Genomic DNA, 144,179 nt, shown 5'->3' on the forward strand with positions numbered 1-144,179 from the left:
TTCATCACTGAGAAAGATTGCACACAATTTTTATCACTGTAAATCGGCTGTGAACTGCTGAACACTTGGGGCAGTTGTAAATCATGTCTTAGTTTGCCTCCTGGTCCTTACTCCTTGCAGCAGCAGCATCCCCTTCACTAGAAAAAATGCCCTACTGAGCTCTGTTTAGACTCTGAAAGAGTGGCTGTTGTTTTAACCTCTTCAAGTATCTTAGAGTCCCTTAACTTAGTAGTTAAAATCCACGTTTGCCTTCCCTTAATCCATTTTGCAGTTCCATGTACACATTGTCCAACATGTCTGTAAAAATGAGATGCTGAGATTATTAAATAGGAAAGGCTTTAAAACTTCTCAGACTTTAAAAACAAATTAAAATAAACTTATAATAAAACTATTTCTTTATTTAGAACATTATAAAGCTATTTCTTCCTGATACTTCCTGCCTCAAGAGCGTCTAAAAGAGGCTTGTCCCTCATTCAGACAATAATACCCCCTCCCTCCCATTCCCCAGGATAATGTTCAAGTTCCTTGTGCTGTGCACATGAAACTGTCTCTCCTACTCTCTCTCAACCTTCTTCCATAGATATCTGCAGCAGTTTTTGCGCTGTGATCCTGCAGCTGCTGCCTTACTTCTTCTCACTGCTCCCACTTCCCATCTGAGGGGGGAAAAAAAAGCTCCAGACACTTTTAATCTGTTCCCACACTCCATCTCCACTTTCCTTTGCAGAGCTCCTGGTGCTGTGCTTGTAAGAGACGCTGCTGTGAAACACAGCAGAGCCAGCACCTACAAATTTAAGAGAAAACTTTTAAGGTACAGCAGGAACTAGAAGGGGAAATTCTTTGCGGCTTGCATCAAGCAAGTCCCTCTTCTGCATTTCATTAAGCCCCTGGTTTGTTTTTATCACTAGCCACCTGTGCAATGACCCAGAGTGGAACACAAGGCGGCAGGAATGCCTGCCCCACCGCAACGCTCCTCAGCACCACGTGGCAAAGCAGGGAGAAGACAAAGGCATTTGGTTAATGTGATAGTATCTGATATCACACTGTGTAGCTGTCTGCTTTCAGCAAAGGTGAAATACAGAGGGTATTGTGGTGTCAAAAAAATATATATTTTTTGATTATGCAAGGAGTTTGAGCATAGGCTCTGTTAATTATATCTAAAATTTTTACTGCAAAAGTACATTGTTTTGTAAAGGATCAGTGAAATATTTGTTTCACTAAGGTGGTTCAAGATGACTCCAGAAACCTTGTATGCATACTTTCTATGGGCCAGGAGACCAGAGCCCAGCTGTACCATGAGTCCCACCACAGGTTTGCTGCGCTTGATAGAAGCAGTCACAGTCAGTAACAATGACAGCAGGAATATGGTGGTACCATATTTGTGTATGAAAACCAACAGTCATGGATGAAAAGAGTCATCTGCCCTAGGCATGGTTAAGAGCAAACATACTTAACAAGCATTACATTTTCTGCTGGCTGTGGGTTTATTAGGTAGTATGGTAAGATGCAGAGTTGCTAGACTCCTCAGATCCCTTGTTGGATGAAACTGCACTCTGCTCAAGTGAACCTTTGCAGTCCTACATACCTGAGTTGAAAAGTCATTACAGCACATCAACATTATTCCTTAAACATTTATATCTTGGTGCATGACCCAAGTCTGATAAGAAATCTCTGCATTTAACTTTTTTTATTCTTTCATTTCATACTATTGTTTTTCCATGTTTTAATATATTCCTTCTCTTTAGTTACAGTCTAGGATTTTTTTTTATAAAAAGACCCAAAATTTAGATGAAAGCTAAAATTAGAAAAGTTTTCCCACTAAAATCTGTGTAGCAATTCTGAATGTCTTGGGTCTGTATGACTGCATACTACTCAATCCAGATCCACTGGTATACTGTCCAAAGCAAATTAAAGAAAGGGCTGGATTTCTCTAAGTCTCTGCTCAGACTAGAGGCACTCCTTGCCTTTGACAAGGCCTAGGATTAACACACAAGGAAGTAATGAAATGTTTTAACTTGGGCTGTTTCTCCTTCCTTTGCCACTCCAAGAAGAGTGGATGGATTAATGACGCCTCTTAGTCCAAAAATCATCATAAGAATTTGATTACTCGTTGCTACTAATTACTACAGTTTACTTTTTTTGCTAATAAAGTAACCAAGCATGCAATGTATTTCTGATAATAGAAATATTAATCTTTTTAGATCAAGCCTCAGCACTACTCAGCCCAAAACACATAAGGCAGCATGTGTCAGAGCAGCTTGGCCAGTTGGCAAGTCTGATGTCACACCTTCCTAAAGGAAAATGTTGTTTCATTTGTAGCAAAGCCAAAGCCATTCATTAAAAATGCATTTTGTCTGAACGAGCCCATGGAGGGCTCTGTTGGTGTTTCCTGTGGATGTCCATGGTGTTACCACCAGGCTCTCCTGCAGTGTGTGCGGGAATTTGGCTCTGGCCAGCATCATGATGTGGGCTGGGGATCCCTCAACCAGGGGGACACACTTCCAAGTGTTGACCGCTCAGCTCTTCCCACGCCACTGTCCCAGCAGACATCAGGCCATCCCAGCAGTGGATGCTTCCTCAGCTACAGTAGAGACACCAGAAATGCTGAGAGCATCCTGAAACCCAGCAAGCTGGTGACAGACCCACCTGCCATGGAGGTGACTCTCTTGGAGAAAGAGCTTCAATTGTCTTCACAAAATATCTGTGTCATTTCCCTCCTCAGCCACAAAGGAAGAGAATTTAGTAACATCCTGAGCAGCAAACAACTTCAGGTGCTAAGCAATGTGCCTTGCCTAGGAGGAGCTTTGTTATCTGGTTCAGAACCAAACGCAGCGGTGGCTTTGCTCAGGGTGTGGCAGGAAAGAATTAAGAAACAGAGAGCAAGCACATAGTTAAAGCACATCTCTTCAGCCCTAAGTCACATTCACTTCTGTTTTTTCTTCATCCTTGTCTCCCCTTCCCCTCTTATCATTCCAGTTGTGCTGAAAAATGGTGTATGTCTTGGAGAAGGAATCAAAAGTCATTTTAAGTTCATTTGTTCAAGGTCTTTGCCTGTTTAGTATATCAGGCACAGGCTTTGGAAGAAATATTCGTGAAAAACCACAGTACAAACCCACAATACCTGGCTTAACTACGAGTGAATGATTTAATACCTGCCAATCTCAAATGGCAGGAAGTGTTGTATTGTGTCTTAAACAGCCTTGAACCACTAATCATAACAATATCAAACTTGCTTAGTTAATTTATTGGATATCCTTCAGTAGGTGTCTGTGCACTGCTGAGTTAGCATTTTACTATATAACTTATACATACACCCAGAAATTTAGACGTTAATCTGAAGAATACCAATATCAAAACACTTCTTTCTTATGCTAAGTAAAGTGAATGGAAACACAGACAAATGAAGATAAAAAGGCCAAAATTTTCAAACATCTATGACTTCCGGGTTCTTAGTTGCTGGTAAACAGGGCTCACTTTACCCATGCAGACTGCAATACTTCTAGAGATTTTCAGCATGGGCCAATAAGGCACTGAAAATCTGCTCCAGCATGACCCAGATGCATTCACAGACTGAGCTCTAGCATGAGTTAGATTTGTCCTATGGTCAGTTTGCAATACCTAAATGCCTATGCCCAGAATATTAATGCCTGCTTTTCTCATTCAGACAGCTTTCTTAAAAAAAGAAAAAAAAAAAAAAGAAAAGATCCAATAGCATTTCTTTTACTCTTATTTCAGAGAGCCTGCAAGGTTGCACCCCAAGGTATTTCAAGTTATAATAAAGATAATGGGAGTCTACAGAGGTCTATTTAAGGTCTCACTCTTAAATAGATCTTTATTGAGGAAGTCCATCTGCAAATGAGGAGCTAGCAGTGTTTGTTTTGTAGACAGTCTCCAAAGCAACCTTTTTATAGTATTTCTCAAAACAGGGAAGATTGACAGAGGCATGTCAAGTGCATGAAGGCACAATCTTAACATCCAGCGGAGCAAAGAAAGAGCCATCTCTGTCCTTCAGATGTCAGTAAGTGAGCAGTTGATGAAATTAAAATTCATTGAGATCACTGGCTGAAGCTGACCAACCTTGTAAGAAGGTTTCAGAAGGAGGCAACACCAATGCTTCCTGACCTAGACCAAGTTCACAGGTTCCCAAATGCACACTCTGTTGAGTGGGCTGCATGCTGTTGTGAGCAAGATGAAGGCAGCAGGGCCTTCAGTTTACTCGACTAAGAGGACATTAAAGCAATTAGTTTGATGGTAACAAAAGCTGTTACAAACACTGGTGGGTGAAAAAAAAGGGACAGTTTTGTGCAAGCTGTACATCCAGATAAAGAAATCTGCTGTTGTGCTCTAAATGGCACTGGAAATATCACGGAAGATGCACACTCAAAAGCTGGCTCAAAATTTTATCCCATCTGTTTTCTTCAGGACTAATGTTATCAATAGTGAAACCAGAAGAACAATCAAAGCATCTTCATAGATATGGTATCCATCAATACCAGGTTCTGTTTTTGTAGCACTGAGAAACAGGTCTGATGTATTCATGTGGAAGTCTTAGGAGAAAAGTGAAGCGTAGAGACTTTAGCTAGAGCTCAAGTGTTGCTGTGCTTTGTCTTTAAGAGATCAGCCCAAACAGCACCTAAACACAATTAGGATGCATTCTGTACAAAACGCCATGTTTCAGATTTTTAATTAAAAACACACCTAAGCACTAACAGACTTCCCCAATATCAAGAGATAGCTTTTATCAGCATGCGGGCTTTAAGAACTCATTAAATGGTTAGCAACTCACACTGATTGAGCTGACGCAGCACAAAGACATAAAAAAAAAAAAAAAGTCATGAAAAATAGTCAAGTATCAGAATTACACATTGTGAGCATAAAAAAATTCAGAAGATGCCGTCTATAATCCAATAAGTCGCATGTGAAACAGGCCATAATAAAACAGTTCACACTGCTCAAAGTCTGTGGGACTGCTTAGCAGAAAGACTGAAGCCTCTGAGCAGCATAGTAAAAGCCATCCTCACTACAGTACTAGAGGTCATGATGGGTGCTTCATCTCACTTGTATGGAGTACTACTTTTTAGAGCCTTGCCTGAAGCTCGGCATTGCAAAGAAGCAATAACTTCTGGGACCAGAACTAGATAGAGAAATCCAAACCAGAATGATGTACAGTTGTTTTAGTTAAGGTAGCACCATGTCTGAGATTGTAGTGTTGTGCCACCAAAAAACTGGGACAAGAATCTAAATGTGTCTCTGTCACCATTTTAGTTTCTGGTTCCTGCCTTGCTCCAGGTAGGGAGGAATATGAGACCATTATCAGATACAGATGTTGTAATTGCTACCCTGGCAATCCCAGCCCCGGTGAAAGGATCATACAGTCATCCTTGGATGAGAAAAAAATGGAGTATCTATCTCTCCCAAGCTAGGGTATCTCTTGTATCGAAGCAAAAGGAAATTTCTACAACAAATGCTGCCAAAAAGGCTAGGATTTTTATAATTCAATAATAGTGTACAGCAGGAGCTTTAAAATACAGAGAGTGCTTCAGCTGTTTACTCTATTTGGAAAAGAAAATGAACAAATGTACATTACAGATGTAATTGAATTGAGAGGTACAGTGAATGAGAGATGTCGGGTTTAAATGAATTTTCTTTGGACACAGAGAGGTAAATTGCAGGGAAGGGAGAAATAAAGAAAAATAACTAAGAATTCAAACTACTTTACCAAATCTCACAGCTTTGTGGAAAATGCATTTCAAATTACTCTGAGACACTGAAGCAGTAATATAAAAACGACTACAAACACAGCATAGAAAGAGAATATGTTCTTTTTATATAATTTCCCTGTCTGTGCTGATTTGTATATGCAGGCAGGACAGCTTTTTTTTTCTCCAAAAATTACAGAAATTTTGAAATGTAATCTTACAACATTACACTAAAATCTGTCTTCAATTAGCATGCATGATTTCAAAATGAGCTTCCAGCCACATGTGATATCTTTCAACTCTGATCCATATTTCCAAAAGAAAAACAAGTTCCTTCTTATGATAAGGCTATCAGTTACAAACACGAGTGCATGTCACAAGTTTGCAGCAAACTACAAATTACCAGGAAAACAAATCTTCACCATAGAACAAATATTGCTAATTTTGGCTTTCCTTTACGTTGCACATAATCAAAGCATTGTATTGTGTTATTTGAACATCTTTCTACATTACTATTTCCTTGTAAAGCTCTGAAGGCCAGAAAGCAGTGTTTGCCTACTGACAGCAATGAAAAGTGACCTTTTCTAATAGGAAGCTTTGAGTAAGATGGGGACTCAGGACACAACCTTTTTCTGCCCAGCTCTGAAGGAGAGAAGGAAATAGTCTGGAAACGAACAGCCTCATGCAGGAACCGTGCTACCATGATACCTCCTTTGAACAGCTCCATGAGGAACAGCAGTGTGGGTATCCACAGACAAAACAAGGACATTTTCTGTACAATGTCATTTATGACACCCCATGCCTGATTCCTATTTGCAACACTGATAAAGTCACACAAAACTTTTTGACACAGAGCAGGGAAGGGATCCTTCTATTGATCTCTTCTGTCTCTAGTGATACTGAGTATCAAACAGATACCTACCCTTCCTACTCACTAACTCTTACAGTATCCTCTTCTACTAATCACCTCCCTCATGGTAACCAACAGCGGAAGAAGCCAGTTAATCAAACAGTGCTGAACTGCAACTGTCAAAGGCAAGTGCTAGGAAAAGTGATCTAATTTTCCAGCCAGTGCTATCAGGCTTTACTACCTTCTGAGGACAACTAGTTACTACCACAGGGATATGAGAAGTCATTAGTGGTTTGGGACACTAGAAAGGGTCAGATACAGTTGCCTCTTTCACAGGATGAAGCAGACTTGCTAGATTCTGAATACTAATGTTGCCTTTAAAACATCGTTCCACATCTATACCCTCTACTTTTATGTCCATCGTTTTCAGATTCAAAAATGCCAATAGAAATAGTTGTGTAACATAGTCCATATTAAATGCATACAAAACACCTGCAATTATGATCATTTTTTAAATCTTTAAGAACTGGTTTTCTGAACTGCATTCAGACAAATTTAAGGCTCCTTACCTACAGCCACATGGACGTCGTCATTTCATCTCAAACTGCCATCAACCAGCAACAATTTAAAGTGTTTCAAAAAACGGAAAACATCTAGGTCACATGTCTATAGACAGCATTTGCGTTAATCTCCCACAGCCTATAAAGGCAGAAAGAAAGCAAGAAAAAAAAAAAAAGAATAAAATAAAACCACTTCCTGCAACGGCAGAAGTTAACCATCTCACCAGTGAATGACTTACACCCAGGTTTAGTGCAACATTCTTCCAGACTAGATAAAAAGCCAAATTGTAAAGTATGAAAGCAACTTCTCTGTTAAAATTGCAATAAACAGAGAAGGCTAGTTTTAGCAGAAGGTAAACATGAGTTTTGAAAGGAAATGCTGAAAGGAATTACGATTCTAAGCCTCAAGACTACTTCCCCTTTCCTACCTCAATGAAACCCTGTGAGCACTGAAATAAACAGCTTGCAAAAACTCTGCTTTGTTGTTTTGAAATATAGCTTTAGTAAATGTGACACCACACTGTTACTTTAGATTTATAAAATAGCAAATTCTGGACTATCAAAGAGAGTTACTATTAAGAAACCCCTGAGCTGTGCTATCGCCTAGTGAAGGTTGCCCAGATAAATATTTCTGTTTCTTTGGTTTTCTGTTTCAACACTTCTCCATGAAGCAAACCCTGGAGAATCACAGGCAGACACAGCTGCTGCCTCACTTCACTTCCGGCAGCATCTCACACCACAGTGGTACCTCTCAGGCATGTGGAACCCAGAGAACCAGCAGACTCAGGTGCAGCTCCGCACCTCTGGGGCTCCAGAAAAACCCCCTGCTTGCATATGCCTTCACCAGTGTCTTCTTCCATCTTTATTTTTTTTTCCCAGGAAGCAGCAATAGTATCTTTCCGGTATTTCTAACTCGAATTACAAAACAAGAGCTCATCTTCCCAGTGCAGCAGGAGTCCCCTTGCAGGCCAAGGTGGGTGTGTTGTGTGTATGAAAACCATCACAGCGCTGATCAGGCTGCCAAGCCTTCTGTTGGTGTTTGGGCAGAATAAGGGGATCTCTTTTTGGTTGTCTCCCACAATAAAAAAGGCATCCTGAAAAATGGATAAAAATCAAGGCCATCTTGGAGTTTAAGGATTTGTTACAACAGTGAAGTAAAATGAACCTTACTGACAGGGGGTGCCAATGGTGTTCCTTAAGAAGATATACCCCATCAGTGCAGATGGCAGCAAGAAAATCTTCGGGTGTCTTAAAGGAGGATCTGGCAGAAAGTCCCACGGAGAAAGAGCAGAGGTAGTTAGAAAACAAAAGCTGGGGCTGAAGCTGGATTGGAGCTTAGGAAGGGATTGTGACAAATTTCACAAGGCTGCAAAGGGAAGACTGATTTGCAGGCAGATCATTTCCTACTGCAGAAAAAAAAAAACACCAAAAAGATGTAAGAAAGTTCCTTTAGAGAACAGCTTCAGTATTGTTCATGCACTTACTGAAGCCCATGGGAAACAAGACCTTCAGGGGAACATAGCACTGCTGAGGGAATGGCAGAGCTATTAAGCTGTAGAGTGACCCTTACATTATTATTATTGATTTTGTAGTAACTTCTACAACCTTCATTTCATGGCCAAAGATCCAATTATGCTAAAAGCCACACAAAGCCAGAACCAAGACCATCCTTGTTCCCAAATGTTTACTATGTACGCCAAGAGGCACATACAGGCAGGAGAGCTAAACTAAAATGAATAAATAAACTTAATAACAAACTAAACTAAATATCACTTCTTTGTAGGAACTGAATTTTATCGATGTGCATTAAAGATGGACTTTTGGAACAAAAAGTGAATGTTGCATATGAATGGCGATAAGTTGTTTCTCTCAGGTGTGAGAAAGCTATACTGTGCTTTTCTATAAATTAGCAACTGCTAGGGCTTAAAGAGCCTGCAACAGCACTAAGTAATTGCTACCTCTTTTAAAAAGATATATCTATTTCAAGTAATTTTGCTATATAGAATAAATTTTAATTGATAAATCTACTGTAGCTATGTGGTCTTCAGATCTTCTTCAAACAAAATAATCAAAAGCATTTTACAATTACAGAATATCTGTGAATGGTGTGACCAACAGAACTTCAACACTAGAATGTGAAGAAGCCATCAGCAAACCTGCAAAATACTGCAGCTGAACTTGCCTACGTTACCTTGTCCAAAACCTAGATTATCAGAGACGTGACATTTTTCACAAAAATGTCTTTCACTGTACACCTAACATTTCATGTCAAATTGCATACTCTGTCTGATTCCCTTTGCATCCATTTGACAGTATGTCAGTAGTGACAAAATTCTATAAAAGGATGATGGCAGCTTTGCATATTGCTTAAACTTATGCAGCACAAGCTTCCTGTGCAATCTCTGTAAGGCTGAAAATACTTTAGATGTGCAAAATAACCATTTTAGTAAAATCTAAGAGATCATTTAATCTGAGTAAAACCAAACAGGAAGCAGAAGACACATAGACGTTACCTGGAACAGATTGCTGCTCAGCAGGTTGGTCTTTGCACGTTTGCTGTGCAAGTTAAAGATGGAGCATCATTTCTGAAGCTCAGATTTCTCATCCCTATTTCAGTGACTCATGGCGTCATTGCTTATGAGGCATGTCATCAAGTTGGTGAGCATCCAGATTTCCACATCTCACAACTGAGAGCGCAGAGCATTAAGGCTAAACCAGCAGTTTTAAAAATCACTGTTGACTGAGGGTGCTGAACGCTCAGCAGCTGTTACCAACTCTTATAAAAAATTCAAGAAATATCGCAAGTTTCATCAAGTGCTTAAACAGTGATCCCACAACTTGTTTTGGACCACCAGTCCCCAAGGGGGAAAGAAAACATTACTTTTTTTCTTTTTGACTTGTTCAGCTTTTACTCTCTGTTGGGGTAACTGACAGGCAGCTCATAGTCTGGCTTGTATAGCTGACACCCGGTGGCAAATCTAATTCAGTGAGTAAATCAAGCCATAACAGATGATACAAACCTGGACAGCATGCAGACACAAGCCTGGAAGAACAATTGTACATCCAATGGCTAGTTCCAGAAGAAAACATTTTTTTTATTAATGAAAAGTTCCAAAACTTTGCAATTCACTGGGAAAAAGAAAACAACCAGAGAACTCAGAAGACTGTGTAATAATGAAGAAATAATGTATTATTGCCCACATTCCTCACCATAGAAATTCTATTTTTCATATTGGTAGAGGTTTATTTTAAAAAAAGGAGAGCAAAGAATTATGTCTGTATGGACACTAGTTCATACTCTTGTTCAGAGCAGTTTGCTCAGAGAACTGGTGTCACATCAGTAGCCATTCTCTTTTGCTATATGGGTTTTGAATATTTAATCCCAGGAAAACATTTCTAGGAACTCATTCTTGTATATCAAGAAAGCCATGCACATGGCCAGGTAACATCTCAAATAGCTTATAGCCCAAGTTAACAACAGTCTCTAGTATCACCTGCTTGGGCAATAACTGGTTTTAATGTAGAAGCTTGTATGAAAACATCAACATCAGCATACAGTAATGGCTAAATTTACCAATCTTTCTGAACCATAAGATGCATTACAAATATTCTGATATCACCTTCCAAAACCTTTTACTCTCAATTGATTTTCGCCCTAAAAAAGTTTATTTTACTTACTGCAATTTTAAAAGTGCAAAAGATAATTTTTTTTAAATTTTAAGATATGGTAGAAAATAGACCTTTGGAGATTCTTCAGCAGTAATGTTGGCTAACATAAGAGGACACTAAAGTTAATAAAAACAACTAGGTATGTAAGTTCTACCTAAATCCAAACCTGCCCTTTTTTCTCTTTTTCCCAAGTGTGTTAAGAATCTTGACACTTATTTTAAGGGCCAGCCTTGTCTAGGGTTACTTTTAATAATTTAGAAAAGCCACTTCAGCTCTTTGTATAGCTATGCAGTATGAAGACAGAGACAAACCCCCAGCATATGTCGATGCATTATGTAAAGACTTTCCTTGACAGGATTTAGTTACATGCAAGCTTTAAATGCAGTGTAAATGCATTTTCTGGAGTGTTAGGCCTCCAAGTGCTAAAAGTACTACAATACCAAACTGCAAAAAAGGTGATTTTATATCACACAGTAACGGACTTTAAAAAGAAAAATGAGTCATGCACTTTGGTGACAATATCTTAATCTATGCACCCATGATCAAGTCAGTCACAAAGTGGTGCTAGCAAAATCTTCCTTAAAATCCTGTTCTAAAAGCTGCCAATGTTTTCGCAGTAAAGGAAGTGGCTGTCCTTAGAATAAAAATGATACTCCAGACAGTGTTGTTTCTACCTCTATTAAAAAAGCTTCAGCTACATGGTGAATAACAGTAGGAAAAATTCAAAGTCCTGTAAAATCCCACAGTGAGAATGAATGCAGAAGAGAGCTGAGGTGTTTTGGAATATTCTCTCTTCTTTTACTTCAGTCTTTGAGGAAGAAGAGGCTCATTTCTATAGTATCAAATTCCACATTCACAAAATAGATAACCATAAGCATACAGCAACACAAGGCATTCACAAAAATAGTGTGGCCCCCATCTAATCTAGTGAAATAAATAAAAATTGCTAGAGTCATTGCTTGTCTCTTCCTAATACAGCTTTTATGCATGTAGTAGGCTCTGCTCTTGCTCTGCTGGTCCCATGCTGCCATCACAGAATGAGTCAAAGTTACCCTGGCAGTTGTGCCAGAAGATAAAAAGTCAGTAAAAACAGTAGAAAGTTAGATGCAGGAAATAAAACTTCTCTGCAGACAGACTATTGCCCTCTTTTGTGTGCAGATGCTTTCAGGGGAGACTATGTTGCCTGAAATGGACCAAGAAAACAAAACAGAACAGTTTGTCAAAGACTTGAAGCAGTTAGTTGAATTAAACAAATCCATTCACTTCCTATTTTTTTATTTTCCCAGGATATACAAGAGTACCTCTGTCTTGTGCACAGCTGTACTCAGTTGCACTTTTCCTAGCTCCCTCCTCCTGACAGGCAATTGCTGTTGAACATTCACCTATGACCTGGAAGATGTCAGAAAATCTTACTGGCTATTGGTATATGGAAGTATCCAGATTTGTGGAAGGAAAAGAAAAAAAAAGAATAAATGCACCATCAGTGCAACTGATAACCACCAGGCTGGGTTTTACATATGTTGGTTGTTTGCACTTCTTGGAAGCCTTCTTCACAGCAACCATCTACAGATAATAAAGGAGGTCTTTACTTAGACCACTCTAACATGTAAGAACAAATACATTTAATTTTAGCTTGCTGGAAGCAGGCAAAAATAGAACACTGATTACCCTTGTACTATAGCTTTTGAGATTGTTCCAGTTTTTCAGTTCCTTCTAATTTCTATACTCTGTGGTCTCTGAAGTCATATACTTCCTTTTCTCTTGTTTCTCAAGACCACTCTTTCCTTCTCTTTCCTCTGGTTCATGCTTATAGTCTTGCTACTATGAGCGCCTTTTTATTCCGTCAAATTTAATAGCGGCTCTCCTAAAGTAAGTGAACAGCGCTGTCATATTCTGATGCTGCAGTTACTCACATAGGTTATCATGGAAAAATCACCTTTACGCTATGCTAACAGATGCCTAGTGCCATGTTTTACATCTCTACTCTTGCATGATGGTGGGGTATATTTAGCAAAATATTATAACTCTAATTTCTTGCGAGGCAGAGTTACACCTTCTGAGCTATGAAAAGCATTCATCCAGATCCATTATTTCTACTACTCCAGATAAGCTCTGCAGTAGGACAAAGTGTATCATTAGCAGTTGAAAAGGCAAGTATTATTCAGGGTTAGGGAATATTTTTTGTTTTTAGGAGTATTGTGGATTTAGAAAGAGGGAGAGAGGGAGTCTAAGATGTTAGATGTGGCTCTTCAGGTAGCAGCCCCCTCTCCTTGGTCATGCACATAGACAGAATGTTAGCAGAACCACATTTCTGCTGCAGCCTCGGTGTTTAATTAGTTAATTAATTGTAGTCCCTTTAGTCCACCTCCTCACCTGTGTTATCAATTCACCTTTATTTCAAGCCTCAGTTATCATGACCTTTCTAGTTCTTCTGATCAAAAAAAGCTTTAAAAATTAGGCCTTTGGGAAAAATCTTCTCCAGGAAACTTTTTAATCCTGGTTTATTCTTCACTTGGAACAGGGTCTGCAAAACCAGCTTGCACTTATTACTCTCTTCTTCGCAGAGCCGCACGTTCTTTTTGATAGCCTTTAACAGTGACAGTGTGATGGAGGCACCACACCAGCCCTTCACCCCTTGTGCACAAGCTTGCAAACCTAAAACAGGACCTTAACAAAAAAAAAAATAAATTAAACGTTGTAACTCCACAGTGTATATCATTATGCTATACTGAATGCAAGGCAGCTGTTCCTAACAGATTTGACATATAACAGGGGTAAAGTAATTTTACACAAATCATTATGTTCATTATATTAAATTAATAGATTAAAATCAGTCAGCAACATTTTGTAAGATCATCTTACCCATAGATCCCTTTATCCTTATAATCTAAGGTTTGGGGATTTTTTTTTTTTCTTTTCAATATTCTGTGCAGAGGAGACATAAATGCCCAGATCACTCAGAGTATAAGCCCTAAATTCATGGATGTTGAACTTCTTCCAATATAAGCATCTGAAGGAAAGGCACTTTCCTTCAGATGCTTATATCAGAAATATAAGCATCTGGAAATGCTTATATTTATAACAGAAATAGAAAATGACATAATTTTTTTCCTGATCTTTTGAAGAGCGAATGAATTTTTTTTCCATTCTACAAGAACAGATTCTGGACTCATTTTTCCTACTAAAGGCTTTAAAGTCCAAAATTCACCAAACATCTTGTCCTCAGAGACAATGTCATCCAAGTTCAAAGGATCTATAGCCCTGTAAAATTGATATCTTATTTCAGAGCTAACGCTTTTGTTTTCACTGAATGTTTGATTTCATCAAATTAAACCACTTCTTACACTTTCTATAAATGTGCCAAAAAATAGAAGACAGAACCAAACCTCTCAATTCTCTGAAAAAGGACACACATATACACACATGTAGATGTACGTATATACCATGTACATTCAGCTGGTATGTTTTTCTGTCTAATATTATTCCAGGATAGATTTACCATAGATTACATGGGTTTTCATGCTGTATTTGAAGTGCCTTTGAATTGAAAATAGTAATCTTTCAAAGCATTTGTTTTAATGAACATCATTATAATTAAGAGCATGCTTTTCATAACTAAATATAAAAAGAATATTTTTCAAGTGAAGTCTGGGTGTGATTACTGATGGAGGAACTTCAAGATCTTTTTTTTGCTAAGCATTTCAATATTCATTCAGGAAAATGTCAGAATAACAGACTTCAGCATGTAATTTGGGTGATTCATTATTTTTCTGGGGTTTTTATCACTTCAGTTGTAATATCCAGTTAAAGCAAGAAAGTTTGAATAAAAAAAGAATACTAATGAAAATGAATGGGATTTTCACATCAATTTAAGAGTCAAGTTCCACTATTTTTTAGTATGCCACTATACATGGTGTATGCCATTACCTTAATAAGCTGTATTTGCATAACTATATATTGAACAGGATACAATATAGGAAAGCAGGTAGCATAATCAACAATTAGATTCTAGAAAACAAATGTGAGGTTTCAAAATGCACTTTATCATGACTTCATAATTGATAAAACTGAAATACCTGACACCAGGATGGTGAATTATAGGAATCAAGTTGTGTCCTGAGGTGGAGAGAAGGTGAGGCACAAGATGGCAGGCTGCACCTGCCTCCCATCAGCAGAGGGAACTAGGCTTCAGCAGGGCTTGCTTTCCACAAGCCCCACACTGAACAGAGTTACCTTAAATTTAGCAGTGAAAACTTTCTCAAAACTTTTAGCCAGCTCTTATTGGGTTCAATGGTCTTGGCACGACTGGCAGCAGACCTTTAGAGGTTGAAGCTCACATTACCTGCTGTCCTCCCTCACCACAGCTGTACACACTTGCAGCTGTTAGCATCTATTTATAAAAAAGGGAAAAACATGGACTTCACTTAAACTGACAGAGGTGCAATATGCAGGGCCCCCTCCCAGATTTGTATTCCAACCAGTGGGCTATCCTTGATACAGTTAATGGCTCCACCACACACTTTTTTACTAATATAACAGCTCATTTTTCTCTACTCAGGATGTGCTAGGAATGTTTTCTCAATATTTGCTTCAACTTGGTTGCTCAAGAGACCAAACTGCATCCTTGGTCCTGCATCATGAAGGGTCAACTCTTCAATCCCTCACTCCAGTGAGTGAAACCTTTTTCCAAGCTGATGTGATGAAGATCATCTCTTGTAAGTTTATGTATGTTATTAAGCATTATATTTACCCCTCACCCTTCTAAAACTCAAACTTGTTAAGTGAAGAAACACGGTAAAGATTACTGGGACAATTAGACCCTAAAGAAGAACAAAACAAAAAGACAGTAAAGGGTAATCAGAGTTGTGCTTTTAAAGTTACACAGTCTAATGTGAGTGGCATCTGTTGCCGGTAGAGGCTGAAAGAATATCACTGCTGTTGCTGTAATTGTACCTGACAACTCAGCTGGTAGAGGCCTTTCATTTCTTAAGACAAAGTTTTCCTTTGTTTTTCTTTATGTATAACCAAAGTGCCTTGCATTCAACGATTCTACATTTTATAGCTGTCACATCAAAACCATTTTTACTGTCTCAGTGTTACAGAAACTCAGCTGCAGAATCAGGAAAAATTATCTTTTCAGAGGCAAATAAGAGAACTCAGTAACAGGTGAATCTGGATTTTCATTCATAGTTTCTCCAAATATCTACATATTCACGAGTTATGCAGTTACAAGGTGTTGATCTGTCTAGGGTGGTAAGAACTGGCAGAATCTGTTGCCTCTTGACCAAAAGTATTTAAATTAGATACCGCACATAAGACCATCTGAGCAATCCTCAAAAATCTTCCATCTAAGATGATAAAACTGCTTCTATGTCCTATGTGAAGGATGAGCATTTCTGAAAATGTCCTTTCACCTCCCAGGTAGAAATTAAAAGAAAACACTAACTAAAAACAAACACAGTGTCCGTACGCTTTACATACCTCACTGCTAAAAAAAATACATATATATATTGCAGCATTTCTGTAATCATATATATATTGCAGTTTCTATTGAGATTCATTAATGACATTTTAATAGCTCCCAGTTTTTAATATCTTGTGCTCAAATATCAATGTAAACTTGCAGATGTCCACCCCCAATTATATTTGCAACAACCGCTCCACAACATGCTTTCTCCCATATTGTAAATCGAGGCACCAGGAATATTTGCAAAGTATCAAAGTTGCAGGTTGGATCCATAAGATTTTATTTGTACTCTATGGTAACACCTATCCCACTACCGACAGTCTCTCCAGTTGCAGGGAATTTGCTTTGTGTTGCAATAGGCAAAACCATGAACTATGCTGCAATCTATATGGGTGTCTACACAATCTATACGCCACCAGGCCAGTTCGCATCCCAGAAGGCATAATTCCATTCAGTGGTATCTTTAGTGCTCAGATGCTTTCTTTCATTCAGAACATGTTTCATTATGAAGACAGAATTGGAAAAGTTTCTATATATATCTTCATATTTATACCTGGTACTATGATGATAAAACTGACATTACTTTTATTTCAAATGAAGGGGTTTCGGTGCTGCTTGCCCCCATGTTTATTTCAGAAGTCTCTATAAATCTTGCCCCACATGGGAGTAATTTTGAACATATTAAATAATGATTTTTCTATGTCTCTCTCACTTTGATGTAGCCTCCTAGGAGAAAGAACTATCCTGGATATACGGCATGGTCATGTTTTAACAATTTGACTATCTCTTCAAAATCCATCAATAAAATGTAAGTTAAAAAAAAAAAAAAAAGAACTTTCTCGCTGAGCTTGGTTGATAAGAGACCCTGTCCCCCCAAAATTATAATGTACCAACTTTTTGAACATATACTTCAAATTCACATTTCATTTCTTATTTTTAAAGCTATTTTTTATCATTTGATTTATTTCTCAAAACTCTACACAAAGATAAAGGGAACTTTGAAATTTGTACCTTGGAGTTTTAACATGTACTCAGGACTAGATGTAAATGTCAAAGAGAAAAAAGATCTAACGACTCTTTATTGGTGAAATAGGGATGCTGGGGAGGGACTCTTCTTCAGGGACTGTAGCTGGGGAGGGACTCTTCTTCAGGGACTGTAGCGACAGAACAAGGGGTAACGGGTCAAAACTTACACAGGGGAAGTTTAAATTGGATATAAGGAGGAAATTCTTTCCTGTTAGGGTGGTGAGGCACTGGAATCGGTTGCCCAGGGAGGTTGTGAATGCTCCATCCCTGGCGGTGTTCAAGGCCAGGTTGGATGAAGCCTTGTGTGGGATGGTTTAGTGTGAGGTGTCCCTGTCCATGGCAGGGGGGTTGGGACTAGATGATCTTGAGGTCCTTTCCAACCCTAACTATTCTATGATCTATGATCTATGAACTGCCTAGAATTTTAAATGGCTTGCAAATAGCTCCGAAGCAAAATAACTGTGGAAGTTTACTTATAACATGGACTCTCATTCAGCATCGCAGGGTGGGTGGAAAGCCATTTGTTATGCTAGAATTTGCAGTTACTTAATTTTGTTGAAGTTTAGTGGATTGTTTTAATGTTAACAAAATGTACAGGGGAAAAAAAAAAAGAAAAAAATAAAAAAAAGAAAAGAAGGAAGTGCAACCACAGAAGTATTTTTCTGCCTAGAAATTTACATGACCATAAGTTTTCCTTTTCCCTGACGTCTTTTCTGCCACAATAATGGCTTCAGGATTTAAATCCTTTGCTGCTATTGTGACTTCAAAGCTTTAAAACTGCAATTGAATGAAGTAGTTCATCTGTCATTATCCAAATATGAAGCAATTATGATGAAATAAAGATAGAATTCCATTGAGAAATACCCCAATCAATTCTCACTTATATTTAACTAGAAGCATAAAACGGTGCTTAGAAGAGTAAGTTTAGGTAATAAAATCTTGGAATATAAAAAGTGTGAATTACTGATCTATAACTTGTTCATTTCTGAATAAGCTTTCTAAAAATATTTCCAAAATATTGACAAAAGTTTAAGCTTACAATGTAAAACTGCCTCTCAGTTGTCTGCAGAGTGAATAGCTTTTCAGAAACATAGTTTCATCAGTTTGGGTGCCCAGACATTGAGATGGGAACCTGCTGAGATTTTTAAGGGTCTCTGAGCAGGTCAGCTCCCTCTGAAACGTGTTAGATCATGACATGTTAATTGCATCTGGAAGAAGTGAGTATATGAAATAACACACCTACCTCAGCCATGTCTTCATTATAGTTCTGTCACTGCTTTGATGTTTACACATCCTGCAAGGCCTCTCTGCAGATTCAACTCTAGATGCTTATTTTTACCTCCGTGAACACAACCAAGGCCCCTGGGGCTAAAATTTCATGGGCAATTCCCACCTCTACCCTGCTGCACTTGGGAACATGACCATAACATAATGTAACATAGGTTAAAATGTTAATTATTTTATTATCTTTTTTTCTTTCTCATCTTTCTTGCTTAGTCTACTTATTTATAATACTCTGATTATAATACTGAAGTAGGTAGATTCTGCAGTACCAAGGGCTCCCAATGTTTTGTATTTTAAGCTCTTCAAATGGGGCATGTCCTTTCCATTCTCAATCAAGCAACAAGCTCAGATGAGAAAATAACTATATGTCATACCTTTTTTCTCACTCATATCACACTGTTCTTTTAGAAAACAAAACCAGCCTTTTCTGCTTATGAAAGAGGACTTTGCTTTCTCTTTAGTCTTCCCATGGCAAAACAGGGCAAAAAATGCACAAATGGATCCTATACTATTTTCCCCTCATGTTTTCAACAGTTGCAGTGAGTTTAAGAGATATGTACAGTATTGTTATCTATCAGCTGAGAAGGATCACATATAACTAGAGATCTATATACTTATGTTTATCTTCTTTCATTTTGGAGACGTTCTATCGCCCTATCTGGGTGTCAATTTTCTGTCATCTACAGACCTTCACGTCTTGCAGTTTAATTTGAAAAATGTAATTTCTTCAGACAATCCAAGAACTAAATGTTATCACAATTAGAAAGCAGCAGTACTTAATACTGAATTTTAAATCAGAGATGCAACTAGCAAGAAGCATTCGGGGTATATGTAATTAATTATTTCACACATAATTATTCCTGATATTACTCTAACTGTGATAACTTAGAGCATTTGAAAAAGCAGACTGTAATTTTTTTGCTTTGCATAGAAGCTCTTTCGCTTGATATTCTCTTGCTAAATAATATGTAAAATACTGACACCTAATGTTAGCTTTCAGTATTATTCATTTTGCAAAACTTTTACTACAAGTAGGGAGAGACCATATGAAACTGGTGCTTATGCTGCAATTTTGTGGAAGTAAAACACAATATAGCTTCCCTTGCTTTTTGGAAATGATTTTCTGAATTTATACATATGCCTATAAAAGCAAGTACCTTTCATGTTTGTCTTCACAGCTCACAGGTTCAAAAGAGTGAGTAGTTACAAAAAATTGAAATATGTGAGTTTCGACATGCTGAATTTAATCAAATCAATCAAATGGAACACAAATTACAATTTATAAAGTTAATATTTGTACCTGCAGCCTGAAATGTTACTAGGAGACAAAATACTACTAAACACTTATTAATCACAGAGTAGTTTGGGTTGGAAGCGATCTTCAAAGGTCATCTGGTCTGACACCCCTGCAATGTGCAGGAACATCTTCATCTAGATCACATTGCCCAGAACCCTATGCAGCCTTGACTGTCACAACAGGCCCTGCTAAAAGTCTCTCCCCATCTTTCTTATAGGCCCCTTTTAAACACTGAAAGGCTACAATAAGGTCTCCCTGGAGTCTTCTCCAGGCTGAACAACCCCACCTCTCTCAGCCTTTCCTCACAGGAGAGGTGCTCCATCTCTGATTATTTCTGTGTCCCTCCTTTGACCTTTCCCAGCAGGTCCATGTCTTTATTGTACTGAGGACTCCAGAGCTGGACACAGCACCCCAGTTGTGGTCTCACCAGAGCAGAGGGTCAGGATCGCCTCCCTCAACCTGCACACACTTTTTTTGTGTGCAGCCCAAGATACGATTGTCCTTCTGGGCTGCAAGAGTGTATTTCTGGCTCACGTACAATCTTTCATCCACCGGTATTCCCCAAGCCCTTGAGAGGCCTACTCTCCATCCCTTTATGCTCCAGCCCTTATCGATACCAGGGATTGATCTAACCCAGGTGCAGGACCTTGTACTTGGCCTTGTTGAACCTCAGAAGGTTCCCCTGGGACCATTTCTCGAACTTGTCCAAGTCCCAGTAGACGGCATCCCATCCTTTGGGCATATCAACTGCACCACTCAGCTTGGTGACATTACTAATTTGATGAGGGTGCACTCAGTCCCACTTTCTTTATGTTGTTGATGAAGATATTAAACAGTACTGGTCCCAGTTCAGACCCCTGAGGGACATCACTTGTCATCCAGACATTGAGCCATTGATCACTACCCTCTCAATGCAACCATCCAGCCAACTCCTCACCCACTGAACAGTCCACCCATCAAATCCGTGTCTCTCCAATTTAGAGAGAAGGATGTTGTGAGGGACTGTGTCAAAGGCTTTACAGAAGTCCAGACAGACAACATCTTTAGCCTTTCCTTTGTCCACTGATGAGTAACTCCATCATAGAAGGCAGAACTGACTAGGCTGGTCAGGCAGGACTAGCCTTTGGTGAAGCTGTACAGGCTGTTCCTGTACTCCATAAGCTTTATCCGCTACCTTTCAAAACCTGGACTGTATAGATTAAGTAAGTACTTTATCTACCCTACTTAGTTCACTTTCCTCAATCAGAGACATGAGGAATGATTTTCACAGCTTGTGAATTTAATGCAGATACAAAACTGTGACCTCAAAATTCACCATCTATCTCCTTGTATTTTCCAAGACAGCTGGTCCAAACCTGATGTCTATGTGCTATTTCAAAAGAGATTTTGAGGTTCTAACTCTTCTTGTGTTTGTCACACAACCGAGGTTCGGCTGACATAAAAATAAATTGATAATAAAATATAAAAAATATAAAAAATATCAAAATATGACCTAGTGTCATATCTGTTTTTATATTAAGCTTGTGTAACTTTATAGGGAAGACATAAGTGACTGTTAGCCAAGGCTATACATCTGCATGAGCACTTCGAAGGCACTGGCAGTGAAGTAAAACACTTTTCAACACTGTGGACAGACACAGTTTTATATTCAGCAATTTTTTCATCAACAGTCACTTTACGGAAAGTGGTCCTTTTCCAAGATCATGTCGTATGACAGATAAAAGTAGCTGTACTGAAGATGAAAATATAAAACTGCAGCCATTGAAGTACAGATACCTGGTCTGCAATACAACAATATAGCCACAGCAGAATTAAAAAGCCATGATATAAAATCTCTTGAGTGAGCCAGAGCTTTCCAACTGATTAAGACTCCTGCACTACTCTTTATAACAATATTCCAGTTTAAGAAGCTGTTCTTACTTTTCACAAGTGCTAAAAGTACCAACCAATGCTTTATTTACACTTCTTTCAGCTTTCCCCTACACATGGTAACCAATTAAATAGGTATTACTGCAGCAACAATTTAGAATCTACCTACCTTTGGGGAATTTTAGAGCAGAGGCAGACACAGTGAAGGCCAGTGGGTTTCTCTGTTCAGCAGGAGATGCTCAAAGAGTGTGAAAATTTTAACCACCAAAAATGCCTTTGAGCCAAAATAGAGCAGTCCTCTCTTCTTCCCCCAAATCCTTTCTCATACTTGAAGTAGAATAAAAATTAGTACTATCAGAAGTAATTTTCTAGGTAAGTGTTTCAGTCCATCAATCAGACACATTAAGTATTACCAGAGACAAAATTTTATTTGATTCTTGAAAAAGAGTACAGACGTAAGTACAGATATAGAAGCTTAGTTGCCAATTATGCTAAGGTGTTATTTATGACTTAAAAGAACTCTGGGTAAAGTGTTGGTTAAATTCAAGCAGGTTTTCTTCACAGCTTTGGGCTGCCTAGTGCAAATCTCTGTAAAAATCTGGGCCACACTGTAAGTTAACAATGAGGTATTTTGCTGCTGCTTAAACAGTTCAGAGTTCATTTTGCCTAATCCAAAATAAGCCTTGTTAAAAACTGCAGTAAATGCTCCTACAGCCCTTCACACTGGCTTACATGAATGTAAAATTATTCTCTGCTTCCCCAGGTATATCATCTCCAAGATGACTCCCTAGAAATATAAAGAGCAAATATTTTGTTTTAGCCTACTGTATCACACCAAAGGTATCTGCAATGTATATTCAATTATATCATTAATTAAGCTAGAATTTCAAAATGTTGGACCATTTGAAAGATTCAGTATGCAGCAGTTAGCAGTTTTGAAACAACTCATTGTTCAACTTCTACTTTTCAAGTATACCATGTACTTTAAATAGAATTGCTAAATTAAAAATGTAAATTGGACCGTATCTTTTAACAGTTGGTGATTTGTCTATTTTCCACTTTTTATTATGCATAATTTTTATAATAAAGAAGGGATTTTTTTTCATTCCTGTTCTAGTTGATAGCAATTCTTCCATGCTTCTCAAAGCTAATGTAATAAAACTACATAAAATGTTTAAGAAAAGACCCATTAAAATATACAAAGCATACTAATTCATGAAGTCAAAGTCAGAGCAGAGTAGAAATATAAGCTTTAATAAAACTATGTCTGTTGTAAATAACTATTCAAGCACAGTCATTTTTTTTTTGCAAATTGCATGGGATATAGCTTAGTGTACTCGAAGCAAAGAATTGCTCAGTGGGACAAATGCATCTTAGTCAGAAATAGATTAAAAGATACAGCTGAGCCATCAATAAGAACCAGATAATGCAGTATTATTTGCTGTTTGTTTTGAAGATGTAATTGCAGATCCCAGGATTTCAATAAATCTGTGCACATCATGGAAAGAATTGTAGAGAGGAACTGGGGTAACACGAAGAGCATTTGGTTCTCGTATGTCACACTGCAAAACAGAAAGGGAATACTTAGTAAGTTCCTGATATAGTTGAAGATGTCCCTGCTCATTGCAGGGAGGTTGGACCAGATGACCTTTGAAGGTCCCTTTCAACCCCAACTATTATATGGTTCTATGATTTATGTCAGACTGCATTTTTAAATCTCATCCTTTGTCTTCAAGGAATAATGACTGGACTGACAAGGAGACACATGTAAATACTTTGGGGCCCTCAAGAAACTACTGCAAGGAGCATTATTGTGAAGAATGTAGCAAGAGTGGTGTTTTGCCTAAAAAAGGATGCAAGGCTTAAGATGGGCAGGACTCTAGCAGTGCCATTGAGGGGCTCCACACCAGCTATATATCTCCACAATTTACCTTAACACCTGTATCAACCCGCAGTTGAAGAGGCACACAGGTGACAAAAAAGTCACCACAAAACAGAAACATGCCAGTAGACAGTGTCTTGTACAAGTGCAAGTAATATCACAGGACTTCCAGTATTTTTCCTCCCCCCACAATGAATTTGAACATTCTGCTGAATATTGTCTCATATTTGAAGCATATTACTGCATCGTGAAGACAAGCCAACAGTGTAAGGCCCTGTGCCCTCTTAAAAGCAGCAGTTCCTGGAATTCCCTGGCAGCACCAAAACAGCAGCGTATTTAGCCTCAGTGAGCTGTCCTTTGGGGACACAAGTCACGAGCAGAAATAAAAACTGTGTATCATTTATATGGCATTAGGCTATCAGCCTCACCTCCCAGCACTTCTAAATCAATGAATGTATAGCCTTAAATTTAGCTTTTATACTTTTTGAGAAGTACTAACTGGCAACTTGGCCATTACATGGCACCGCCATTCAGTGGCCTCTTTTTCTGAGTGTTAAAACATATCTCTAAGGAAATGACAGCTTTGTAATTCCTTCAACTCAACGCCTCACAAAGAGCAAAGGTTTTGCCATTTGCAGATGAGGAAAGGAACTGGTGGAGGTTCAGAGTTCCCTGCCATTGTCAGTCCATAGGTGTGTGATTTGTGGTGTTGAGGACAGTGACCACTGCCTGAACCCACATCCCTGACTGCCTGCACCCCGGGATGGCTCAGACCAACTCTTTGGCTTTCTGGCCTCATGTCTGGACCCACAGCAGGGGACCTGGACATGCACACTTAACAAGAGATGCCTGTGCAGGAGGTGCATTGCAGCTCTGACATACTCATATTTGTGTTTTTCCAGTGATTTGGGATTTTTCTTTTTTTCTAATTTCCTGTCTTTCCTGTTCAGACCATTAGCTCTAGATCCATAATTCCTCCCACTGTAACACACCCATAAAGCAGCTTTAACTTCACTAGCTACTCCTGTGTGTCATTCGCAGAACTACTGGAAATAAATCGAGAGAGGGCAATATACACATTAACAAATAATTTATAAAGTAAGACATTTGATTATTTGCATAAGTAAAGATGGAAGACACTATGTAACCAATTTTCATCATTCCCAGAGTTTTTGCCCTTATATGAGACTATATTTGAATAAAAGCAAAATTATTAATTTGTTCTGCTTCACAAAACAGTGCATAAGAAGATGAAGTTAGATATACTCACAGCTACTCCTCTCTTTTCCAGCTCTTTAAACACAGATTTGATTGGAAGGGAAAAAGACAGCGTGAGCTGACATCCTCTTTCCTCAATCTGAGATGGTGTGATTATTTTTACAAAGGGCTTCTCTGGATTTCTTTTATCTTCATTGTAGTAACGTTTTATCAGGTATTCCAAGTAACCGGTGAGTAGAATGGATTTCCTTCTCAATGCTTTCATTGTAGTTTGACCAAAAACCTGCAATGAATTTAGATCATTAGAATGATAATATAGTAAATATTGTGATTTCTTAGCAATAGCTAAAAAAAGAAAAAACTTAGCCATGTTAAATATCTATTGCTACAGATAAGAAAAAGGAAATGAATACTAAAAGGGTAGATTTCCATTCTCATTGGAATCAAGTGGTAATATCAGATAGACATTATACATAAACATGTCATAATTGGGCTTTTTAAAACAGGGCTTTTTAAAACAGAGGATAATGTTATAATTCTAGATAATGAAAGACATTTCAATCTACTGTTAAGTTTTACATCTATATCTGCATGAATGTACTTGCACACAAAAAGTTTTCCGAGACTGTTCATTTGCACATCTGAAGAGGATCCATAAATTCTCATACATGGAACAGGACATAAAATCACATACAGGTTTTTTCCTGTATGTACTGCAAGTAACAAATTCCAAGGTCAAGACTGAAACATGACTGATCTACAAATACTTGTTTTGGAAAACACAAAATTTATACTAATACTGACTTTACTGCTTTAAGTCCTGTAGAGGCTCTGCCTCTGATAGTGCACATGAAGAAAAAAATTTTCACTTGATTCTGGTTTAATAGCTCTATGCTCTTACACAACTGCAAGGACTGGTGAGCCGCGGAACTCAAAATACCATGAGACATGCAAAAGTGACTGCTTAAAAGTGACAACGCTCCTTTACCACAGAAACAAGAACAACCAATATGGCAGGAGAGTTTGGGAGAAGGTAAGGCAGCTTCTACTTGTGCTCTCGAAATGTTCAGTTACAGGGAATAAAGGAAACTGTGACCCTGGAAACAATTTACCCCTGTCTTCCTGAAACCCTCCCTTTTCTTGTTCCCAGGCAAGTAGCTTCAGAGAATAATGACAAGATACAGACATGCAAGTACCCAATAGTCACTTTGAATCACATTCTGGCACATAAATATCACTGCTCGGGGACAATTAGGCCTCCACTGACTGCAGCTGCAAAAGGCGGAAGTCCTGTATGAAAACCCATGATCTTCACTCTCAAGAAATCAGTTCTCCACACTGAAGGAGCAACACTTTTAAGACTACTTATAACTTGGAAGAGAGTATAAGGAGGTAACTGAGAAATCCTACTCAAAATATAACAAAGTCTGTTTTCCAGCAGCACCTGGAAATCACTCTTTTTTTAGAATATCTCAACTATTATTTTGTGATTCTGTCACAACCACCAGATGCTGCACAAAGCCAAAAGTTCCTACATGTGTTTCTGTGAAACAAAATATGGCTTCTGTAAGACAGTCTTTGCATTGAGACAGTGCAGATATGGAAATGAATGTAACAGAGATCAAAGCCATCAGCAGTCAGCACTTGCACAGGTCAATAAAAATCTAAAGGTACTTCCATCACCACACAGGCAGGCAGAACTTACACGCAAGCTTCTGAGCATTACTAGAGGTAGAATGTAGACCTGCCTCCCATTCCTCTGGGCTTTGCAGCAATACAAGAGATGGATCTCAGGCTGCATGCAAAAATCTGTTTCCTCAGGCTTTGTACAAGGAATATTTGGCCTCCTGGGTGAAATTTTTTGGAAAAGATCTTTTAAATGTGGCTGTGGAGCACTCCCCTTTTTTCCATAAAAGGGAGAAGCTACTGCCATAACAGCCATTTTAAGCATTACTGAGGAATAATGTCCATTAACACTTGCAGTTTTCATTGTTTCCATTGGAAACACTGCCTTCTGCTTAATGTGTCCCAGTGAAGGTGGCATGCAATTTCACTAGCCATCTCTTGCCAGACATGAAAACTATTTTGTTTCCCACTGTATTAGAGCAGTTAGCACTGGGAAATCCTGGCTGTGCCAAAAGGTAATGCAGGCATAGAAAGGGGAGGTGATGGAAACTGCTCAGCCCTCATTGTTTGAGGCTCCCTGCAGTGGGCTAAATGACATCAACCCACACAAACTGGAGTACTGACAATCTGGGTCATAGCAGAATAGCTTTCAGTTTATCTCTATGGTCACATAAAGTTTAAAAAATTATATTGGATGTTTAAGGGCTAAGAAAATAAATTACCATGCGGAACAAGCAGCACTCCTGTGCCTTTGCAGTACTTCAGCATTGCATGTAAGATGAGAGAGCACAACTGGCAATTTTCTGGTTATGTTTGCTTACGATACTCTTTTTTTCAGTATATAAAGAGGAACATACAGAGTATGGACATTGTTCTTTGTCCCAGCATCAGCTTTGTCATTACACTAGCATTAATGGAATGCTAGCAGACATAAATTTCTTCCACTTGTGCTGGTGGCAAAACCTTGCTTCTCAAGACTGGCTTGAAAAGCAGCCTTGGCAAAATTTTAATATACAAACATATGTAGCATATAGTAGGAAAAGCTTTATAAAACCATCCTTTTCAGACACAATGATGTGTCCTGCATTTCATGGGTGAATCATCCATAAGAGAAATGTTGCTACATCTCCATAGGAAATGCAGCATGATGCAAGGTGTTTGGAGAACAGCTGCATGCCTTCAGACAGGGCTGAACTGTCCTCTCTAAGGCTGACCAGATGACTTTCAGCCCATTGGTGACACCTTGCTTGAAAGGATTAGCTCTATATGGCAGGACTGCCCTTTCCACAGTGATTCATCTAGAGATGGGCCAGTGGTGGGGCTCTGCTCCTTTGGCCACCAGAAAACTAATGACAAGATGAAAGAAAAAACAGTCCGGAGCTATAGAACACAAATGAATTCCTATTTTAGGAAGTATTCACAGGCAGCTTCTGCCTTTTCTTTTTGTAATCAAAACTCCCTGATTCAATTTAGGCTTCAGGACACTCAGTGGCCACATCTGTTTTCTTTCATAAAGGAACTAAGTCTGTTTTGCTCAGGGAAATATATGGAAAAGCACCTCTGAATGCAACTTTTCAGAGTTATGTGATTCCTTCATCAGAAAATCTTGAACAGCATCCTTCACGAGTTGCACTGAGACAAGCTCTGAGTACCTCCATGGGAAAGGCTGCTGTTTGTACTGAACCACTAAAAGCTGGGACAAACACAGTGCTAGCAGTCAGACTTGGAGGTGCAAACCTCAAGTATACTGGGTTCAACAACACATTTTGTTAGAACAGTGAAGAGATGAGCATATTTATTAAAGGCCTTGATCTCTCAGGTTGTAGGGCTGTTTTGTTTGTTTTTCACACCATCAACCCTTTCTTTTTTAACTATTTTGACAACTTTTTTAAGGAAGATGGCAATAATACACTTAACATCCATTTAACATTTTAATACTCTTACATTCAAGCTCAAAGTAAAGCAACCACTTACCTCTAAACTAGCTTGCAGAGCACATACCAATAAAATCGGAGGATTTGATAACCGAAATCCACTAATTCCTTCACTTAGTTGCAATTCTGGAAAATTAATAACTTTTATTAGTGGTTTTGACTACTTCTTTTTAATGGATTGGACCTTATCTTGAAGTCCCTCCTCACGCAATAAAATATTTCACTAATGTGGCCTGTAGGAATCAGTCATTAAAAGGAAATAGTAATCTATTCACAGCTAATACTTTTAACTTCAAGAGAAGCTCAATTTTATCCAGCAGAAGACCTCATTAGCAGTTTCATGAAAACTAGAGGACTGCAATTAATTTGCTTAAATACTACGTGTTAAGACCACCTTTGCACTGAATCTCTTTTAACACTGGCACAAACCAAAGAAATTCCAAGTCAGCAGAGGCATGCTCATGTGGAGCTGTATTACATGAGCAGGGAATCATGTTCCTTAATTTTATTAAACTGACGAGACACATGGGAGACTGCATATCAACTAAGTGTAGCTTCAGGCCACATAGAGAAGTTTCACAGACTTTAAACTGTGAAATTTCACAAAATGTATTTAATAAATTTATAAAGCCTCACTGTAAGTTCTGTGTCACCGTTTATATTTCATGCTCCAACACCAGAACAAGAGGATGCTGTGGAGGAAAGGTTTTTCATGCACAACAGACTGGCTAATTTTATAGTGATCACTGCTCAACTTCTCCCCTATAAATTGCCCATGGAAATAAAGAAATATTTTTCTTCTTCTAACAGTATTTCAATGCAATTTGTGTCTCCTACTGGCTTTTCAAAGTGCTGCTTTTGCATTTAGTCAGAAAACAAAGAGCAGACTGAGGCTATTAGAGCAGTGTTCTCCAGCCAAAATCATATCAGTCTTGTTACATGTCTTTTGCTAGTTCAGGGAATTTGGAGATGTTGAAACTTTAGTAGTATTTCATGACTATATCAGGTTGACTTACCTTTATTTACATAATTTCTCATTAATTCCAGTGGAACTAATCCTAAAGTAAGATCCTCACTCCTCAGAGACTTACGAGTTTAATTCACTGAGATACTTTGAAGGTTTCATCCATATTCTATATCTGCTTTTTGAAGGTATTTCAGCAAAATGTCTAGAAGCAGACAGACTCAAATTTTTCCCAACATTTATTTTGATAACTTCATTGAATTACATATTTGGAATGAATTTAGTTTAATACCTTTAACATAAGGTCATGCATAAGGAAATACAAGGTTCTATCCTTTCTACTCAAACTACTGTAAAATGAAACTGGTTGTTTACAAATACATCAAGTACAAATCAAAGTGTAAAAGTACATACTGTTTTCCATGAGGAATCGTGTTTTGAAGTCATGACCCCACCAGCCAATTAGTCTAAGATTTTGTAAAGAAAGAAAATTAATAGCAATTTGGGTATACTATCATTTAGTTTACCTATGAGAGTTAAGAAATACAGAAGAAACATATGCATTCTTAATAATACATTGTATTTCTAAAAATGCAATAAATTCTATATATAGCTAACACTAAAAACTTAATATTACTATTTGAGAATTTCTTTTTAACGACTAATGATAAAATACAGTACATCTTTCAATTAACTATTGATTTCTAACAATACCCATTTTGTCTGAATTCATTTCACAAAACAAAAAATAGAACAGAAATATTTCCACTGTTTTGTTCCAAAGCATTAAATTCAAATCCCCTCCTTAAACTTAGTTTCATCATTATTAAAAGCTAAATGGTGTTATAAAATCTAACTTAAAGAGTTAGTAATGGCCAGCAGACAGGCAACAGGACCTCAGAAGGATTGTGTAGGCATTGCCTGTTCCTTACTGCGAGATGGCAGTCTGAATTCTGAGCAAACTTGTCTTCTCCTGAACTGAACTTACTATTCAAAAATATCAATTTTTTAAGATCACCTCCAGAAAAAAAATAATTAAAGATTAATGACTTTGAAAATCTTTTATCCAAACTTGTACATTAAGATGACACTACATTATTAACTCATACTTACAGAAAAATACGTTCAAGGACATAGCTATAAACAGTTTTCCAAAGCAGCTGGATGCACTGGATCACCTAGTGCCCAAGGCACTGCAGATGAAGTCAATATTACAAAAATCAAAGAATCTTTCACCACTTCCCTTGGGTTCTCTACTTCTTAACTCAGTACACGGCAATATCGGTGACTAATAATGTCAGTACCATTTGAAATTTCCCATGTGTAAATGTTATTATGTTATTAAGAAATCACAACCACAGGCTCCTTCCTGACCTTCTAATGTCTTCAGGACTGGACATATAGAACACAGTTTCTTCCAAGACTTCGCTTTGGTTTCTCTATGCCAGGTAGCAGAGTTGTTAGGAGTGAAGCCTGACAAGTGTCCAAAATTTGTAATGGTAAAAAAAAAAGAATCTGTAAGTAAAACTCACAGTAGATTAGCCTTCCTGGAAGTAAATAAGGAAGAGGAAAGTCATCACCCTTTATAAAGCAGGAGCACTTCTTTGCAGTATGCTCAAAAGAGCTTAGTTCTGCAGAATTAGGACCACATTTGAGTTTAAAACTTGTTATATGAATACTGCATAGTATAAAACAGAGTACTTACTATTCCTGTATACAATATAAGTTTTATGTTTATTTCTATGAAAGGCTCTGAGCTGCATCCAAACATAGTGCATGCAGAAAGAACATGCTTTTTTCTTTGTTGCTGCATGTTTTTATTATTCTAAGACCCATGAAAATTAATAGTGCAAGGTATATTCATTTCAAATATGATATTATATTGCCAAAATGAACATACCCCAAGTATAACGCAGTTTCTGCCTATGTGAATTAGTTACTGATGCTTTGAATCATAATAGATATTCCAGATACTTAATATGAACTGTATAATATATCTACCTAAATATCATATATTACTACATAATACTGCTAATGTTAATGACACATACATTCCATGAATTCCAAAATTTTTAAACCAGAAAAATTCCATAGGAAATATAACATTTGGACTATTACTCTATAGCAAAGAGGAAACAAAAATTCTATTTGGACCACATCATAAAGCCAAAGACAAAATAAACATCAACCACAATCCACAATATTACCCAGATAGAGCCTGATGAAAAGGATGCTGGTTGCATTTTGAATGCTCAAAACTTGCTAACTCTGAAGCTGGCTTAAAAACAGACTTCTGCTGTGTCATCACATTTCCAACTTGAAAACCGAAATTTCAGAACTTTTTCCAAAATGACAGAATGAAGGTTTTGTGGTTTGGTTTGTTTGTTGTTTGTTTTTTTTTTTTTTTTTTATGGGTTTTTTTATTTTTTTATAAAAAACAATTTTAACTGTCTTGCCCTTTCATACCATAACCTTGACAATTTGCTTTTTCTCCTTCTTCCCTCTCCCCCACCTCCCTTTTTGGTTGTTCTAGAACTTCAGAGATGTCACGGTAGGTTATCAACTTTGAGGCAGCTCTGGTCCTACACTCTCAGTGATCTAATGGTCCAAATAAATGTCACATTATTTGACATTTATGATGACAGGCTTCGAAGTGTAGAAATTAACAAAAACCAGTAATTTGTTCTTTGCAATTTTCTGTGAAAGTTTTGAAATTAAGGTTGTCACTGCTATGCCAAATTTCAACCTGTTGTGATGGGAAATAGCTAAGGTATTAAACCCCAAAACATAACACTTTATAAATGCTCACTAAAAATAATAGGCAATAAAACTGCACATTAAGATACCGCAATAAAGTTTCTTATTAAAGAGTTATTACTCTGCATGCAAAATGAGTATTTTGAAATGCAGTCACCATCTTGACTATTCCTGCTTCAAAAATGAAGGCACCAAGATCCAAACAGATTCTGAACTCCAAACCGTAATCTTTGCAAAATACATAATGTGGAAGGTTCTAAAAATCGTTATATGATGTGCTTCTGTTTAAAAAACCCTTAAACTTGTTAGTAACAGGACTCTAAAATTACATCCTTTACTGTGGTAAAAATCAGTGTCTGGGAAAAAAAGGGTCTAATTTTGCAAATGTTCCACTCTAAACCTTTAAGAATAATTGCAGAATCATAAAATGGTTTGGGTTGGAAGTAGCCTTAGAGATCACCTAGTTCCAAACCCCCTTACCATGGGCAGGGACACCTTCCACTAGACCATGATGCTCAAAGTCCCACCCTGGCCTTGAACATTTCCAGGGATGGGGCATCCACAGCTTCTCTGGACAACTTGTCCCAGTGCCTCACCACCCTCACAGAGAAGAACTTCTTAATATCTAATCAAAAGCTACCTTCTTTCAGCTTAAAACCATTCCCTCTTTGTCCTATCACTACCTGCTCTTGTTAAAAAGCCCCTCTCTAGATTTCCTGTAGGCCCCCTTTAGGTATTGGAAGACTGTATTAAGGTCTCCCCAGAGCCTTTTCTTCTCCAAGCTGAACAAGCCCAATTCGTTCAGCCTGCCCAACTCTTTCAGCCTGCCTTCATAGAAAAGGCTCTTTAGCCCCTTGGTCATCTTTGTGTCCCTTCCCCAGACTCAGCCCAGCAGGTCCACATCCCTCTTTTGCTGGGAGCCCCAGAACTGAATGCAGTACTTCAGATGTGGTCTCATGAGAGTGGATTAGAGAGGAAGAATCGCATCCTTTGACCTGCTGGTCACGCCTCTTTTGATGCAGCCCAGGATACAGTTGGCTTTCTGGGCTGTGAGCGCACACTGCCAGGTCATGTTGAGCTTCTCATCAATCAACACCCCCAAGTCCTTCTCCTCAGGGCTGCTTTCAGTCCAGTCTCCAGCTAGCTTGTAGTTGTGTTTGGGATTGCCTTGATCCAAGTGCAGGACTTTGCACTTCATCTTGTTGAACTTCATGAGGTTCTCACAGGCCCACCTCTCAAGCCTCTCAAGGTCCCTCTGGATGGCATCCCTTCCCTCCAGTGTGTTGACAACACCCACAGAGGCTGGTGTCAGCAAGCTTGCTGAGGGTGCACTCGATCCCACTGTCCATGTTGCTGAACAGCAATGCTCCCAGTACTGACCCCCAGGGGGACACCACTCATTAAGGGTCTCCACTTGGATATTGAGACATTGACCACAATTCTGAGTGCAACCATCCAGCCAATTCCTTATCCACTGAGTGGCCCATCTGTCAAATCCATGTCTTTGCAATTTACAGACAAGGATGCCATGTAGAACAGTGTCAGATGCCTTGCACAGTTATATTAGTTGCTCTTCCCCTATCTTCAAATGGCATGGTCCCAATCTAGAAGGCTAGAAGGCCACCAAATTTGTTAGGCATGATTTGCCCTTAGTGAAGCCACATTGGTTGTAACCAATCACCTCCTTATTGTCCACGTGCTTTAGCATGGTTTCTAGAAGGATCTGCTGCATGATCTTGCTGGTCACTGGGATAAGACCGACTGGCCTATAGATCCCCAGGTCTTCCTTTCTTTTTTCTTTTTAAAAATGGGGGTTATATTTCCCCTTTTCCAGTCAGCATTTCCCTTTCCTTCAGTTTCCTTCACTGGACTGCCATGACTTCTCATATATGACGTATGATGACTTGGCAGCTCCATTCGCTAGTTCCTTCAGGACCCACAGATGCATTTCATCTGGTCCCATCGACTTGTGCACCTTAATGTTTTACTGGTCACTGCCTTTTATGTGTAATTGCACCCAAACTGTGCTCTTGTCTTGTTATAACACATTGTTAATCAAAAGGGTTATCTGAGCAATGGACAGCTTGTGTTGTGTGTGCGGATGGCATGCTGATGCCAGTCTCAGGTACCTGCAACCTCTCAAGGCTGCTCAGCAGAGGTGCTCCTGACACATCCCAGTAACCAAACTTGTATGAACAGTTGTATCACCCACTCAAAGCCACCTTAGTCTCACTGGCATTTACAAATGGCTCTCCACAAACTCTCAGCACAGACCTGATCCTCAAACTCAACAGCTGGGGCATAGTCTTTGCATTCTACTCTGCATTAATTTTATTGCAGTTTTCTAATTGCAGCTTTTATACGTTTTAATTTTGCTTTTATTGCATTAATTTTATTGTAAGCACAAGCATCTTTGGATTCAGTGCCAAAATTCAGAATAAAGAGAAATAACAACACAACTCTAAAGAAATTAAGAAAAAAATACTCATTGCTTTACATAGCGTACTTTTTGCTCACTGACTAGAGTTTGAGGAGTTTCAATTATTTTTATTGCTATCACAGACTTGTCTGATCATGGATGAGCCATTTAGTCTTTCCATGCCTCAAACCTTCATCTCTAGAAATGCTGCTCAGTACTGCCCTAATTCTTCTGTGAGTAGTGAGAATATATTTGTTTAAATGTTTTTATGCACTTAGTAATAAGGACCATGTAAGAATGGAGAAAAAGATTGACTTGGAGTATCTTACACTGGATTTTCTGTAACGCAGATAGGGAAAGGAATTTGGAGGTAATAGATGATGCCACTGTTTTTTTTCCCTTCCTCTCAGCCTTTCCCTGAATTGCCCTCTCAGGCTCAAAAGTAGTTTCAGTGTTACGCTTTTCTTGCATTCGGAAAAGAATATTTTTCTTGATCCATGTCACCTAACTGGCACTTAGGTTGAGGAAAAAAATAATTAAATAACAAACCCAAACAATATTTCTATCACTTAATTCTACGTGGTGTTTTACAGCTGAAGCCCAAGTGGGTGGAAAATGTTATTTCACTGCAACTCCATCCCTTCCATTCTGGCAACAACAGCAAGGACCTACTCTGGGTTAAAACTTAAACAGGGGAAGTTTAAATTGGAGATAAGGAGGAAATTCTTTCCTGTTAGGGTGGTGAGACACTGGAATCGGTTGCCCAGGGAGGTTGTGAGTGCTCCATCCCTGGCGGTGTTCAAGGCCAGGTTGGATGAAGCCTTGTGTGGGATGGTTTAGTGTGAGGTGTCCCTGTCCATGGCAGGGGGGTTGGAACTAGATGATCTTGAGGTCCTTTCCAACCCTAACTATTCTATGATTCCATGACCAAGGGCTCCCCTGCCGACAGCATGCTGGAAGAGAGAAAAAGATTTCAAACCATATTTGGTGTGGTGGTGAGGGGTCTGCTTAATCAAAACAAAGAATGATTGAAAAGTGACCCCCAGATTCATCACTGAAATGCAGAATTTAAAGATTTTAACCCTCCTGTGTAGGAGAAATTCTTCATATACTGTGAAGCTGTCAGTAATAGAGTATACTTAAGAGTACATATATATATATATATATGGCTAGAGTATACATATATATATACTATATATATATATATGGCTAGAGTATACATATATATACACATATATATATATACACACACACTAGAGTATACATATCTATAGAAATATACATATATATATATATGGCTAGGATTCACATGGGGGATTAAGGCAGTTAGTAGCTAGCCCCTGTTAGACTCTAGCAGTATTTGGAAACCTAATTCTCACTGTCTCCTTCAGAAAACCTTGTCAAGATTGCCAGAAGCTATATTTAAAGCCTTCTTTTATATTTTTTTCCCCCCTCCCTTATGTCTATTTAGATATTCTTTATCCCAAATTGTAGGATTGGACTTCTTTCATTAAGCTCTTCTGTGCAATGTCTTTTTTTAATTTTAAGTAAGATCTGTTGTTAGAATTTGAAAGGCTTTTGAAGCCCAGGTAATTATTAGCTTCGGACTTCTGTAGTTTTGGACTTGCACATATTCTGATGCTTTCTTTACCCTTTTAAACTCATTATAAATGTTTCTTAATTATTAAGCATATGTGACTTGTAAGCAGTACCATACATTATTAATTGACGAGTTTTTTAGAACTCAGTAGAAAAAAATGAAATTTCCTTAATGCGAAAGTAGTAACTTTTCATATTTAATATCAATGAGGCTTTACTTTGTCAAAAGACCAAAGTCATATGATTGTATTAGAGGCTAACAACATGACAGTTTTCTTCTGTGAATTAACTTGCATTTTCAATACCATCTAAACAGAGATGAGTTTTATTCTCTATTTTGAGGCTTGTCTTGGTTAAAAAATAGCTAACTTCACTTTCTGCCTAGAAGCAAGTTTAAAAAGCAAAGACCAAAATCATGAAAAACAGTTTCATAATCTAAACAACGACACTTACTTAACTATGCGACTGTGATGGGTGAAATTAAGGAAACTCTATATTTGAGTAATCATGCTTTTTCCAAAAGTAGCTGGCCAGCTCCTGGAGCTTCACTGTTTTCCAAGGTGGAAAATTTAACACAACTGTTGCCACAATTAGAGGGACTCTTGGGTGAACAGCCTAGGCTTATCGGCCAATCAAGTGCAAGGTGATTTACAGCTGATAGGTATTTGAAGATAAAGGGTACACACATTCTTCTTGAATTGATTTTTTCCTTGTTAGTCTTTTAGACTCAACAGGAGTGGGAATACACCAATTTCAACATGTCCTTCCATATTACCCCTCCAGGTCAAAACAAAAGGAGATTGAGTTCACTTTTGTAGCAGGAAACAAGGTTCTGCGATCAGGGCACGAGAAAGAGAAATGGCTGCAATGCTGTGAATCCAATCAGGGCCCCTTGGAGTTACAGAGCTCTCTGCCAAACCTCTAAGGCTCTTGCAATGAGGGATGATAATTTCATTCACCATGATCAGGCAAAAGAAAGGTATGATCAAGCAGCAGACAAAATTGGAGCCTAAATTAAATCCCAGGAAAAGATATCACAAAAAAAACAACCCCTCTAAGGCTAATGAAGTTGAATTAAAAACTGTTAAATCAGCTTACTAACAACTATTATCATAAAGCGCTCATAGATCACTTTCATTAGCCAAATATCAGATATATGAAAAGGGGGAATACAGCCAACAGTGTGTTAGAACATTTAGTAAGGGGAAATAAAATATTCTGCCTAATACCAGAAATTAAAAATCAAGCAGGGAGCCAATTTAGTCATAGAGATATTAATAAAGTTCTCAGTGATTTTTCTAAAGTACTGAATAGTTCCCAATTATATTATGGTGATAAAAAGGCATATTACATTCTTTAAGAAATCAGTAATTTTTTCTAGGCTGGTTCAAGTAGATTAAATTAAACACGAAGCAAAAGCAACAATCCCTCCTAGAGCTACTGTTAAATGTGAATTCTGACATAAAGGAGACTTGAATAGTTTTGATTACTGTGATGCATTTACTGAACTATACAGTTTCCTCAATACCTTGAATGAATCTTTGAGGGGATGATATCGAGATAGATTTCTAAATAATATATATATCTGATTGAACTATAATATAAAATTTTTAAGATATGGGAAGTTGCTTTTCCTTGGATCTTTGTTGGTTTTTAATATGGCAATCACAATATTAATACAAGACTTTGTCATACTAGGATCCTTATTAGCTAAAATGTAAGGACTATCACCTCTGCTTTTTACCTGAAACATGAAGCAACACACCCTAGATTTTATTTGATTCATAGAAAGTAAGAAAAGTGGGAACCTGAAGTAGGAAAAGTGAAAAACTATCAAATACTAAAAGTGAGTCAACATACAGTAGGAAATCCCAAATGCAAAATTGCATTCTTTCCAGTACATTTCTGCACAGAAGCAGGCAAACTCTTAGTGGAAACAGCAAAAGATTTACTTGATGTTTTTTGTTGAAAATAATAATTTTCCCCCCTTAAGAAAGAAAAGTTCTGTTAGGTAGATACAGAAACGTACAGATTAAGACATAAGAGGGAAGATAATTTCTCTCTTTGTGACCTATTAAAAAGTTAGGCAAAGAATGTCTTCTTTCCATTTTGTTAGAGGTGTGTGACACCAGCTTGAGTGTTGCATCTCTGCAGGTTCATTCAGAAGAAGGAAACTAACTCACTGGCTTCTTTTACTGGGAGAAATCAAGACACAGCAAAGTGCTTTCAAAACTGCCTGTCTCAAGGCGAAGAACAGAGAAGCAAAGTGAAGGCAGTTAACACCAGGTGTCCTTTGAAGTGAGGGGGGGAAAAAATCACAGCAACCATACAGGCTCTGAGGAGAGCCCCAGGATCACTTCCTTGCTAGTTAAAGGGGATGCAAGAGTTGCCCCCAGGCTACATTCACCTTTCCATCAGGCTACGCCTGCTGTGTTCCTTTCATGTGTTCAAACAATTGTGTCTTACACCATATGATGAGAAAAGCTAGAGGTGGCAGATGGAAAACTACATCCTCAAGGAACACAGCCACGTCCCTCTCATTTCCAAGGCTGGGATTGGAAAAGGGCCATGGCAGAGCAGACTAAATGGTGTATGTCCCATCAGTGTGTTGCAGGAGACACGCATCAGAAGTTTGATTCTACTCAGACCTAATATGTAAACTTATTAATCTACTGAATAATTACTGAAGAATGAATACCATTAAACCTTACTGCAAGAATTTGACCAGCCTCCACCTTATAAGAAAAATTACTAAAAAAAATATTAAAATGCTGTGACAAGCATTATGACTTTTGTTTGTTTTGGTGTGTGTGTGGTGTCACCCCTTCCCCATTTTTTCTCCCCATTTTTCAATTTCTCTATTTATAAAAAGAAGGATAACTAAAATCTACCAGTCAATTTAGCTATAATGAAATGTCATTAGCTATAATGAATGACATTTCTGCATATTGTTGGTGGGGTTTTGGACAAAAGGAAGAACAAGTTGTCCAGCAAAGATTTAACTATACATAAAATCTGCCCCCAAAATATCTGCAATCCATACTATAAATGAAAAGCAGCAATCAGTCCAGCACCATGCTTTTTTAAAACACTGATTTATATTTGAGAAATTTTACAGGAACCATGTCACTGTTTTTCTACATGCTTAATTTTAAGGTCTGACTTTTCAAAACTAAGAGTGTCTAAGCAGCATGGGAGTACACACAAGGCACAGGGAATGAAAACAGCACATTACTTTTATACTCACTCCACCTATCCTATAGATGATGCAGAGCTGATATATGGCACATTTATTTGGGTGTAGTCCTGTGGGTTTACAAAGACATATAGCTCCTCCCTCAAACACCTTAAAAACTTAACAGAGTGAAAATGACAAATCAGGGGAAGACTTTCAGAGATGAAAGAATTAGATTATTTATAACAAGAAAAGAAACAAGATTCCTTGAAGATACAGTTTACTTACAAGGGAGGATTTAAAGGAAGATGGAGAGAAAATGCTTGACAGAATTAGGAGACAAGCATGGGAGTCATATAAAAGGAGGTATAGAGCTGAAGAAATGAGAATAGGAATAAATGATGTGAGTGCACATTAACCTCCCTCTTTTTTCCTCCCAGAGACTCACTCCAAAGTTAAAAAATGCTTTTGGATATTTGCCATTCAGTTTTCAATTCAAGAACACAGCCCTTCAGGCCCATCATGGGTCTAGATTGGCCTAATAAATCACTTGTCCCAAGACAATGCAATTAAGCTTAATTAGCCAATGCCTTGATTCCTAAACAGTCTCTTCACAAGGGAGGTTTTAACTTTTGGTTTCAAAATTAGCTCAAGGAACTAAATTGGTCCCACCTCCTTGGCAAAGAAACAGTTCATTTCTGCCTCAGAATGGGATAATTTACATACTCGGGGACACAAGTTGCATTCCATGCATAGTTTATCCATACATTAGTCCACAATTTGAGTCCATTAGGACCAACGACAAGCCCTTCTGGAAAAAGCAGCATGTACACTTCCACTTGTGATCACTGACTTTCCACCTTGCTACATTCAGTGCTGCTCCCTGGAAGTCTCTTACATTGCTTCTTCAGATGTCTTCCTTGGCTGGGCCAAGGCGCTCTGTTCTGCTAAAACTTTCAGTAGTGCTGAGATGCTGACCCTTGAATCTATCAGTTCTGAGTGAGAATTGGACCATCTTAGCCTGTTATTCCTAGAAGCATTTTTAAGAAGATCCAATACAACAGATATAAAACAACCTACCCAATCTTCTTATGACTGTCCTTTTCTCCCAACTCACATTGCTCCAAAGCTACACTTTCAGCATTTTCATAGAAGCTTCAGTTATTTAGTTTGGAGATTATGTAGCTCTAATTCAGAAAGGAATAATGTGGTGTCTCATCGTAGAACAAGAAAATAACTAAAGAAAAACTCAGCTGGAGCTACCAGCCCTGGAAGGGGTTGAGCAACCTTTCACAAAACAGTTACTGAGCAGAGAGGGTCTGCACTGGAGCGGGGTGGGGACCCAAAGCACCTGGGAAAAATGGGAAGGGGAAGATGTATGGAGCTGGAATAGCACATTTTTATTTATCTCATGCCAGAGTAAAAGTTCACATACAAAAAATCAGTCCTGGTCTCTATAAAGAAGTTGTGGGAAACCATTTGTTTTCTGGCATTTTCATTGGAATCAAGACACCAAAAACGAACGTTATCATAGAGGAATGATTGATATCTCACCTGTGTCTATGAAGAAAGTGTTGGAAGATACCTTGTGTTTCTCAGAGCTAATTTGAACTAGTTATAGCTACTTTTTTGTTTCTTGTTCTTTGATACTTTTTTTTATCCTATAGTAAAAGCAGACGTGCTCCTTGGACATCGGCTGCTTTCTGCGCATACAGCATTTCCACACATCACACAAACATTTTATTTTTAAACTCTACCTGGTTCTACTGTATGCTAAAGTTAAGTCTTGATAAATCCTTTAATTTTAAACACTAAACTGTGTACAATTTTCATTTAATCCTCTGCCAAGGCTTATCTATTATTCTGCTGACTTCTTTACATACATTTATTTCCCTTTCATCTTTTTAAATTGTGCTTTACATCTTACAGGGATTTGACTAGGACTTTTTTTCTTCTCCTATCTCAGGACTTTGCATGCTTGTCCCCTCCCGTCCCTTATGCCATGTTGACAGCACAGTTGAACTCACTGCACATTTACAACTGCAAATACTCTGTTGTGAACAACTGACTTCTGTACCTACTACCCTAGGTACTCACAAACATTCACATTTAATTATAGCTATATTGATTGGTAGATTTTAGTTATCCTTCTTTTTATAAATAGAGAAATTGAGAAATGGGGAGAAAAAAAGCGGAAGCGGGGACACCACTGTCATGGTTTAAACCCAGCTGGCAATTCAGCCACAGAGCCCTAGCTCACTCCCCCAACACTTCCTCCCCCCTGGCTCCTGGAGGGATGGGGAGGAGAATCGAAAGAATGTAACTCCCACGGGTTGAGATAAGAACAGTCCAGTAACTAAGGTATAACACAAACCACTGCTGCTACCACCAATAATAATAATGATAAGGGAAATAACAAGGGAAGAGAATACAACCGCTCACCACCCACTGACCGATACCCAGCCCAACCCCAGCAGTGAACTAGCCCTTCTGGGTAACTGCCCCCAGTTCTACATCCTGGGCATGATGTGCTGTGGTATGGAATACCTCTTTGGTTAGTTTGGGTCAGGTGTCCTGTCTCTGCTTCCTCCTGGCTTCCACTCCTCCCTGGCAGAGCATGAGACTCAGAAAGTCCTTGATCAGAGTAAACATGACTGCACGACAACTAAAAACATCGGTGTTATGAGCACTGTTTCCAGGCTGAAAGTCAAAACCACAGCACTGCACCAGCTACTAAGAAGGAGAAAAATGACTGCTACTGATGAACCCAGGACAACCACACATACCAAAACAACCAAAGAAACAAACAGACAAAACCCCATATAACTGCATTCTGTGGAATCTTGGTGGCACAGGCTTAGCCTGCACTGACTGAAGAGTTTCAGTAGCATTTCATAACCCTGCTCTGTCCAGGTCTTTTTTTATCTGAAACCTTCACATAAAGAAATCACTCTAGCACAATTAGCCAGGAATATATTGCATTGTGTTATATAGAGCAGGTATTAAAAAAGCTATTTGCGTATTAAAACAGACTCCAAAGGAGGTGAGATCATGAGAGAATAAGGATATATTGGATGCATATATGCCAGACTGATTCAGTTTTACTGCTCTAGGAAGAAATGGGACTGGCAAAGGACTATCCAACATACTTGGGTGCAGATGTTAATTAGGATGGTTACAACACGTAACTTTTAGACCCATGGCCCTTCCAGTGAATTAGAGAACTATCCCTAGTATGCCGCTTTTGGCTGGTATAGAGTTAATTTTCTCTATAGTAGCTGGTATGAGGTAATTGTTATGCACAATGGAGCCCTGCTTTCTTGGAGACCTCTCAGATCACCTGCCTGCCCATGGGAAGTGGTGAATAGATTCTTTACTTTGTTTGCTTATGCATGCATGGTTTTTGATTGACCTTATAAACTGTCTTCATCTCAACCCATGAGTTCTTACACTTTCACCCTTCCTATTCTTTCTCACATCCTGCAGGGGAGTGAGTGAGCAGCTATGTGGGGCTTAGTTTCTGGCTGGAGTTAAACCATGACATGCAGCTAAGCCAGGGAGTGTATGCTGGTCTCTGCAGTGAAACAAAACAAGTCTGTATTGCCCATAACTTCCATCTGCCAGCCATTAGACTGAAGGATCAAACCATGCTTTTAGGCATAAATCCTTTCCCAAGTTAGTGAATTACCAACTTTTTCAACTCTTGTGGGAAGCTTGCACATCCATTAGGAAGAAGAACAAGACTGGTATTTCCTTTTGTCTCCTGGGACATGGTATAGTATTACTGAATAATACTAGGTTTGAGTTTAAGTTTGCAGTTAGACTGCCACAACCGCTGCAGACTCAAAACACAACGCAGCTTTGGCATGGCCCCCAGTACCCAGGGGTAAGGCTATTAAACTAATAACTCTTTCTCAAGTTGCATTTTAAAAAAAGCAGCAACAAATAAGTGTTTTGTTGTCCAGGGAGCAGGCTCAGGATGGAGGAACAACTGGAGAGGAATCCAGTTTTTGAAACCACACATATCTACAATGTGAATGACTATTTCCTTACACTGCTCTTACTATGAAGCCCCTGGCCACGAATAAGAGCATTCTCATAAAATTAAGTAATTTAAAATAAAATACATACATGCCTTTGGTGATGGGCTTGGGGGTTGAAATTAGAATTTCATATTGAGTTGTTTAATTTTCAATAAGCACCCAAGTCCTTTTTGCCCCAGCCTCAGTCAGCAGCAGGCAAAGGCGCTTGGCAAATGTTCTGGGTCTGCCACTCTGATTAAGGTCAGAACATATATTTTTATGTTGGCATACAATACATTAGTTTGCTATGAAAATAGCTACCTATAAAAATATGAAGGATGAGATAAATTAAATAAATCTATATATGTGGATAAAGTGACTTGCACAATATTGGCTATGTGTTAAAAGTATTATTTCAGAGAGTTTAAATGACAAAATGGTTTCAGCAGGATTGGAATTTAATTAGCCACTTGTGTGGACTGAGATGCAAAGAAACATAAGTGATGCTTTTGTTTTAGAATGAAGTCGTCTGGCCACTGGGTGTCATCCTTGATTCAGATGACAGCCAAAGACTTTTTAGATGCAACATAAAACCTGCAACTTCAGAGCAGTTAAATTCCACTCTATTTGATTGTACAACATACAGCAAATTGCTCTGCATTTAAATCAGCTATAAAATTGAATACTTTGACACAGACAAATTCTCCTTTGTCTCACTGCCTTATTTGGAGACCTTAAACAGCTGGTTGCGTAAAAGAAAGAAAAGTAATGCATATTTACTACAAACAATTTGATGAATTATTATAAAATCTCAGGAAATATGGAAAAAAATAAATAATGCAAAGAGTCTATGCAGGAAGTTTGAAATTATATCCTTAATTGGGCCCCATGCTCAAAACCTGTTTCATATGGGTAACTATTTAAGACATTCAGTATCCAGATTCAGTGCACAATTTAATGGCTGTGTATGAAGAAGCTGGTACAGGAATAACTAATTTAAGCTCTTACCTACAGTACCCTCACAGAAGTTGCAAAATTTCATCAAGGAGTCAAAAAAACTCAGAGTCCTTGAAATTTTCTTCATACTTCCTATTGCTGTTCTGTGATTTCTAGCTGACCCACATGGTTTCACTGCTCAGCAATCTTCCCAGTCCCCACAGCCAGGACTCAGAGGTGTGGACACAGGAGCAATGCCCACACCTGGCAAAAAGGGAAGCAGGAAGAGAAAAAAAACAAACCAAAACCCCCAAAACAACACAAACCAACAAAATCCACAATGCCTTTCCAGAAGTATCCAGATATTTGAAATATTTTGCCAGTGTTCACATACGAGGATCAAATCAGTTTACAACAGATTATATGTCATTGTAATGAGTTTTCTGTTATGGGTGACTAAGAAGAACTTATCAGCATTATTTCATTATCTCCTGGGAGTCTAGACAGTCTGAAACCAGCACATAGTATAGTGAAGTTTTTCATTGTAATATTATTTCTCTCTGAAACCTGATTTAGTTTGCTTTCTTCAAGCTAAAATAAAAGTAAGGGCCAGCAATTTCTTCAAGCATTATAGCCAGAAATAAATGTTTATGTTTGTCAGTGCATTAGAAGCATTAATCCTACTGTTCTTCATATACATACATAGAGTGCAGCCATATAACATTTTAAATAACAGGGTGGGGGGGTTTTAATGCAACTAACCTCAGCTGACAGCACAGCTTTTCACGGATTATGCAGTCTTTGAGAACACATATCTCTATGTAATGCTTCCTAGCTTTACCAGTGGGTACAATTTTAATGAAAACATGCCAGTATTAAAGAGCTATTAGACACAGAGTTGAAATTGTCTTCGATTTTGTTCACCAGGAAAAGACTTCAATAATTTTTAAAAATCCATTTTTAAAGGAAGATGTTAAATATTCTCTTTACATTAAACAGTCTCATAGGCATGATTTAGGTTACTTGGGTTTAGTATTATAAGCATTCTCATTTACGATTATACTTAGGTTAGAACTGATAGCAGACTTCAAGAAGGAAATGCATTTAAGATGTGAACATGTACATTAACAACTTCAGAATTTACTGAAATTAACATAAAACAACCCATCTGAGGTAACAAAGTCAGATAAATTATCTAAGCTTGTACTACCCTTTTCATTGCTAGAATAAGTCAGTAAAAAATATTACTCCAATGACATTTTTTGAAACAGGAAATTTCTTCTTCATATGTATACACATCTGCACACACACATAGGTACAATTAAGAACCTTTACACCTTTTCACTTTTAAATCTGAACTCAAAGGGAAGATATTTTTCCATTTGAACTTCACAGCATCTTTTATTTGGGTATAGAAAAATACTTACACTGGTTTAATACTTTGGGAATGCTTCTGATGAACGTAGGCACCAGCAATGCCGCCTGCTCCAGAATTTAAATACTGCAAAGAATAAATCAACATGTACACTTCATGCTTATTATCTGTAAAGTATAGCTTTACTTCCCTCACCCTGCTTTATAAAACAGACCAATTTTAACATTTCTAGTGTTTTTTAACTGGAGATCTTAGCATTTGTCTCAAAGTGCTGATGTACATAAAAGCAGAAACATTTTTTCAGAGTAGTCCTAAAAATATCTCTCTTGGCTTACGTACGATACTTGAAGTCTAACAGACAAATGGTTAGAAAATTGAAGTATGGCTGAAACAGTCCCATGCCAAAATACATATAGCAGTCATCAAACAATTCATCTGACTGTGTCTGTTGGTTCTTAAGCTCAGGAGAAGTCAAGAGAACTAAAGATATCTTGTTTTATCATCTGAAATTAAGTTTAGACAAGAGTATTCTCTTATTTAAGCACTACTTAAGAAAAGCTTATAGCCACAAGACTTTCTCTGCATGAAAAATAAAAGAAATGCCCCTGATACTGTGACTGGAGACCAGAGTGTGCTTCAGAGCAGATGTTTAACCACCACTAGCATCTATCTCACATCCACAAGACCTTGCAGGTCGTTGATACTGTTATATTTTGGACATCTCATAACAAAGCCACCACGAAAGTCAGTTTCCATGTCCCCACTGGGACTTGTTCAAACATGTATCCAAGTCTTGATCAACAGCTAAGGTGCAATTATTCATCTGACCTGTTTGCTGACCCATCATAAGTGACATTATGGAAAATACGCTCAAACAGTGAATTTTACCTTGTAGGAGCACCAGCATGCAAAGTCTACTCCCCAGTCATGCAAATAAAGCTCTACATTCCCAACAGCATGAGCCAGGTCAAATCCAACAAAGCAGCCCTGCAGAGAAGAGATTACTAATATGCTACTTATCAAGATAATCATCACTATAAAAATATTTTGAAAAAACATCTTTAGAGCTTTACTTGCTCTCTATAAAGTCCCATCTCTTTTGAGTTATTACTAGAAACAAGCTTTCTATACCATAGGTATCTGTAGAAACCATGAACTGTTTAGCGGGCTTGTCTTCAGGAATGATTGGATATGGGTTAGATTCCTAAGCCTTTTCTCATGCAGTAAAGAGGAATCACTTGAAATAAGTGTTCAGAACAATTTCTGACTGTTGTATGGCATGACAAGCTCTAGGCAGAGACAAAATATTAATGTGTATGATGATGTCAATATTCATGAACAATTACATTCTACTATGTACTTAAAGACTCCCTGATATTTAAACTGTGAGGATCTTGCTCTTTGGGAATCCAAATGGGTGAGATGCAAAACATTGACCTTAAACATTTTTGTACTTTTCCCTAAAAGGTTACAAAACATTCTGTCATTTCTCTGAAAACTGTTGTATTTGTCATGACCACAATTTGCACAGGCACTGGGGAGAAAAAAAAATATATATATGTAAGGACCACAGACGTACCTCAAAAGCAGCAGTTTTGCACACAAAATAACCACTGGATGGCAGTATTTTTAAACTAAAAAGTTCTTTCAAGCTTTGCTATTTATTTAAGCACAGAAAAATAAAATTGCCTTTTGTGCCAGGACTACAAATTAAATGCTATTTTGCATTTTGCTTTTAAAACACAAACAGCTTGCTTGCAAGCAGCATGGCAGGACTAAGAGTGAGAGCACAGACTGCAGAAAAATTCATGTCCAATAATAAACCAAAGGATTTTAAGAATCTCTTGCTGTTTCTTGCACAAAGGGAGCCTTAGCTAAATTATTTAATCAGTTCTTTTGTATATTTAATCTTCTGTATAAACTAGATAACAATTTGAATGAAGCAGCATTTTAAGAAGATGTGACACACTAATTCTAATGGAGGCATTGGTGAAGTTATCGGCCTGAGAAGTCACTCCAAAATGATGGGAAGAAAACTCACTGCCATGGAAGTTGCAAGATCTAAACATTGGAATCAAAATTCCAATAAATAGCCTAGCTTTCACATCCTTTGTGGCTTGGCTTCATAGGGACACACACACAAGTGAGTTAAGACAAATCAACTGAAATGGTGAAGCTAATGCAGAGAAGCTGAAGCACTGAATGCCCATGGGAATGCTCTCAGAGATAAAATGGCCTTGGTTCAGCTACAGCAAACTAAAGACAATCTGCTAGAGAACAAGAAGATTTTTGTAGGCTTTTAAGGAATTAACTTCAAAATTTCAGTTGACTGGATTTAAACATTTACAGGTATTACTTTTATCTGTAAACTCAACATGCACAAACTTTCTTGTGCACTGACACTGGCTGGAATAGACCAGCTTGCACCCACACCATGGGCTTACAGCCCTCAAACAGGAGAGCCAACAACATACCACCATCTTCCTGAACCTCTTTAACTGCTCCCCAGCACTTTGAAATTAGTTGGTAAATCTTACTGGACACTATTTAACTTACTAATAAAGCATAGCCTGAAAATCTGGGTTCATTGCTGGCAGGTTTCCTGCATCATTTCAGAAACTCTTACTTGTACCATTTCATTCAGGTCATCATCTGTAAGTTGGGTCATGCTGGCTTGCTTTCCCTGGTAGGTGTCTGGCACTAAAGTCACACAAACAGCAAATGTTTAGCCACACAGATTGCACGGGAAAAGTAAAACAAACTGAAACAGCTCTCCCTGCACAAGCCACGCAGAACAAGGACTGCGTGGGAGTGTTGCTTCCCCAGACTAAGGGGAAAACAGAGCTTTCCATCTGCTCTGGGCAAAGAGGAGGACGTGTTCTCCCCTGCATCTTCCGTTTTATTCTAACATCTAAAAGTCATTTCTGCAAAGTGTCTGGGTAGCTGCTGATAACCAGCAGGTAACAACTCAGCATGGACAATGACATTTGGAGAGCGGGAGAAAAATGACAGTTTCAGACCAGCAAAGCTGGGACATTTAGAAAGAGAGACAGGAAAAGAAATTAAGATGAAGGATCTTAAAGCTCTTCCTACTGGGACGCAAGAGATTAAAATACTTTGCATATGGTACAGAGTCAGTGGAAAGTACAATATAACTTATGAAATGAAAATTGAATTTGAAAGGTAGTGTCCTAAAATTCAGCCATTTCTCCACTCATAGAAGAATAAAATGACTCAATCCCTTCCATTCTCTAGAGCAAGTTCAGAAGAATGAAACAAGACAAACTGTTACACCCTCGTCAGCCTGCTGATGAGTTTCTTGCACAATACATAGTAATTTTGATTTATCTGAGAGACCTAAGATGGAAAAATAGCCTGAGGTAATTTTTCAAGCTTAATTTAGTTCATTTAATATTTAATGACTTAATGAAGCTGTCTATGTGCAGAGCTTTCACTCTGGGAGGAATCTTAATGTACGCAAAGAACTTAGGAAATTGGCTTAAAAAATGTAAAAGGAAATCAGTAACTTAATTCATAAATGATTGACCTCAAGAATCCTAGGACATTTTCCAGACCTCTGAGCTTGCAGCTCAAATCTCTAGACAAGCCGTGATAGGCCACAACACTGCAGGGTTTTATTTCAAATGTGCATTAAAAGAATTATTAAGACTATCTGCGTAGGACTTTTCATTTTGCTGTACTAACAAGTGATTTTTTTTTCTCTCCTCTTCTCAAATTACATTTCCACCCTGTATTCTCCACTTCTGACTTTCTTGTTTGTCAGCTCCCTCCAAGCTATTTTCTGTTCAGAATGACATCGTTCACAAACAGGAAGGAGAGCCTTGAATTTCTGCTATGAACATGACTTCTTGGGTTTACCCTCTCTTAACACACATTTTAAAGGACTTCCAACTTTTCCGTGATAATGTATTATATATAAGACAATCCAGAAGCTCTTGAAGGAGATACGGTCTTTAAGTCTATGCACTTACTGTCCTGAAAGCTCATCAATCTGGCAACAGGGACTAGTTGGATGCCACCAAACAGAAACTGAGCCTATACACATTACATAGATGCTAATGATTCTGGTTTAACAGCTGTTTGGTTTGGTTTGGTTTTTGTTGATTTGGTTTTCCTGTTGTTGTGTTGGTGTTCTTCTACCTGCTAATCCAATGGTGGCTCTAACATCATCTCTGACCTGGGAAAAAAGAAGAGAAGCTAACTGCTTCTGAAGATCCAGCATTTGGTAACCAGAAGCCCTGAGACTAAGAGTAGCAGCAGGAGAGAGGAATACCTCTATCAACATTAAGACAGAAAGGTCATCATGAAACCCTGACTTTGTAGCTGTTCAAGTAAATATTTGCTGCATGCAGATGTTCAAGGGTGGTGTAGCAGCATGTTACATAGTGGTTTTGTATAAACACATAAACATGACTTAACCCAGGGGGCAGAATCTGCAAGGGCACTGAGCTGAGCCTATCTGACTTTATGGAAATAAAAACAGGACCGGATCATACTTTTCAAGCCTTATGGGTATTCAATACACTAATGTCATTATAGGTCATGAACATACCCACATCCCAGTCTTACATATTCTAACCACAAAGAAGCTGGCAAATACTTTTTTTTTTTTTTCCCATTATTTAAAAATCTCTGGAAGAAGAGATTCACTTCTACATTATGGCATTTCTAGCAGGCATGCAGGTGGAAATGGAGATTTGACATCTACCTGTGCCTGCTGGAGTACTGAAATACTGTCAGAAATTGCTCTGCTCTTCAGTAACATGACACAGACTATAAATGTGCAGTGGTTTTGTGTATATTCAGGTGGAAGCACATACCCCTGAGTTAATAGTATTATTTGTATTGCTTTATAGAAATTTTAAGTTTCCTCTAACAAGTCCTGGTTATATCATGTAATATAAACATCAAACCCACTTTCACTCCAGATAATAAACTGTGAGCGACTACTCTTCTCCCAGAACACAGGTTCTCAGCCATTTTAGGATAGTTTATTGCTTTCAGTGAAACTGCACCACTTCCACTTATCCAAGCACATGTCCCACAATCCAGAGAGCATCTTTAGTTAGGCAGTAAAGCGATAGGCTTTTCCCAGAATGTTCATATTTACAGTAGAGAAGAAAGATTTTTCTCTCAGACACCTTTCAGGCACATCACAGCAGATTTCAGGGAAAAATCCCTGTAGGCACGTAGACATTGGCAGCTGAACAAAAGCTTTGCTGCCACCAGGAGTGAGAGAGAGAAGAACATGGGAGGCATTGTCCTATTAATAACCTGCATTTCCTTTCAAACATTTTAGCATAGTCTTTTGATTATTTGTGGTCAGCAAAATACTGAAAGACCCTCAAGGAAAACACCATGAATGTGCTTTTTGAGTTGCATGGAGCTAATACACAGACCATTTGCCCCTGCCGCTGATTCCCCCCATTTCTGTTTTTCCCTTGGTTTTCTGCATCCATGTCATAAGTCAGTCTTGTTTTGTTCTGGGTTCAGGAACAATTTTGTTGCCAGGTGCTGCTCTGTGAGAACATTCCCTTTTTATGTCCCACAGGCCCTGCACTAGCTCTCACACCTGCTCTGCTCTCTCAGGGGAGACTTTACCACCAGTTTCCAGCAGCATAAGTTACTCCCTGACCTCCAGAAAAGTTTCCACTGCCAAACCTACAGCAACAGAAAATGTATAGCCTGTTGCGAGCCAGGAATTTCTCCAAGGAGTTAAAACATCAAATATAAATAGTTAGCTGGTTTGCCAAAATCCAGTGATACTAAGTCCTTGAATGGTTTAATCTTTTATAAGATAAGGTACATCCAGTAAAAGACTGCCCCTATGGAAAGTCTGGTGACCTCCTTTTGATAAAAAGACTTAATTAAAAAATATTTTCTCTTGGATTCCTAAGGCAATAGAGATGGATAAAGAAGTTTTACAGCTATGTCCATAGAACACATTGCCTCCAAGCTCAGAAGGCTGAGTCATCACTAAAATACAGCCATCTTAAGACATTGATGTGCCCCATGTTGTGTCTGCCACCAGAAAACTGATCAGCTGAGTCCAAACACTGCTGGCTCCATTGGGAGTTCACCTCCCTACACACTGGGGGAAAAAACTGCCACAGCAAAGCTGCAGGAAAGGAGGAAAATAATGAAAGTCTGCAAAAAAAAAAAAAAAAAAAAAAGGAAATCTAACACAAACTAACAACGAGAGATTAGAGCTGTGATTACCTCCTCCTCCTTCTCCCCTGAACTTCCTGAAATTCTACCCTTCAGTAAAAGTCCAATAGAAGTTAATAGTCATGAATTATTTCTCCATATTGTTTAAATCATTCCAGCAAGATTGTTCTCACAAGACTATTTCTTCATGCAGCACACAACCGGAGGATCTCGGCACAGACTGCTTTTACTTTTTATCAGAGCCCCACAGGTTTCTGCATATGCTTCATTTTGCTCCAGAAAAAGCAGAAATTATAAATATTTCACAGAAAAATTTTTCTCAAATTGGTGTTAAAAGGATGGGTCTGGAACAACCTTACCTTTTCTTGGCCAGCCTTTGTTATTCTACGGATGTCAAAAAGCTGTCCTGTGTAGTACTGCACCCCACTGAAGAGAATGACAGCAATAGAGTCCCCTTCTTTCTCAATTATAGAAAGGATATCTTCAGTCCTCAGGGTCTCCTCTCCCTAAAACAAAGTTAAAGCACACATTTTATACCAACTCTGGCATAATAGAACTGCCATTTCTTACTTCATAATCTCTATTTTACCATGAGCCATGCTGCTTGCATAAGGAGACCAAAAGCAAATCTTTAGTACAGCAATGATATACAAAGGTAGTTCTATGAAGCATATGAAGTAGCCTATAAGTAAGCCATCTCAAAAAAAAAAAAAAAAAAGAAATCATTAGCAAACGTATCTTGAAAGTGCCAGTTAAACTCAAAAGTCTATTCACTTCATATTCTAGCATGCTTCGTATTCCTTAATATTTCAGACAGTTTGAATTTACAGTAAAAAAAGTCCGGATAAAAATAGCCTACATAATGATTTTTATGTGGCAGCTGAAATTTCTGACATCCACAAGACTTTAAAGTTTTCTATCAGTTTCACACTGTACTTTTCTGATAAACTTTGTATCCCACAGGAAGCTATTATAAATTTGCCATATTTTTATTTTAAAAACAATAAGTCTCACATCATCAAAAGTATAAAAATCCCCAAACCTGGGGTCATTAAATATAGAGGAATTAAAAAAAAGAAAAAGGCACCTCATTCTTGATCTTTTTTTAGGAAAATTACTGCCTCATCCTCCTCCTATCTTCCTAGCAAGGAATCATGTAAAACATAGCACCACCTAGGGATCAATTAAGCAGTGAAACTCCAGAATTAAATTAGACATGTTACTGAAAAGAGCTTGGACAAGATTGTTGAATTGAAAGTAGCTGTTATTATCTCAACAATCTTTGCAGATCTATCAAGCAGTCAGGAGTGGGCTCTTCACTCACAAGATGACTCAGATTTCAGAAGCAAAAGGTCACTATCAGTTTATAGTAAGGTGGCAAAGTTCCCAATACTAAAAAGCAAAGGAAGGCAGTCTTTCAAATTAACCTGAATGACACATTACTCAAAGCAGACCTTTCCCTTAGCCTATGCTGATACAGGCACAGTATTGTTTGTGTTATGGCAATCTTTTACCTTTGAGCATTAAAAGGACAAGAGTGTTTCTCAATTAGCTACTGTATTTTTCAGTTGTCTCAGGATGCCGTCAGTTTTTGCAAACAGAAAAATAAGGTATAAATTTATTTATTTTTCTTTGTTCAAGGAAAATTAACTAGTTGAATCAGACAATTATAAAATGTGTTCTAATACCAAAAAATATACACAGAGACTACATGATTAAGAAATTTTTCCTAAATGTATTAGTAGAAACAAGTTAATACTTCCACAGGCTGATACTAGAATATTTGAGAATATATGACTACACTCTTATGAAACATACTTCTGCCCTTTGTGACAGCAAGCAGAACTGACATATTTCTCACCAACCTCCCGTGGCTGCATCATGAGCATGCATTTCTCCACATCAAGTCCATGAAGTTGAAGTTGAGACTCAACAGCATACTGAAAGAGATTTCCATGCAAAGCATGTTAGTGCAAGTACATGATAAAAGAACTAAAAGAAAAATGGACAGACACCTCAGAAATTCAGAAAAGGGATTCAGATGCCTTGCCTTTCACTAAAATTAACACTTGAAAGCATAACCCAGCTCCACTGAAAACTTTGTAGTTTTGGTTTGAAAAAGATCAGAATTCAATTCATATCATCAGACAACAAGGACCAAGTCAAAAACTAAACCCTATAGCATAAGTTCAGAACGAGGGTGGAAATAGGGTGGAGGATGTGCGTCACCAGATGCCAGCAAGTAAAGCCTGAATGCGTAACAGCCAAGGAGAAGACTGAACATCCCTCCAGGGGCCCTAAGTAGTTACTTGACTTGGTAGTACATGCTACATCCTGGCCAATCAAAAAGATTGTCATATGCACTGCTCTCAATGTAAATGAGGTTTGGCCAGCACATACATGCTGTGCCATGCTATCCTCATGTCTTCAATTTGCTGCATAGCTAGGAGGAAATGAGAGCTCTAAATTCCCAAGCTAGTTTGAAAATACTATCCACTGATATTATCAATAAATAATTGTTCTGGAGATCTCATTAAAATCTACAAATAACAGTATAATGGCTCAAAATTACATGACAGGAACTGAACTGACAGCAGTTGCACAGGTTACTACTGAGGTGCCATAGAAATTTAAGCAAATGGATTCCAAATGTACAAATGTGCCTGGAACAAATGTGAGATTGATATGAACATTACTTAGAATGAAGGTAAATTGAGGTTTATACATCTGTGCCACCATCTTCACTAAAAATAAAACTGCTAGTAGCTTGAGTCATTTTTATCATACCTTAGAGATCAAATTTGTTATTAATTTCCATGGGTTTATGGTATTGATGATAAAATAGCAGTGGGCCACAAAACCAACTATTAACTTGCTCTAAACAGTTGTGCACAGGCTATTGTCTTCTATTTTATAGCAGAAAAATTATGTTTGAACTAGTAATCTAAAGTGCTAAGAACAAACATTTCCGTTTCTGTTTGGGGATATCTAAGTGTTAATGTTGTGAGTTTGTATTGATTTGGCTTCATAAAATAAAACAGCAACAAGAATTAATAAAAAATTTACAACTTCAGTTGATTTAGGCCATTAGTTTGTTCAATGTCTTTAAAAAGACTAATAAATCAATGTACCCATTCAGTCTTTTCCTCTTGTAACACATTTTATTTGAACAAAAAGAATAAAGCTACAATCTATAAAATATGCTGAGCTCAAAATCTCCTGACAGATTTTTTTATTGTAATGTTACTTGGACAAGATGAGCTAATAAATATTCAAATCAGGCTACTGATATTCTTTGGAAAAATATGATTAATAATATAAATATGGTGAAATATTAATTTCTTACATGGTCAGAGGGAAATGCTCTGTCTTCTAGAAGAATTTTATAGCGTCTTGGAGTAGGCTTAAAGAAAGATAGCTGTTAAAAATTAAAAAAAAAAATAATAATGTTGAAATGTACTTAAGCAGAGATAAGAGAGATGCTCCCAGCATATAGATTAGTAAAGACTGGTTTACTTTCATGCAGACTACAGAAAATTCCCCAGAAGTTACAAATATTTCTTTGTCCATATAACATTCATCAAAGTAGGAAAACGCCATAATACTGCATTTCACATATCCATAACAGCAGCCATGAAATCCAGCAGCGAAAACTTGCACTTACAGGAATTGATGGCAAAGCATTGACTGCATCCAGGGAAGCTGGGTTTTCACCCAGCTCCATCCCACAGACATACCCAGAGCTGAAGAGTAGAAAACAATGCAAAAGAAATGGATTTCCAATCTTCTCATAAAGCATTAGTTATCAAACCATCCCATCCTCTGAAACAAGACTGACCAAAGGACAAAGCCTTCTGTAAAGACCTCATCTCAGCACCTTTAGGCGAATGGTTTTCCATCTCAGTCCCTCACATGGAGGCAAGCTGAGATTGTCACCATGCTGAGAGGACTAGAAGACTTACAAGCCCTCCTGTTCATGCTGCCAGTGGTTACACACAGCTCAGCACAGGCTTTGTACTCAAGCCGCCTGGCATGACTCTGGCTGCATTACACTAATTCAGGGCAGAGTAGCCAGGTAAATTGGCTTGGTACTGCTTAGTACTTGTCCTGCTTCAGGGTTCTTAATTTAACAAAGGTCAGAGACATTACAAATGAGCATATCCCAGCAATAAATATTTTTGTGTGAACCACACAAAATGAAGCTTCACTTCACTTCTTCACTAAGTTGAATCAAATCTTCGGAAAGAGAATGGGACAGGCTCTCTGTAGCTCAGAGACAGTGTATAAGGAAGCTACATTTATGGTCACTATGTTATAAAAATCAAAGCCACATTGTAGGCATATATAAACCAGCACAACTCAAAACACCATCACATGTGTGTAACTGCATTTTAAGCTTGACTGATACTACAGCTTTGTCTTGCTCACACTTGAGCTATTGTTTCTTAAACTGAAATCTGGTACGAAAATCAAATTTGATGCTATTTGTAAAATTTCTTTAATATCATCTCCTTCCTGAGGATGACATGCAGCACATGAAAGAACAACTCAGACTTGCCCTGCAGAGTCCTTGAAAATATTTTTCTGTTCAGCTTTTCTGCTTAATAGTAAGTGGAGACAGGTCTTGCACAAGTCAAAACATCATTCAAGATACAACTCCCAAGGCTTAAGAAAAGTTAGGCTATCATCCAGTGCTGTCTTTGTGAGGTGCTCAGGGAACATTTTGCTTACGTGCACAAGGAAAGGAAAAAAGAATACTTGCCAACATGACATGAAATGTACATCTCAAAGACATACCATCAGGAGGTGCAAGTTAACAGTTAGCCCATTCATTAAGGCTACTTCCTGTCTTTTGGCCCCTGAAATAATAAAAAAGGGAAAAAAATGGTTGGGGGTTTCTTTATAATTTCAGAGAAATCTAGTACAGTGTTGAGAAAGCAAATGTTTTCAGTCAATGTCTCTCTAAAGACTGGAAAGTAAACAAATGTTTAAGGTGTCATCACAGTAAAAAAAATTTTTGTATGACTCACTACACAACACGGGCAGGAAAATATTTCTTTTTTCAGGTCAGCCACAGAAAACAAAAAAACCAATGATGTGTTTCCATTTCCCAGCAAACCACTGGAGGATTTATTATCATTAATACCTCAGACAAAAATCAGGTCAGAAGACTATATAAAGCAAGACTTGCAGACTTATTTATTGTCCTAAGTTTATTTGTAAAAGCAAGTCAGAAAACATATTGAGACAATCATCTATTCTAACTGGTTACTGTAATGTCAAGCTAAATCTCATACCTAATTAAAAAAATAAAGCAAAATTTGTCTATTGAACATAACAGACCATTATTACTGTAGCAACCTAGCAAGAAGCCATACCCACATACCTCCAACAGATAACAGATGCCTTTTGGCTACAGCTAATCACGGGCAGAGCTAATGCAGTAACAACTAATTGTTATTACAAAGTATTTAGTAACAAATTCTCAGACCCTTATCAGCCACTGGTGAAAGATTTTAGGTAGAAAAAGGGACTGCATGTTAGGCAGGGCATCACTGACAAATGGTGAAAATCAGTTCCTCTTTCCTTCTGTTTTGCCTGGTATCTGTTGTTGAAAAGCAGTAATTCACCTTTGACACAAATCAGTGCTCTGAGAATCTTTTTCAGCTGGAAAATGGGCTCATGCACCTTGCCCTATTTATTGCCCCAGCAGTAGAGTTCAAAGGTGGAAAGAGGTTGGAGACAAAGAGGATGAAGACAATTGTAAGCAGGTGGGGAGGGCAGCAGCCACCCTTGAGATCAATAAAGAGGAAAATAAAACATGATGTTGGGGTAAAAAAGGCAAAGGGAGCCACAAGAAATGGAAAGGCAAATCCTGGGTTTCTCCTGTCCCTGCCTTGGAGAGCACACAAGGTCCCAGCCAACAAGGGGGAAAGGCAGCAAAAGCACCAAGATACTCCCACCATATGGCAGAGCTTAAGTTCATGGAGTTATTACCTGCCAGCCTCAAAAACAGTCATAATCATGGACTGAACTCATTACAAGCAAATATAGCCAAAGAACATGAAAATCTGTAATCAAGAAGAGTTTATTCATAAATCCTCCCCAAGCAGGCCTCAGCTTCTGCCACCACAGGAAAAACTGAGAATGATTCTGATTAAGGTATTCAAAGGATTTTTTTTTGTGTTGCTGAAATCTCCAAGTATTCAACAGAAAGATTTCTCAATAGCTGTTACTGACTCCAGAAGACCTGTCCAGGGGATGAATCAGGAAGAAAAAGAGATGTCATGAACAAGTTCCCTCCTTCAGATAGCAGGATCATCAGGTTTGTCAGAAGTATAGTTAGAACTAGTTCTTCATAGGAAAAAATAAGTTCTTTTCCTCATTTAAACTCCACTCCTTTGCTTTCTTTTCTTCCCTGACAGCATTGCATCTGCAGGCTCCATGCTGCTCGAAGAGGTCACCTTGTGGCTGTTCTATTGCAAATATAGAAGACAGCTAGAGAGAATGATTGCAACTCAAAACAGTACTATTTGCAATCTTAATGTTTCTATGGAACTCTTGAGGCTGAAAAAAGGGATAGCATCAAGAAATGGTTTTTAGTTTTCACTCTGTTCGGTCCATGAAATCTATGGCTTTCACAGCAAATTCTGCACAAGCAATCCTCTGCCTGCTGTACTGTTTCTGTATAAAACAAATGGTTAATCTGCAAATCACTTTTAGCTACATGCTAGCATCTCAAATTAAGTATGACACTACATTTGTCATGTAAGTCTTGGTCTTCCATAAATTATATATTTATTAAAAGTTTTCCATTATTGAATTTCATGCCCACAAAACAAACCTCATCCGTGTCATTGGAAAACTGTTATCCTTTATAACCTGCACTGCATTTCAGAAAACAACCTTTCTATGATCCAATTAACCTATTACAATATTCAAAGACACAGCACACAAGAGACAAATTTATGTTTGCTTTCTTTATTTCCTAACTGTATACAGTATCTCCAAGCCAGGCTAAAACCTGTATGTTCTGCTTGATAAATCTCCTCTTTAATAAAAGGAAGCAGCATTTGCAAAGTACAACTTCAGAGACAATTATGATTGTGTTAGGCAGACACTGCCATCCTTCTCCTCTCTGGCTGCAGTGGGAGCCTGAGCCTCACCAAAGTAAGTAAAAAGCATTTTGTCAAATGACTGTAAAAATGCTAAAGGCTCCAATACTGAAAACATTTTGGTTATTGCAAATAAACCATATCACTCAAAGTCACTACAAATGTGTCTAGCATTCAGTCTTCCCTCAACAAAGACCTGCTCAAGCTCATTGCACAGCAGCAGCCATACAGTAATTTTGTTCCATCAGAAGGTGATCCTGCCAAGGTTGAAATGTTCTAATAAAGTCTGGTAGGAGAAGCTGAGATTACCATCACCGCGTTATGCCACTCGGTGTGAGCACATTAAAAAAAGCTTTGGCCTCCACTGACCTTGACTCTGCATTTCACAATGTATTTACTACTGTAACTTTCATTGAATAACAAAATGTGACTGCACTTAAGAAGCAATGTGTTATAGCATTATAAACCATTAAACAAACAAAGATTTTTTACAGTCTTTAGTCCATTCCTGAATAAATCCCACCAAATAATTTTTACGTACTACTACAAGTACTTAGAGTGAGAATTGACAATTTTTAAATCCAAACCACATTTTATAGTTCAATTAAACAAAGCCCCAAAAATCCTGGAGAATAAAATTCAAACCAATAATGATGACACACCTTTTACTTTTCAGGAAAGCAATGAGACTATGAAACATTTCCCAGTAAAAAAATTTAAAAGCATATTAGGCTAATGGTAGGGTGACCTCAGCCATAATTTTTATAAAAATTTTAAAATATTCATATAAATAAACAAAATTCTAATAAGGTCAGTGCAGTCTGGCCATTGTGATTAAAAAAAAAAAAAGCACCAGTGTCAACAGAATTTGGAAAAGGAAAGAAAAATAAGGAGACTGAATAGCAATTTGATGAAGTTTAAGCAAAGCTCTCATTTCCTTCTTACACACAGAATATGCCTATATGCTTTTTAGTTAAAGAAATATTATAATACACACTGAGCTGACATCCCCTACAAGACAGGCAGCTAAAGGAAAAAAGGTCCAGCCTGACTCTCTGCTTTCTCCAGTGACTCTTAACCTAAAGCTAAGGCTAAACCAACCCCAGCACCTGCAGGAGGTCAGTGTTTATCCTGTCCTGACATCCTGTGGGGAGTTCATGGGGGCCCACATTTTGCAACCAGAACAGAGGCAAACCTTCACAGAAGATGTTGCAGAGGATGATGATAACTCAGGTACTTCAAGCTGCCCTTCAGGTTATCTTGGCTTTCTCTCCCAGTTATGTAAAAAGCATCAATGGTTTTACCTTGTTACTTTACAAATTTAGGTGCTTGAACAAATGTAGTGTTAGTGTGACTACTTTCCCATTCTATTAAGACATAAGAGAAATTCTCAGACATCCATTTAATTAAATTCAAGGTTTTAATTTCAAAAGGCCTTACTAGGCACCAGGCTAGTTGCATGACAAGTTACACTTCCTCACCTGCCTCCAGCTTACCAGTTATACCCTACCAGAACAAGAACATCCACTTGCCAGGAAAGATTGGTCAAACTAGAGAAATTCTTACATCACCTGCATTCAGCATTTCAACACCCTCTATCCTTTTATATTCTCACATTTTTATGTTCTGTGTTAATGGATGAAAGTACTGAGCATGACCTTGAGCGTAATGAAAGCAAGAAAAGTGTCCTGGTTTTGGCTGGGATAGAGATAATTTTCTTCCTAGTAGCTGGTACAGTCTGTGGTTTGGATTTAGTATGAGGATAATGTTGATAACACACTGATGTTTTAGCTGCTGAGTAGATCTTACCCTAACCAAGGACTTTTCAGTGTCCCATTACTATGACAGTGAGGAGGGGCACAAGAAGCCTGGAGGAAGCTCAGCCAGGACACCTGACCCAAACTAGCCAAAGAGGTATTCCGTATCACAGTATGCTACACTCGGTATAGAAAGTGAGGGGAGTTGGCCAGGAGCTGCTGATTGCTGCTCAGAGACAGGCTAAGCATCGGCCAGCGACTGGTGAGCAACTATTTTTGTGCACCACTTGTCTAGTGACGTCTGGTGTAGCCACGCTCATATTTGTGATATCTTAGTGCTGACATTATGGATAGACCAACTACAACAATATTTTCTTATATTTATTCTGCTCCAACAATAATGTCCCATATTTTAGCTATTTGAAAATTTCATGAAGAAGTTGGGAAGTGACTTTATTTGTAAATATATAAAGTTGTCATGAAACATTCCTTAACGTCTCTGTTTCCAGTTGTACAGTTCCCATTTGCTTCTCTTGAAGGAGAAAAACCATAACTTTGTCATTAAACACTTGCCTATAGTTGAAAGAGAAATTATGAGACAATATCCCATGTACAGTAGGTCAACTTAACAGTAATATTTTTCCTTAGTGATGGCACAAATGAACACATGATAATTCAGTTTTGACAGTCAGTATAGAAAGTTGCCTTCAACAGCTAAATTGAAATACTGGCCAAATCTCACTAAAATCTACTAACCTAACCTTGACAAGAGCTCTAAGTGCTAGGGAGAAAAAGAGTTCGAGAGACACCCTGCCAAGATCATTTCTCTTCCCCATTCTCACAGCAACAGCTCTGAAGGAAATTACAGTGAAAGATTATTTCAGCAACTACACACAGGTTAGAGTAAGAGGTGACTAAGGAAATTTGCATTCAGACTCACGCAACTGCTTCTATGACTGGTGAATTCAACAGAAGTCTCCAGGGCTCCTTCTCAGTCTCTAGAATAACCAGAAGTATTTACTTACAAGGTCCTGCAGCACTGCAGACTCTTCAAGGGGTACAGCAGGGTAATGAGAACTTACAAATAGCAGGTCCTGCCCTAGTTATCTGCTTCATTGACATAATCAATTCTCATATGAGACTGGATTTAGTGGTAAGGAAGGGAGGAAAAGCAGAGATTGTCTAGATATAAATAATTTTTCAAAGGTGAAAATTCATTGGTTTACTTTTAGGAGAGCGACTGAGAATCTATAGTGCCAAGTGCCCTTGAAGAGGGCTTCATGTGTAGACAAAGTGGTTTATGATGTTCCAAAAAACCCCTTTGCTGCATTTAGTTTCATGATATGTATATGCTCATATATTATCACAAACTTTCATCTCTTAAATTGCTTGCAGTCTTAAAGTAAAGTGTTACTCCATACACAAGGCACTCAGGAAAACTACTTTAAAACAATGGAATGCAAGGAACTAATTTCTGGTTACAGAGTTTCAGGACTTTCAGTCTGAAAAGAACCCAAACGGGTTTCCTTTTCCAGAGAAGGAGTTTCTACAGCAGTTCACACCTACCAACCAGTTCAGCCATCAGGTCCAGGATGCACTCATCTGCCAAAGCCCACGGGCGCTGACCATTGAAATGGCCATGAACACCTCTGAAAAGGAAGAGGCAAATGATGAAAACATGCTCTGAATCAGTTCTAAGAAAAGCACCTGATTTGGAGACCCTACATTTGGAGGAGGGAGAAGGAGGAGACACCTAAGCTGAACACAGCATTTTTATCATGCCATTAAAGCTCACAGGAAATGCAATTAATTTGTTGGTTTCTGACAGGTTTTTGGATGCTTGAAAACTATTTTTGCAAAAAAAAAAAATTCCTCTAGAAATCCCCCAAAATTAAATATGATAACTTTTTCACAAGTCCCCTTGAAGTTGCTGTGTGAGTACAAGATGACTTCAAGAACAGGCATACCAGGAGATGACACGGTGGTGCCCAGTGCAGGATGGCACCCTGCTAACCCCAGCTCATATAAACCACACAAAGCTCACCCGGCAGTTACTCCACCTGCATTTCTACCTGAGCATTGTATCATGCAGCGGATGGTAGGCTGGAATACTGCCTTACTGCAGATGGAAGTATTTCTTGTCAGAAACAATTTCTGTCCTCCTGAATCTCCTGTCTGAACTCACCCTTATGCATAAACCAGCAAGTACTTAAGGTATATGCAGGGAAGTACCTGAACAAACAGAGCTGCTCGCTAGGCCTTACTGCTTATCTTCTCCCTGCCAAATTGTTCTAGATCTAAGCATCCATAAAGTTTTTGAGTTTGACAGAGAGTGTTTAAAAACTTAATTCTGCAAACTGTTCCTGTCCAGTGAATCACAGAGTCACCTTAAACCTGAATACGTCACTGCTCCAAAATGACACTTATGTACATGTGGTTCTGGATTAAGTGCTCTGAACTAATTTTTGCTTCAACTGTGACAGAGAAGTAAGCTTCTAAGATAGCCATCATGCATATATAAATCAAAAGTTGTAAAGATTCTTGAACATGCAGAATGTAGCATACAGATTTAAATACAAACGAAGGCAGATTGAGAAAAGTAATAAAGCTGCTAATCCAGGGGAACATTGCTCTGGGCATCCATCTCACAATGGATGATTTTCATACTTGCTGAGCACCACAGGGTACTAGTGGAGTCAGAAATACCAGGCTGCATGTAGGTTGAGGCAAACCAAACATGAAGCAGTTTCAAAACAGGGTCAAAACTGAATACTGAGTAGAGAGCAAATAAGAAGCTCTAAGAGCTGGGATGAGGGAAAAAACCAAATGAACAAACAAACAAAACCCCCTCCTCAAAAAAAAAAAAAAAAAAAAGGGAAAAAAAAAAGAAAACCAAACAAGTAATAAACCTTTTAAAGAAGAACAGGCCCACAATGTTCACTCAAAATCTTAAGAGGACATCTGGCAGATTAAGACATGAGAAAGGAGGGTGTATGAGACACTACCTCACTTTTAAAATATTGGTTTTCCCTATCCACCTTGTACTTTCCCTTCCCAGGTAGAATTTCATTGTGTCTCCCTCACAAATTACCTGAATATTTCATAGTCAGACTCTTTCTGATTGACTAGGGTCTAATTCACACCTCCTGGATATATTTCCAAAAGAACCACAGTCCTAGTCCTAAAGAACAGAGGAACTGCTGCAAAAAGCACAATTTGTATTAACCACTTCATATTTCTCATCCTTGCAAAATACCATTAGTTTAGGTCAGCAGCTGAAGAAGGGCACTGGTACAACTGAACAGCTCTTACAGATAAAATAACTTCCCTACGTTCAACAAGTCCAGCACCATACAGATGACAAGGAGGATGCCAAACCCTAATATGCATAAGGTCACGGTACACTAGCTGACTATTTCTCCCTGTTTTAGAATTGCTCTCTGATGAGACTTTGATAGCAGAAAGTGGGAAGTATGAAATAGCACTCATTTACAAGAACATTACACAGATGAGGAATAAAGGCAGTAGGTGGGTAGGAGAGAAAATGTGGTAAGGGGCAGGATTAGTGCTAAAAGTTCCTCCCTTCTATAAGCTATAACACAGCTGCGTTCCCTAAAGACAGTCACACATATTTCACAAACAGCAAGACGTTTATTGCTAATTTCCCTTCTTATTCTTAACTGTAATACAGTGATCAAGGGACTTGGGATAATACAGAATGTTAAATTAAATAAAAAAATAAATAAAAACCACAAAGATTTTCTGTGCTTGCCAGCCCAAAGGGATCTGTATTTCTGAAAGAGGATACCAAACATAATAAGATGGAAAAAAGAAGCCCTAACTACCTATGGGATTCTCTTTCATTAACTTTCTCTGATGTTATAGCCATTAGTGTCCTTCTAATGGGAATTTACTAATGAAAGATCATTCTACCAGCACACAGAATTAACAAAATTTCGGAACGAATTTCCAGGTTATTGTGAAAACAGGTATGATATGTTGGCCATGAGAATATCTTATTTTAAGAAGAAAACATGCAAATTTAAGTATATTGAAAAAAGGAAGAGCCAGCATTTATTGTTATTCATATTATTATTATTGTTATTATTACTATTACAACACAGTTTACAGCTTGCCTCCCTCTTGATGGCCAATATAAATGCCAAGAGACAAAAATTATTGCAGCTAAAATGGTAGCTAAAGGCATATTCTTGGACACTTTTTTTATTTTAATCACATGAAACTCTGTAGACTTTGCTGACGGCACAATACATCATATTACACTTAGGTTGTAAAATTCTATGCTCTGCCTCAGAGAATTTATATCTCTGTATATTATGGCACCCCTCTCTCAGCTCTGGTAGGCAATGGGGGTAATAATCTTTAAGGACACAACTGCAGCACTTCTGGCATTCTCCTCAGACATGGACAGCCTATGTCTCACTTTATTTCCACTGCACCCTAGGTAGCAGAAGAGATTTAAATCAAGGTACCCAAATTAATGAATACAAAATGTAGCTCATCAAATCATAAAACTTCATACAAACAGAACTATTTCTTAAACTACTGTGACAGTTTTTCATTGTCCAAATTAATTTTTAGTCGGTTACCACTTGTTTCTTTTTCTTTTTTTTTCAGTTTGGCAAGGAATCACAATGCCACATTTTACTCATTGTTGATTTAAAGCACACTAGGGGAGCTAGAAACATTTTCTGATATGATCCCAGAGTTTCAAAGGTGGTGGGAAAAGGGATTTAAATTAATTGCCAGCTTCAGAAATCTTCTGTGCTCATCCAAATCTTGTTCAAGTGGAAATTTCATTCTTGCTTCTTTGCCAAAACTGATGCAAGGTATTTAATAAGCCAACACAGACTTTTTAAGTTTGACCATGGTTTCAAGCAAAGAAACAGACAAAAGGAAGGAAGATAATATCCAAAGAAAAAAGACCTTTTTGAAGCATTAGATAGAAGGCAAACCTAAAAATCTCAGGGTATTAAACCAGGCGTTTACAGCTCTGACATACAGCCTGATGAAAGGTACAATGCAGAGATGACTGCTGCAGAATGGCAGAAGTGGGCTTGTCAAACAGGACATAACCAAGCCCCACCAAGTTGCAGTCCTGCTTGCAGGGCTGCTATATCTTGCAGGATTAATTCAGCACATAGAACCAAAGATACTTCTCAACTCTGTGAAAACAGTCTTTGTTGCCTTAGATGTTATATTATAAAGCCTTCCACAGACTTGAAGGTTTTGTCTATTGTGTTCACATCAGAAGCCTGTTGCCAGATTGCTTCAGTGCTTAAAAGCATATATATAAATATTTTGTTCTAGGCTCAGTTTATTAATTCCTAGTTTATACCTACTGTGCCAGCATGTTATTTCACGTAAGTGGCCCCTTCCCCCCCACAAGGTTTACCCCTTAATACATTGAGATCATTTTTCCTTTCAGTCTTATTTTTGCTCAGCTAAACAACTCTAATCCTCAAGATTTCCACACAGCAGGTTCTCTGCTCCACAATCACCCTGATAGCCCCTCACAAGTGCATAACAACTGGCTATGACAATAGCCCCTCACACGGGCATAACAATCAGCTATGACATACTCCCTTCTGTTTAATAGTCCACTTTAATGAGCTACTCAGACATAAGATACATTGCCCACTGCAGCAAGTATGTTTGCAGGCAATAATGATTCTATAAAAAACATTAGTTACTTAAACAGTTCTGGTGGTGGAAAGGCAAAACAGGACACTGCAAAGCACCTATAGGCCTTTCTCCAACCAAGCAAGTCACTTGAACTTTGGTCTTTCAGATCTAAAAAAAAAAAAACAAAAGAAAAGGATTAAGAATACCAAACCAGAAAATATATGTGAGGAAGATGATGTAAGAGAAGAAAGCTATAGCCCACCATTTAAAGCTGGGCCTAGGTAGAAGGGACAGTGACATTGTAAGAGGGAACACAAGAAATGCATGAGAAGACCTTTTTCTCTCCAGGCCTTTCCCTAATTAATTGCCATCACTACATAGAGCTGAATCTACAAGCTTCCCTGCCCTTGACCACAGCTACTGCATATTCTTCTTTTTCACTCTTACCATTAATTAGAAACAGTGAAAACCGCTTAAATAGACTAGTAGCTATTTCGGATGAGTCCCAAGACACAAAAACCAGAAAATGCAATAAACCAATTTATAAGAAAGCCAGAATCTATGTAATTGCTGACTTGAAGGATGTACCTAATTTGCATGCAATTTCTTAGACTTTCACTACTTATTTATCTAAACCACAGGCAGTAAATTCCACACTGCCAGCACATGAGCCATTGAACATGCTTCTGCTGCTAACAGCTACTACCTTAGACTAGATTTTGCTAAGCTGTTCTTAGTACCTGGAATAAAAGTACTCATTTCTACATCTCCAACCACGTGATCCTTTGGAGTCCACAGCATCCTGTCTTGCTCTGTTCTAATTAGGTTTGACCTTACCCTGACTTTCTCAGTTGATTAGATGCACCTGCAACTAGCTGAGTATTTATTCCAGGGGTTTTGTTGATTTCAGTTTCGGTTTGTCTTGTGTTTTGAGTCTCTTTGTTTGGTTAGGGGTTTTGTTTGTTTTTAAACTGCCTGATTTATTCTGGGTAAAGTGTTTGGGGCCAAGCTGTATTTTTTATCAAACAACCTTTCTAGGTTTGCTTCCTCTCTTCTTATGGCTTGAAGTCATGTTCAGCCGTACTTGCCCCTTAGATAAAGCTACTGGAGGCGCTTTTGATCTTCTGGAGAAATATGATGCCTACTCTTTCGGGATTTTTTAATCACTGAGGAAAAAAAAAAAATCCTTTCCTGTAGCAAAGACAAACATAAGAATGGAAGTAAACCAGTGAAAAGGCAGAGTGAAGAAGCCGAAATATGTTTGCACTCCAACTGCATGCATCACTAACAGCTAAGAATACTGACTTTCACTTTTTGAAAGAGCTCACCTGTTTTCTTGCTAAAGTAGGATAACCAGACAGGAATGGACAATTTTTTCAAAAGACTGGACAAACTGCAGCACCATGCTGAATGAATAACCAGGAAGCACAATTACTTCCCAAAATTCATATTCATTCTCAACCTTCTCACTTATAAGAACGTAAGTAACAGACAGGAAACAGTAAACCGTTTGTATTAACCAACAGTGTTCATATATTAACAAGTGAAAGAGCAGCTACAGAGCTTGCATATTTACATTGCAAAGCCCCCATCTAGACCATTTCTACTGAAACAAGGCTGCCTAGTTAGCAGAATTAGTTTTTCTCTCTTCTGCCTTCCCATATTTCCTCTGCTCTCTCACCACAAAACCACATCTGTTTCACACATATACTGTACCCTATGAAAGTGTTTGTCTCTTGTCCAGCTCACTCACTCCTCTGGATGTCATTTTCCTTTCCCATCTTCAGTTCTATGGTTTTTATTTACCTTTTTCTTTATTCATCCCTGCAGCAGGTGCTTAAGCAGGTACTGGGCACCTCAAAGAACAAACTCTCTATGGAAACCAAATATAATAACAATTAAAAAAAAAAAAAAGCTTTTTTCCTCCCTATATATTAAAAAGCTTCCCATTTCCTATGATGACTATTTCCCTTTCCTGCAATGCTGAAAGTTGTCTCTCCTTTGTCCTCCTATCTCTCTTACATGGTGTCTGGTAGAGCTTGTTGCAACCACTCAGTTCCTCCCCAAGATGTTACCGAAAAGACAGGGCGACTTTCTAAATAAAATGAACTTGTCAGGCAGAGACCCCGTTTAAGAGGAGCCAAAAACCTGCCAGCACTGGTAGTAACACCACCTGTGCTAGGTGCTATTCCAATGGACTGCCCATTGCAAGGCCTGCAGGGTGAATTACATGCAGTTAAAACTACTAATTAGAAAATCATGGGGTCTGAAATTGAATCACATTCATTAGCAAGCAGCAGCAACCAAATGACTTTGTATCTCTTGTGTATAAGCACAAGTAGCAATTGGATGGGGATGGTTAAACTGTGCAGGTCCCTCAGATGAGCCAAAGCAGAGCATCTGTGCACAGCACAGGTTATAGCAGCTGGAAGTTTCTCTTTGTCTGTTTTATGGCTCATACCTTTACAAGGAGACATAAATAGTGCTAGGGAAACACTGAACATGTTTTACCGCTGGGCTGTAGTGGTTTTAACACACTATTCTTCTATTCACACATTTCCAAGGCAGATCTCAAAATAAAATGAAGTGCTCATTTGAAGCATGGGTTAGTATCTCTCATACCCCATGGTGTAACTCACATTCGAGCCCACTTGTCCAGTTCTTCATCCAAGTAAGTTTTCACTTTTCTTGGCTGGAGCCCAAGAGAATTCCCAGCAAAGTATATACAGCTTTCCTCTCCATTCACCAGGCCCAGATCAGCTGTGGAGGGAAATCACAGAAATAACATACACAGGGGTGTGAGCCCAGGAGGGACAGCATATGTCCACATGCACACATGTGCCACCACCCAGAGCTCTGCCCACTCCACATGTCCCTGGGACTTCATGGTCTTCACATGTGAACAGAAGTGCCACATCCTGACCTTCCTCCACAGAGACCACACAGATGACCCTGCAAAAGGATCTAAGGAGGAGGACAGCTGGGCAACTTGCAAGAAATTATTCACCTCATCCTTCTGCAGTTTTCGGCTGGGTCCACCTGTACCTGTTCTGGAGCTAACATGAGTTCAGGCAGCATCAAATCCCCAGGTCTCCTGGGGCTGCCTGGGAAGCAGCCTCTGGCACTGATTTTGTCAGGTCTGTAACAAATGGTGAATGAATAAGGAGCATTTTTCTGAACACTTTTCTTCCATCCTCATTGTATTCCTACACTGAGTTGTGAAATTACTTGAATTTTGCATTTAATAAAAGTTAAGATTAGGTAAATCTGTATCTTTCATGTAAGTTCTCCCTGCATGATTAAATCACTATTTAGAAAAATGTAGTCATTGCACAGAATATTTCAAGGCAATCTCAGAAGGTCTTGTCTTGTCAGCATATACTGTGGGCTGCACTTCATGTCATTATCATTACCTGAGGAGGAAGAGGAAATCTATGTTGACAAATCCTTTCAAAGATTAGGAGAAAAGCAAGGCCTTAGAAATTTAAAAATACTAGCTCTAGTGAGATTGTGAACAATCTAATTACCCAATGTCATCATCTATCAATACAAACATTGCCTTTTTGTATTATTTCTCATGTTAGAGATTCTTAGAGGGACAAGTGATAATGACCTACTAGAAGTAGTAATTAATTTGCATTCATCTATACCTATGCTTACAATACCCCAAAAGCTAACACTAATATTTTCTGTAAATATAATGGATATACCTCAGAAGAAAGAGCAAATTAATGTACATGTTAAGATATATACTAGAAATGAATGATAAGGTTGCATTTCTGTCTGAAAAATAAAATGGATGCTTGGGAAAGATTTCTTACTATTTTTTATATTAACAATTGCCAACTTACTGAACTTCACCAGAAACACTTTTTTCAGAAGTATAGACAACTCGGGTAATTTCTTAATTAAAGCTTTAGAAGCTTTTAAAAAGCATAACTCAGAGATCTATTTCAACCTAATCTGTTTTACAGATGCTACGTCTGGTTTTCATTTCTATTCTAATATGAATGAAAACAGAGAGGCATGAATATTATCCATGTTCCTAGATTGGTTCTATTAACAGTTCGTTTCCTATGAAAAAACACAATAATACTATCTCATTGGGAATAGACAGAAGGGCCTTTGCTCAAGTATTTGGAGATTAATCTCACAAATACTCTTTTTGCTCCAATTAAGCATTAAAAGAAGTAAGGAATTATTAAAAAGTTAGCTTTTCTTGCGCCACAGTCCTCTCCACAGGGTCACTGTTGGAGAGATACAGTATTGCAACTTTGATAAAGTGTATTTTTCTGCTTATACACCTGCTACACTGGATATTCTTTTTTCACATGTTATCAACTCTATATAAGGCCATACTCTTTTTCATGAAATAAAGTTTAATTTCCTCTCTCTAACATCGTTAAAAGACTCATTTTGGACCACTGCTGCTTCCCAAACTAGGCTTGTTTTTTGCAGCATTTTTGTCATTTCACAGCTTCTCCTGACCAGCACGTTCTTGTGCTCCAACATTCCCTGGTCACTGTGATATTCTTTACAGTAACATATTTGTTGTATAAAGACTAGCACTTGTCTTTCCCCAAATTACTTTACCCTTACTTTTCACAGTATTGACCTTTTTTATTTCTGGAGGAGCTGTGATTGAATATTTCAATATAGATTGCATGTCAAATAGGAAATAAGCACAACTCATGAAATAAAGACTGGTGTAAAACAAACAGGAGATTACTATTGAAATGCGTCCTTAGAGTAGCCTGAATTAAAAAAATACATTAACAATAATTTACATTAAGATTAAATACATTATAAATTATTTCCACACCTACTCAGATTCGTGCAAACTGGTCAAATCTAATGGCATACATTGCTGAGCATACTGATTATACCCATTTGTCTACATTAAAGAGGTATTTCTACAGTTTCTAGAAAATGCAAGTTTATTTTCAGAAATATTCAGTTAAAAAAAAAAAAAAAAGGAAAAAATTCAATGTCTTTACTATCCAGAAAGGAAGGACTAAATCTGCTTATACATACAAATGTCCTATCCTTTGCTGAAGGATAAAAGACCACTTCTTTCACAACTTCCTCTACCCCATCTCAAGCCCTCCAAAAAAGAAGACAGATTTATACAGTTAACCACTTCCTTTAACCATCTCTTCAGGGAAATATAGCTCAACACTTTCACACCGGGGTATCTTTTTATTCCCAAGAAATACAAATGATGCTCTATTCATTTACAAGCTTACAAAGCACAAGCCATAGCCTTAATCAGATTTGGGATTTGGTGCCCAACTGCCAACATCCAGTCATTCTTACCTCCATGCTGCAATGCATGAGAGAATATTAAAGAGACTTTGTTGTCAGCTTGGAGAAGAGAGAGGAGATTCAAACATTTCTCTAAATCTTCTGTTGTCATCTTATTTTGTCACCTGAGCCCTGTCCCTCATGGTTGCACAGAAAAACCTCAAAGATTTGCCAGGGAGTTAGTCTGCTAGTGGTTTCCACTTGATTGATACAATAAATAAACAGCTGTGACAGTTTCTAAGTTGATAACTAAATTAAACTCTTATGATGACTTTCTAAATATTTTTATGTACACCACCTTACAGTTTTTTCCTATGGATGTTCTTGTCTGCTGCTTGCAAGGCCACATTTTAAAACCTTATTGTAATGTTTTATGTAAATATATAAAGAATATTTGATGGCTAATATCTGTAATGACACTTATCTTCAGAAGCATGTTATCTAGCTCCTGTGCTCAGATAAATGTCATAGGAGATCTGTCTCTATGGTATAGACACAATGTAAATACATATATATTTACCCTCCTGCTGTTTTTCAGCAGGGAAGCTGTTCCTGATGACAGCCAAAGCACAGAAAAGAAAGACAAGGGAAAATGAGGAGGAATAAAACCGCTCATTTTGGGAACACAGGAATGGTAGGTTCTGTGTGCTGTTCAACTGGTACTACTTTGTAGACTGCTTACCTTCACTGAAACTTACATATCCATATCCTCAGGACTAACCATTATAGTAACTGTAGGGAAAAACAAACAAACAAACAAGCAAACAAACAAACCCCTACAAAATATCAGCAATCTTTGGATCTAAATATTATAGAAATTGAAAAACAATAATGGAGGTTGAAAGGAAATAATTAAAAACTGTCACAGGGGTATCACACAGTTTTTACTGCCCATGTATTTGACACGTGACCTGAAAGTAAACCCAGACAAGACTTAGGGAAGCAGGAGAAGAGCCATGCTGGCTCCATAGATGGGTGCTCCCACTGGGTTTCCCTGCATGGTTTTGGCCAGACACAGCAGCAACAGGTACAAAAAAACCCAAGGAAATGTTCTGTACTTTCAGTGGGCTGGGGGTGCTAAACCAAAGCAAATGCTTCCCTCCCATAATGCCAGCCATTCCATGCACTCCTCCCGCCTGCATAACATGCCCAGGCATGAAACAGGCTCCTTAAAACAACTGACAGATCAGGAATAAAGCAGAAAAAAATTCAAGAATCACTTTGCATGGCTACATTGAATAAATATGCAGTTATCTACTTGCAGGCAATCATGAGGAAAGTGGGAAAGATCTTCAAATAAAAGGGTTTATTATGAATTATTCGCTCAGATCAATTATTTGTTCTGAGGCCCAGTCTTTTATTTGGCCTCAGGACAAAAATCATTTCTACTACCAGCAATGAGGCGTAAATGTTAATATATGTATCGCCTTTTTCATTAACTTAAATAATTATAACTAGATAGATAACACCAAACTATATTATACAAAGGAAGCAACTGCTCTGAACTATTGTAAGCAACATTGCCATTTCAAACCATTAGATAGAAATGCTTCTGCCTATAATTTTCAATCAGCCACTATATTGTTCAAAGCAGCTGACTGACAGCATAAGCACCATGTAAGTACCATATCCTCACATTTTATTCAGGAAGGAAATGAGAGCATAAAGCTTTTGGTGCTAGAATAAGTTGATGGATTGATTTAGCAACACCAGGGACATACTGTGCTCAGATATGACTGCAATTGCTCAATTATCTCATAAGTGACAATGATTTCCAAAGATTTGTGATAAACATATGCTAAAGATGTGAAACCCCACCCTTTCCCCCCACTTCCTTTCTAATTATAATTCTCACTTGGAGGCAGATCCTTGACTTTTGGGATACAGAAACATTCACGAAGATGCTTTAACTCATCTTCTTCATCTAAGTGAAAAGCAAGTTTCTTGTCTGCAGGACTGCATCCTAGCTGCAAGGCAGTTTGTTCTAAAATGGTTGCTGGTAACACAGGAGAAGATGAATCCATTTTCAGGTCATTCAATTTCACCTTAAAATGAAAAATGCCACAGTTTAGCTTCTGCAGTACGAATATTCACAAGTGGCTGATAAACAGCCACTAAAGCCACATCATTCAAGACCAAAATTTACTTGATTTAAAGCTTTTAAAAAGTGAAGTATTTGAATAATGGTAAAACTGATCAATTCAAGTATTACCAAAGCAACATATTGCTGTAACCCCAAAACGCCTTTTTTTTCTCGTAGATACAATGTTCTTCCCCTTATAAGCTATATCAGAACTTCTAATTTCTCCCACCAGACCGATAGCAGTTACAAGCGCTAAAATGTCATTCACAATTTTGAGATGTCAAAGCCAGAGACAGTATTATTGTTTTTGCAGTCTGTGCTCCTGAAAATAGCAGGTGCAAACTCCACTGAAGGTGTTTCCAGGCTGTGCAACGTTCAGCATCTTCCAGCTTTTCTGCCTTAAAAATAGGAGTGTGTATTTGTGTACAGCTGTGCTCAGGTACAAGGGCAGGATACACATGGCAGACAGAGACATCATTACAAATGTAGATTTCAAGACCAGAAACTTTAATTAACATTTCATATACATATATATATATATAACAAATATCCTGGTGCTTTAACTGTTTGCCTTGGGGAAGAAGAGAAGTCAAGCTGCACACATGACAGATCATAGGTTCCAACAGGATACCCAAAACTAGCTGCAAAATTTACAAGCTCATTGATCTTGATAAGAAATGGAGTTATGTACCTGTAATGCTCAGAGACATACACCATGATGTTCAAGATAGCATTGCTGCACTTGACTTTACAAATATATTGGCAAAGAAAATTTATGACATGTACTCTGCACTTCAGGGCAAATCTTCATCAGTGCTGCCTGCTGCGTTCTGTTGCAGAAGGAACTCAAGGGGTTCATGGAGGTGCATGGTGGTTGGCCCAGTTTAGGGAACTGTATAGTTGGACAATAATCCCTGCCTTTCAAACATCCCCAAGAGTTTTGGTACAACAGAAAAACTCCAGCATATAGGCGAAATAGGTCAGATTAGCACATACTATGCAGCACAGAGCTACTAGAGAATATGGCTTTTTCTATCTGTATGAGAAAGAAAACTTTAAGTACACAACCTCCATAAGTACCAGCTATCTTTTCTTAAAGACAGTAGTATACTACAGATAGTTATCCAGAAAGCTATGGATAGAACACTGACAGTTATGTGGGTTGTGGCCAAATGAGCATTACATTCATTGTCACTTACCCTAGCTTGTTTTGTTGTAGAAGAGGGATTCTGAGAATGCGTGTGATGGTATATTCCAAGTTTGTTTGTTTGTTTGTTTTAAATCCTTTATGACACATTTGTATTAATTATTTCACAACGAATCCATAAATGCAGATTAGTGTTTTTTAATCAAATTTTTTATGCCAGCCTCTCAAGACCATCTAGGAATGCTTCATTGATACATAATGGAAGGAAAACAGTTGGCATTGAAATATAAAGCCCTAGCAAGCACAGCATCATTAGTTTCAATTTAACCAAACCTGTTTAGCCAAACACCACAGCATGGTGCTAGTTTCCTGGTTCAATTTGCTATCATTTAGTTTACAATAAGAACATTTTCTTTTTCCTCTGAAGACTCAGTATCTTACACAGTAGCAGTTTTTCCTTTCCCACTAGCACACAGAGTTAAAAAAAAACAACAAAACAAACAAACAAAAAAAAGCCAGTCGAGCTCTTTAAGACCACAGTTTTCATTTAGCTAATGTTCACCTTTCCTGGGAGTTACTGGAGATATCCTATTTTTGTGCTGTCCCCACACAGGTTTTTCACACCTTCTTATTGTCACCAAATTTATCATTCCCACTCATTTATCCTAATCATCCCTTAGCTGGTAAAAAGGAAAATAAAATTTCAAAAATGCTTGAAAAAAGATATTTTAACATCTTGTTTCTCAGAGCTTTTCAAGATTTCTAAGAGGCAGAGGGCTGCACCCAGACAAGCAGTTGGGTGCGATGATAAAGTGCCTGAGCTGGCTGGAGTCAATACGTGCTAGGGTCATGGACACTGTAGCCATCACTGATACAGGCACATCGTTATAATCTAAAGACACTGTAAGATAACTTCAGTTTCACTTCTCCAAATTACCAATTTTAAGAACCCATGGGCTTAATGAGTAAATCAGGGTTTCTTTTCAAGAAATCTTGAAATAGGCACTTGGAAAGTAAAACTACTTTTTGTTTCCAAGGCCTTACTTCTTTGATTTACAATACTAGTACGGGCATTCTGATTAAAGCATGTCCACTACATACTCACACAATCAAGATCTAGTCTTCTATTTTTAATAATGAGCATTCAAAGAAAAATATGGCATCAATCCTTGCAGAAGGGGATGTAATTCAAGTCTGTCTTCTTCCAGATAAAAGGACCACAGAGTAATCTGTGCATTCTTTTCTACATAGGTAGAAAACCCTTCCCACCTGAGCTAATGTCTTTTTTTGCTCCCCAGTGACATAGCTCCTGAAGTAAGAGAAGTCATCCTGAAGTAAGAGGAGTCATCCTTTAACCTCTCTAAGCGCATAGCTCACTTGAGTTAGGAATATTTGTTCAGTGATGCTCACTTCCTTCAGTTCCTAAGAGAGAGACCAGGCAGTGTTGATACTCCCATCACCCTCTCCTGTACACAGCCTATGAGGAAGGTTTGGGATGCTCTAATGTTTATCTCCTGGGGTCCATACAGGCAATGCCAGCTATTTCTCCTGTAATTTATGATCAGGAGATGGGTTATAAGGGTGCTTGAAGTTTGGTTCTGTACACCAGATCACTCTCATCTGGTCAGCAGATTCTCTGCTTACACCATGTGAACAGAGCACAGCATCCTAACGTTTGTCTTACTAGTCACAATTTTTCTATAATGACACAAAGTTATTACAGTGGATTTATGACTGTCATATTCCAGGTCATCCACTGACCTGTCTGGCAAGCATAGATGGTTTCTGTTTCCATTTGAGGCCTAACACAAACCCCAGTGAAGTCAGTAGGTGTCTCTATTATGGACAAAAACTCCTGGGTCAGGCTTTTGGTTCCCTGTCATTGCTGTAGTTTGCTGCAGTTTGCTGCATCTGATCAATGACTTACATTTACTCTGATTCTTATTTATATTAAATTTTGACAGCAAATATAATCACAAATACAAAAATCTAGAAGCCAAAAATGATTAAGTGCTCAGAGGTATCTGATTTAATACAAGCATTATGAAATAAGATAAAACAACTAAAATAAAATCAATCAAAATCCTACTGAGGAATGAAATCCCAGAGATCCAATTCTGAGACCAGAATAAGAAAAGATTTTTGCCTTTGAGTGGGAATTAGGCTTCACAGAGAGGGAATACCGGAATTGTTTGGGGTTTTAGTTTGGTTTTGTTGGGTTTTTTTTTTCCTACTGAAATTGTTGGATTTTTAATTGCTGAAGAAGAGAGTCCCATGAGATTATTTTACAGTAGTTCATGAGTCATTTGTTGGTTTCTACATGTAGAGGAAATACATTTGTATAAGAACAGCAACCTTTATTCCATCCAATTATCTTCATTTAGCCAAAAGCTATATTCCATATCCTCTTCAAATTGAAATTCAGACGCATCAGTCTAAAATGTAATTCCCACCTTGAGAACCATAGAATTATAGAATGCTTAGGGTTAGGGTTGGAAAGGACCTTAAGAACATCTAGTTACAACCCCCCTGCCAAGGGCAGGGAGGCCTCCTATGAGGCCTCCTACTGGACCACGTCCCCCAAGGCTCTGCCCAACCTGTCACTGAACATTGCCAGGGATGGAGCATTTACCACTTCTTTGGGCAGCCTGTCCCAGTGCCTCACCACCCTCACAGTAAAGAACTTCTTCCTTATATCTAACCTGAACTTCCCTTGTTTAAGTTTAAACCCATTTCCCCTTGTCCTATTGTACAGTCCCTGATAAAAAGAACCTCTCTGCTATCCCTGTAGGCCCTCTTCAGATACTGGAAGGCTGCTATGAGGTCTCCATGCAGACTTCTATTCTCCAGGCTAAACAGCCCCAATTTTCTCAGCCTGTCTTCATATAGGAGGCGCTTATCATCCTCATGGCCCTTATCATCCCCCTGATCATCCTTGTGGCCCTCCTCTGGACTTGTTCCAACAGTTCCATGTCTTTCTTATGCTGAGGACACCAGAAGTATAGTCTCACAGAGGTAAGGCTGACTGGTCTGTAATTCCCTGGATCATCCATTTTCCCATTCTTGAAAATGGGGTTTATATTGCCCTTTTTCCAGTTGTCAGGAACTTCATCTGAGTGTCACAATTTTTCAAATATGATGGGCAGTGACTTAGCAACTTCATTTGCCAGCTCCCTCAGGACCTGCAGATGGATTTCATCAGGTCCCGTGGACTTGTGCATTCAGGTTCTTAGGTTCTCACACTTGAATGTCTCCTACGATGAGCCTCAGCTCTTCGTTTTCATAATCCCTGCATCTGCCTTCCAAGTCTTGAGTGGCTTGGCTAAAGCACTTACCTGTGAAGACTAAGGCAAAGAAGTCATTGAGAACCTCAGCCTTCTCCAAATTCAGGGTAGCCAGTTCTCCCATTTTCTTCCAGAGAGGGCCTGCGTTATTCCTAATCTGTCTTTTGTGAGAAACATATCTATAGATGCCTTTCCTGATATTGCTGATATCTTTGATGTCCCTGGCCAGACTCAATTCTAACTGGGCTTTAGCTTTCCTGACCTGATCCCTAGCTTCCTGGACAACATCCCTGTATTCTTCCCCGGCCACCTGTCCTCACTTCCACTTTCTATAAGCTTCTTTTTTCCTTCTGAGATTCCTCAGTTGTTCCTTATCCATCCATGAAGGTCTCCTGGCCTTGCCCCATTTCCTTCTTGTTGGGATGCAAAACTCCTGAGCTTGGAGCAGGTAATCCTTGAATATCGGCCAGCAGCCCTGCCTTCCAGGGCTTTATCCCATGGAGCCTTACAGAGCAGGTTCCTGAAGAGGCCAAAGTCTGCTCTCTTGAAATCCAGGGCAGCAAACTTGCTGTGTGCCCTTGTCACTGTCCTGGGGATCTCAAACTCGACAATCTCATAATCCCTGCAGCTAAGGCTGCCCTGGGGCGTCAAATAAACACTACTCCTTATCATGATTTTTTTTTCAGACAACTTACAGTAAAAATAATCACAATTTTAAGTGAAATGACTTGCCTTCACCACCCACTCTAAAAAAAAAAAAAAAAAAAAGGCATTCAGGTGTTTTTTTCTTCCTTTCCTCGAAACTTTATTACACTTTGTGACATAATAAATATAGATGACCAAGTCAGTTGTTTTTTTTTTGCTTAGCTCTTTTAACTCTTCCAGAGAATTTTCCTGTACTGCACACTGATGCAATATAAAGAATTCACCAATGTCTGTTGGCAATCTTTCATTTTCAGAAAGACTGTATGCAATTTAAATTAAGGAAACAGTCATTATTGAATATTTTATCAGCAGATACCAGCCTCACTGCTTCATCTCCCATTTTAAAACTATAAAAGACAATAGGTGAGCATTAGTCAGACACAAGTGACAAATATCCTGTTTTGTCCTTTATGCATAATTTACTGACTGAACAGAAAAAAAGGTGCGAATATTAGCAAGCCATCTTACCAAAGTCACACAAGAAGGTCCATTAGGCTTAATTATAAGACTGATAATTTGCCCTACTTTTCGATCCACTTACCATATTTCTATAAATCTACCCCTCTGTCTATAATTGTATATTGATGTCTGCAAAAAAAAATTAGAAAAACCAAACCAAACCAAAAATCTGAGAAAACTGTGAAGTCCCCTTGCCCCCCCTTTAACATTTTCTTTAAATATTCCAAGATGTTACTTACAGTCTTTCTACCCAGCACGGTGCTGACAATGAATCCCTGACTAAAAAGCTGTATCAATATCCTCAGAGCAAACGTCCAATGTCCTGAACTTTCTGCTCTCCAACAGCTGTTTAACAGGTCGCTAAATGCAGCTCAGCCAACAAACCTTTGATATTTTCAGGTTAGTGTCCAAATGAACTCTTTGGAAGGAAAACCAGTGGTGTGCACATATATAAGCATACAAGATTGCAGTACAGGTCCATGCTGTCAAAATCCACCCACTGAAAGCACTAATAGCACTCTGAATTGAAGTTGCTTTAAAAACCAAAGGAAAACCACAGAAATGCACAGCACATAAGGGCTGATTCTCCTTCCCATCTTCACACAGACAAAATTTCTTTCATGGGCACAATTTCGGAGAAGAAAGTTCCTAAAAAGCATAGCCCAAAGCAGTGCACATTCTAGATTACTTCAGGTTAAATACACTTCAGTGAATTTATTTAAATTTCAGAATTGCAGAGAAAGAAAATCTAAACATTCATAGCTTACCCAACAACAGAAACACAACTGTATAATTAAATAAGTTACGTAGCACAGTGTCACAGCTGCAGTAAGGGAATGTGACAGACAAGAACTATAATAAACTCAGTTACTTAAGAGTAATTTAGGCATACATTGACCTTCATGTCAAGAAGTGCTATGGTGTTAAATGTAATTTTACATACAAAACTGTTTTCCCCCTCCACAGTGAAACCACATTACCCAGCAGTTGGCAGCTGTCCTGAGAGAGGATGATGAAATTCTTGTGCAAATGCTTAGCGTTGTATGAAGAAACAGTCACGTGCCTGCTACTCCAGACTTTGACCTACACAGCAACCAAACATATGACCTCTGAGAGTTAACCAAAAACCAGATGTATATATGTATCGCGGTTTTTGTTACTGTTGTTTTTGGCTCCCCCCCACACACACATTTGACACCCGGGCAAAATTTAAAGCTCTGATTAAATTAAGAAGGCACTCTTCTCCCATATAGGTACAAGAATACACACATAATTATAATGAAAATGGTTTAGAACCAAAATCTTTCACTTTAGTGGAGGAGCAGATCAATAGCATAACAGAAGTTAGCAATGTTCACAGCTGCATGACAGAGGGAGTGGTGGGAACTTACATAGAACATGGATTCACCAGGGCGGAAAACAGAAAAATTAGAGGGGAAATTAAAGAACAAAGCTAATATCTCTCTTTACTCTTTCTAAACGTTATTGCAAACCAGTCATGTTAGCCCAATCCCCTCAATTCAAACTTGAATGACACCCATTCCTACACATAGCTAGAATGTAATCATCTGGAAGCAACAAAAATAGTTTTGCTCTACTCAGCCCCTGAAGTTGGCGGGAGGGTGATGGACAGGGAAACTGAAAAAAAAACCCAAATGAGGAGAAATAGAGAACTATGGGGGCAAAGTGGTCAGAGTCATCGACTAAAAATGTAATTTTGAGATACAACTATATCCTGGTGTTCCGCATGCACAGATCCCCGCAGTAATGCTTGTTTATTATCTGCATTTCCATTTTAAGTAAGCACCAATATATTTTACACTCTTGAGCTGTAACTTTTCATCTTTGCTAGAAGAAAAAAAAACAACAATCACACAAAGCACTTGACACAAAATAAAGCTAACCTCTATCCATCCATTCCTGGAGTATTATTACCCTGTTTTGCATTGTCAGATGATTTTTTGTACTTCCCACTAACTTGTCTTGTTCACTCCACCAGCAAGACAACAGGACTGCTGCTCAGGAAACTGTATCACTAGGAATTCGGGCTAAGAAAGAGAAGCAGGAGATTCAGCTACTGAGGCAAGAGGGATTCAATCTCTAACTAATCCCAAAAGGGTATTTATTTCTTGTTTAATTGGCTATTTAGGTCAACCCAAGATGAAATGCACTGGAACTTTTCATTTTGACTGTGGAAATAAAACTACACAAACAATAGAGTGAAAATTTTCTCACTGCATTCTCCTGAATTTTACCTTTGATTGTCAATGGTGGCAGGAAGGCAGCTAGCTTGCAAAGGCCACGTGTTTATAGACTTTAATGAGAGTAGGAATATTGACCCCCTTCTTCCCAGCTATTCTTCTTAACTCTTCAGATTAAATGAAAGAAAAACAAAGACAAAATCTTTTGCCTTTAAATTCAAGGCTTGAAAATCAGAAAACATTTCTTCTTGGTACCATTTTTAGCTGCAGAACTAATCTAATGGTCTGCATTTTTTTTCCTGTGATTCTGTGAAGCAACCAGAGGGCTGGTAAGGGAGGAGAAGGCACTGCAAGCCACAGGGAGACCAGTGTACAAGGGGGTAAGGCCACAAGAGACAGCCGAAGTCCCAGCAGGCACTGGCTGATGAGGCTGAGAGAAGGCATAAAGCTCAGTATAGAGCAGCCCTGCCATCACCCTCTCAAAGGAGCTGTTAGGTGAGTGATGGAGAGGCAGTGACATTTGACAGACATTTTAGAGAAAAGAAAAAAAAAAAAAGAAAATAAAAAGAAATAAAAATAAAATAAAATTGAAAAAGGATTTGCAGATTTTTGGGAAGATGAACTCCATATGTCTGGAAGCAAGGGTTGTATGGGGTACATGGGCCAAAGAAGGAATTAAGGGTTGGACAGGCAAACATATTTCTCATACCAGCAGTCTCCCCAGCTCATCCAGACGAGGTGCTTAACCATGTTAAGCCACTAACTGCCAGACACGTCCACAAGCATACTGATACTGCTTTATCTCATCGTTCACCCTAACCATTATGATACCCGCCTGGCATCTGTCACTGCCAGCTCCAGGCTCACTGAAGCACGTTTGAGCCCTTGTCATGGGAGCATTGTCCCCTGACTGAAAGAAACTGTGTGAGCTTTTCCACAGGAACACCAATAAAGCTTGTAATAAATAAATTTGATAAAACACATGCCTTCTTCTCAAGACATGTGACAACAATAAATAACCAACGGCGCCCTAAAGCAAGCCACTCCATGCCGGGGGGATGCCAGGACACATGGTTCCTCGGGTCATGAAAGCTTGCCTTGGCCCTGCTAGCCCAGAGCACTCTCACTGGCAAGAGGTTAAAGTGATCCAGCAAAAACAGAAAGATCCTCTTTATCAGAAAAAGGCATCCTTACCTACGATGAGGTGGCCCAGAATAGCCTGAGGGAGAAAAATGCTGTGGCTTCTACAGTCTGAAATGGAGCAGCAAGGCAACAACGTGTCTGAGCAGCACACACTGCACCTGCAGCGCAGAGCTTCACTCAGCACAGAGATGCTTACAAAAACTAAGGTTGCCTATATTTATAAGGCAAGCCCCATAGCTATTTTTCAAAGCATACCTTCCAAACCTTATGATGGCACGGTGCAGGTCTCAGGCCTAACACCAATGGCTTGGTAAACAACAGCATAAAACCTTTGGATTTCTTCCTTCTATCAGCTTTCTTATTGCTTCTCTTTGCTCTCTACCCTATTAACACTTCTGCTCTGCCTAAAAAATGCACTTTTTACCTCAGGCCACATTTAAACCCTGCTTGATCAGGATTCCCTATACCTGCTCCCATTTACTTTGTTCTCTTCCTTCCCAGACACTAGAGAGTTATATTTTGCTTCTGAAGTGGTATTTTGCTTCCCTGAAGTTCCCTTTAGGGAACATGCATATTTGGCTTACTTGCAGCAGTTGATCACTTTGGTTGTGCAATTCGGACTTTCAGTCTTCTGGTAAAGACCGAAAAAAACTCGCTCAGTACATTTAGCTTTACCTTAAGGAGTTAACTTTCCATAACTATGATCCAGGGTTTGCTGTTTGGATTGTGGGGATTTTTCTATTTATGGAGCAGATATTAATAGCTCCTGCTGAATTACTGGCTGCCTTTTGGGTGGCCTAAGTGACCTCCTGAAATCTTCTTGCTTGTCTGAAGCATTCTTCCCTATTTCCTTTACATTAGACTGTTAGGCACACCTCCTGCAATACATATGGATTTTTTCCCTGTTATGTGACCTGCTTCTAATATAGTTTTTCTTCAGGCTCTGATTCAGTTACCATTTAAATTTCTTTCTTCTGAGTCCTAAAACATATTATTTTTCCTTTAAAATTTATTCTTAGAGTTTCTATAAAAAAAAATACAAATAAGAAATTCATTACTTTTCTGCAGTAACATTTAGGGAGAAATATTCCACCACTGCACGAGTAATAGTAATACACAGAAAGGGACAATAAGGGAATCAGAGTCAAGTGATTTTCATGTAAAGAAAAACAATAGTAACTCCCCTCAGCTTTGATAACTCCATAGTAGCTGCAATAACAAGAGAACTTATTTTGAATAGATGAAATTTCCTCGTATCTCTCCAGGGTAGCGGCTACTAATAAAAGATGATACTTCTGATGCTCTCACCAGCATTTCCAGGCCAAATGCACATACACATATGTTTTAAAAGCCTCTTTCTATAAGGAATGGTTTATCACTGTTGTCTTAAAGGTTTTTAAGGGATAAGAGTTTTTTCTTTTTTCTTTTTAACTCATGTCAAATATTTGGTCTTAATGGACACTAAGGAGATTTCAAGCTGTTTTTACCAAACACAGGGACAGGAGGGGGATGTGTCTGTCCCTTCCCAAGGGAGCAGTAGGATGACAGCCAAGGGTAAAAACAAAATGGGGAATCTGGCACCCACTTTTCTCATGGCATCTGCTTGCTATGCTTTGCAAAACCTTCTTAAAAACAAATGCGAGTGTTTTGGAGATAGATTTCCATCAAATCTCCCAATTACTCTTTCTCCATTGTCCTCTCAAACACAGGTAAAGGTGTTTGTATATCAGATACAGCCTCTTTCTATATAGCCACTGTTTCATCTACAGGCCCTCACCTGCCAAATGACCCCTGTGTATCCAGACTCTCACAATACAAGAGAATTTTCGATTTCTTCATCTACTTGTAGCACATTTCCTGCCTGTGGTCAGAGTTTCTGAGAAAGAGGAAATCAGTGACAGTCCAGATGCAATGGGATAATAGCAAAACTTTATTGAGAGGCTCCCTACAATACCTGAGCTTTCATTTTTCTTAAATATTTGTGTACCATGTCTTTTCTGATGCACTTCATACCACTGCAGGCTGACTGATAGCTGAGGACATTAACTGAACTGAAGTAGATAAACAATCCCAATGTATTTTCCCTCCTTCCCTTGCCCCCTGTTTGCAGCTCCATAAAAGTGAATGCACTTCGCACTTTCATTTTTATTTTTAAGCTCCTGCAGCAATTGCCATCTGGAGCAAGACTCAGGGAGGGAAGAAAGAAGAAAAGACAGGTCAGAAAATAACAAGCTAAGCTTTCAATAAAAATGTATTTAAGTAAATAAATAAATAAATAAATAAATATTAATGAGAAGCACCATGTGGATCCAGACTCTCTAAAAGCTGAAACTGCAATGACAGGTGATGACTGATTTAAGTAGTATGCTACTGTTCTGTATGGCCTTGAAGCAGTAGAGGACGCAATATTACATAAAGGATCATGACAGGCAGCAAACTGGTGTGTGACACCCGAGGGAGGCCACCATTTAAAGTCAGCAGTTACTTAGGAAGGGGATATATTCACACGTGTTCTGCGATAAGAAACTTATTTTGCAGTTTTCTATCAGTGGGGGTTTAACAGCACACATTCAAACAGCAGTAGATCTTTTCGGCAAAGCTGAAATTCCTGGAAAATACTATAACACCAAATAACACAAGAAAACCAACAAGCTCCTGCATTGCTCTTGCAAGGGGACAGAGGTGAGGAGAAAACATTGTCCTTTATTCACAAACCCTGCTGGTCCTGAGGGATCTACAGACAAGCACCAAACTCTTTCTAGAACTAATACAAATCCCTGTGCCACTCGGAGGAGCCTTTTGACATCTATACACTCACTCCCTCCCTGGCCCCAGATTTAAACCTCCCAGCCCTCCCTAGCTGCAGATTTTATCTTTGCTTGATTTGCTAATAAATTGATTATGCAGCATATCAGACCACTATCTGTCCAAAGACTAAATGAAGCTTTTGCCAATACCCAACTTCCTATCAATATCTATAATCCCTAAATAACCCTCTGCTTGAATCCCCTTTTGCAGGCAGTGACTCAGCAGTCTCAGGGCTCCTATTAGTATTCTCAGGGAGCTTTCAGAGCATTTTAAACGTACTGTCTCACTTGTGCTGCGATCAGACCTATCAGTTTGTGGTGAATTGCTCTGAGGAAGGTTACAGGTCTCTATAGGGACTGCGCATGATCTTTGAAAAGTGCATTTCCCTCTAGCAAGTCATAAATGCTCAGGAGAGATGCTAAAGATCACTCAAAATATATTATTGAATACTTTGATGCTATACTCTCCTTCTGTGTTATCATATAATCAAAGTACATTCAAAGGTTCCCTAAATACCAAGTGCATTTGCATGGAATAGATTTGTGTTTTCCAAAGCCAGAAGAAAAGAGCTTTGTATCATTACAGGATATGTAACACTTTTTCTGCAGTTCTGCAGAATGGATTATAAGCGTTTGACAGTGCTTTTTTTTTCCCCCCAGCACCAATGACTGTTGTGATAGACATTAGTTAACTTCTTTGGATTGTTTTTTTCCTTGGTAATGGTCCACAGTCAAAATGAAAAATAAGAACCTTCTGGATCGTGTCTTGATAAGGTCAGACCGTAGAATTTTTCTTTCTAGCAATTTAGACAGGCTCTCTCCTTCCAGAATACATTTATTCAGTAATAAACATCTCGAAACAGCCATGCTGTACAGACTGGAAACAATTAAGCCAAGACTGGGAAAGCAGCACATGAATAAATATTCCACTTTGTTGAAATTAGACTGAAAAATTCAGGAGCAAATGAAGTAAAAACATTTTCAAATAGTACTAATTAGACATATTTGTAAAAATCTGTGCTCATGCACATACCTTATGCAATTTTTAATATCAAACTATGCAGAAAATGTGCTAGGTAACCACAAGCCTTTGATGCTGTAATGCTGTTGTAAAGCACCAGGCACACACTAACTTTTGGGGCACATAATTTAATGTCTAGTAGGAAAACCAAAGAAATTTAGCCAGTTTTTTTTAAGCTATATAAAAGGAAACCTGCCAAGCAACAGGTTAAAAGGATTTGCTTTACCAAATTAGAAAAAGGTCAAAAATCAGCATACATCAGAAATTAGTTAACTTACGCTATGGAGAAGCCTCATCTCTCAACTAGGTAAGCAATTAAGCAAATATGTTTAGCTGTCCCAGCTTGTTAGAGATCCAAGTAAAATTCCTCTGTAACTACACAGAGTTTTTATATCATGAACATTTCACAAGAGCCTAAATTCTGTAATTTTGTTATTTTTGCATAAATGCATTTACCACTTAGACATCACACACTTAAATGCAAATCCATTATCTGTTTACTTGCAATAAGAAAAAAAAAAACACTTGTGCCATTATTTCTAATTAGGTTATCCTCCTACACCTCTCCTGTCCAACATCCTCAAATAGTTTATACATAAATTCTAAAATAATTTAGAATTGAATAATTGCACATCATGTTTGAGACATCTCTGGGTGTGATTTTCTCAAGACACTCAAAACTAATATAAAACTAAACTTGGGTTTTATAAAGCACTATTTCAACTTGGAAAGTTCACAGCATTTTCAAGACGAATTAATGAACGCTGCTAATAGCTGGATCCGAGTTATATGGCATTAGGAGGACACAATCATGAGGAAAGGCAATATATAACCTTTAGATGTGACAATTAGAGATCAATTATTAGAGCCAGAGAAGAGCATTCGAAAGCAGCTTCTTCATTAATCAAAGATCATCTCAAATTAGAATGTTTAATTATTTGCCAAGGTTCTTTGTATTTTCTTCTGCACCAAGGAAAAAAAAAAAAAAAAGAAAAAAAGCCAAGGTCTTTTTGAAAACTGTTAGCTTTTTGAACATTTCATTTTAACATTATTTTAAAACTAAAATACTAAATATTTTAAAGAATACATCATACAGTGAAAGTATCATAACTCAGAAAAGTACACTGAAGATGCCACATCTGCTAGTTTTTAATATAAGTCTGGTGGTTATCATTAACTAATTGGATGTCCAGCTACATGGAAAAGATGTTTTAACAGAAATGGCAAGAAAGGAAAAGATGTGGATATTCTATGCACTAGAATGATTTTGGGCAGGATGTATCTGAGTTTTAGGTTCTTAAACAAGTGAGCATATCCAAAATCTAGAGTGGGAAGCAGCATCATGAACAGGCACAGAAAGGTTAGACCAGCTGGTAGGTAGAAAATACTGGGCACCAGTGTCTGCTCTCCTGCTGCCATAAGGAGAGCGCCATCTTCCAGGTCAGAGGCAGCCCTCCAAGTGCAAATTGCAAAACAAGCTGCAGGTTTGGTCAGCATTACCTTTCCTACATCACTGACCAAATCACCATGTTTATTTGCATATTCTGACAGTTTAGATGATAGCTGAGAGAAGATACACCTCTACTGCAAGAAAGGTCTTTTGCAAACAGGAATTTTTGACAAACACAGGGAAGGGAGAGCTTTGCTGAGATCCCTTTGCAGTTTAGGCAAAATACATGACTCAGGAGGAATGCTAACTCCTACTCATCCTTGTAAAAGATAAAGCAGGTCCCCTCTAAAATGGCTCTAAAAGCTACTAGGCTTAAGGAGTGCATCTTCAGCCATGACTGCACAAACAGGAGCAGGAGTGGCCAACATGTCCTGCAAAGGAATCATGGTCATCCCCGAACACAGTTCTCATGCTCTTAGGGAAATGCCATCTGTTGGTTCTTCACAATGTAAAGTCTATTCAACTTGTGCTTGGCACAGCCACTATTTGTCTCCTAAGAGGGAGATAAATTCTTGGCAGGCACAATGCAAGCTGCCCACAGGGCTGTGAACACCTGAGTACCTGCTCATGTATGTTTTCATGAAGCGTGTCCCAGAGTGACACTTTGGCAGTTATTCTTCAGTCACAGCCAGACACACATGTAGATATAGTGTCAGGAACCAAGCTGTTCCCATTATGAGATACCTTTCTTACATATATTTTTTTTCTCATGGCTAGCCTTATATTCAAGTCACAATGAAAATTTTATGTTCCTATTTGCTCAGTATCCTGAAACTTTATACAGATTTTCTTCTCATAGATGACCTCCTCGCAAGGCTCTGTCCTTTGTCAGCTAGGTCAGGATGACCCCGGGCATGTCCAGCGTAATTTCAACTACTAGGCTTTTAGAATCATAGACATATAGAGTCTTTTATGTTGGAAAAGATCTTTACTGTTAACTTAGAACTGCAAAGTCCACCACTAAATGCCCTAGATGTCCCTCAGTGCCACATCTACATGCCTTTTAAATATCTCCAGGGACGATGACTTCAACACTTCCCTGGGCAGCCTGTTCCAATGCTTGACAAGACTTCTGATGAAGTAATTTTTCCCTAATATCCAGTCTGAACCTCCCCAGGCACAACCTGAGGCCATTATCTCTTGTCCCATAGCTTGCTACTTGGATGAAGAGACTGACCCTCAGCTCACTACAACCTCCTTTCAAGCAGTTGTAGAGAGCAATAAAGTCTCCCCTAAGCCTCTTTTCCCCCAGGGTAAACAACCCCAGTTCCCTCAGCCAATCTAGCTACGGTTAAGACACTGCCCTCCATGCAGTTAAAACCTCTTTTGCACAAAAGGGAGCAAAGAGGGGTTGGAGGTTCCTCTTTGCAAAAATATGAGAATACACAAAACCCCTTAATTGTCCCCCTAGCTTTTGCCTCAGAAAGGTTATTCTATAATCTTATTTTAATGAAGTAAAGGTACAATGTGCTTCCTATTGGCATAAACTGAAGAAGTTTACACCAGCCAGCGATTTTGAGAGACACAGTCCTTAAAAAGTTATGTTACTTGACATATGTGCACAGGCTGCATCTTTCTGGCAGATAGCAACCTTCACTTGACCTTGAAGGAAAAAGTTCCCAACAATTTAGAACCAAGGGCTCATCCATGTATATGTTTCCATCAGCTTTATCTGTCTGAGAGCTCTCCACCATCCTTCTTTCATAGTGTTGAAAAACTCAGGCCATGACTTCACAGTCAGTTGCAAAACTAAGTTTAAGATAAACTTTCTGCAGCAGGGTGTGTCTTTTCATTATGGAAGTTCAGAGACTGCTATAGAAGGATTCCAGTATCTCCCCATGACCACTGTGAGTTTTGGGGCTTTTTTTAACAAAAACAAAAAAAAAAAAAAAAAAGATAATGATTACACTAATACAAGTGCCAGAGCCTTGGTGAGCATTTCAAACTGCCCCAGTCTGCTAAATGTATTAACCCACCTTGGAAAATAAAATATCTGCCTGGAGCAGTTCTCAATGCATTTCCCATGAAAAAAAAAAAAAAAAGAAAAAAAAAAAACAACCCAGTTCAGCTACTTTAAAATTGGTTGCATACGTGATGAGGTATTTCAACAGTATACCAGATTTAACCCCAAAATATCCCCGGATATTCCTCTGCACTCCGTTATAGATGCCTGAAAACAGAGTTTATTACTGAAGTGCTTGATCACAGCCTTACAAAAGACAACACCATAATTTTGTTCTCAGGAGCTGACTGGAAAAAACACCTCACTGCAGGTGAGGTGTTATCATAAATTCTTATTAGTCAATGTCTAATTTTGTTCTCTATAAAACATAAAGTATTACTATTTTCAAGCCTCTCGAAGCACTGTTAAGGTGCAGTATCAGCCAGGTAAGGGCCAGCCCAAGTTCTCACATTCACTGCAGGCTCTTTCTTCAGTTCCTGTAGTGCAAAAGGTCTATAAATACCACCAATAAAACCTCTTAGATGTCTCCCCAGTACAAGTCTTAGGGCTTTCACTGCTGAAGTAGTACCCTTCTTCATCCAGAAGGTTATCTTTATGGAAATATATACATATAATATGTATACATATGTGCAGCTAAAAAACCTCAGTGACACAGCAAGCACTACTTATTGAAGCCAGTCAGAAAGTACTGAGAGCTACAGAAATACCATTTGTGTTTGTGCTGGGGATGAAGTGGCTGCTCAGCACACAGCATAGCAGAGGTATGAAGCCAAGTTTCCTTCTCCTGCAGAAAATATTACCCTTCAGAGGAGCAGGTTCCCATCAGGAATCAGCAGTGACCCCATGCACAAAGCAATAGCATCATGGGGTCCATAAGAAAATTAGCTTGGAATAAAAATGCTAGTAATAATTAAGGAAACAGAAGAATTCTAGGAGAATATGCAAGGTGGTAACTGCCACATATATGTACAGAACAAAGTTTTTTATTTAAAAATTAGTGGTTTTACACCATCTCAGTAATAAGGGGTGCTCAGTTTTAAGTCTGAAATCAGATGCTGGACTAATTAACAGCGTGTTGTTTAAATCACTTTCTCTACTCCATTTTTTCCTCTGACTTCAGGACAAATGTGATTAGCAGAGAATACATCCACCTGCATAAGAATATTTTCTATTATTCATGTGGCTGTAAATGACCTTTGGCAGCTCATAACGTGATGAAAACTGAAGATGAAGAGTACATGCCACTGGGAAAATAGTGCAAATCCTTCCCCCTTTCCCTTGAAATGAATTTTTTTGCCTTCCTATGTCAAAGAAATAAAATTTAACTCAGATTTTTATTAAGGTTTAAGATCTTCTCTTGTCTTGCCCACATACTTCCAGCACGTCTATTGTGTCAGCACTGATAATCATATCACTGAGAAATTTTCTTTCTTATCCTTTTTCTTTTCTTTCTTAAATCTGTCTTAATTTTCAGCCATGTCAGCTCCTGGTCCAGCTCACTATAAGGTCACTCAAAAGCAGGACTGCTGACTTATGTGGGAAATGCCTAGATATTTTACAGAGACATAAGAGGGGATGAAGGGATGATGCTAACACATACTTGGACCTCATCAAACTAATTGCAGACTTGCAGCCTGGTTAATCCTCATCTGAGGTAGCATAGATGTCCATATTACATGACCTGTGCAATTCATGTTTTGTTTCTAACTATTAACTGCAGTGCAAGCATCACACAATATAATAAAACAAATTGGTTCTGTCTGAAAATGTGAGGGGCAAACTTGTTAGTTAAGATGAAAGTCTCTGCATTTCACTCAGAACATGCTTTACAGCTTAGCCATAAATACCTAAAAATCTTGTTTTCTAATAGAAATGTGATACAAGTTAATAAATTTCATTTTTGGATGGCACATATAGCACTAGAAAATCCAATGTGTCTCCATGGCAAACCTATGACTCAAAGATACAATGTTAGGTTTATAATACAGCTTACCTACAGGAACCAAGCTCATTCTAGCTCCAGCTGAGAGTTAACTCAGTCATAGTGTTTATTACAGCAGGCCACAAAATACATTATAATCAAACTAGTATTGTCACTAAATTATGGTATATAATTTTGAAGCAGCAATTCTAAAAATAACCCCAAAAATTATTACTATAGTGATTTTCAATAGCTGTTACTTCATAGCATCATAGAATCATAAAACAATTAGGTTTGGAAAGAACCTTAAGATCATCTAGTTACAACTCCCCTGCCATGGGCAGGGATGCCTCCCACTAGACCATGTCACCCAAGGCTCTGTCCAGCCTGGCCCTGAACACTGCCAGGGATGGAGCATTCACAACTTCCTTGGGCAACCCATTCCAGTGCCTCACCACCCTCACAGTAAAGAACTTCTTCCTTATATCTAACCTGAACATCCCCTGTTTAAGTTTATACCCATTTCCCCTTGTCCTACCACTACAGTCCCTAATGAACAGTCCCTCTCTGGCATCCTTGTAGGCCCCCTTCAGATACCAGAAGGCTGCTATGAGGTCTCCATGCAGCCTTCTCTTCTCCAGGCTGAACAGCCCCAACTTTCTCAGCCTGTCTTCACACAGGTGGTGCTCCAGTCCTCTGATCATCCTCGTGGCCCTCCTCTGGACTGGCTCCAAGAGCTCCATGTCCTTCTTATGTTGAGGACACCAGAACTGCACACAGTACTCCAAGTGGGGTTTTATGGTTTTCTGAGCTGCAAGCACACACTGCTGCCTCATGTTAAGTTTCTCATTGACCAACACAACCAAGTCCTTCTCCGCAGGGCTGCTCTGAATCACTCCTCTGCCCAATTTGTAGCTGTGACTGGGGTTGCCCTGACCCAGGTACAGGACCTTGCACTTGGCTTGGCTGAACTTCATGAGGCTGGCATTGGCCCACTTCTCAAGTGTGTCAAGGTCCTTCTGGATCCCATCCCTTCCGTCCTGCATGTCAACTGAACCATGTAGCTTAATGTCATCAGCAAACTTGCTGAGGGCGCACTCAATTCCATTGTCCATGTCACCGACAAAGATGTTGAATAGGATCAGTCCCAACACTGACCCCTGAGGGACACAACTTGTTACTGGTCTCCATTTGGACATCGAACTGTTGACTACAACTCTTTGCATGTGGACATCCAGCCAATTCTTTATCCACTGAGTGGCCCATCCATCCAATTGAAGCCTCTCTAGTTTAGAGACAAGGATGTCGTCTGAGACAGTGTCAAACTCTTCCCACAAGTCCAGGTAGATGACATCACCTGCTTTGCCCCTATCCATCTACAGTTCTGTAGCCCCATCACAGGAGGCCAGCAAATTGCTCAGGCAGGATTTCCCCTTAGTGAAGCCATGCTGGCCATTACCATCCACCTTGCTGTTTTTCATGTGCCTTAGCATGCTTTTCAGGAGAATCTGCTCCAAGATTTTGCCAGGCACAGAGGTGAGACTGACTGGTCTGTATTTCCCCAGGTCTTCCATTTTCCCTTTCTTGAAAATGGTGGTTACGTTTCTCTTTTTCCAGTCATTGGGAACTTCACCTGACTGCCATGATTTTTCAAATGATGGACAACTTGCTTCTCCAATTAGCATATTAATTTACAGATGGAAATAATATTTTTTCTAATTATTTCTGTTTTCATAGAATATCCTTATTATCCTATTTCAAGTAGTTATACTGTACAGAGATAGCTAACAATTCAGTAGCCATATAAAAAAAATGCCAAAAATATATGCAGTTACTAAAGCAACATTAAGTGCTTTAATAATCATTTTTGGTCAGGGCATATATGTTATAAATAAAACCAAACACTATATTAAGCTTAAGTTAAAAAATATAAAAAATGCAGACAGCAAGAATATTAGATGTCCTACCAAACTTTGTATTGCAACTTTTAAATTTCCTGAGAAGATTTTACTGGAAGTGATACTTAACCTTTATATGTCATGATCTTGGAATGTCAAGGTCTAAACTTCTATGGCCAGGCCAATTATCTTCAATTAAACGATAAATGTGCAAAGGCTTGTTCAGTGCCAGTATAAATTTCCTAGCTTTATACTACACCTTCAGAAATACACTAAGAGTTAAAAAAGCAGAATCACCTTCCAGTAACATTTTAATGAAACACACCTAAATGTAACTTCACCATTTAATACCTTTCATTTAGTTAGGTTTTACAGTAGCCTTAAAGAATAAAACTGCTTGGTTACCCTACATTGAAATAGAAAGCATATTGCTCTAGTGCCTTACAGGGGTGTCTTAATTATTCACCATGTATATTTCTTATGGACAATGATCATATAACAGATTAACATATTGAGTGTGTTCATTGTAAAACATGAAATTTATTGGAGCAGTTAATTTTTCTAAAGTTTACTATAAAATGTTAAATCACCCACCCCGCAGGCACAACAGTAATATAAGCGCAACATAGCTTGCTCACACGGTTCTTTTGCTTTTGTTATCGAAGAGGGATATGAGACAGATCTGAGACAGAGCTTTTTCAAGATGCATCAAAAACGTTATTTCTTTTTTTCTCAAAAGTAACATATTCTACTGAAGTGACATTAATGAGACAAAAGACATGAATTACAAAGGTATGAAATAGGGATTATACAGGCTATTCTAGCATTATCAGGGCACAACAGAAATTAACAAAATGTTATGGGAACAGTGAGATACGGTGTTCTCCCTAATTTTCACTGTGTATGTGAACCATTTACATCACATTTTGCTCTCTAACTCCCAGCATGCACAGGAGTTTTCAGATTCACAAAATTCCTTTTATGCTTTCCCTGACCCCCTAAAAGACAAATTTTAGGGTGTAGAAAGAGAAAGCAATACTGGAAAACTAAACCACAAATGATTTTATAAAACGCAGCATGCCATTTACTACCATCTGATGTGCCTTTTAAGCATACTTATTCACCCAATATATGTTTCCCAAAGGGAATATTAAAAATAGTGAAATAAAAGACCACAGTAACCATGTACTTTCCTTACTAACTAGTACGACCAATCACTTTTTATGCCTAATCACTTGTTTTTACCAATGTAGTTCTTTACAAAATTGCAGGACTAGATCAGTCCTGCTATATTAGTATCACATTCATCAGGGTACACCTGGGTGATGCTTTCCGGCCCAAAGACACCAAGTTAAATTACCAAAGGCTTTGAGAGGAGAAGGCTCTGAGGCACAACAACATCACAGCAGCACAGAGAAAGCCACCAAGGACCCTTAGAAAAGACCAAAGAAGCTATTTGCTAATAAATGGCAAATATCTCCAATAAGGAGGCAGAAGCTGTCCTTCTTGATACAAAGAGAGAAAAAGGAGAAGTAAAGACCCGGGTAGGTCCAGCCTCCAAGGAATTTCCTCAGCTGTTTACAGAGGCAGAGAAGAAATGCAAAACCATGATGCAGAGGACAACCCATGACTGCTGCTCATCACTGGGATTCACCTGGTCACACTAGAAGCAGACTCTTCAACTTCCTAAATTCACGGGGCCAGTGGAATGAGTGAGTCTCAACAGAATCATGCTGAGAACTCTGGTCTGCCAAACCAAGGATCCAAGGTTAAAATATCCAAAATATATAATGCTGCTTCTGCATATAAATCCTCTTGTTGCTTCATGCATTGTTCTAATTTGCTGTCTGTGCATGAAGTGCATGTTGACTGGCACTCAGAAATCTGGGTTTAATCACTCAAAACAGGCAGAAAGGACTCCAAAGCACCAGATAGCTGGGCAACGGATAACACAGATTGCTGGCTGAAGCCACTAGCTATGTTTCCCTGCCTCCATCTTACTGGCACAAGGGAATTCATTTGGCTTAACATTAACCAAAAAAGAAAAAGAAAACAATAGTTTTCAGCCAGACAGACTCAGAGAAAGTACCTCATTATTTACCGCAGTGAAAAAAATATTTTGTCCTTAAAGTTTTTCAAATGTTTTAAGATTCATTCTTTAAAAATTGTTAAATAAAGCTGCTAGATTGTAAATCTTTGCTGTTCTGTACTAAAATAAAAAACTGCTGACATTACATATATTCTGCTGCAAAGTTCCAAAGTATATATGCATATCTTATGTGTAGCATATTCTACATGTAGCATATTTATATAGGTATATTATGCCTGGAGAAGAGAAGGCTGCATGGAGACCTAATAGCAGCCTTCTAGTACCTGAAGGGGGCCTACAGGGATGCTGGGGAGGGACTCTTTGTCAGGGACTGTAGTGCCAGGACAAGGGGTAATGGGTTAAAACTTAAATAGGGGAAGTTTAAATTGGATATAAGGAGGAAATTCTTTCCTGTTAGGGTGGTGAGACACTGGAATCGGTTGCCCAGGGAGGTTGTGAGTGCTCCATCCCTGGCAGTGTTCAAGGCCAGGTTGGATGAAGCCTTGTGTTGGATGGTTTAGTGTGAGGTGTCCCTGCCCATGGCAGGGGGGTTGGAACTAGATGATCTTGAGGTCCTTTCCAACCCTAACTATTCTATGATTCTATAACCATGCCACAGAATCAGGCTTTAACGTGACCTTGAAAGAGCCTGTGTTTGTTAATTGGGTTCTCTGGAACCCACTCCTGGTTTTCCTCTCAGTCAGAATCCCATGGGTAAAGTAATATTAAAAAAGATGCTGTTGTCAGATCCCTCATTTCCAGTTGTTTCCTCGGTTTCTCTGAGGAGAAGTGCTGTAATTCAGACTCAAAAATACGCACGTCATTTGCCAAGGTGAGCGGTTCCAGCAAGGACGCCTTCGACCCCGGAGCGAGGGGAAAACCCGCGTCCAGAAGCCTCAGTTCTGAGCAGCGAGAGCCACCGAAAGCGCCTCAGACCCTCGCCAGGCCTTGCCCGGGAGCCGGCAGCTCCGCCGAGGCGGACCGGCACTCACAGGGGGCGGCGCCAGGAGTGACCGCACCGCGCTGAGCGAGTAAAACACGGCCCGGGGGACAAGCGTTTGCCTGAGGGCCAGGGTGCTGTCTGGGAGCTCTGCTCTGGCTGCCCCGGGGCTGGCAGCTTCGGTACCAGACAGAGCCGATGAGGCGGGAGGCTGAAGCGCAGAGCTCGGGGTGCAGAAAGTGCCTGCACTGGTCTGGTGAGGGGAGGGTGCACAACGGACACGGGTGCCCTCTGTGCGCCCTGGTGGAGGTACTCCTGCAGCACGGGCTCAGCTGCAGGACGCTGTCAGCAGGCTGAAAGATGACAAGGAAGCTGAGAGGGAGCTAGGCTGCTTGCTCCAGGCCCAAGCAGGGGCCGCAGGTGTCCACCATAGAGCATACAGGAAATAAGGAGGACATTAATACAGGAAGCTGGGAGCTAGTAAAAAAAAAAAAAAAAAACAAAACAAAACAAAAAAAAAAAAAGCAACAAAAAACAAAAAACAGCCACACACAAAAAAAGAGGACAAATAAAACCCAAGGGCTCCGCAGTTCTGCAGGGGGCTAATGAGGAAACACATACTGCACCAAATGAACATCCTGTTGAGCCACCGGTAAAGAAGATCACTACTGGTGCTGCCAGGAAAAAGCGGTGGTCATAGCAGCAGGGGACTCTGAAGGGCACAGAGGCACCCATCTGTCAGCCTGACACAATCTCAAGGCAGGTGTGTTGCCTACCAGGAGCTTGGATCAGGGGTGTTACTGAGAGGCTGCCTGCTCTAGTAAGTCCCACGGACTATTACCCACATCCTGTGGTCCATGTGGGTGCTAGGGATATAGATAGCAGTAGCCTGGAGAACATTAAGGACTACAGAGCCTTGGGGGAGGTGGTTAGGGGCTCTGGAGCTCAGGTAGTTTCTTCATCAATCCTCCAGGTCAAAGGGGAGGACCTTGAAAGGCTAGGCAGATTTGGCAGGTTGATAAATTATTATAATGGTGATGCCATAGTCAGGGGTTTGGTTTTTAGAGCATGGGGCTGGATTTGGGAGGCCAGGTCTACTGGGGGCTGGTGGAGCTGGTTCTGACAAAGGGGAAGAACAGTTTGGTAGGAGGCTTGCCAGGCTGGTCAAGGATGTTTTAAACTGGAAGTGTTGGGGGAGGGGGCATCATTCCATCCCAACATACCCAGTCGGTTACCAGCGCCTGTAACAAATGCTTGGAACAATGCAGAGCTATTTCAGCTGCTCCAGCTAATGAGTCCACTGTATTTGGAGGCAGGCTCAGATGCATCTGTATAAATGCCCATAGTATAACGAGTAAACAAGAGGAATCAGAGATGTGTGCATGTCTATGAGGATATGATATCATTGGCATCACAGAAACACCGTGGGATGGCTCCTATGACTGGAGTGTTGGAATGGAAGGTTATAGGCTCTTTAGGAAAGACAGGCCCAGCAGGCGGGGAGGGGGAGTTGCTATTTATGTCAGTCGTGGGCTGAAGAGTATGGAACTCTGTCTGGGGACAGGTGATGAGTCAACAGAGAGCTTGTGGGTCAGGGTCAAAGGGAGAACAGCAATAGGGGACATTACTGTGAGGATCTGTTACAGGCCACCTGACCAGGAGGACTCTGTCGATGAAGCACTCTATAGACAGATAGGAGCAGCCTCATGCTGCAGGCTCTTGTCCTCATGTGGGACTTCAACCATCCTGGTATCTGTTGGACAGTACAGCCCAGCACAAGCAATCCAGGAGGTTCCTTGCTTGTGTGGAAGACAACTTCCTCCTGCAAGTAATAGAGGAACCAACAAGGAAAAGGTGCCATGCTTGACCTCATGCTCACCAACAAGGAGGGGCTGGTTAGGAATGTGTTGCTCCAGAGCAGCCTTGGCTGTAGCAATCACGAGATGGTGAAGTTTGAGATCCTCAGGACAGCGAGAAGGGCACACAGCAAGCTCACTGCCCTGGACTTTAAGAGGGCAGATTTGGCCTCTTCAGGAACCTCCTTAGTGAAGCTGCATGGGATAAAGCACTGGAGGGCAGGGGGGCCCAACACTGTTGGTTGATATTCAAGTTGCTCCAACCTTAGGAGCTTTGCTCCTAGGAAGCTCCTAAGAAGGAAATACAGCAGGAGGGCCAGGAGACCTCCATGGATGGATAAGAAGCTGCTGAGAAAACTCAGAAGGGGAAAGAAGAAGCTTGTAAAAGTGTAAACGAGGACAGGTGGCCTTAGAAGAATACAGGGACATTGTCCGGGAAGCTAGGGACCAGGTCAGGAGAGCTAAGGGACAGTTAGAATTAAACTTGCTAGGGATGTGAAAGATAACAAGGAGGTTGGTGACAGCCAGCATGGCTTCATTAAGGGCAAATCCTGCCTGAGCAATTTGCTGGCCTTCTATGATGGGGCTACAGAACTGTAGATGGATAGGGGCAGAACAGTTGATGTCATCTACCTGGACTTGTGGGAAGAGTTTGACACTGTCTCAGACGACATCCTTGTCTCTAAACTGGAGAGACATCAATTTGATGGATGGACCACTCAGTGGATAGTCCACTTGCAAAGAGTTGTAGTCAACAGCTCGATGTCCAGCTGGAGATCCGTAAAGAGTAGTGTCCTTCAGGGGTCAGTGTTGGGACCTATCTTGTTCAGCATTTTTGTTGGTGACATGGACAGTGGGATTGAGTGCACCCTCAGCAAGTTTGCTGACGACACTAAGTTATGTGATCTGGTCGACAAGCTGGAGGAAGGGATAGAATCTAGAAGGACCTTGACACACTTGAGAAGTGGGCCAGTGCCAGCCTCATGAAATTCAGCCAAGCCAAGTGCAAGGTCCTGTACCTTGGTCAGGGCAACCCCAGTCACAGCTACAGACTGGGCAGAGGAGTGATTCAGAGCAGCTCTGCAGAGAAGGACTTGGGGGTGCTGGTCAATGAGAAACTTAACATGAGGCAGCAGTGTGTGCTTGCAGCCCAGAAAACCAGCTATGTACTGGGCTGCATCAAAAGGAGCGTGACCAGCAGGTTGGAGGAGGTGATCCTGCCCCTCAACTCTGCTCTCATGAGATCCCACTTGGAGTACTGTGTGCAGTTCTGGTGTCCTCAATATAAAAAGGACATGGAGCTCTTGGAGCAAGTCCATAGGAGGACCACAAGGATGATAAGGGGGCTAACATCTGTGAAACAGCTTTAATACACGTACTATAAACTCTGCTCCCACCTCTGCTTCTCACTGGTTCAGATAATGAATCCGCAAGGCTGTTCTCCTTTTATTGAGTTTCAAAAGTATCTGAACACATCTAATAAACATACTTCTCTCACAGTCTTTGAATCCCTTCAACAAATTGCTTTGCCTGGCTCTCAATAGAGGTTCCAGTAAAGGACTCAATTAAAAATCTAACACCTCCCCTTCCCTATTACCTTCTCCATCTGATGACTATAAAAATGAAGTTAATGCTGTGATTCTGTGATAGAAATGTCTTTTAATTCCAAATAAAGGAAATGGAGGTGCTTCCTCTAGCATAGTTTAAGATAAATCACAGGAGATAAAAAAAGAATAAGTTTCTCGGGATTGCCCTTGTTTGGCTCTAGCCAAATGACGTTGACAGTAATATTTCTTTAACTTCATAATGAGACTAAGGAAACAAACACACAATAATGATACATTTAAATCAGAGCCTTATATGTCCTCTAACTGATACACCAGTTGAACACAGGGAAGGAACTTTACTGTTAATGCAATCTGCATGTCATAGATGTTATATCCTGATAAGTTATTTTACAACACAGTGTTTTTTGAACTGTGGCACTGGTAATTGTAACACTTCTTATTAACAAAATAAAATATCAGAAATACATCTTTCTGAACTATTTGTGGAAACCCAATCATAATGTCAAGGAATCCATCAGGAAATGGTTGGAGGCTTCTGTACTTTCTTTCTCTGCAAAATTATAATCTGTAATGTGGGCATTTCTATACAGTAGATGTTACGTACAGCATATTTATCTTTTACCTGGCCATGACAGATCACATAACCTACAGCTGATTCACATCTGCAAGTCACAGCGACAGCACTGTTTCTTCAGTGTGTTATGAGAATTTAAAGCATTATGAGCTGATGTCTCACATGCTTCTGCTTGCTTTCTTGAACCAGCATTAACACTCGCCTGTTTCCAAGATGAGCTGGTGTGAGGAATTATAAAACAGCTCACCAAGCAAGAAAAGCGGCTGGCTGAGCTTGCAGAAGTGCATCAGCTGCAGGCCTGGAGCAAACATAATGCCTTGAGTCTGTACTCTCTTATGTACCTGTAGCACAGACAGTAGCTTTGCTGGGTCTACAGCTCTTCAAGGAAACAGTGGTAAAAAATATAAAAAACCTGAAAATTCTGTCTAATTTAATATTCTTGCCAGAGCAGAACCTGAGTATCCACAGAAGAGCTATAGATTTCAGCATCACATTGCTACCTCCTTCCGAACACTGAGCGTGTCCTGAACAGGAGGAATACAAAAGTATAAAGTAAAAAAAATGAGACGTAAGAGTACTTCTAAGGAAATGTTATCACTACTGCATGAGATATTGGAATTAATAAAAATTCTTAGATTAGAAACTTTGTCAGGTATGCCTCTCTTTCTTAATCTGAATAAACTCTGAAACATTAACTGGTTTTCTAATGTAGGTTTCACTTCAAATCAGAAAATAAAATTGTGGCTATGCTTGGAAGAGTCTTCATAACAGTGTAAAACTTATTTCTGTGAAGAGCAACAATAAGGACTGTTGAGAGGCCAAGCAGAAGCAAGACCAGCTTTTTGCTGTGCCCATAACCACAAGGGGACTGTCACGACCCATGTAAGCCCTCTGGCCACTGCCATTACCCCTGCAGCAACACCTAGGTGAGTCGTTGTAGGGTAAGGATGCAGGAGAACAAAGATAAAATTGCACAGACAATTACATACTTGTCATTTCTTATTTCTGAAGCATTTAACTTCACGATTAATATACTGCTTAACCAATAGTTTATTTTGTATTCAGTATATGCTTTATGAATACATATGGAGCTGTGATACTAAAAATCAATGCAAACATCTCAAAAATACTTTTTATTAAATGAAGCCAGTGGATCTGCTAATCACTATATCTATACCTGTTCGTTTCAATTTAATGTCCCCTCTTAGTTATTTTTTTCTTTTTTGTCCTGCTTTGATCAGGCTCATGACCAATTCCGAATTGTGAAGACACTCCTTGCAAAGTGTCAATGATGTGATGTACCAAGTCTCTGTGTTTGAGAGCATTAACCGTAATAAGGAGTTTAAGTTTTTGAACATATCCAAGACATTCAGATTAGGATTATTTTCAGTAATTAAAAAACTAATTTTTATTTCTGTGATGAGTATCTATTTTGCTTTCAATATGAGATATATAATGCCTCCAAGTATAATAGTTTTATAGAAATTTGCCATTGATAATATTTGTAAATTTCAAGGACACTTTAAAATTGTCAACATGAGGCCGCCAGTATTATGCCACATAAAACTGAAGTCCTTTTTGGCAGCACAGCATTTTCCCCCAATATTACTGACAGATGTCTGTAGACATGTGAGAGACCTGTTACATTAGGTGGTCTGGAACTGACATTTTATATGCTAGAACATTACTCCACAACAATTTAAAATTATTTTTCTCTTTAATGGAATTGAAACAGATAAAGCCATTTGTAACACAAGCCAGACAATTTTTACACTGTGGCGGCACATCCCACATTTTTCTCTTCTGCAAGGGTTTCACTCACAGTGGGAACAAGACACCTATTTCATATCATCCAGGGTAAAACTCACAAATTTTTCTGTTCAATTTAACAAGGAATGAAATGAGATTATGAACATTTAAAGTAAGTGCAACCCACGTGGCTCTGTATCTTGCTGAACAGTTTGCCATTTCAAAGGGATATCAGGAAGAAGCAACATTTAACTAGCTGTGATATGCATTGATTTTATGTAAGATTAAGTCTTGCCAAATTGCAAGAAGAAAAATACAGGCTTCAGAAATTTGCTTGACATAAGGGAATGAGTGGTGGAGATTCACTGATCAAAGTCTGTGAGGACTTTATTAATAGCCTTATGTTAGAAAGGAAAACAATGATATTTAAAAACCTTTAGAGTACTTTCAGGAATTCCCTTTGTTAGAAATTATGCTCATACTTAAGTTTCACTAATAAGATAAAAAATACTGATATCAATTTGAGGAAAATATGAGAGCAATTTTAGCAAAGATGTGCTTTCAAGAATGCATAGTTAGTAAAAGCATCTGTGAGTAGTTATTTGGAGCTTTCCCTGGGCTGTGTCTACTGACACAACAGCATCTCAACATACCAGGCCAGATAAAAAAAAAGTTATAAAAGTAGAAGGCTAAAAGAGTTGATGTTCATCTTGTGTGTTGCTTCAGTGACATGACATAGACAACTATTTGGGGTTTAGGACATGGAGTGCAAAACAATTGGTTACATTTTGCATAGCAAACCTATTAATTTTTGCAATTAGTCAGTGAAATTCATTAAGTTAAGACTATCTCACCTGAACTAATCTTGACAGTGAACCAGGTATTTCTGGGAGAATGTCATGTTTTGTGTGGCTATGGATTATTTCTCGTCTAATTCTTGACATACCAGAATGTTACTTGGAAAGCAGTGAGAAAAGTCATTCCCAACTGTTGAGTTGCTCTGGAAACTTAGAGGGGAAAAAAGAGACTTATAAAAGGTGGAAGCAAGGACAGGCAGCCTGGGAAGAATACAGGGATGTGGTCCGGGAAGCTAGGGACCAGGTTAGGAAAGCTAAGGCCCAGTTAGAAACTTGCCTAGGGATGTGAAAGATAACAGGAAGGGATTCTATAGGTACAGTGGAAATAAAAGACAAAGTAGGGACAATGTGGGCCCTCTCCAAAAGCTATCAGGAGAACTGGCTACCCTGTATTTTGTAAAGGCTGAGGTTCTGAATGACTTCTTTGCCTTAGTCTTACTTGCAAATGCTCTGACCAGACCATCCAAGTCTTGGAAGGCAGATGCAGGGACTGTGAGAATGAAGACCCTAGGCCCACTGTAGGAGAGGATCTGGTTCGAGACCATCTTAAGAACCTGAATGTGCACAAGTCCGTGGGACCTTATGAAATCCATCTGTGGGTCCTGAAGGAGCTGGCGATTGAAGTTGCTAAGCCACTGTCCATCACATTTGAAAAATCATGGCAGTCAGGTGAAGTTCCCAATGACTGGAAAAAGGGAAATATAACCCCCATTTTCAAGAAGGGGAAAATGGAAGACCCGGGGAAATACAGACCAGTCAGTCTCACCTCTGTGCCTGGCAAAATCTTAGAGCAAATTCTCCTGGAAAGCATGCTAAGGCACATGAAAAACAGCAAGGTAGTAGGTAATGGCCAGCATGGCTTCACTAAGGGGAAATTCTACCTGACCAATTTGGTGGCCTTCTATGATGGGGCTTTGGAACTGATTTACAGAGGCAGAGCAGTTGATGTCATCTACCTGAATTTGTGCAAAGCATTCGACACTGTCCCACACGACATCCTTGTGTCTAAATTGGAGAGACATCAATTTGATAGATGGACCACTCAGTGGATGAAGAGCTGGTTGGATGGCCACACACAAAGAGTTGTGATCAGTGGCCCAATGTCTGGCTGGAGACCAGTAACGAGTGGTGTCCCTTAGGGATCGGTGTTGGGACCGGTCTTCTTTAACATCTTTGTCGCTGAAATGGACAGTCGGATTGAGTGCACCCTCAGCAAGTTTGCCGATGACACCAAGCTGTGTGCTTCGATTTGATACTTTGGACGAAAGGAATGCCATCCAGAGGGACCTTGACGTGCTTGTGAGGTGGGCTGATGCCAACCTTGTGAACTTTAACCATGACAAGTGCAAGGTCCTACACCTGGGCTGGAGCAATCCCAGGCACAGCTACAGGCTGGGCAGAGAAGAGATTCAGGGCAGCCCTGCGGAGAAGGACTTGGGAGTGATGGTTGATGAGAAACTTAACATGAGCCAGCTTCAATGTGCGCTCGCAGCCCAGAAAGCCAGCCGTATCCTGGGCTGCATCAAAAGGAGCGTGACCAGCACGTCGGAGGAGGTGATCCTGTCCCTCTACTCTGCTCACGTGAGACCTCACTTGGAGCATTGTGTACAGTTCTGGTGTCCTCAACATAAAAAGGACATGGAACTCTTGGAACAAGTCCAGAGGAGGGCCACGAGGATGGTCAGGGGACTGGAGCACCTCCTGTATGAAGACAGGCTGAGAAAGTTGGGGCTGTTCAGCCTGGAGAAGAGAAGGCTGCATGGAGACCTCATAGCAGCCTTCTGGTATCTGAAGGCAGCCTACAAGGATGTGGGGGAGGGACTGTTCATTAGGGACTGTAGTGATAGGACAAGGGGCAATGAGTTCAAACTTAAACAGGGGAAGTTTAGATTGGATATAAAGAAGAAGCTCTTTACTGTGAGGGTGGTGAGGCACTTGAACGGGTTGCCCAGGGAAGCTGTGAATGCTCAGTCTCTGGCGGTGTTCAAGTCCTGACTGGACAGAGCCTTGGGTGACATGGTTTAGTGTGAGGTGTCCCTGCCCATGGCAGGGGGGTTGGAACTAGATGATCTTAAGGTCCTTTCCAACTTTAACTATTCTATGATTCTATGATTCTATAAAAGGATTCAGAGAGAAAAAAAATCCAGAAGCACATATGCAACATTGATAATTTGGTTAATTCAATTCTCCAATAACCTAAGTTTCTGCAGTGGAAGTCTTATTCTGAAATTTGAGGTATAGTGTCTAAAATAATTTTCATATTAAATGTATAAATATAGAAATGAACATGGACTTTTATGACTGTTCAACCAAAGAGAATATATATGTTTTCTGGTTTACATAACCCTTATTTTTCATCTGCACAGTCCTATCCATTTTAAATTTTACTTTAAGTATTCCACTTTCTCTGCAAAATTATTCTGCACAGCATTTGGTGAGGATCTACACAAAGTTTATTATTTAAAAATAAAAATATCCTCTATTTCAGTGCTTCTGTGAATTTGTGTAGGTACCATTAACAAAGTTACTACTTTTTTTTTTAAGGACCTTGATGTAGAACCACTAAATTATCTTTACTGTAACACACCTCTACAACAGTATTCAATAAAAACAATCAGGCCATATTTTCCACTCATGCTTAAGTAAATCAAAAATAAATCATTCGAAGCCAGCAGGCATGACCCAGTGAGAACAGGTTCCCAGCTGTTAAATATGGGCTGAGTCAGGAAAGATTTGTTGGATTCTATGGTTTACACTAAGTCCAAGTAAACAGGAGATTTATCTTTGCTTCTGGTTTATAGAACATGTCTGGAATTTGGGCTTTTGTAACACAGGTTATCACTTTATTTTTCTCTGAATATATGCAGTCTATTAATTACTGTGAGTAGAAGGAGTTGTGTTCCCATTCGAACTCTGATTCAGACCCCAATACTCACCGACATCTTACTGACACCTGAACATCCTCTTTTTCACACTTATCACACACAATAGAGGCAATTTACTGACAAACTGCAAAGCCAGGGAGAAAAATTATGTATCTGTATCTTACCATTCTTTTGGATTAATTTCTTCAGGTTTTAAGCTAAATTTATGATCCTGAGCAGCTTCAACTGCGTGATCCTTTTTTCCACAGCATTTATCCTACACCATCTGCCTCATAGCTGCCCTTCAAAGGCTGTCACATGGATCAGCAGGGCTCAGAGAAAAGCCATAAGACATCATGCCACAGGGTTGAATGGCAATATGAAAAAACATTTTACATTTCTTGATATCTTATTTCTTTGTTTTTAAAATATGCTAATCACAGTCTATCTGATGTAACCTGGTTCATCTTGTGGCTATTCTGAACATAATTATTTTATATGTCTGAGAAAAGTGAAATAAGACTGTCTTGGCTGCATAAGGGTGGAATTTATAGAGTTTCCACACACAGTGACAGATGAATATACATTCATCCTCATACAGACTGAGTGCAGGCAAACACCAAAATCAAATTTAATTTCTTCTCTATCAAATAAGATAGAGCATACTGTAGTCTTTAAGCAATCAGTATTATCTACTCAGGCACTGATACTTCTGATCTCCTAAACTCTGTTAGCTTGGGCTTTGGAAGATATTTCTCTGTGATTAGATAGCAGATATAATGTCATCAAATGAGTGCTTGTATCAGTTCACATGCAGAACTTCTGATGTCTAGGCATTGATACTTGGAAAAACAGATCCCTTCTGGTCTGCATCTCAAAATCTGGGGAGAAGGCAGTGGTCTGTTAAATAAAGTAACATAAAATTGGGAACATGCTCTACTTTTCCAAATCTAAATATACTAAAATTTATCTAAAATTACTCAGTACAAAAATACATGCAATATCAAAACCCAAATGTAAGAGAAAAAATTCTCCCCAGAACCTGCTGAATCACTGTTTAATAAAGCTATAGATTGGATCGAATTAAACTAAGGCATGTTTTTTTTCCTTAGTATGTAACTTTCTGGAGAATAAAACACAAAAGTTCTTTCAAAAACATACCCTCCAAACTAGTATTTCCATTTAATAAAGCAGATGCATTAAGGGACCACAGCCTTATTCAATCTAAGCATTTAAATTACTTAATGGAATGTAAACCAGAAGCAAAAGTTAAACTGATGGCTATCAGCAGTCCTGAGCTGACATGGACTCAATTGAGTATATTCTTGACAATATTAATCAGTGAAACACAACTTTCAGGGTTCATCTGAATACCTCATGGTAAAGTCAGTGGCTGGTAGAGTTCTGAGGTTCAGATCTAATGGTCTCACACAGGCTTCAGAGCTCAGTTCCTGTATGTTTAAAGGCTTCTTATAATCTGCCCAGTGTAATTACATCAGATATAACTAACTCTGTCTTTGTGATCCCTGTGCTGGATTCTGGTCTCCACAGATCACCCTTGAGCATACGGGACCATTTCACCTGCCCTCATGCAGAGCCAGGGTTTTAGTCTTGCTTCCACCACCACCAGTCTTCTATTTTACAAGTCTGGCTTTATGAACAGATATTAGTATATGTTTGGGAATTATTATTAAAGAGTCATATTTTCTAGTAAAACATAATAATTTTTACAGGTTTACTTTATATTCTTAATTCTATATTTAAAAAGACATAAAAGTAGCAAGCAATTGTGAGAGTTCAGCTGTTCTTGAGTCCTGGAATCAGGAATCATTCAAGCAAGTAAACTCAAAACAGCTGCAGTAATTGGCTGAAATTGCCACTTTTAATGACACAAATTATACCAGACTGATGTTTAATGAAAGCTACAATTCCCAGCTTCTATACACAAAATTTAAAACATTCTCCTAAATTGTGTTGACCTCTCTTGTTTAATACCCTGCTAATCTTTGAAAATTGGAAACAAATGCTTCAATTAAGAGACAATTAATTGTCAATTAATTCAACAATAAGCAGATGGCCAGAAAGAGCATCCTGCTATTAAATGAATCAAATGTGAGATGGAGCATTTGACCTTTCTTATGTAAAAGCCCCTCCTCCCCTGAAAAAAAAACAACAAAAAAACGCCTTAAAAAAAAAGGAAAGTGTGTGGATTTTTTTGTGTCAGACTATGTAGAGTTATAACTTTGAAAAATGAAAATAAAAAGCTTATTTACATCGGTATTTTGGTCTAGGGGATAGGAATTGTAAATTAGGATAAGAATAAAGAGAAATAGCATGCACAAGTGCAAGAGGATTTACAATAGCTCTTGCACCCTGAGGCCCAATAGAAGAAAATAAAGCCTCCATTATCATCAAAACTGCAGATGATCTCATAAAGAGCTTGTCTACACAGGGAGGTCAGCACAGAACAAGCTGTGTTATGAATATAAAGTGCAGTTGCAACTTTTTCTAGCTCCCCACGCAGGCACAACGGCTGCTTTTCCATGGTTACAATGGGTGAAGTTCGTTAAGAGGCTCGGGTAGAAGCACCCGCTCTGATTCCTGTGCATTAACCAAGACTGGAGTAAGGCACTGAAAGCACAGAGGAAAGGTCAAGCATGGCTGTAGATTACTGATTTGCATAGTGTCACCCACTTCTCAGCTACTCTGCAGGTGGTAAAGGGGCAATTTGGCAGCCTGGGAGGTAAAAGACTCTCTACATTAATCTTTCCCTTTCCTTCCCCATAAACATCTCCATGCAGACTGGCCTAAGGGTTATTGTTCTTGCTATATTTTAGTACATATCTAACCACTTTGCAGGGGTGTTGAAGAGAAGCTTTGAGTTCCACAGTAAAACTCCCTCAGCCAAGCTAAGACTTCACTCTACATATCTCAAAATCTCAAAACTGGATTCTCAATGACATTGAAGATATTTTCAGATAACTTCAGAAAATGTTTCTTCTTTGGCTCTTCGCGTCTGTGAGAAGATAGGTAAAATTTTAATTTTTCTCAGAGAACCATCATCTGTGTAAATATAAATATATGCTGAACGGTTAATGCAGTGCATTAAAAGACACTAATCCCAGGCCAGAATGTTAGTGTTCACTAACAATTTTATTAGTAAAAAACCCAAATTATTTTGTCTCAAATTAATTACAAAAGATAAATTGAGGAAAAAAAGACAGACTTGACCAAGGTGAGACTTCCTGGTGAAGAACTTGACCTGTAGATAAACCAGTGTTGCTGTTCTCAAAATTTTTATTTAACCTATATGAAAATATAATATGGTTAATGATTGAGACATATGAATAAAACATTTCAGTCATCCTACACATAGCACTGCAGGAGCTCTTATGTTTCGTCAGTGCATTTTATGCAGTCTGGCTATGACTTCATTAGTAATTTATGCTGCATAAACCTTGACATCGTGTGTGGCAGAAGCAGTAAGGCTGATTTTCTAGAGCTTTGGCGTAGGCAAAACAAGCAGGGTAGTCATTGCTTATACCTGGAGCTGTCTGAATTTTGTTAATATCCATCAGATACTGCTGCCATTTATTTCAATGTATGTCTCTTAATCCCACCATAGAACAACTTTATCCAAAAACAGGAGCAGCAAGACCATTAAGCACATTCATTAATACTTTCCTCATAATACTTGTCTTTCCTATGTTAATATAATAGCAATTTTTTCCTTTAATATTAATACTATATTTGTACTTGAAAAAGGTTTTCTTAAGTATTCCAGAACTTAAACACCACATAAAAGTTGCTTTACAAAATCAGATTTGTTCTGTGACTTGTTCTTGGACACAGTAACATCTCCTGGAAAGTACCTCCTGCACTTGTGGGACTCTAAATAAAAGTTTGCATGGTTTAGAAAAGAAGTGTGTAGTGAGACAAGGGGGGAGCAAAGTCACAAAATGAAATATATAAAACTTTAAAATCAGTTTTAACTAATGTTAAGTTTGATGGCTTTGTAACAGTAGTAATGGAAAATTTCTGAGGTGCCTGATTCACAGGAAAAAAAAAAAAGTACAGATAGAGAACATACTGAGAATTCTTGTACAAGATAAACCGTTATAGTTGACATAGTTTTAGGCCCTTATGGCCTTAGTACAAAATGAGTGTAAGAAAAATAGGCAAGAAGAACAGGACATAAGGAAAAGGAGTATCTGGGAATGTCAGGTGTCCAGGATGGGCTGCAGTTAAACTAACTGATAAGTAGAAGGACAGGATGATATGTCTGTGGTTAATTGGTGTACCAGTTAAGCTGGTATAAATATCTACTGCATGCTTCAAAGACTGCCAGAAGTTATGAAGATTGTTGGAAGAAGTAAACGACCCTCAGAGACCACCACCACATTTTTGTACGCATGCAGGGAACTTTCTGGAAAATTATGTAATCTATACGTAGCCTCATGAATATGTATGCCCAGTGGCTGTATAAGGACAGCTTGTGTAGCAATACAGGGACATACGTTAGGAGGAGCTATCCCCCGTGTCTCCAGGCGCCGCAATAAAGAATACCTGCTTGTCAACTTGAAAACTTTGTTGGCAAGTTTGTTCCTGGAGTTTTCTCCAAATCAGTAGACAGAAATAATAATGCTCGGTTTCTCCAGGTAGTTCCTGGAAAATGGAAGACATCAACGGAACTGGAAATACACTTGAACAACACCAGGACAAATCTGTTGGTGCATGTCAGAGATCTGTGAGCTCCAAGTGTATAATAACACAAGTACAATACAGGACAGGTAGGACAGAAGCTTTATTGGCTATGATCATACTGAGAGAACATTCTGAGAGCATCTCCCTCTCTGCTGCCTTGATCTCTCCCAAGAGATTGCAAAGATCCAGCCTACCCATTGTTTCAGGAAAAGAAAACAACAAACCAAAAAAAAAAAAAGGAAAACCAGAAAAATCCAAACCCACCAAAAACTAATAAGGAGAGAAAAACCAATAATTTCAATGTTAACAAAGCCAGACTCCTTAAGGACCTTGCTAACTGCCACACTTCTAAGGAATCAAGGAACCAGACAGTAAATAATGTGACAATACAGCAAGATGGCTCTTGGTGGAGCCTGCAGGAATGGCAAAGCCAGTATTACCTTAGCTCAGAAAGGGGTGTTGGTAACAATTACAGCTTTCAGTTGCAATGAATGTTCTTTTAGTTAGGATAAACTTCTTAGCCAGATCTCTCAAATCTTTACTATTTATTATTTTACCACCACACATCTTTGATTCCTGTTCAGTTTCCTCTCTTGAAAATCCTGTTCAAGCTCAGGACTTGAGACTGTGCAATAATAATTACAAACTGTAAATAAATTTATGATGTTGAGAGCCATAAAGGACTATTTTTAATTTCTCTTAAAGACTTCTTTGCACTCAGATGGTGAAAAGTTGATTACCCAAATTGTTATCTATCACCATCAGTTCTATTTTCAAGAGATGTCTTGTTACTGGTTGGTGAATTACCTTGCCTTTTGCCAATCTATCCATGAGTGTTTAGACAAACTTACTGTGTTAGTGAACTCTACAAACTACTTTAAAATTGTAGCATTGGTTCCAGTTTCATTCTTTAATTAAACTATAAGACTCCCCCAGCGGTTTTGTGCCTGTCTCTTGACTTAGAGCACCTCAATCAGTTCCCAGTTGGTGTGCGGCACAGTGCTGAGTCTGCACTCTCATTAGCAGATGCCATGTAGATGGGAAAAAAAAAAGGGGGGGGGGGGGGGGGAAGAAGAAAGAATACAAAATATGATTCAGAAAAACTCACACAGAAAAATGTGCTGAGTTTGTCTTCACAGCTTACTGGAATTTGAAAATGTTTTTAATTGTTCTTAAATATAAAAACTGTAAAAGGAAAAACTCCTTTTAAATAGTCACATTTTTGTCAATATAAATTATTTATTTTTAAACTTGAAATAAGGGGAAGGGTATATTTTTACCCTTTTAATTTTTAGTTTTCTATTCCAAAATGCCCTTTCAAATTTTATGTTGTGACAAAAAAGTCTAAAGAGTAGAAAATAAACAAGAAAAACAAAACAAATCCAAATATATCAAGGTGGTTGGACTAGACGATCTTTGAAGGTCCCTTCCAACCCAAATAATTCTGATTCTATGGTTCTATGAATGTAAAAAGTTTAGTTTAATATGAAGTAAATTTCTTGGGAAATCTGAGTTGATTTTTTTCTTTCATCCTAGTAAGAGATTGGGAAAAAAGCATAGATAACCAAGAAAGAACAGCTTCTGCTCATAGTGAGGCTGTATAATGTGAACTTTGGATAAACGTTTTTTGAAAAAGGAAAAAAAAAACTTATTTTCTGAAGTTCATAGAAAGAACTTTTGCTCTATAAATGCTATTATTTTGTCTAATATTGCTGAGATTAAGATGTCCTTCGATTTTCCAAAAATTATACAGCACTGGTTTCATTCCTGTAGTAATCAAGATTATCAGAAAAAAAAAAAAAAAAAGGGGTGGGGGGTGGTATTAGTTCTATTCCAGAGTTTTAAATGTCTGGCAAAGCGGATATCATAACCATTAATATAATCTACATTTGTAAGTATTTGTTATTATATTAGTATAATACAGTGTTAGAATAATCCTGGGATATTCGAAATGACCAGAAGAAATCTGGACAAAACCATCTTATCAATATCTTAACAGAGAGCATAGGAGCATCTGTGTAATTCTTGAGCCTTGATTCCAGGCTCAATCTACTTGTCTAATGGCACCAAAATTGGGGGTTTAACTACTACACTACACCATCAATCTATAAAATCATTATTGTGAACAAATTTATGAGTGCTTCTCAACTATGCTGAGATCAGATAGTTAGATACTTTCGATATTTAAACTGAAAAATTCAAGTACTGTTGAATTGCTTTATCAGTGAAGGTATCTGAAGTTATAAAATACATGAATAAGGGTGTGTTTACTATCCCATCATTAACAATATCTAAAGGTGACTTATTTCACTACAGCTATTTGAAGAATCTGTATGAAGCTGGTACAGTCCAGGGATCGGACATGAAACCAGAGATCTAAAGGGAACCATGCCCAGTGATGAGTTGTGTTCAGTTTTCTACATTAAAAAAAAAAAAAAAAAGGAAATTAACAGCTTTTCTAGGCCTTTTCCTTCATTTTCCTTTGTTGCTACTGGAATTCAGGCTTAATTTTTTTTGTAGCCCTTCATCAAGTCTCGGCAGCTTATCATCAGCTCCAAGGCAGGATATGGGTTAGCAGAGTATTAGCTCTGTGTCATCTTCTCTTGAGAGCAAAAAAATACCCATTCAGTCAGGTAATGAAAAATATAGTAGACCTAGCAGTTTATTATAAATCCTATGCTCTCATAAATGGTCCCAAAAAGCAGGTACACTCCTACAGCTCTCTGATCTGCAGTCAGGCGTTTCAGGGACATGTGGAGGATAATGTTCCCTTTAGATCCAGCTCTGTTCTTTGCTAATCCTGTCAGTCAAATTCTCCTTGCTTTCTCCATTTTGAACTGTTTTTCGTTTAGAAATCCCTAACTAGACACCAAGGCAGGTTACAGAAGTGTAAGTGTAACATCACTGATGAGTCAGCATTTCTCCTAACAATTGCTGAAGGTCTGTGTTGGGTTTTCTTTAAGTCCCAGCCTCTAGGAGTGTCAGCTCTGCAGCTCACCTTACGGGTCTTTGAAATGCAAATAAGTAAGTCCAGTAGACTGAAACTCAATCTGAATTACTCAGAAATGTCAGAACAAGAAGGGCTTTGCAAGTGCAGTGACCTATTTAACAAACCTTTTTCAAAAGATTATAGTGGAATTAGTAATTTGAAAGTCTTCAAAAAGTGGTCTGCCTAACCAAAGTTTACCAGACCTTTCTGAGCAAGACTTTGAACATGCAGGTGTAAACGTATCCTTAGCTAAAGTACAGAGTTTGCACCCAGTTGACCAAACAGGCTCTTGGGTTTATATATAGAGTGGTGTAAAGGGTGATGAGCTTGAAAAGTGTCAAATTCCCACAAACAGCTTTCCTCAGGCATGATTTCTGCAAGTCACATTATGCTTCAGTGGTGCACATGAAAAGGGACCTTAGTCCCATGTAAGTTCTGCGCTAAAGGGGAGATGAGAAAATGTGTGAGAATCCCCTTGACTGAATGCTTCTCCGGCAGACCATTTCCTCCCATGCAATGATTAGTAGGAGTTAATTCAACATAAGAATTCATTCCTGTAAGATTTTTTGGAATCATGGGCCTTCAAAGCCCACACCAACCAGAAATATCCTACATAGTCATTAACTGTATGATTCACCAAATTTAAATGCTATACAAAATGCAAAAATATCGATGTGGACACTAACTCCCACACATCTGATCTCCTTTTCCAGAGTGTTTAAATATGTGTGGAATACCGTTATTTACCATGTTGTTGCCCTGTTCCCTGTCAGATAAGGAGACACCTCCTTTGTCCCCAGCTGCTCCTGCTCATTCTCCCTCTCTGACTCTCAGTGCCGTTAGCCTCCATGCAAGCTGTCAGCTACATCAGTCTTCAGATTAAACACATCACAAGATGGACATCTTTCCCTAAGTGAACAGAATAAAGGGGAAGAAAAAATGCACTGGCAACTACTTATAATGTATTTGCTTTTTACAAGGCAAATAGTCCAGATTGTGCAATGAAGGCTTTTCAGAACAGACATTAAGGTTAATCTCAAGGTAAAGGCTTTGTAATATGACTATAAAAGTCTGCTAGTTTCCTAGCCACTGAATGCTTCTGGAGAGTCAGTGTGTACAAAGTGGTGGGGGCGCTGCCATCAGGGCTTGGAAGGTGATTAGCAGAGCTCGGGATGATGGGTATCTGTTTGCCCTCCTGTTCTACCTGGGTAATGCTACCAGGGAAAGAGTGGTTTGCTTTTCAGTCAGAGCCCTTCTGTTTTTCCATGTGGATTCACTCCAGAGCTCTCAGTAAGAACTGCCTGAAAGAGAATAGATGCAATCATAAACCCTACAGCAGCTCATTGCAAAACTGGGTTGTTGTTCCCCATCAAGCTTTTCTACCTTGCATCCCATAGATCAGTAAAGGGTGCTGGGTACAACCCAGTTTTCCATCTAATTATGCCCCCTTGGGATCTCTAAACACAGGAGTTTTCCTACTCAAACAGCCAGAAACCCATGACAAGAGCAACTCAATGCTTTATGCTGAGGTGAAGTCTTAGATCACTGTTTTGCTGCTACAAAACACAGATGAGCTCATCAAAGGTCTTTAAGAAAACAGACCTTCTTAAACCTAATTTCAGCCACCAGTGAACAGTTTGTGTCATCATTCTTTCTTACCAGTGAACTCAGCCATTTTGCCTCACCCAGTAAGTTACATCAGATCAGTGCTGTCAAGAATATAAATAACAGGTTTATTTTAACACATTCCTCTTCCTCCAGTGGATTCAGAGATCAAACGTCCTGCTGGAACAGCAAAAAGAAATGTGTCCCCTTGTTAGGGTTCAAACACCTGTGCACCATCTCACTTGCATGATGCTTGCTGCACTAAAGGTGCAACCACTGCATCTTCCACATTATTCAGCAATTTATGAACATAGCTGAGAAACTAATGCATATGTGGTCTATGGCTGGCTGTTTACCCTCAGCTTCTGTTTACTATCTCCCATACATCTGAAGAATAAAAAAAACAAACAACAAACCAAAACAAATTATAGGAATAATGGAAGACTATACCATGAGATCCCTACCTAGAATGGAGTGATTAATTCAAATTAGCATAAGGGCATTAGTGGGCCACAGAGACACAATGATTAATGAGAAAGATACTTCATGGTAGAATAACAAAGTAGACTTAGTTCCATATATTACAGCAATTAGAGGGGGGGGGGGGAAAGGCAACAAAAACAACAGACTGTGCAATATTTCCATGGAGGCTAAACTAAAGGTACATCTTTATCAACCCTTAGTGTGCATGTCTTTCTTTACCCCAAAACCTTACAGAGGTTCTGGTGCCCATCCCTGTGCCTGCCTCATTGCTGCTGACATAAGCCAGTCTCCTTCTCTTCAGCAGGTTTCACTGGGCTCTGTCACATCTTCTTAGAGGAACCTAAAACAATTGTGGAGAAAGTGTGAGCAAACAGAAACTGACACATTTGTGTTCTAGAGGAATTTGTTCCTGTGTGGGAAGTGCTACTGTGTGCTAAGGAACTTTTATATCTGTGTGTGTTAACACCTTGGGATTGTGCCAGCAGTGCCAAAGGAGAATTTCACACCCTTGGTTAATCTATGAAAAGTTTGTGCAGACCAAAATTAGATTTTATTAACATTGTTCATTGCTCACAGAGTGTGCCAGTGCATAACACTGGAATGGGATGAAGAATGTCGTGCTTCCATTATTTGAACTGATAAACAACTGAAATAGTAGTTTGCCTTGTGTGTATTCAGTTATACGTACTCAGAAGGAAACTTTTGTGTGTTGCACAGAGATACCATGACCTGAGGTCTGGGGCTGCTTGGTATCCACAAAATGAACAAATACCCCATAAAAACTTCTATCTGCCTTATATCTGGAAAGACTCTTATTTGAAGTACCATGTGCAATTGGGATTTTTTACCATGCATTTTTAATGAATGGGGAAATGTCCTGACTAAACCTAGAAATTTTTATTAATGAGGATAAATCAGTAAACAAAAGCATTCAAACACAGCGTTGTCCCTTATGGCCAAAGACAACACCCTTTATTTGCCTTAGCATAGTGGGGTCACTGAACTGATAAATAAATAATAACAGCTAGCAGAGAGAGCTGCTGATGTTATGTGCAGAAAGAAACAGCATACTGCATTTGCCAGGAGCAAAGACAAAACCAATACCTTGCATAATATGACTTGCAAAGTAAAATTTAACTATCTTCTGAAGTAATTAGCAAGGACATAAACCATGTAAACCAAGAAAAAGGGACATCTTCTGTTTCTGCATCTCAGGCTGGCAGCCACAGATCAGGAGTAAAACCTGTTTAACAGTGATCAGGCAGCAGCAGCAAACATGGCACCGCTCTTTTAGCAGGATTTTGTAAAACCACAGCTCTTCCAGAAGGGCAAATTAGCTGTTCTTGTTCTTCTTTCTGCCCCTCCTAAAATATGCTTTCTATGCCCAAATAGAGACATAGGGACGCAAGGACACAGCTGGGCTGACAGGGATTCTGCTAACCTAGATCTGTCAAGGTGAACATTTGAAAGACTTCAATTTTCCATAGGCTGGTTGGAGGAGGAGAATTATGTGCTATCCATGTTAAGCTGCTGCCATCGGGGAGTCAGTAAGCTTTCAGCTGCACTCAGTGGTGTTTGAATACATAACATTTTCAACTTCGTATGTATAGCTTGAGGATTCAGCTGTCAGGTGCCCACATGGAGGGATTGCTGCTAAGACAAGACGTAGGAAAAAAATCATGGTTTTCTTTGTTGTGTGAAGGGAAGAACCAAGGTTGTCTCTTCACCCATGGCCCAGGCACCCACTCTGGTAACATCACACTCCCTGTACTGAAAAGTTAACAGTCCCAGCAGCACTAAGTTTTTAATCTTTTTGCATCACAAATTACTTTGTAATTTGCCTACTAAAGGTTGCTAACATTCTTTTGAGTGATGTTAAAATGGTGAATCATGTCTGTTCCATCTGGGTATTTAAGAGCTGGTTGCATTTTGGTTACAAGCTGTAGCTGACAATAGTCTTCCTGGCTTCTCCCAGAGGTATTAACTCAAATTCTGACAATATTTTCTAAGGCATATCACTGAAGTTGAAGTTTTGCACGTTTATGTAAGATTCATGCACAGACAGGGTCACAGAGGTACACGCACTACTGTACTAAAAAAATCAGAATTTATTAAAATAAGAATTAGAGAACATCAAATGACAGAAGAGATACACTGGTAAGTGGTATTGTGACAGCATGCTCAGCAGATAGCTTCTCCAGATAAACCTAGTCAATATTAGGATGAGTTAAGAGAATACTTAGAGAAAGCAATAGGTGTTTTCTAAATGGATGGGCCATAAACAGCAGATAATTGAATCTTTGTGGTTAAGGAGTGACACTGAATTCAACAGGAGCTGCACATACATCTAAAGCCAACACATGCTTTCGACAGACATCAGATAAGGTGATGGGAGAGCAGCACAATTGAGGAAAAAAAAAAAAAAAGTATTAGTTTACAATAAAAATTGAAAATACAAGTTGAGGCTCAACTATTTTTAATATGGCAAAACTTTTCCAAAAGTAATGAAAAGCTTGGGTGGAAATATATGATTCACACTGTTGCTTCATAAATAGAGTCTCCTATCCCTCAGGTCTGGTGTGGAAAGCAGTGGGCTACTTCACCAGAGGTGAAACGGGGGAGTTTTAGTTATGTGGGTTATTTTTCTTTGCTCTCTGCCACTCAGATTGAGGAATGCATGGCTATTCATATATATGAGTCATAGAGAGTTTGAATTCAAATTCAGTATCCTGTGGGTCACTTCTCTCCATTATCCATCTGACTGTAATGAACCAGTACTGTAATGCGTCACAGTCAGCACAGAGCTTATACCAGTTTCTCATTGACTTATAGGAAAATGTTCAATCTGGTGGGTGCATTTTTTGTGCTTGTAAGATCATAGCAGTAGATAAAGTCTAAAACCAAGGTTTTGTGGACTTCCTTCATGTTGCAAGCCTAGACATCCCTAATACAGATGTCCCACATTTGACTTGAACTCTTTGACTACTTCTCCTTAGCCTCACCCCATCTACTTGCTTTTTGCTACATTTGCTAAATGCACATGCAAATCTTCTTATATTTTTCTTATTGGCTCCAGCCGCCGTATATTTGGTTATGCCCCTACTTAACTAAAAATGGCACTTCACATATTCCTGTTGCCTGTGCTTTCACTTTGGAATCAATTATGCCTTGCTTTCATCTTTAATTTGAATTATGGCTATACATTTGCAAAAATGCTTCGCTAGGAATGCATGCAGCATATATTGCCAGCAACTGTTCTCAGAATATACCTACTGAAGAAGGCTCTTATGCCAGAAAAAAAAAAAATGCAAAATTTGAAAGAGTTGCACAGAATTTACAAGACTTTCTCCCAATTAAAACTTTATTATTTGTATTAAGAATTTGAAATATGAGGTGAATTTAGGCAGCCTTTGAATACTTTTTTGTACATTTGTCAATCTGCAAAGGTATTTCTTTACTATTTCCCAATATTTATCCATTATTTCTACATATCTTTGTAGGCCTGTTGATTATAGTTGTAAAATGCAAATTAGCTCACAATTCTTTTGAAGACAGCATTAAGACTAAATCTGTAATGCTCTTCCCAATACATCTGAAAAAGACAGAAGTGAGAATTTCAGAGACAGAGCACGTACTAATGTCTGTGCTATGTGATACTTCACAGACGTTTTTCCCCAAATTAGAAAAATATTAATTTGGTCAAACCTTGGATTTTGAATCTGTAATCACTGATAAACAGATGTTCTCCTGATATAAAATGACACTGTTCCACGCACATTGCTGTATAAAAACCAAAAGGCTTTCTATCTCTTATCTTTGGTTGTGCTTGAACCATTTTGGTTTAAATGACTGCTTTTAAGAGCTAAAATCACCATATATTGAAGCAGATTTTCAGTACATTTTTTTTAATTAACCAGAAACCTGACATTTTTTGCCAATGCCACGCTTTATGAGCCAGAAGAAGGGGAGTCTCCATTGTACAGACTGTCCCAATAAGCTTACAACTAAATATTTTGAGGTAATGTCAGAATGATGTAGTAGTCTCCCAAAGGTGACTTAGCTACACATTTGTTTACAGATTATTCCTCTGTAATCTCTAGATCTTACTTTATTATCAGTGCCATTCTCTAAAATTGAAGATGTTATATTTTATCACTTGAGAGATGTTAAATATAAAATTGCCATATGCACGATTCTGCTTTATGAATAGTCTACCAGCACACCAAAACCTCTCTTTAGCATGAGAAATATCTGTGGAAGGCTCCTTTTGTTTTGGGGATCAAGCAGACAATGAGGAACATGACCACTTGAAAACAATTTTTATCTCCCCCCCACCACTTCCACTTAGTCTTAGTCTTTTCCTAAGAAATATTTAGCTATTGTGAAAAATGCTCACAGAAATTCTGCACATTTAAAGGGTAAATATATATAATATATATAATATAATATATATAATAAAATATATATATAAAAATAAATAAATTAGCCATTATGTTTTGGAGAACTGGGAATACCTTGTGCAAGGGTAATGGTGGCAGTGATACTGCTGATCCTTTTGGGAACAGTGATCTTTATAGGAAGCAGCAACATACAGCACCTTCCTTCCCCACCCAAAAACACTAATCTACAAAGACAGAGGATAGATGCACAATGTCCACAAGCATCTGGAGCTAGCGGCTAAGAAGGTAGCCCATGAATAGGAAAATCCAACGCTCAGAACCTCTCTGGCAGGCAGTGTCACCAAGAGCTGTGCCCTTCCAGTACAGACCATATGTATTTTTCTTTCTTTTTCTTTTTTTTCCACTCCATCAAAATTTGTGCTTCTGCTCTGAGAATTCATCAACCAACTATAAAGGCGTAACAATAGCTGGTCAAGGACAGAGCATACAATGCTCACAAGGAGCAAAGGCAATCAAGAGATTTCACACATGTTTGTGCTGCCTGAGAAATATCCTTAATGTGTGGGAACAGGGACAAGGGTAAGAGCAAGAAAGATAAATTATCTTGCTCCTAGCTACAGTCAGCCTGTGGATAGAAGCAGATTGACACAGCTGAGTACAAGCACCGCAAGCCAGAGACTGTAAATACCTGTTAGAGTGCAAGCTGAGCTAAGCAAGGAAAAATGCCTCTCTCTTTCTCCCTAACCCTTCTGCTCATCTTTTTCTGTCTCTCCTGGTAATTTTATCATCCTTCTCAGAGAGCAGAGAGGGGATGGAAAGGGTAAGTGGCATTTCTAACCACAACCCTGGATATTAAGGTTGAGGTATTTAAATCTGTAAAATAGATTTAAGAGTCATCAGCCTCTGGAGACAAGTTCTTAGATTAGCAGCTCTGAAATCTCTCCGGGAATTAAAGCTAAAGCAACTCATACAAAGCCTCCCTGTAATCCCATTTTTGCACATTTTCAGAAATGGATTGAGGAGGCTGAAAAATATTCAGTCCTTCTGAAACCTGGTAGCTTAACTGGCTACTGCTGCAGGCTTTGGCTAATTACACTAGCAAGTGCAGAACCTACAGAAAGATTTAGACCTGAGAAAAAATACATGCACTCCCCACCTTCTTCCTCCCCCTGCTTCTGGAGGGATGGGAAGGAAAATCGAAAGAATGTAACTCTCATGGGTTGAGATAAGAACAGTCCAGTAACTAAGGTATAACACAAACCACTGCTGCTCCCACCGATAATAATAATGGTAAGGGAAATAACAAGGGAAGAGAATACAGCCACTCACCACCCACCAACCGATACCCAGCCCGACCTGAGCAGTGATCTAAACCTTCTGGGTAACTGCCCCCAGTTTATATACGGGGCATGACATGCTGTGGTATGCAATACCACTTTGGTTAGTTTGGGTCAGGTGTCCCGTCTCTGCTTCCTCCCGGCTTCCCCTCTTCCCTGGCAGAGCATGAGACTCAGAAAGTCCTTGGTCAGACTAAACATTACTGAGCAGCAGCTAAAAACATTGGTTTTATCAGCACTGTTCCCAGGCTGAAAGTCAAAAACACAGCACTGCACCAGCTACTAAGAATGAGAAAAATGACTGCTACTGCTAAACCCAGGACACCAACCTTCACGTTTTGTTGTATCCTTAGCATACCGGTGTAACATAGGCCTTTATTTTGGATCTGACCTAGGACGTAGCCCACTGTGCTTCTTTCAGAGGATGGTCCCTGCAGATGTCATCCCTTTACAGAGGACAGATAGCTTTAGAATTGCTTTGTGGGACACCAGAACTCATGAAAGGTTGCTACCAAGCTTATAGTGCTGCTGTATCCCGGCATTACCAAGGATCTCACTTTTCTTGTAATTTGAACTACAGAAGGGTATACTTAATTCCAAACTGTGTGCAGGTTTTCCTTCACAGAAACTAAACAAGGGGGAGGAAAGCTCTGAGTGTCTAAACCTTGTCCTGTCATTTCCAGGACACAGCTAGGACATGGAAACCTGGAAACCAGTTCCACCAATTTGTATGCAACTAGAAGTAGGTACAGCTATACCAATACTTCACCTAATTAGGGACTGTACCTGGGAACATCTCAGAGAATCGTTTAAGAGGGAGCCTTAGCTCCATAAGCTGATACAGACCTTAATATAAATGTGTGTAATGGACAAGAAAGGTTGGAGACTTACCGGAATTGTTGTGAGTCACTTTGTCATCTTACAGTCCTGCACTGGAAAAGACATGAGAGAGCATTTTGTACTGGGGAACTCATACCCTGAAATCTGACTGTGTCCAAGAACAGCACAGTGACCATCTGGACACATGACCATATGGCAGGTCATATGTGCCAGGTGAAGGAGAGGAGTTTCCACCTTCAGAATATTACTGCTAATCACTCTCCTCCAGATTGCAACAGGCAAAATGCAGATGACAACATCAGACTTATGTAGAGATCTATAAATATATAAAAGAATTAACATGTGTACTTAGCAAATTTTGTACAATACTAAAATGTGAATAAAAATAGGATGCACTGGAATAATATTATCAATGTATTTTGAAACACAACAGTACTACTGTTCTATGGTCTCCAATTGAATATTCTTGTTTTGTTTCATTTCAACTTTTGCGTCTTGTTTTCTCACTCTGATTTGGAATTTATTTCAAGTACAAATAAATTAACACACGCACAAAAAATAAAAGGAAAAAGAATGTTGCTCATCAGACAAAAGCAAACACTTTGCATTTGACATGAAAACATAGGTCCTTAGAACAGCATGAATCCCTGATCAAAAGAAAAACTTCACTGTTTTTCAAAATCAAATATTAGTGGTTACTGTAAGGGTCACTGTAAATACCACATACATGAGTGTTCAGGGAGCTCACTGAACTCAAGATCTGTTCACAAAAGCAGCTATGCTGATAACCGTAAATTAGACTGGAGTTTACTGAACATTAAGATTGCTGAATATTAAACAAGAAACTTGTAAATTCCAACACAGATGATCATACTCTAGATGAGCCAGTGAATAAAATAATCCCTGAAGTGTTCAAATTCATGTACTGTTGAATCACATTTTTCATCTGTGATTGAAAAGCAGAATGACTCTGTGTTATCTTTGTTTTATCTGCATGGAAAGCTAAAAACAGCTACTGTCATCTTGTCTGCCATGTCAGTTGCACTTGCACCATCTTGCATTGGAAACCTATGAGTATTGCACTTTTTAAGTACAGTCTTCTCAAAAGCAAGATACAAGATCTGAAAAAATCTTACCAGAAGAGGAAATCAGAAAGTCATTCCTTAAGCTGCAAGTCAGATGGAAAGGCATGCTTCGTTGCTGCTTCATTTCCAGAGAGAAGAAAAACGAAAATAATATCAAATGTAACAGATCATTATAAAAAACACAATTAAACCAAAACATGACAAATAATGTTTTCTTGCTGTAATTAAAACTTAAGACGTAGAACTGAGTGGCTTTGAAGCAGTCCTCATTGTCTGCTAGAATCCATATGCTAGCTTAGATACCATATTGATAACTGCTTAAGAAATGCTGACAAATGTATACAGTTAAAATATTGGTGGGCTAACTGTAAAGTAGGAACAAAAATATTTTACTTATGAAAACAAGTAAGTTAATGACAATTTTTGTTTATGCGTGTGTGCATGTGTGTATACATATACACACAATTTTCATCATTACAGTGAAGTGTGGCCTGGAGTCAAGGTCCATAAATCAGATAAAAGGGAAACTGTGTTATCTCAAAACAGATCACCTCACCCTTCCTCTTCTTTTATTGCTCTTGTGAGGAGCCCCAGCATTCATGTTAAGGCCTTGAGTGAACAATTGCATTAATGTGGGTGTAATTCCCCGGGAACAGGAACCTTCAGGTTCCCCAGCCAGCAGGACCAGAGTTCATCACAGTTCAAAAAGGGCCCTAGAGTGACTTTTGTTTGCATGATGTCCCCAAACAGCTGTGCATTACCCAGCAAGCAGCCTAGCACAGAGGAGGCTTGGTGGTGCTGAATGAGTCCAAGCAAAAGGATTGGACCAGTAAGATCTTAATTTTAATACTGGAGGAAGGTTGTCAAAAACAATGCCTTTGCTATTAAAAGTTAATTGTCTTAAGCAGTTTATAGCATTAAAACATAAACTTGCAGTTCTTTTAAGGTGCTGAACCGTATGGATTTAATCCACAGAGGCATTAATGCATGTACTTAAACTCTGTATGTGTAGTCTTATTGATGTAAGCACTTCACTAAAAGGGTCCAGATTACAAAGCCTCTTTGAAGATCTAGCCCTCAACACTGAAAAGAAGTAGTTTAGGCCAAAGACATCAGAGTGGGTTAGAGCCCACATGTGTTATTTGCATTTTGAATTGAAGCATTTTAATAGTTTAATCACTTTTGAAAACCATTGTACAGAGACGCTCCCTAGTCATTTTGAGGAACTAAGTCCTCTTAAATCCTAATTCTTACCCTTCAGCTTATTCACAAAATAGCTTTAAGAAATATCTTGCCATACCTCAGCTTTTCCTTCTCTACAATACTTACCTCAAAGGGCTATTGTGCATGTCATTAAATAATGCTGGTAAAGCAGTCTGAAGATCTGCACTGTTATATATGTTCTAAGAGAAATCATTATTGTTGTGCTAGTACCATATGATGTTTGATACAAATCCATGAACTATACCATTGGTTACAATTCTTTAACCACAATCTCCAGCATAAAGGTATTAAGTGTAAGAAATAGTGACTACTTCAGAACAGAGTTCTCTAAACCCTTTATTCTTATAGCTATATTATAGTCAAATGTCAGAATATATATCCAAGCCCCTATTTTTATTTTAAGCTTGGCTGATTTATTGATGGCTGTGCTTAATTTTTAAAACATTTTCTCATTTAGAAATTAGTCTTCTGTCAACCTTTCTAATGTACACAGTCTGGAGTCACAGCATTCATCTTAAGCAGCTTAGCATTAATGTTTAATTCTGCAGTCTTTACCCTGGCTGTGCAGAACAGTTTGATAGTTTCTGTCTTTTGCAATTAGCAGCTAACACATATTCCTGTATTCTAGACTTCATTGATAGTAAGTTGCCAACCTCTCCACTCTATTTTCCCCATTTCTTCCCCCTGTAATTTGTACCTGATTTAATACCCACATAATTTTTCAATAATAGGTGATCTTGAAAGCCAGTAATGTAAATGTTGAAGTACACAGGCTCTCCGTCTGCCCTGCAGATGCTGGAGTTCACGAGATGCTTTTGAATCAGATTGTCCAAGCATCCATGGAGTGGTCTGCCTATTTGCTTCTGTGGTTATCCCTTAGCCACCAAGGGCTTTAATCACATCAGTCCTTTGTGTTATGAATAGTTTTTTTTCCACAGAGCAGTGTGACGCAAGAATCATTCTTGTTTTAACAAGCACAAACAATATCTTAACCCTCTCTCACACTTCATATCAGACAAAATAAAACATGGGGCACCTTATGCATTGATGCATGCTCCCCAGCAGAATTTAAGTTAGTTTAAATGCACTGCTTTTCTTCTATTTTTTCATATCCTCTGTCTACATTTATGCATCTTATGCACATACATTTCTTGTACACTCCAGGTTTTGCTATTTGATAGAGTCCACACAGAAGCAAATCCTTTTTTACTCTAGAAGAGTTTTAAGGCTGCTATTCTGAAGTACATGGAGCTCAGTAGCTCCTGATTCAACAAAGTATATCATAGAATCACAGAATGGTTTGGGTTGGGAGGGACCTTAAAGATCATCTGGTTCCAACCCACTTGCCATGGGACACTTTCCACTAGACCCAGTTGCTCCAAGACCCATCCAGCCTGGCTTTGGACACTATCAGGGATGGGGCAGCTACATCTTCTCCGGGCAACTTATTACATTAGTCCATATTTACCTTCTATTAAACCAATAGGACTAGGCATTTGTTTAATGTTAATTATACTCTTATGTGTTTTATGGATTGAGGCTTGGATTACTTATTTGATTACAATTAGGCCTGTGATTCCATATTCACTGAGCTGAGACAGTTTGGCAATGAGCCTGACTGCTTGAGTACTCCCTACCTACACTCATTTTGAATAACAGAAGTCGCTACATCTGCAATGCTGAGGGGTTTCTATTAGCCTTGCCATAATCATAGAATCATAGAATGCTTTGGGTTGAAAAGAACCTTAAAAAATAATCTGGTTCCAACCCCCCCTGCCATGGGCAGGGACACCTTCCACTAGACCAGGTTGCTCAACACCCTGTCCAACCTGACCTTGAGCACTTTCAGGGATGGTTCATCCACAGCTTCTATGGGCAACCTGTGCCAGTGTCTCACTACCTTCATAGTAAAGAATTTTTTCCTAATATCTAATTTAAATCTCCCCTCTTTCATATTAAAGCCATTCCCCTTGTCCTACCACTACATGCCCTTGTAAGAAGTAATGATGGATTCCTTTCTTTTTACACAATCACCTACAAAAATAAAACCATCATTACTCCTTTTCTTAGTGCCTTGTGACCATCTACAGAGACAAAGCTTTCTCAATGAGAAAACTAGCAAACTATCCACAAAACATAAACCTTTTACATCTTTAGGATGTGAATATACACATACATTACTTTTTTCCAGGAAGTTGTGAAAAAGATGGACTCTTCTAACCTCTCTCAAAACTGTCAAACTAGAACCAAGAGAATAAATTCTCTAGAGAAAAAGGAGAGCTAGAGCAACCTTTAGCAGAGCAACAAGGAGCTCTCACCCCTTCCACTGTAAACACAGAAACTTCATGGAAATAACTCCTGTCCTGTGTAACACTAGCAGGCTTAGATCTTAGTGTGACTGCAGCAATTTAACAGTTGACCTTGCAGAGTCAAAAATGATCATCAGCTGGAAAAAATACCAATTTTAGTGGCGCAATAATGATGACTTAAAAAAAAACATAGAGGATAACAATTACAAGGTTTTTTGAATGGTTCATTTTTTCATGCAATGTCTTCTGTAGACAAACACACTAAGACAAGGTGATATCCTCATCAGAATGGCCTTATGGTTAAGGTAACAGATTGGGAGTAATTTCCAAGGTCTATGTCCCTTTCACATCTTATCTTTGAGAGATAGATCGTGAGCCACTTACTCTTGATGATGAGTAGCACTTGCACTAGTTGTCCCATACAAAATAATGATACAGCTAATGCCAGCAGTCATCCATCACTGCAAAAAAGAGACATTCTCAATGTAACCTTTAGATTGCATGAGATGTTCACGAAAGTTACTGTCTCCTCCCACATTTAGACCAAAGGTCTCCCTGCAGCTGGTGTATAAAAGTATCTGCAACATATGTAAAGAGAGCTTCAATTGTAGCCAGACAATATCTTTCTAGAATATTTAAGTAAAGGCTGATACAGACAAAATATTAAATTCTCAGTATTTTACACTGTAAAATCATTATAGTCCACATCCCCACATCTTTTTGAGGGCTCAAGAACAAATTTGAAGCTGAAGTATAGAAGAAAAGGAATAGTTAAATACTGATCCATATTTAGAAACTTGGGGGGGGTGGTGGTTGTGGAGGTTTTGGGTTGGGTTTTTTTTCATAAATGGCAATCATTCAAACTATCAATCATCTGGAGAGGAAGAATCAGCAGGCAATCTAATTCAAGGAATTAGATTGTAATGTCTGATGTAAATACACCAGTTAATTTAAATAATGAGTCACCTGGTAGGCAATCAAATCTAGGTCAGGACATTTAGCAGGCTGAGAATAATGAGTCTAACAGCGACAGAGCTAACAAAACAATCCAGATAATAATGACAGCACAAAATGACAGTCCTAACATAATCAGGCAGCATGCACTAACTAAATAGACAGAGTAAAGAGAATGAACTTGCATAGGGAGGCAAAACATATTCTCCAATGAAACTATTATAGAAGAATTATGTTTGGTTAAAAGGAAACATAGTGACAATCACAGTGAGGACATACAATATTTATGTGCTTTTACTTAATCTACAATATCTGTGCCGCATTCTTTTCCAGCTTTTTTGTTTCGTATGTAAAGTAAATACAGTAAAATTTAATTGTTGGGCTTAGGAAGTGAGGCAAAAACTTTTCCTAGTGTCTTCTTATGACTTTTGCTTACGTTGATTGGTGATCTTGGTTTTAGAAATTGCTTCTTGGTTCAAGGAAAGATTAGCGGAGAAAAAGAAAGTATATGCTCAAATGCAGCTCCCCCTGCAGTCCTCTTTGCCTCGGTGTATAAACGGATAGGTATATTAGAAACACGGCTAATGTGGACAGGCACGAGAGACAGGGAATTTCAAATCTGCATCCACGGCAACCCCCTCACTAAATTAATGTCACGGAGCCTTGCACCTTGTGCTCTCTGAGCAACCCAGGGGCTGTAACCCCACAGACACTTTTGCTCCTTAAGATCTCAAGCACACCATTTGTTTAAGTAGCAAACACTAGATGTCAGCAGTCCTCCTCTCTCTCCGAAGCCGGCTTCCAGCCGGAGATCACAGCCCTAGTTTTAAACTAATCCAGCAGTTCCTGGCTGGGGTCGCAGTTATCGGTTTACGGCTGGTTTTTTAAATCTCCACGTACTTCTCCGTCTGTCTGGCTGTTACAAGGTGTTTTCTTCTTGTGTTTGATTTCAGCCTTGTTTATCTGCACAAGCAGAGCGCAAACTTGTTTGGCTGGTGTGTCTGGGAATTGGGGACTGAAAATGCTCTTACATAGAGTTCACTGGGTAAAGTGGACTGTATATAAGTAGACAGCTATACTGAGGGGATGCCAGCTATACCTTCCTTCTTTTCTTCCCCAGTAGTCTGGTCCAGCATTTTAAAAAGCCTTTTTATTTCTTTGTATTAGGAACAGTTTGGGCTTACCAACAGCATTACTAAGTTATTTGGTTAAAACGTAGAATAGCAACAGATGTACCTATTGAGACTAATTTTGTCACCCATTACCCATATAACGCTCCAGGCAACTGGCACTCTGTTGGCTTGTTACTAATGCTGGTCTTTTGAGTTTATTCAGCTTTAACTAACAGGAGATCATATAGGAGATGACTACAAAATAAATATTCTTTACATTTGACATCTCATTATGTCTTAAAATGAATGATGGCACTCTTATCATAACTCCAGGTAGACAGCTGATGTTGAGCAGCCCATTTTTTCCCCTTTGTGAGCTGTTTTATTTTATAATTACAATTTCAGTTTTAAAAGCATTCTTGAGTTACATCCAGAGATTTAGAAAAGGATAGGGCTCTGTAGCTTAGCTTCACGTTTCCAAACTTGTCACTTGTCAGATTCAAGAGAATCTGTGGGAGCTCTGATGATTCCTTGCATGATTCCATACTATGACGATAAAGTAGCATGTGGTAGCTAGTTGCAAAAACTTCATCAGGTTTCAGTAATGTAAAGTGGGTGACAAGGAGTCTAAACTGGATTTTATAAAGACGTAAAAATTTAATCTCCTAAAACAACTTTAATCATTGGCTTAAGAGTTAGCTAAAATATTTCAGGTTTGTTTACCTTTTCACTTCATTTTCACATACACAAATAAGAGTGAAAGAAATTTCTGAACCATTCAGTATCAAAAGAGCCAAAAGCTCTTCATTCCTGCAGCAGCACAAGTTCAATTATCACAATATCCATGACCAAGGGGGCCTGGCACAGTGTTCAGGGCATGCTGAATCAAGAGATGCCAGCTATTCCTTCACTTCTACTAATGATCATGTCTTACCTTGCTGAAACAATTGTAAATTTTTGTGCTAGCTCCTTTCTCACCCTCTGCTTATATTGCAGATTTCTTTTAGGACTTCAGAGCTCTACTATAACACAAGAGCTAAGGGGAACAAGAGATTGCAGATACATTACTTCATCTTTCCTACCCTGTGCTAGTCTACTCACAGTATTACAGACTCAGATGCTTTTGTTATTATTTAATCTATTTTATGGTATGTTTTATGTGTTGTCAAAGTTAACAAGAACTTCCTAATACATCAGAGAAGTAGAGTTCATCACACAAAGCAGGTTGTAGAGTGTTTTGAGGTCCACTTAAATGAAGGGAGCCTTGTAAATAAGAAATGGTAACAAAAGGGTAGAATGAACATTTTAGAACAAAGAAGCGCCAGCCTGTACAGGCAAGATGGAAATTACAACCACATACCTTGTCTTGTATTTAATTTGTATGAATCTTTTTTCAAACAATAGAGCTTCATCATACCTAGAATGTTTTTCATAATTTTACAGTAGCACATTTAAGTTGTAAGTAGTAAAAAAACGTTTGGCTAGCTGGCCTGCTAAAATGACAATGCTTGAAATAGTAATTTTCCTCTATTTACGTATATTTTATTTTTGCCTGAAGCAGTAATGCCGCATGTAATTCTCTTTCTAACCAAGCCTACCTAAAATGTTCATTCAGTAATAAGTAATATTTTTTCTAATCAGGTCCCCTTGGAATGAAATCATGGAAAAAATGTTCCTGCCAGTTCATGCTGATTACCTGTGTGTCTCATTATTCTAAACCCTATCTGACAGCCACACAGTCATAACTGCCTTTCAACAAGAACTACCACTGAGTCTCTTAAAAATAATTTTATTTCAGTTTCTAGCTAGTTCTGGCTTAAACAGCACATATAATTGCCTAATAAGCAGTTCATGAGATGAACATAATTTCAAAGTAAAATGTTGGACCTACCCAGATTTTTACAGTAACAGACATTAGAGATGCCTTTCAAGTTTTTCAGCGCAAGTTATTCCACAACAGAGGAATCAGCAACCTGCCAACTCATTAGAATACTGCTTAAACTTTCAAAGTATGCACAGAATTAAAATAAAATAAAATAAAAAAAAATTAATATTAAGCAACTACTGGACTTAAAAGGTAAAACCTATTAACTGTTTCAGAAATAGTAGTAGGCCCTAAAATAATAAAAATCCCAACAGGTTTGGTACGTGGACAAGGAAATTTTTCCATGCCACTATTTCTAGTGCTGTTAATTTGTTACCACATACAATACCTACAAAAAATGTACAGTGAATATGCAATGTAATGTGCAGGGTCTAATTTTGTCTGATCTCTTGTGTAACAAAGGCAGCATCATTTAATGAGTGTATTTTTTTCTTTTAGCTCAATTACATGTGTCTGACAAAAATCCCGGTTTTAAGAAAGCTGCAGTGTCTTGGTGATTCCCAAGAGATTCCAGTATCTGAAGAGAGCCTATAAGGATGCTGTGGAGGGACTCTTCATTAGGGACTGTAGTGATAGCACAAGGGGTAACACGTTAAAACTTAAGCAGGAGAAGTTTAGGATATAAGGAGGAAGTTGTTTACTGTAAGGGTGGTGAGGCACTGGAACAGGTTGCCCAGGAAAGTTGTGAATGCTCCATCCCTGGCAGCGTTCAAGGCCAGGTTAGACAGAGCCTTGCATGACATGATTTAGTGTGAGGTGTCCCTGCCCATGGCAGGGGGGGTGGAACCTGATGATCTTAAGGTCCTTTCCAACTCTAACTATTCTATGATTCTATGATGGGCTGGGCAAAGTTGTGTCCATGACATTCTTCTGAAAATTTCCTAAGGACTTATTGCAGATTGATTTCAGTCACTACTATCAGCATCTCTCAACTCCATTGTTTTGTCCTCATGGGTGTCTGAGTCTGTGCACATGTAATGGATCCTTTTGGTCACCTGCAAGTCCAGGCCTGGCAGAGGAAAGCCAGGCTGCAAAGGAAAACAGGCCAGGAAGAGAACAGGAAGACCAAAGTCTTATCTCAGACAACTCCATGTCCTTTTTATGTTGAAGACACCAGAACTACACTCAATACTCCAAGTAAGGTCTCATGAGAGCAGAGCAGAGGTGCAGGATCACGTCCTCCAACCTGCTGGTCACACTTCTTTTGATGCAGCCCAGAATACAGTTGGCTTTCTGGGCTGCGAGCACACAATGAAGCTGGCTCATGTTCAATTTTATCTATGAACATAAAAACCTAATAAAATAAAATTGTAAACTATAAAGTCATAAATCAAACATAAGACAAATTTTGGAAACTATTAAATAATCAATTTTCTGCTATAGATATGTCTGCAGCTATACCTATGAAATACCCCTTTAACCTGCTTTTCTCCATAATTTTTTGAGAGTATGGTATATACACTTCCTCAACAAAATTCCTATTTAAAGCATTAATCACTGGTTAATTGTAATTACTTAGCCTGTAGAAAATCTGGGAATGGAATTAGACTGTGACTACAAGTCAAATAAAGTTTTCTTTTGCTATTGATTTAAACATTTTTGAGACAGATGTTCATTGCAGTTTCCTTGGTTGTGTTTGTTTTTTTTTTTTGGTGGGTTTTTGTTGTTGTTGTTTAATGATTGGTCAATGTGATGAATAATAATTGAACTTACATGTGATACAAAAATTTGTATAGAGACTAAGGTGGCTTATAATCATCAGTTTCTTAATAATAAGGGATAGCACATATTTTTTTTCCAATATAACTTCAAAAAATTATAAACCAAGATATTTTTGAGCTTCTATGAATTTTGTTGTTCAATTGCATATAACTAGAGTGGAAAAATTATTTTAAACCTGCAGTATACACTTTGGCACCTTCTTCAAACACTTTTAAACTTTTTCATTGTCACAGTCCAATGTCCTTTCCCTTAGTGTTGAAAAATTTTAAGCCAGATCCTCAACAGGCTTTCAGTGTTGAGATGGGACTCTGCATCTAGCATCTGATGGCAGTTTGAATCAAGACCATGAAAGTTAAGATCAAAGGCTTATTTTTTCCAAGATTGAGTCAATGGGGCTTTTTTTTCTTCTTTTTTTTTTTATTACCTTAGTGTTGATGACTTCACCTATGTTAAAAAAATATTGATTTTTTTTCACTGAATTCATTGGAAACTGATAAAGTTACATTCAGAGCTAGTCAACCCCTTCTCCTCTGTCCTTCCATCCATACCACAGAGCCCTTGTACAACATGGGGCTCCTAAAGCTTCCTCTGCCTCTGGTAGATCATCTGTAACACAAGTTCATGAGCACCTGAAGAAACTGATTTGTGCGTTGCAAGGCATTGGCTTTTCAACTGAATTACATCAGTGGTTCACCTCTTTCTGTGCCTGAGCCTGCAATGGGAGAAACATCAGGTTGCCTTACAGACACAAATCAGTGCAAGTCAGCAGGGGATGCAGGTGGGAAGAAACTGTAGCTGAACGGTGGACATGGGTGTCTCATAAGGTGTTTTACTATCATTCTTATCCACCTGCCTATTTCACAAAACCTGTGGGAAGTATTTATTGCCCTTGAGGCTCAACACCTCCACTGAAACTGGATTAAATTAGCCCAGTGGTTTAAAAATCTATCCACTTAGAAAAACAAAGCACCAAATAAGAACTTCAGAATAACTGTTCACATAAATGGTATCTCCCCAGTTTGAACGCTTGAGATTGGTGATGCAGATTTATATTTACTAGATGTATCATGATTTGAGCTGCAAAAATTATACACTTTCCAGGGGAAACCAGAATTCCAAAAAGGTTGACTGACCTTAAAATATTTAAATTTAACAGAAAACTAAAATAAACTACTTTTTAACAGTGAGAAATTTGAGATATTGGTTCTCCCATTTTCTCTTTTGTTGGTAGTGGGTCTTTTTTTTTTTAATAGATGTATAAAAAAAAAAGAGGGAGAGAAAGGGAAGAGGTGAAACTGAAAAAAGAAAATAAAAATGGCAGCAAAAAAGCCTTGCCTGTCATACCATAATGTAATGATATAAAAATACTTGTTTTTACAGCAAAATAAGTGATTCATTAGTATTTAATGTTTTCATGGGTTTTTGAACCAAACACACATTACCACATCCAATGGTAGATTCATTTTTCTAAATTCTCTTTTTCTAAACTTAAGTCTGAATAATAACAGCGCTATTTTCTTTTTTCCATTCAGATGTCAAGTATAAAGTTAATGATATATTATTATGACATATTACTTATTCATGCAGTTTGAATCCCTTGTAAAATACTTACCTTTAAAGAATATCTGAAAATATTCCAAAATGGGGAAAACATATATTTATTTAGAATAATTGAAGCATTTTATTTTAAATTCAATACTGAATCAATGCTGCTTGTTCAGCATTCAGTTCCCACCATAACTGACCATAACATGACTTATTTAAGATAGCTGTGTCTACTATTATGCAGCAAGAAAGTAGGAAGTATTATTTTTCTCAAACCCCTTAGCTAACTTTTTCCACATTTCCAATGAAGGCTAAGGTAATAATTTGTTGTTTAGCAGAAAATTGCAAGACTTCCACAGTGACTCATATATGTTGGCTGGTTTGTATGTGAAAGTAGACTTTTTTCCCCATTCTGTTTTTAACCTGTTTTATTCTTAGGTTTAAATAGATTTGAATACTTTTTGAATATCAAGGTAGGTAACAGAATGAAAAGATTTAACATATTGAAGTTTTTAAACTTTTCAGCTCTAAGTTGGTATGGCAAGAGCCAGCATACTGACTTCACCCTTGACCCCAGCCTCTCCAGAAAACTCTGCTGGCTGTCAAGCTCAAGCAGTATTTGTATTCCTTATGCCTGAGAGCCAACATTTACAGCAACACTACAAAACTGCATGCTTGTACTTCTCTTTTGTATTTCTTTTTTAACCGAGTCAATACAATAAAACCCATTATCAAGGATGCAAAGTCCTTCTGATACAGAATTCCCCATGTTATCCTAGTCCACAGAAAGGGGCTCAGATGCAAGTTGTGTGCCAAATTTCTTTAAAACACAAAGGTCTTTATATGGGAAAAAGTACTCATTCATGTCATGAATAGTACATCAATAAATAAAAAAGTGTTACCTTTTTCAGGCAACTCTTTTCTACAAAGAGCGTAGCAATTATGGGTCTGTTCTTACTGACATTTTTACATACACAAACTAAGACAAAGATTTAAAGTAAAATTTGAAGACAGGAAGAATACAGAGCAGCAAAAGTAAGAAGTTACAACTTAACTTTAAAGAACAGTATCAGCAAAACATTGCATTGGCCTCTTTACTTTTGGTCATGGTATAATTAATCCAGTCCAAATCCTTTTGTAAAAGAAATAACTAGTAAGATAATTATAATGAGTTTTAAATTACATGTTATACTTCACATTGTCTCTGAATTTAAATATTGGCAATAATTCCTTCACCGAAATATTTTCTTCTATAGTAATTTCAATAACTACAGAGTATGAAAGCCAAGATATGTCTTAGTGGAAGACGAGAAACTTTGGATAATGTATCACTAACCTTAGGCCATATTTTTAATCTTCTTTTCTAAAGGTTTCCATTTCCGTGCAGTTGATTCGTTACACATTGCCCGCTTACAACAAGCAAATTCAGCAAACATTATTTATCAGAATTCCTTTGTAGGCTAATGGCTGCCTGGGTTTCCTGTTGTGTTGCGGAGGACAAACCAAGGAGGCAGATTCAACCTAAAATAAATGGTCGATGCCCAGGTTTACACTCTATTTCTTTGAACATAGTGGAAATGTCAGTAAAAGCTGCAAGGACACATGGTAAAATGTCCCAAGAGGAGACTAATTCATGCTCTGACCTTTTATACCAGTTTGGTTATAGCACATATTCAATTACCCAGTTAAATAAAAAAGAGACAGAGATGCAGAAAAGTATAATAGCAATATCATCTTATTGCCTCTGATTCTTGCACTGAGTTATGCCTTACATATAAGCTACAATGATGCCCTGAAAAACTAGTAATGCAACAATCTTTTTTGAGAAAATATTCTAAACTGAATTAAACTTTTAATTTTGTTGGGGGTTTTTCGGGTTTTGTTTTTTTTTTGTGTGTGTGTTACCAAATCTCTGAATTTTCTGCCCACTCCTTACTTCTCTGTCTTCACAAACCTGGAAATAAAAAAATATGTCCTCATTTGAAAGGAGGAGGAGATTCTTCACATCAAAAGGTAAACTGTGCATTTCTATCTCAATAATGAGGTCATTTTGTTATTACTCTACACTGATCTTTTTCTTTCTTTTCCTGGATACTGAAGTTTGAAACTAAATTATTTGTACTTCCTTTCCTGAGAAACTGAAACGGCAACTTTCATGTTGTTAATGACCAAAGGGGTTTTAGTTTTGTAGTTTGTGAGTAAACATAGCACTTATTGTTAAAAGAATATATTGTGCTTATCCTAGCATTTCATTTTGGCATTTAGTTGCATTGTACATTTAATTTCTTAGCTGTATAAAGTTGCAAAGCCATGTGGTTCACAGTAATACTTAATGAGTTTTTTCATACGATACCAAAGGGAATACTGTCATAATTTTGGCTATATAATAAGAACAATATTTTCAAAAATGTCTACATATTTTGGTTTATTTGGTCATTATATGATAACTACAGATGCTGGATCTGTAAAGGACAACCACTAGTCTTATTTAAAATTGCAGATGTTCATCAGTTTTCAGAACCCAAACTCCTGTAAGACTTCTTTCTTGGCATCACTGATTTCAACCTGAGTTCTACTGATGAATCAATGGCACCACATTCAAGTCTGTGAATTCTCATGACATTAGAAAAGTTTAAGTTTCATCAGTACCATCAGTCATCAATGCCATATAGCAGAAAGAGTTTTCAGGAAGTTCTTGTCCAACAGATTTTGTTGCAGAAGAAACACAAAATAATCTTCATTACAACAAGGATTGATGCAAATCCACATTCAGTGAGGTACCTCACTTGAGTAAGAATTAGTCATGTGACTAAAAAAAGTTTAAAGGAGTGGCAGTAATATTTGTTACAATAGTACAATTACTGTCGTAAGTGAGAAAACATCCGTTTTTTTTATTAATTATTGCATTTAATCCAAAATTCCATTGTCAGTCTTTTTAAAGAATGGCTGAAGACTGAATAGAATTACAATACTCTTCTATGACGATGAGAAAGATTACACTACACTTCATATTTTATGTGAAGAAAAATGTGGCTATTTTGCCCATAAATACAGCTTGCAAGGAAAAACTTCTGAATTTGGATTGCAAGTGCAATGATAATATGCCAGAGTAATATAATATCCACACAGATATGATAGGTGCTTTCAAAAAAGTACAGATATGTAACATGATGCAGTATACTCTGTAAATGAAACTTTCTTAATATATATCCCACATAACAATTTCAATATAATAAATGGTGGGTAGATTTCTTATTACTGATTTTACCATCTCAGACACTTGGAGGTCAGCATATGCTTGTTTACAAGAGACAAACTACAAATCCCAGTAGTCATAATTACACTGCCTTAGCCTTTTCTCTTTTTTTTTTCTTTTATACAGTTGGTGCAATAGTAAACACAGAGAATAATAATCCTTAGTTCTTAGCAATTTCTTTGCTTGTCCTTTTTATTATATACAATCTTTTAATGTGAAAGCCCTTAATAGAAACAAAAAAAATAGGACACTATGAAATTGTAAGAGGAGCCTACGGAAATCACTCCAAGAAACATCAGATAAAATAGAAAGTGATAATATCTCCATAGGGCTTTTCTTTCTAGGGCAAAGAATCTAATAATTATAAAAAAGCTAAAAATCTTGTTTGCTTTTTCCTTGTAGATTGTCTTATAACCTACAAGGGCTGAAGGCAAGGTGTCACTTTAGCTCTGAACATATCCTTGAAGTGTAAATGCAGAGGAAAAACTCAGCCATCAGAGGAGTTTCTTCCTGAAGGATTCATAGAAGAACACTTTCCAGAGAGTGCATCATGTTTCAAAAGGGGAAATATAAAAATGATGTGAGATATTAGAATCTTGAGGGGTTTATTTCTCCAGATAGCTTGAGATCTCCGAGTTTCAATTTTCCAAAGAAATGTCTGAGATACCATGCTGCATCAAGCCCTTTCAGAGGATAAGCAGATGCTACAGCTCTTTCATGGAGTCACCAGTGTTTCTCTATTTATCTCTTGGAAGGAATTCCCAGAACAAAGCAGGTTAGGTTTTTGTGTAAGGTTTCCTCCTATAATGGCATATTCCGGTGAGCTGATGACTCACAAAATATGCAACAGTAACAACTCTTAGAGCACCACAAAGTTATTCTTATTTCATTTCTGTTTAGTGATATTCTTAAAGCCTTTCAAGAAGTTTGAGTGGTGACAGCAGTGTAGGTCCTCATCCAAACTTACCTAGAGTCAGTAAGAACTTAGACTTTGATTTGTTTAATCCTGGTTTAACTAGATAATAAAGCCAGTGCTGAATTTTAAGTGTACAAATAATTCTATTAAATCTGATGAGTCTAACATTATGTATACAAATCCCATCCCAGATTAAGGTATATGTTAATCTATAAAACACAGATATAACTTCTCCAATAAGCTTCCTTTGCACAATGGGAAGACTCAGAATGAGTACCTCAAAATTATATTCAAAGATAAGTAAAAGCTTCGATGATCTGACAGGAATATTCCAATGTCAATTATCATACTTCAGAAACCTGTGACCACAGGTTCTTCTTCAAATGGTTTAAATTCTGGTATCTCATAGGCTTTTCTTCATATAATTAAACTTCTCTTAACTGATGGATGTATTTTGAATAAATACTGCAGATACCAGTCTTGCCTGTATAGCCTACTCAGGCTCCTAGATTCAGATAGCAAAAATATAGAATCATAGAATGGTTGGGATTGGAAAGGACCTTAAGATCATCCAGTTCCAACCTTCCTGCCATGGGCAGGGACGCCTCACACTAAACCATCTCACCCAAGGCTCTGTCCAGTCTGGCCTTGAATACCGCCAGGGATGGAGCATTTGCCATTTCTTTGGGGAACCTGTTCCAGTGCCTCACCACCCTCACAGTAAAGAATTTCTTCCCTATATCTTATCTAATTCTCCCCCGTTCAAGTTTGAACTCCTTACTCCTTGTCCTATTGCCAGAGTACCTGATGAAGAGTCTCTCTCAAGCACCCTTGTAGGTTAATATCTAAGTTATATGTCTAAAGAATCAGAAATATGTGGTGAACCCATCCTCAGTCAACAACAAAAGATCATGTCAAACCCTACACTATTCCACATTGGTACAGATTTATTGCACTGAATGGAGTTAATACCCATTTACACTATGGATGTATTTGGTTCTGTACTAATCCCTAAATAATTTGTCTAGCCATGGAAACATTTTTTTTAGCAATGTAAACTTATTCTTTTTGCTAAGTACCTATACCAATCTAGACCAAGGGCTGAACTGATTCATAGCAATGGTAATACCACACATGTTAATGTTGTATTTTCCCTCAATATCCCAGCCACAGAAATGCTGCTCAGCCCGTATATTCACTAGAGTGTATTAGTAACTTTTAAATGTTCATCATTCTCTTTGCTCCATTAATAGAACTATTTGCATGAAAGAAAGAACAAATCGTCTTCTAACTGGTTATTACAAGGGACATTAATGAATACAGGGGAACTTTATTAGTACTTTTATAGTGTACCTATTCACTTCAGATGTCATTGGTATTATTGTTTCAACTAGTTGCTTGACAGACATTTTGAAGTGCTGCTAGGTACAACAAACAGTGTATTAGATAACTTTTTACACATGTATTGTTCTTTTCCCTTGTAAAACAAGTGTTTTCAAGGCAACGTTAGCTACCAGTCACTGGATGGCCACTGATACTTGGGCATCTTAAATGTATTTGCCAAGCTAGGCACTTTGTTTCATATGACTCTGTCCCTGCAAATTTACCTTTTTTTAGAAAAAAACAACCAAAAAAACTGTAAAATAAATTTTGAAAAGAAGAGTATTCATCTAATGTTTTATCTCATTAACTAAATGATGTATTGTAAAAAAACACCTTACTATAAAATATTGCATTAAAGTTAACACAAGACTGAATATTACATATATTCAGTCTTGCATTGACTTGAATGCAACATTCACTGCAACTTAGATCCTTACTAGGTATAAGCTTCTATGGAAACCTTTGAGAAACTTGCTTGATGAAACATGGGAAAATTAAACTTTGCATTAAGGAGGAAAATGACCTTCCAGTATATGAGTCTTAAATGTTTACTTTTTTTTTTTCCTTTTTTTTGTTGGAAGTAAAAAGGCAAATTAAAATGCTTTGTTACTTGTTACAGACCTTATACATGGATCTTCATGGCCCAACATGGGATGGACTGAATGTAAATGCCATATACAGAATATAAAAAGTATTAATTCCATAGCAACTTCTCATACTGTCTCAAAGCATCATCATCATGGTTTCTTTTTTTAGAAATATTGTTAGCTATTTCCTGATAAGGAGAGTAAACTGCTTGTGTTTCAATAAAGTATTACATAGAAAGCGAATATTATAAAAACACAAAATTTAGTTTGAAAATATAAAGAGAAATTTGTCATTGCTCATATGATTGTTCTGTATAGTTCTATACTATAAATGCCATATATATCTAAATTATATATATAGGTATACGCTACATACTAGATAAGATTGAAGTCCTTTCATAAAGAGCTCAAAATAATGGGAACTGAAGTAAAAATCTTAAGCTGATACTAAAGACAGATAGTTTAAGGAGACTCTTATACATACAATATATGTGTACAAAAAATAATTATTCACATTTCACATTTGTGAAATTTATTACTTTGAAAACAGCATTGTATCACATTTGAATGACTGGACTTACATTTTTCATAGACAAGGATATTTTTTTTCCCCTTGTAAGTCAGCACCTAAAACTCTTAATACTTTACTTCCCCTTCAATTCTGAGGAAATACAGAAAGACTCTTCTACTGAAAAGTAAGGTTAAAGTCTTTGCAAGATTATGTCTTGCTGTTTTATCTGGTTTAAAACAAAGAATTGTGCAGGAAGATATGGAGCCACCTTGTTCAGTGGGTCCTATCAGTGACAATGATGGAATTGCGATAAATATTTACAAATGTGCACAGTACAGATATCTTTGACATGACCTAATTTCACTCCATATTCATAATCTGCTCATTTATAATCATTTATCAACTTCTGTGTTTTTTTTTATTGAAGTGCTATTTGTCAAAAAGGTTTGAAGAAAATCTAATCTGGTAGAGGGTTTAAACATTTCAGAAGTACAATGACATTGAAGTTCGCATTAATGTTTATATTCATGAAAATCATTATTGTCTGAGCATTTTTATACTGCTTTTTTTTCCAAGTGGATAACATAGGCTGGCACACCATGATGCATTTTGTATTAGGTGTTTGATTATTCTGTGTATTAAGTGTTTGATTTCCTGAAGGCTTTAGTGTCTAATTTACTGAGGAGGGAGGGGATCAGCTTAAACTTTGTGCAGAAAAATGAGAGTGGAACATCTTAGGCAGACCTGTTACCATTTGGCATGCCGATATGAGGCCAATCTTTGTGAGGCTACAGAAATAATCTCAGTTCATGATAAGCACCAGTGTGGCAGAGCATATCAGCTTACTAGGAATATCTAAAAAGAAATGTAAACTTTTTGTAAAATCCTCAGCATTTAAGAAGTAGAAAAGAAGATACACTACCACCCGATTTAACTCTCATTTTGGTCTGGATTTTGCAACATCTACATTGCAAAGACTAAAATGTCTCACAGCTGTACTTACGTAACTTTTCATTCCAGGATTCAGCACTGTTCTACTGACATTTCCCAATTTAGACAGATGACTATTAACTAGTCCAATTTTACAACAGGTGAAAATTACCCCAGCTAACCCTTCTCTGATGCTATATTTAAAATAATTTTAAAAATGTTCTCCTTTTCAAGGTTTATAAAGAGATAATCTAGTTGAAGTGCTGTGTCTAATATTTTGCGCTCTATTGCAACATATGGTGTGGTTGCTTGAATATAATTTACACATTGTTTAGCATCATAATAATCATCATATATGCAAAAAATATTAAGATGGAGTGCATAACTACCATTGAAAGGTTTCTCCAGAAGAGAAAAATTGTATGTAAGAAAACAGCAGTATTAAACTTTGGTTCGTTGGCTAAATCTTGACTAATATATCTTAACTGATATCTTGGCAATATTCACAGTCAGAAATGCAGAGATATCTTCCAATTTTTGTATTTTATATCATTCATAGCTTGGGTAAGATCCAGCTTATCCAATTTTGTGTTTGAGACTGGTAGCAGATATACTGGAGGAGATGCAGCTAACTGCAGAGTCATTTCTCCTTTATTTTTTCATCATGTATACTCCTTTTGATAGATACACTTCTGTTGTTAGAAGTGCATGGAGTATGAGAGAAATGTACATTTCAAGAAGTATTGTGTAAAAAAATTAATGCAATACAAAAGAAAACGTATGTATTCTTGTAGAAAGATTTTATGAAGTTTTGAGATGGATGTGGGGAAAGTAACCAGAAATGGAGGTAGATTACATCAGTTTAGATTTATCTCTATATTTAGTTTAATACTTTATAATACTGATACAAATACTGACAGAGATTATTTTCAAACACAAATCGCAGCAAAGATGAAGAGCAAGGTAGAAAGACTCAATCAATTTTTTTTTTCAGTTATTAAGCCTTTGACATTCATAAATCACAAGGAAGGCTGACCAGATATTCTGAAGCCTGTCCAATTTATCATTGCACTGATAGGTTACACTCTCTAAACTTGCTTGTTCATTCTGATCATTATACTAATTTGAAATGGCAAGATAAATTATGGAATCAGAATACCAGTCTGGAAGGAATCTCAAGGATCATCTGGTACAACCTTCCTTGGCAAAAGCACAGTCTAGACAAAATGGCCCAGCACTCTGTCCAGCTGAATCTTAAAAGTGTCCAATATTGAAGAATCCACCGTTTCCCTGGGGAGGTTATTACAATATTTATACTGATTTCAGTGAGACAGTATTTTTGCCATTAGAAGCATTATTTTGTTGTGTTGTTTTTTTTTTTTTACCCCCTTAGAGTTAGGCACCAGCTCAGGAAAGGATCTGTGCCTAGTGTTAAACATGTATTTACTTTGATTTTAAGCATCTACTGAAAGAATGAAAGTATTTAAATTATGCACTTAAATGCTTTCTGCATAGAAAACTCAGTATCAGCACTTTTTATAGAAGACTGTTGATTGCAGCCGGCCTTGCTGTCACCTGCAGCTCCTGACTCCCTGGTACTGCTGGGGTAGCCTGCTCCCTGACACAGCCTGCCCTCACCAGGGTTGTGTTCCCCTTGCACTATGAAAACATACATAACTTGACAAAAATGTATTTCATTAGCTTCAATGTCTTTCTTTATATTAAGGGCTGAGTCTAAGATGCACCTGTAAAACCAAAGCTGTATTTTGCAAAACAGGAAAGTAATTGGACAAATCTTAAACATTATGTCAATCAAATGAGCAGAATTTTTTGCTTTTGTGAAGTCCACTAGTTTGTTACATTTCACAAACCAAACCAAACCAAAGCAAACAAAAACCAGAGACCCTTCCCCAGGTTAATGGATGGCATGTCCCTCCAGCTATACATTAGAACAAATGATGCTCCAAATGTTCTTTTTCCTAATTATACAGATCTTTTAATTTTTGTTTATTGTATAATTTGTAATTATACAATGTGGCATTTCTAGAAATGCAGCTTGTTAAAAGTTAGAAATTAAGCCTCTTGGCTGGCCAGCACACTCAGGTGACGTGTCAATCTGTCAATCTACACCATACACCCATCTAAATGCTACCATACATAGCAGAGGGAAAGGGGAAGACTTTGCTA

At 38.4% G+C, this 144,179-nt stretch overlaps 2 protein-coding genes and 1 long non-coding RNA gene across 8 annotated transcripts in view; all 3 read right to left on the reverse strand.

The window, feature by feature from the left end:
• ARHGAP15 (Rho GTPase activating protein 15) overlaps positions 1 to 7,244 on the reverse strand; it is a 334,091-nt gene extending 326,847 nt beyond the window's left edge. Inside the window, exon 1 of one of the 4 annotated variants that reach the window (XM_065671278.1) lies at positions 7,120 to 7,242. The gene's annotated coding sequence lies outside the window, so the exon portion shown is untranslated. Of the gene's footprint in view, positions 1 to 7,115 lie in introns of all 4 variants that reach the window. The other 3 variants (XM_065671277.1, XM_065671275.1, XM_065671279.1) reach the window with 3 other exon arrangements.
• Positions 7,245 to 11,634: 4,390 nt separating this feature from the next.
• Positions 11,635 to 15,122, reverse strand: LOC136011202 (uncharacterized). Its single transcript, XR_010611284.1, has 3 exons — positions 14,852 to 15,122; positions 13,149 to 13,442; positions 11,635 to 11,958 (listed from the first exon to the last, which is right to left on the reverse strand). It is a non-coding gene; the product is annotated as an uncharacterized LOC136011202 (long non-coding RNA).
• A 7,005-nt stretch (positions 15,123 to 22,127) lies between these two features.
• KYNU (kynureninase) lies at positions 22,128 to 79,634 on the reverse strand. Of its 3 annotated transcripts, XM_065671280.1 has the most exons (14): positions 79,554 to 79,634; positions 73,492 to 73,681; positions 68,972 to 69,092; positions 62,253 to 62,335; positions 56,612 to 56,673; positions 55,161 to 55,232; positions 53,680 to 53,754; positions 52,174 to 52,320; positions 46,514 to 46,612; positions 45,678 to 45,751; positions 29,757 to 29,809; positions 28,419 to 28,504; positions 24,871 to 25,101; positions 22,128 to 23,280 (listed from the first exon to the last, which is right to left on the reverse strand). In XM_065671280.1, the coding sequence occupies exons 2-14, from the start codon at positions 73,658 to 73,660 to the stop codon at positions 23,128 to 23,130; spliced, it is 1,425 nt and encodes a 474-aa protein (XP_065527352.1). In that variant the 5' UTR covers positions 73,661 to 73,681; positions 79,554 to 79,634; the 3' UTR covers positions 22,128 to 23,127. The 3 variants fall into 3 exon arrangements, 2 of the variants coding, with proteins under 2 accessions (XP_065527352.1, XP_065527353.1); XM_065671281.1 differs by lacking the exon at positions 46,514 to 46,612; XR_010610821.1 differs by lacking the exons at positions 22,128 to 23,280; positions 24,871 to 25,101 and adding an exon at positions 30,717 to 30,815 and having other exon boundaries at positions 28,469 to 28,504.
• Between the last annotated feature and the right edge of the window lie 64,545 nt (positions 79,635 to 144,179).

The sequence above is a fragment of the Lathamus discolor genome, chromosome 3 (genome assembly GCF_037157495.1).
Source record: "Lathamus discolor isolate bLatDis1 chromosome 3, bLatDis1.hap1, whole genome shotgun sequence".
Lineage (NCBI taxonomy): Eukaryota > Metazoa > Chordata > Aves > Psittaciformes > Psittacidae > Lathamus > Lathamus discolor.

Coding starts and splice junctions, on each gene's coding strand:
- KYNU (XM_065671280.1), bottom strand. CDS start 73,660: ATGGATTCATCTTCTCCTGTGTTACCAGCAACCATTTTAGAACAAACT. Junction 56,674..62,252: donor CCTGATGGCTGAACTGGTTG/GTAGGTGTGAAC, acceptor TTATTATTTCAG/GGGCCAAAAGACAGGAAGTA. Junction 46,613..52,173: donor CAAAGGCTGGCCAAGAAAAG/GTAAGGTTGTTC, acceptor TCTTCTCTGCAG/GGCTGCTTTGTTGGATTTGA.